The 112194-nt window shown below is 40.2% G+C and overlaps 2 protein-coding genes across 2 annotated transcripts in view; both read right to left on the bottom strand.

Annotated features, from left to right (window-relative positions):
• Positions 1 to 1226: 1226 nt before the first annotated feature.
• Positions 1227 to 69178, bottom strand: LRRC1 (leucine rich repeat containing 1). Its single transcript, XM_057372207.1, has 14 exons — positions 68938 to 69178; positions 53977 to 54094; positions 39950 to 40028; positions 36698 to 36787; positions 22594 to 22650; positions 20934 to 20997; positions 20106 to 20180; positions 18219 to 18363; positions 15604 to 15722; positions 14509 to 14592; positions 6973 to 7088; positions 5935 to 6107; positions 4277 to 4413; positions 1227 to 2449 (listed from the first exon to the last, which is right to left on the bottom strand). Exons 1-14 carry the CDS (start codon positions 69094 to 69096, stop codon positions 2291 to 2293), a joined length of 1575 nt encoding a protein of 524 aa, XP_057228190.1. The 5' UTR covers positions 69097 to 69178; the 3' UTR covers positions 1227 to 2290.
• Positions 69179 to 95912: 26734 nt separating this feature from the next.
• The window catches only part of LOC130577077 (elongin-A-like), a 16950-nt gene continuing 668 nt past the window's right edge, over positions 95913 to 112194 (bottom strand). The window contains 11 exon segments of the mRNA XM_057372185.1: positions 95913 to 96055; positions 96058 to 96095; positions 96237 to 96355; positions 98071 to 98194; positions 98529 to 98709; positions 99471 to 99568; positions 100128 to 100301; positions 101115 to 101214; positions 102637 to 103342; positions 104371 to 104483; positions 106130 to 106186. Of these exon segments, the coding sequence (XP_057228168.1) occupies positions 96029 to 96055; positions 96058 to 96095; positions 96237 to 96355; positions 98071 to 98194; positions 98529 to 98709; positions 99471 to 99568; positions 100128 to 100301; positions 101115 to 101214; positions 102637 to 103342; positions 104371 to 104483; positions 106130 to 106186 (1737 nt within the window). The 3' untranslated portion in view covers positions 95913 to 96028.

Below are 112194 nucleotides of genomic sequence, written 5' to 3'. Positions count from 1 at the left end.
GCTGAGCAACACAGCACGTATCACAGAGCTGGAACAAGATTTACGTCTTGTTCTGACTGCAGCASGAGTGAGTAGGTGCACAAGGGCAGTTAATTATTTTCATCTGGTGCATGTCAGGCAAGGCCCAAATCCAGGCTTTATACGTTCATCTTGCAGATGGAGCAGACACTTAAAACAAACCACAGCCTCCAAATGAAAAACTAGCATCACAGAGTCTTGCTGCCTTTGGCTTTTTTAGGAACTGTCTTTTTTAGAACTTTTTTTTCATCTCAAATGGGTTTGTTGAGGTTTACTTGGACTCTGGGTACAGAGTTTCTTACATTTTTAAACTTCTGTTGTGTCAATTCCAGTAAGTACTTTAAAAAGAAAGTTCTACCCAAGGCAGGAGGCAGCTGTACCAAAACCCAATTTTCTTTCTGGTTAAATTTTAACAGCAGCTTACCAAGAATAACTGGGAGAACTCTCCCTTGGGAAGAAAAAAACTGCACTACCACTGAATTGACCTAACATCTACAAACCTCCAGCACCCTCCTGCAAAGAAACCATGTCTTGAAGCTTAAATAAGGAATCTTTTGGGATAAGAAATGAAAACTAATGTATTTTGCCAGGTTAGATTTGAATATTTGCAGATTGCTTGAAACACCTACTCGTTCAATAAAAAATAAAAAAAACAGCAGTGCCTTTAGTAAAAGCTTCAAATGAAAATTTTAAGACTTAAACTAAAAAATTATCACATATTGCAGGAATTAATTTGAACACAAGTTATGACYTCCCAGATCTTATCCTTTCCTATCTTCTCCCACATATCCTTTTACAACCACCACTTACTGGAAGAAATATTCAGAAGAAGGGGCATGGTTAGCCACACGAAGCTTCAGGCCTTTCACTTCATTGTAATTTGGGTTCATTGCATTATCTAACACTAAATATGTGACATTTTTTCTCTGCACTTCAAGTCCCTGCATTGAACTTGCCAGTGGTCTTTGTTAGCTCATGGCACATACAGAACCCAGAGACATCAACATCAGGAAAGTCTTCACCAGGCTTTTGCAAAACTATCATTTACTGAATTCAACTCAGTTAATACTCACCTTTATCAACAAACCAGAACCCACTGATTTAAAAAGACTGTGACATCAGCATTGGACAATCAAAGTGCAACACAGTAACAATGATAGCATTAATTCATAGGTACTTTAATCGCTGGTTTAATGATACATCACATCTACTGAAGCTTTTAAAGGTGTTTTTATTATGGTTTTATAAATTTTTATAAAACCACCAAAGCACTTTAGAGAGTCATGCTTTCTCATGTAATACAGAAAACTAATTTCATACTGTGCTTCTGAAAGTCTATCGTGCTGTTTTTCAAGTTATTTTACAGATGGCACATTTAAAAAAAACAATGGAAGCATGAATTTCTAGTGACTGCAATGCAACAAGGCATCCAAACCAAGATGTTTCATTACAACTAAGTTAAAGTGTGAGTGCATTATGTAATAAACAATAGCAGTTTGGTCATTTAATCTTAATTCTGTTTACAACAAAACTAACATTTGTGCTTCACAACCTAAGATCCCATAATATAAACATAAGTTATCTGCTGTAAAATTTCCAACAAATTACTGTCCCAAAAGGAAAACATATCTAAAGCAGGAGACCAAATCTACTCAYTTTCCTTGAGAATTGATATATTTAAGACTAATATGACATACCAGACACAATAAGGCACAATGGGTGGTACAAACAAATGAATACAGTTGTCCATGAAACTTGTTCTCTTCCACAAATACTAAAATATGTACCGCTCAAGATAAATTTTCTCTTAAAAATGAAATACATCGTCTTGTTATGAAAGTCCTATACAAAAATTTAAAATTTACACCATCTGAGCTGCCAAAAAAATAAAAAAGTGTATCGATTTCCCACAAAACTATATTTCTCACCAGCACATCCAGCCACTGGGAAGAAGACATCCCAGCACTCTGGAAAAGAAAAGCATTATTTCCCCTGTGTTTAAGACAAAAATATTGTATTCTGCATACAGTAGTGTATTAAACTTAAAAAAGCCTAGGACTATTAAAATTACAATATTGATTTGGAAATTATTGGTTCGCTGCCTGGATGAAATAAGGCACTTTCTTCCAGCGGGCTGCACTTCTCGTGTGTATGGAGACGATGAATCAGGTTCTGGTTAAAAACAAAAAGGGGCTCAGTGAGGTCCCAGAAGAYGACAGGAACATTTCAACAGCAGGGGAAGACACGGGAGGTAAAACCTGGAGATGAAACTCTACACGGAAGTGGTCACTCTGTCAATGGCATTATTGACCTCGTTTTTGTTTGAATCCAGTCCTTTAGCAGCATTCATATCATTCCGTAAATTCTCCACTGTCTTTTTCATGTTCTTTAATTCTCCAGGGTGTGGAGTGGCTCGCCTTAGAAGTGTTCTCTAAAAATAAACAGCGCAATAAGTGGTTTTGCCTTTGTCTCTCTGCAAAAACAACATACACTTTCAAGGCTTCAGTGTTCAGATACCAAATATTAACCATAATTCTTTTTTTTCCATTCTTCCCCCCTTTTTCTTTTCAAACTATGATGCTCTATGCTGAACATTGCTTTAAAAGCTGCTTGTTAATGAAGACAGGGAAAGARGTGTCTAAGAACAAATTTTTTCCTCTTTTGGACTACTAATCTGAAAGCCACTTGAGTGAAGTACAATTACAAGTTATGAAGTGAAGATTCTTTCATAAATATACTTGGGGATTCTTTTTCCCCCAAAACCATATAAGTGATTTAAGATCACATTTCAAACATGAAACATTCATCTGATTTTGAAAGAATCCCACAAGATCTCTTTACAGTGTTAAATTGTGTTTGTGTAGAGCTCCATTTGCCTTTCAACCCCACCACAGTCTGGTTCTCTTGTCAATTGAGAACAAGCACCTTGAGAGAAGGAGGGAGTWTTTCTCCCCCACCTTAGACACAACAATGTCTATCAATGTGCTGAAACCTTTACAAGGAAAACAGAATTAACAAAAATTCCAGTTAGCATCCAGGCTGGAGACCAAGAGAACACCACAAATACAGTGTATGTATAATACATGTATACATGCAATTACTTTTTAGTGGCATGCATGTAAACTGTGCAGAATACAGCAGAACTGATGGCCAGTGAGTGGGTGCTTTGGTCAAGACTGCTTTGGAAATCTGCCCTTCCTTCTCCCTGATAAGATCATAAACTTTTTTTCCCCTAAAAGGGTCCTTGCCTCAAATCAGGCTGGAATTCCACCACTGAAAGCACTKATCTTCAACACCTGAGCCCTCACGACTGTATGGACATGCTCAGGTAGGCACAGTTGTTAAGCAGCATCATTCTAAACTCCCTGCCAGTCAGTGAACCATGCCTGCTAAGAGGCATTTTGTTTCTGCAGCTATGGAGTAAGCAACTACCTTACTTRTTCATTTCCATATAAACTAAGAGTTTTTATAGTCACTTCTTAAACTAAAACAATCCAGACAGTGCCCTGAAGTATCTCTACCTGAGATCTWATGAGGACCACCAGCAACTTTTTAGAGCATCAGAGAAGCACGTTGGAAACATGACTGAAACAAACTTAATCTTTACAAAGAGTTTYAATTGTCAATAAAAGCTAGTAAAACTACAGATCATATTGTGTTTTGATCTTCAGGACATGCAGAGCACAGCTTAATGGAGAGGTCTTATAAGTACAGTGACAGATGTTCCCACATCCTTTGTTTAAGTGGGAAACTAATGAGCAACATTCCTGCTGTTTATGGACACTATGGTTGTTTCAATGCAAATGGTGCAGTTAAAAAAAAAAAAAAAAGCAAGAGAGAGATTGGAAATGGAAATTAGAGAGACAAACAACAGCAAACTTAATGGAGACACATGCCAGAGTGCTGGAATCCTGAATTAGACCCTATATACTTTCAGGCAGTAAAGCTTCACAGAAGCAGAGAAAGATCCTATCTTCTTTCTGGAAAGAAARCATCCTGAGCAGACAGAGGAAAACAAAGCAAAACAGAAGTGTCCTGCATCAGAATATAAAAGTTATATTCAAAGCAGAAAAAAACAAAGGCATTTAAGTCAACATAAAAAGTTTCAGCAGCCAACATGAACAGTTCCTTCGACAAATGTGCACACAAAGCATGCAGTCCAAGCTGAAATATTTACAGCAAGAATGGTCAGACACTTCTTATACTTTTGCATTAATGTCACAGTGACTAGAGGTATCCAAAGTTGTGGAAAACATACCATCTCATTTTCCTCTTCATCTTTTTCATCCTCTAAGAAGCGAATTGCACTGACTCTATTCACCGCCCGCTCATTCCACGTTTCATCTGACATTTCATTTACCAAACTCTCCAATGCACCACATCGTGGTAGGTTATCTGTTAGAACAGGAAAATGTAACTCAAGATTCACAGCAACACACACATGAAGTCACACCATCAACATGCWATATTGTTCATAACTGCAATATCTGAGCAATCACTCATCCAAGATTTACAAGTGGTTATTTCTACTGGTTTTGGCAGAAAACAGAACTTGCATAAGTTTTCTATTATCAAGTGCATACACTAAATATTTTCTGTATAAATAAAATACTTCTGTACTTGGGCTGTTTCTGAGCTTTACAGTAGTGATTATATGATTTCATATACTTGCCACTAKACGTGCTTTGCTTCTGGAACATGGCTGCCACCTGACATTAGCCAGTTTCCTAAATGGCATTCCACAACACAGGATCATTGCTTTTACTGACCTCRCCCTTTCAATATTGCTAGGCATAAACATCTTAATTCCAAGCTTTCTACCCCTGAAGCCATGAGATTCATCATGAAAGGAGGAAATCTAATTTCTAGTAGCAAGGCCTTTAGAGAAAGTCAACCTCAGTTACTCCTGAACTAGCTTAATGTTCTCTAATTCTAAAGGGGCTAATTCTTAATTATTCTTAAAATCCAGAAGCTGATATAAAACAGAGACATTTCTACACTCCTATTGCTTCAATGGTTTTTATTTGCTCCAGYCATATATGACTGAAACACTGGAATTAAGTCGGGGTGCCTACAATACAGATACCCACAGTTGAACTTTTCTCCTCAGGCCCCTTTGTACTCAGTGGAAAAGAATCCACACMATTTTCTTTTAAAAGTCCATTCTTGGTTGGGATAAATTACTCTCCAATCATTACAACATTAGAAGTTTAAATATTAACTCAGATGAATCCCCTGAATGTTCACACACAGGTTTAAAAGCTTGAGGACAAAAAACACTCCGAAATTATGGGAGCAGCAACAYAGCCAACAGTGAAAAAGAGTTTACRGTTCCACCTGACCCAGAGGCAAGTTTCAGCACAAAAGGGAAAAGCCACTTATACTGCAACTCTACACTTGTTAATGAATATAATAAAGTTACTGCATGGTACCTTCGCTTGAAAGAAAATTAGCTTGCTAAAAAGTAAAAAGTTTACTGTTTACTACTAGCTATGCAATTTATTTTGCTGATAAAGAGATTGCAGTTAGAAAGCCACCGTTTTTCCCAACATATATAATATATACATTTTTTTAAGGTGTATAATCAAAGTACACAAATATGGACACCAATGCTTGGCCCACTGGAAAGCCTGAGARCAGTGGTATGAGTAACTCTTTTTCTTCTAGATCTGTATTTTATTTATTGTAGCTGCTGTCATTGTATTTTCAATAACACTCAGTGCTAAGTTTTCAAGTCTTCTGAAGACTAGTAGAATAAAAGAAAAAAAAATTAAATCTTGAAAATTCAACCAGAAATTTGCTACTTAGCTTACCAGAGCTTATGTATGTTTTACAAACCTTTATGGAACAGAACAACAGAGTAAACAAAGACGCAATACTTTTACACATAATGAAAAGCTGACTCTAGGCACTTACCTTGGCAACCAGGCTCAGAAGGCATTTGAGGAAGTAATACACATGTTAAAATCTTTTCTCCTGTTTCAGKGTCTGTGTCAGTCTGAAATGTCAGCAGAGGTTGGGACTGGTTATCAGACAACCACAAAGCCTTCAGCTTTAAGGTAGTCAGTGAGAGGGGAAGATACGTCARCCTAGTTCAAAGAAAAGCAAAGTAAAAAAGTCAGGGCAACTTCTAGGAGACTTAATAGATAGTTATGAAGTCGAGTTGGAATAAATACAATTGAAATTAATGCCTCTAATAGAAGTCATCAATTTCAATTACTTCATTCTATAAAAAAAAAAAATCTACAGTTTAACTTTATACTATAATCCTCTGATATAGTATATATACTATAATCCACTTCTGAAGAAGTGGATAACAGGTAAAACTATGCTGAGCTTTCTCTACTGCAGTAAAGTCCCTGGAAGGCAGAGAGCTGCTTCTCTTCAGGACCCTTACATGCAACCAAWGGCCAGAGCAGAAATATGCAAGTGCCTTTGAGACAATTATATTGCATAGACGAGATGTCATTTGCTTTTCTTCCATTTTTTAAAATTTTCATTTAACTTCCTACTAATCAACTGAACTAGTATGCTGGTTTATGYTTTAATCCACTCACTTTCACATGCTGATGTTTGAAGCTTCATGAGAAGCTGCAAGCTCAGTGGCTTTCCTTCTAACTCACACTGCATTGTGAACACACGACACCCAATATTAGTGCCACYGACATTACAACTTGGTAGCTTCACCTGAAGCTCTATCAGTTGCCTTAGTTTTAATTCAGAAATATATGAATCCAGAGGATTTTTTTTTTAAATCCAATTTCTTCCTCAGGGTCAAAGGAATCCAAAAATCACACTCATGACAACACACAATTTATGCTACTTTAGGTCCAGGGGGGAAGACTACTTTGACAGTAAACTAACATACTCCATTCTTAAACCTATCTTTTGCTATCAGAGAGCAAAAAAAAAAAAAAAAAAAAAAAAAAAAAAAAAAAAAAAAAAAGCTCTTGCCTGTTTCCAGCAACATCCAGGACATGAAGTTCAGTGGCCTGTGAAATTTCAGAGGGAATTCGAGATAATCTGTTGTCACGTACAGAAAAGACGTTAAGACTGCAGCAGCCCCCAACCTATATTTGAGAAGAGGGGAAAAAAAAAAAGCAAGTCTGGTTTTGTTGCAGTACCACAGTGCAACAAAGGCATGCAGTACGGGTCACAGAGTGTGTCACAGCACATTCCAGTTACAATGCCTGCCAGACACTTCCCCCAGAGGTACAGACTGCAAACAAGTGTTAGCTTGGAAGAAGTCTGACCTGAAGCAAGGCTGTTGGAGCACTCTAYTGAACATCTGTATCTGCAAATAATGGATATCTTTACATATAGGTCACATTCCAGCTACCTTTCAGAGCCTTCCACGCCCGGAAGAAACCAGTAACCACACAGAGGCTRCTCTATGCCCAACATTCACATAAAGACCTACACTTAATTTTCTAGCCSTACGTTTTACATATTAATTCTTTCCTTATGGCAACTTTATACAGAAGCAAGTGCAATGGCRCTTGAAGCAAGGCAAAATGCTAAATACACCAATCAACACCCAACATTTATTGAGTCCACAAAGAGTAATGGAGAGTTCACTATAAGAAGGCTCAGTAAAATCTTTGATGTCCTGATTCATTAACAGCACCTAATTTCAAGATGATTCCCACATGAACTGGCCTTCTTTAATCTATTTTGATCTAATATCCTCGGTCTCTATCAATTTACCCAAATAGAAGCATTTGCATTCTCAAGTCAATTAGTTTTYAAGGTGCAAAAGATGGGATTCTTCAGTTTTACCTTAAAAAAAAAAAAAATCTACGTTTTGCACCACAAGTAGCTGCTTTCAGAAAAATAAAAAACCACACTGGATTAAAAGAAAACCTCATTCCAACTTTATGTTYCAGAGGGAACTACTACAAACAGGAAGATTATTAGCTGTAGCAACAAAAGCTGCTTTAAGTAACTCTTTGTTCCTATTAACAAAGGAAACCTATCTTCATTTGCTAATCATAAAGAGTTTCAAAAAGCACTGCTGTTTGTTCGCCAGTTCCAAAAATCACCATAAGAAAAAGAAAAAATATTTTTCTTCTCTTATTTCAAGTATCAGAGGCAAAATATCCCAATGCCATTTGAAGCTTTCAGATTAAGTGGACTTAGAACTAAACTTAACTAAACACAGTGGAAAATCTCAGTTCAAAAAGYAGACAACTTCTATAGTCACATACATCTAAGCAGATTCTCCTCTAACAATATAGCCAACATGTAACCACACCTCGGCCAGGAGTCCCCAAAACTAAGCTGAAATTATTGTGTTCTTGCTAACTGTCAGTTGTGTCTTTGCAAAACCCACAGTTCAGTCCAAACCCAAGTTTGAGATTACAGACAAAATATTTTAACTAGTGAAAGTAAAAATAGCGTCGATTTAACCTACACTTTTTAGTACGGAAAAAGCCACTTTTAAAAGGATGCAATGGTGACTTACAAAATAAAACAATCAAATGGAGCATTTATATCCCACTCACCTTCCTTTGTATCATAAATGCTTTTTAATGGAAGAAAACAGCAATCAGCTGCTCAAGGCTTCTGATTCACAAGCTATTTACAGCACAAAGTTACAGCGCTACATTCTTGCCAAAACAAAATCTGTGATGGTTCCCTTAAACCACTGCACTCTTAAGATGCAGCTATTTCACAAGATTATCATATTTACTGGCCCTGTGTGTRCAACAGGAGCATGAACCGTGCAAGCCATTCTAGCTTGTGAATCAAAGCCCTTAGAAACCAGCACTCAAATAGTAAGCAAACATTTCTCAGTGCAAGAATTATGCTATTCACTTTAAAGCGTGTACAAATTCTTAAATAATGTGCCTTCACACATTCACAGAACACAGTGTCATATTAAAAAATATATATATATATATACACACACACTAAGTGTCTAATAGGTGTTTCTAACACGAGGAGCTGTGAAAAGCAAGAAATACAATTAGTGGATGTTGATGAGCTGGCAAGTGATGCCCTCAGTGTACACAAAGTGTTCCCTTTTCATGAATGAAGTTTGCATTACTCAGTCTTGGAGCATGGAGATCCAAACAGGTTAGCCAAACAAACAAAGGAAAGCCATGCAGCCCTGATGAGACCAAAACTTCTGTACTTCTGACAATGGAAAAATGCAGCAGTGGAATCAGGACAGCCTGAGTCATCATGCATTTAAAGCAGTTTAATGAAAGGTAATAGTAGAACCGTGGACTGAATAATACTTACAGGGTTATCAATTTACCTGACCCATAATTTTCCAAGCGGCTAACAATTAAGAAAATACAAGAGATGTTCAATTTGTTTTTCTTTATCCATACACTGGACAAGAGCATGCCAACAAATGGAGACAGAACATACATTCTTCTACTGCCAAAAAGGGTTCTAACTCCTAAATTATTTAAACTTCAGTTGATTTAACTTTGCTCTCTATCAGTCAACAGGCCRTTGTTCAAAGGTTTTGTTTTATACAAAGGTAGTGAAGACCTTCTATTTTAATAGGGTAGTAGGGTAAATAGAAGAGAGATGTTGAATTTTTTAATGAAACTGTTTATAGAAAATGCAGACAGCATTTAAYAAGCAGCATCAGGTGAAACATCACAACGAAAAACAAGACAAGCTGACAGTTAGAAATCAACTAAAATCTTTGTAATTTCAAACAAAGATGAGCACCCATCCAGCAGTACAGAAAGACATCAGGTCCAGTGTTTGAAAACCTGAACATGAAGCGGTACCGAGGGGTGAAGTGCACACACTACACCACGGCATGCGGAGAGGAACACACTGGAGGGGCCACCATGGGCTAACACGGCATCGAGGGGCACTGCTTGGGCTCAGTCATTCACTGAGGAACAGCCATGCCTTCCAAGGGCCACATGCTCCCAACCAACTGCACCAAGGACACAGCTGAGACCACACGCCTCACAGTAAAGCACACACTTCATTTCCAGCACAGGCTTCACTTAATGGGGACAAGCATGTGCTGAGTTGTAGGCACACGAGTAACTGTTCAAAGGACTGGAGGCTCAAAGGAGTCCTCAYGTTCTTCTGTAGTGAGCAAGACATCAGGAAAAGATCTCACGTGAGTTGTGCATGCCTAAGTCATACTCCTGAGATTTATTTCATTTTAGCAACTTTAAGGATTATTGACTTGTCATGTCACAGCAACTCCAAAGAGCAGTAAGCTAGATGAAAACCAAAAGGAAAACCACCAAAACAAAATTSACACAGCAGTCAGGAAGTAAATGGTCATTACTATGAAGTGCTAATTTTAAGATCACTAATACTATGAAGGTGGAGCAAAACAGCACATTTTTTGCTGTTTCTTTTCACATTTTCATGCATTCAGGTGGACTTGACTGAGAGGACGATGGTCACTAGGATGCCTCTAGGTTCCACACAAAACCTTAACCCTTTAAACCCTTCAACTGTAATGGATGATTCTTTTGCTGTTTTCTTCTGTCTCAGTCTGAGATACAACTTTCTAACAGCTTCCTCATTCTGGAGGAGTAAGGCTTGAACATACATAAACAGGACGTCAGCTTGGTTGCTAAAACTCCCCMCTATGTTCTCATCATGACCAGCATTCAGCACCTCATGCTCCTGCTTTWTTTTGCCATTCATACACCCACTACTAGTCCATCTTCAACAGTCCTCCAGAACTGCAAGTATAACACATCGTTTGCTGATGATTCTCCAGTAGATACCAGCAGCTGTTTACTCCTCAAAAGCTGTGAATCAATTCTTCTGCCCTTTTTGAGTTAGCATTTTTCACACAGGTATAAGCAATGCAAAAAAATTACATTATGACAAATACTGCAATGATTAATCTTCAGTTGTCRTGTGACTGAAAGTCCAGTGACACATCTCTTTTATTTAACTCTCAAAACAGCTGTCAGCATCAAAAACTTCCACAGACTTACACAAGTCCGATAAATATTGTGGCAATTTAAACACAATGTGTTAAAATGTGTTGTGCTGTAAAATCTTTTCCAGAATGTCATATCCAAAAATTTTGTTTGGGTAGAAATTAAATAAATTTTCTTTGACTCCATATAAAGTATACTAATTCTTAAACTGCAAGCACAGAACACAGGGGTGGAGAAAACCAATCAATTCACTATTATTAACYATTATTCTGTTGTTATTATTAACTTTAAATTGGCTATGAAAATCTTTGCAAACTCACTTCAAAACCTCCTGGACCACTGGTGAATAGYAGGAGAGGAGAACAGCAAGACAGTTTCTTAGCCCTTTGACTCAAGAGAAGTTTTCCTGCAATTTTCCTTAGTGCCTTTTTTTTTCCTCTGAGGTACACATATTTCTACACAAATGAAGGAAGGAACAGGACCTCAAAAGTTAAAATAAAAAAAAAAGTGGTCTTAATTTGTTTCAAAAAAAACTAAACTTAAAAAGCACTGTTATTGCCAAAAAAAAAGTCAAACCTGCAGTTTTACCTACTGAAGTAATAAGTCTCAAAATATACCTCAGAGCCAGGAAGGACACATTACCAGATCTCTGCAGGTTGTAAAGACTCATTAACAAAAGCATATAAACTGGAGAACATTCCAAGGAGGTTATTTATGCAAGTGCCAAAATCAACACAGCAGTTTCATCAGCGTTCCTGTGCCAGGGTGGGATTTCAATACCAAAGAGTCACCARGCAGGTCTTTCAAGTTTAAGGCGAAAAACATTTGTAACTATGAACAGGTTTAGACATTCTCAGTTCTTGCTGAAGTTTGTTTCACCACTACAGACAGAGAGGGACTAAGCTGCAAGATGAGATACTGAAGATGAGATCTGTCAGTGACTCAAGCCTTGGTCATACATTCAGTTCTTCCACGTTTTACCTTTATCAGCACACAATACAGAAKAACCTTTGAACCAGGAAACTTTGAAGATGTATTTGCATACAAACTCAATAATCCCAAATCAAGAAATCTTATACCAGAAGATAAAGAATGGTTTTACAAGTGTGCCTTGAAACAATCTTGCAGTGTAATAGTTTAACACATTGACTCAAAATCCARCTCTCTTAAGCTGCTAACAAAACCAAACCAAGCCAACATCCTTCTACTCTCTTCCAATAAAAAACAGCAAAAAACACACATCACCACAGAAAAGCTAAAACTCAGATATTATCTCACCAGGCTACATTAGAGCAGGCACATACCCTCCTATCTATAAAAGCTCTCTCCTACAGGAATAATTCTGGATGAAAGGACAGCGACACCAGCAAGCAGATACAGTAGTGGGCTGGGTACACGTACTCTACTCCCCAGCTGAATGGAAGAGGTACTTCAGATATCCCCAACTCCTTCACTGACTGAGCAACACATTCCATCTCTGAAAAACATTGCTGGCTCCAAGTCTCCAGTATCTTGCTCAGAATTAATCCCTCTATTGCTCTGCACTTGATCATATTATACCCCCAAACAGACACTTCATATTCACACTCCTTTACCTGCTTCTGCAGCTGAGCCTTCTCCTCTCACCTGCTCCTGCCCCTCCTTCTTCCAACCACACTGCTTGCCCTTATGCACCATCTCCAACACCACGTATCCCATTAACTGAGGAAAGTGCTTGCACACTACACAAGCTATTAATGGCCAATYTGGAAATCAAGTGTACCAGTAAAACCTTCCACACTAAACTCAGYGATTCTGCACAAAGGTGGAGCAGACATGAAATTGCACAAGTCTCAAGTACTTTAGCACATCTGTGCAATGTATTAATTTAAAGTCCTTTGTAAAGACATGGAAAGTCTTCTGCTGAATGAGCACAAGATCAGAAAGATATTAAGCTATAAGAGAGCATCCAAAGGMGGGCAACAAAGATGGTGAAGAACCTTGAGGGGAAATCATGTGAGGAGTAGCTGAGAACACCTGATCTGTTCAGCTGGAGGAGACTGAGGGGACACTTCAGTGCAGTTACAACTTCCTCATGAGGGGAAGAGGAGGGGCAGACACTGAACTCTGYGGTTGACAGTGACAGGACCCAAGGATATGGCCAGAAGTTGTGTCAGGGGAGGTTTGGGTTGGATATTAGAAAAAGGTTCTTCACCCAGGAGGTGGCTGGGCCTGGAACAGGCTCCCCAGGGCTGTGGTCACAGCACCAAGTCTGACAGAGTTCAGGAAGTGTTTGGACAATGCTCTCAGGCACATAGGATGACTCTTGGGGTGTTGCATGCAGGGACAGGAGGGGACTCCATGATCCTGATGGGGTCCTCCCAGCTCAGCATATTCTAAGATGAGAACTATGTACCAACCCAGATAGTTTTCCCAGTCTTGCCTCTTGCTGTAACAAGCTGTTAGCTGTTAGCTTGTTCACAGCCTCTTGCTGTAAGCCCTGTAAAAATTTTCTGTTCAGAACCAGAAGSACCACTGCAAAGACACTGTTCTGCTTGAAAAGCTGCAGTACTCACATGTCTTTCCTCCCTCATTTTTCCCCGATTAGGTGACTGGCCTGCAGCAGCTCAGACCCAGGTCACTGGAATTGCTCTGTCCCTGCATGATTCCTCTTCTTCAGAAAGTCAGCTCTCCCCCATCTCCTTGCCATTTTGCTTCCTTCTCATACCTCCTCAYGGAGCTGTCCAAGCTCCATAAGGAAGCGAGCCAGTGCTGATGCACCTCTCAGTTTCCATCCATGGGCTGTCACTGGAGTATACAACCCTCCTGCTCCTTAGGTGACTGAAAGTGGAGAACAAAAGCTACAACCTCAGAGCYGCACGTTAGATAGGAAAATTAAGAGGGAGAATTACTTGGACAAAAATCACGGAGAAAAAGGAATACAAACAGAACCAAGTCACAGTCCCATGCTCCAATCACAGGATACTGCTTTCCCAACTTCTTTTCCACAATTTACAGCGGAACTAAATTTGTAAAGCCTTCATTATATATAGTTTCAYAAGACAAACTCTAGCTTCATTTCATTACACCGACTGTTACTACAGACAAGAAGTCCTAGTGATCATAGCTGTAAAATTTGCGGTATCTTGGTCACATCAGGTCCTCATATTTAAGGGCAAAAGTAGTCCACAGATCTCCAAAACAAAAAAGACTGTCAAGACAGCCACTGAGCTACATTTTAAAGCATGAAACCTTCCCTCTGATACTGCTCACACAAGTGAGGTGAGGAAAAGCATGGCAGTAGTTTTATACTCCTTGCAGGAGAGACATATTGGTCTTGCATTCACCCTATCAGAATTCTGAGTCTTCAAATAGTGTGGGAGCTGCTATCCACACAGAGAATTACCAGTTAAAAGSTAATTAGATCCAAGCCTTTTAGTTCAATTACAAAGATATTTTGCACTTCCAAGCCAYCAAATCACCACAGTTCAGATCTAGTTGACAAGTTTCTGGTTGTGTTTGGTTTTTAAAGAATATCCACTGGACCAAAGTTGCCTGCTACTTCTTGTAGGTATTTSAAACCAGGAGTTTTCTGTTTCTACAATCTCATCTGCACAAAACTTACCTCTTTGGGCAAAGATGTCAATTTGTTTCTATCAGCATTCAAATTGTTCAGCTTCTTTAGTTTTCCAATGCTCTTCGGCAATGACTGTGCCAACAAAAACAAAATAAAACACAAACAGAATTCGTAAATACACCGAGTCAGGAAAAACACTTATCTCCCTTTAAAAATTAATTAGTAGTCTGGTCCACTTTCAAAACTGAAGTGYAGTTAATTGTCACTACTGCCAAACCTTCCAAAGCAGATCCAAAGGTTTATATTGCAGAACTAATGTCTAGGAATGTCAKTTTCTAACACAAATTCACTCATTAATTATCTCAACACTATGATAATTGATACACAACAGCTCCGTACAGAATGCATGGACGTAGAATGTCCATATTTTTTTATTTTAATTTACAAGCAATCCCAAAATTGCTTTTTGGTTACCCATCTCCTGACTCGGCTGCTATGAACTGACTGTTGGAGAGGCATCTTTTCAACWGTCTTAAGCTCCTAACTTAACCAAGGACCAGCTGAGCTTATGAAATGCTCAAACCTAGTTTATTTAAAGACAGCTACTTTCCAAGTGTCAGCATTGTATGAAGTTTCAAAATAACAGAAGGAAACAGCTAGCAGAAGGAATTCTGAGATTTTATTTTAATTGACCACATATYGTATTAAATACCTGGCTAGAGCAGATCAGCAGAGCAAGGAGGAGTACAAGCTCTGCAGTGCTCAGGTCTTCTATTCAGTTCCAGCAAGACTGACCCAGATAATGCACAGCAAAAATTGGCAATAATGCAGTACAGCACGAACCCCCGCATAAAAAAACACAATGAAGTAAATGATACCTGCACTCCACATGCTCCAATTCTCTCACTGGTCATGAAAGATTCAAGAGTGAATGTGTAATTGCTTAAGCATTTGAAGGGCGGATTGTTACTACACACAACTTGATCTCCAGCATTCATTTAACAGGTAAGAAATAAGATGCATTTAAAGAAAATGCACTCCTTAGCAATAGCAAGGGTGAGTAACCTAATGAGCCAAGTGATTCAGCACTTAACAGCAGGTCTTATTACCACCTGCCATTTGAGCAGCCATGACCATGCTTACCTGYAGCTGGTTTTCTGTGAGAACTAGTTCAGTAAGGCTTTCACAGTCTCCAATTGAATCAGTTAGTTGAATCAGCTTGTTCTGATCAACCTTCAAAATGGAGAGCCTCCGCAATTTTCCTGGGCAGAAAGAACAATATGGTTTTTTAGTACCCTCCAATACCTTTAATTACATACATATTTACTGCTGCAGAACTTCTAGAAATCCTCTAAAACAGTAAAAAAAAATTTAGGTTAAAAAAAAGGAATTCAAGCACTACTTCACTTAGTGCTTGCACCATTTTTGCAAGTTTTAATATCACTTAATTGTCAATATAGATATTCATACCCAACATTTAAGCATAATAAATTGTAATTAAGTTAAAATCTGAATGATAGCTCATGAAAATATCATCTACCCAAATGCCTATGAATGAGTGACCAATATCTGTTTGTTCTTTAATTATACCATGTTTATTAATAAAGAAATGTTCAGAAGATCACCTACACCTTATCAGCCACAGAGAGAACATCTTGCACTGAAGTACAGCCCAAACCCAAACAGGATCAAGGTCTCTTTGTCCTAACAGAGAAGGCCAGTTAGTCAGAYTGAAATAAAATCTGAGTTTATTCTTTAGATGAGAAATCAAACTTCTTTGAAGGTGGTATTCTCTTATTTGAAGGTGATGAAGAACAAAATACTATTTCAGAGCAGAAAACTCACTTTATTCTACTCCTTTGCACCAGAATGGTCTTTGGTGCAAAAGCTGACTCAGGCAGAACACAAGAGAGAGAATTCAGGAGACAACACTAGCTGACATCTCCCTGCCATCCCCACATGGTCCATCTGATGCTAAATCATGAAGAGATGTCTGACACACAGAAAGAGAACAACCTAAACAGAAACATGAGGTTTAGCACAGAGAAGTGCAGAGCTCTGCACCCAGACAGAATAAACCTGTGCACCAGCACAAGCTAAGAGGTGACAAGTGCCCTGCTGGAAAGGACATGGATACTATGGTGGGCACCAGGTTGAATAYTAACAGTGAGCTCTGATCAGAAACAAACACCAGCTAGGCTGCGCTGGGAGAATTATAGTCAGCAGATCAGTGGAAGTCGCTATATCCTATCTACCTGCAATTAGTGAAACCATTCCTGTAAAATCATTCTCAGTTTCGTGTGATGTCCTGTCTTCCCTCTCAGCTCCCCTGTTCAAATAATGGGGGTCCAGCAGGAAGCTATTGAGATGGCCAGAGCACATATGAGCTGAGACTGAAGGAGCTGACTTTGTTGACTGCCACCAAGACAGAGGCAAGCAGGCATCTAAGAACTGCCCAGAACACTGGCAGGGTGCTTACAGACATGACAGAGCCAAACTCTGCTCTGCWGTGGCAGGTGAGACAGSARTGGCTGCAAATCCCAGTGTGGGAGATGCCAGGACATCAGAAGCAGCTTCCTCAGGGGGAGGTGCTGCAGAGCTGACACGGTGCCTGGGGGGGCTGGAGCTCCATGAGGGCTCCAGAGACTGCGKGAGACACGRCCACACTGACCTGACCYACTGSTGTGCTGAGAGCCCTGCTTCCAGAGCTTTACAGCCCCACCAATCCAACCAGGGATTCAGGGAGCAGCTGAGCAGCCCCAGGAGCTTCCAGAGATCAGCCAGGTTCACTTCTGCCAACAAGATCTGCCAAGCCAGGTGCACGGGCTGCTGACTTGGAGAAGGTACAACTGATGTACAGCTACTGTACTGGCTAGCACATCACAGAGGGCTGCTACAACTCCCTATCAAATAAACATTAGCCAGCTGTCACACAGCACAGCACAGCAGTCATCTCACTTCCCCAATCTAACTTCTAGAGAAACTTTTCTTAGCCTTATATAGAATATATAGGACGGGGGAAGGTCTGACCATTCTTTTCCAAATGTTAGATATGGTTAAACCACATTCACGAGTCTTTCTTCCCCTACACCTTCATTTTTGAGGAAGGGAAAAAAAAAGCCCAAACAAAAACAAGCTCTCCCCCCCCAAAAAAACCCACAGCTTGTTCCACTAGTAATCACAACTACAGCATGGTAAAAGCATAYACCTTAAAAAAGACAGCAATAATGTTTCAGGAAACATTCTTCAGTTACTGAACCAAATCAAAGGGGTCAGACACAGAAAGGTTGCAGTCTGAATCCTCAAGGGCAAGGGCTAATGGGCTGCAAGGTAAGCAGTCTTCCACTAGGTTCAGGATAGGATTAATCACGTTGTCCAATAAATACACATCCCCACTAAAAATTCTGCAATTTTCTGACAGTGATACTGTCAGCTGGTCYTATCATACCACAGCATGTAACAAGCTAGAATTTTACAATGTTGAAGAGTAGTGATGGTGAAATGGATACAATGGGAACTGAAGGAATATATTAACTTTTATGTTGTTTGGGAGGTATCAAGTGAAGACAGGATTATGAAGGAGTCATTATGCAGACAATTAAAATGCAGCATTAATAGAGCTACACATTTCATACTAAGCAAAATGAAAAAAAATAATCTGAGACAAGGTCATGTCTTCCACAAAAAGACTTTTTAAAAAACCAAATGGTCTTGGTGGATTAAATGGTTCTGTGTGATAGCATTCATCTTGTACTTACCAATGCCATCAGGTAAGACCTGAAGTAAATTCTGAGAAACAAGCAAGTCTGTTAAAGAAGTCAGACCACTAATTTCTTCAGGAAGGCATTCCAATTTATTTTCAGAAACATCCAGACAAAGCAGGTTTTTCAGGTTTCCTACTTCCTGCGATACAAGACCAAAAAAATTCAAGTCATGCCCAAACACGTAAGAAAACATTCTGAAAAATGTACCATCACCATGAAATTGCACAAAGGAAAACAATTATCTGTATGACCTCTTAATTGGCCATTCTTTGTACAAGTTCTAAAAGCAGAAAAAAAAGTAAATAATTACACTTTACATATGATAAACCAACCAAGTGAYTCAGTCACAGTTTCTTATTTTAACTATTAACCTAGCTTCAGTAGTCAGGCAAGCTATGCTGAGCACACCCAGGCAAGCACCAGCCAAACCTGGAGTTTTCCTCAAGTAAAGGCTGCAGAGTTGGTTTTTTTTTTTTTTCAGAATGGCAGATTATCAACCACTACATAATTAAAGCCTACCCCTCCCAATTAACCCTAGGCAAATTTAGGATTAGTGTCTCTTGGCTGCTACAGCAACATGCCGTGACATCTAGGGATTTCATATCTTCAGATCTCCCAACTACAACAAATGTAGAAATAGGAACTGGGGGTGGTGCTCTAGCAAGCATATTTGAGCTGCCAAGTTATACTGCCATCACCTGCCATTATTAATGACTACTTAATTTTTTTTACCATGGCAATCCAACCATCGACAGAGACATACCTTTGCCTCTATTAGATATCAGAATACCCCCCAATTCCCCATGCACACATATACTCCTGTAGACACTTGAGAATAGAGCTCATTTTAGTCATCCAAATCACTTTTCAGAGAACAGAACAGTGCCTTTTACTTTGACATATATGAAATTTTCATACAGTGGCCTTGTTCCTAATTTACAAGAGCAGTTCTTTTACTTTTSAAATGTCTACCTCTCAAGAGGATCTTCCATTGAACACATACCCTTTATCCTACAAGTTCATCTTTTGGACAATGGACAAAATACACAATAATGATAAGTTTTAATAAAAAAGGCTGCTGAAGTCTCACTTGACCTTTTAAGAATGATCATCTCTATTTAAAAAATTATTAGGCCAAGCCAAAAAAATCAAAGTCAACTAAACCCACTAAACTGTAACTGATTTCCAAGATACACAGCTGACAATGAGAYTGATATGGCAAGTAACAGCAAACCCCAGGAAGAAAAGAAGAAAACAGATTTTGACTTGGCAGTAAAAGAGAGAGAGGGAAAAGGAACCATCACACATGTTATCAAAGTTCTTAAGAAAGGGAATTTAGAGTGCTGTAAGCTTTAAATGCTAAATTCCCYCATCCCGTGACTGATGTCAGATGGGGGATTTGCCTGAATAAATCAAAATTTCTATTTATGGCAACAGTTCCATTATTGCACTTTTTCCAAACACCATGCTTAAACAGATGAAAATGACTACAGAAAAAAAAAAAGAGAAGTATTCATACTTCAAACTTTTAAAACTGCAATTTAGACAGACAAGCTGAGGGTTAGCTCAGACAACTATTGGCTCCCTGATCTTAGGGCAAGACCAAAAACAGAAGATGTGTCATCCTACAAACTGCACAATGTTCCTGTAAGGAAACAATTCCTTTGTCAAAATGCTTAAAAGAAAATCTCTAATAACATACAGTATCATGGCCAATCCCTTGCAGAGGAACTTATTAAGAGAAAACCCTTACACACCCAAAACCAAACCCAGGCAAAGTAGACTGAGAAAAATATTTTAAAGCACTTCCCYTTAGGAATGAATGAAAAGGTTTTTATTTTAAAGCATGTTCAAAACAGTATCAGTAGAGCTCTTTTTTACCTGAGGTATTTCAGCTAATTGGTTTCCATCCAACCAAAGGTCTTTAAGATTGAAAAGTGCACCAATTGTTTCTGGCTATAACACAAAAAGCAGTAAAGTTAAGCAGCAGAGGAGCTTCAAGTAAACAACAAACAGCTACCCCACAATTGCAGTCTAAGTAAACCAATTCTTATTTCAAGCACTATTTAGAGGCACCTGGTTTAGAAGTAGCAAAGGTGACTGTAAGCATTTGGGAACTCCATCATACAAATTAATTGCTATAGCTTATTAAAGTTCTTTAGCTGGCATGCACTAACAAATTGCCTGGACATCCTTGATCTACTGMAAATCCATCCAACATTCAACTGAGTAACCTTAAGGGAGATGACAGATATTTTTCGGTAGATTGATCTGCAACAATGTAGGACCTTTCAACGCTCAACAGTTTACCTCAGCCCTTTCCCAAAGATTGCTACTCTCACCCTGGAAACTGAACTTTCATCTGTTTTTAGTCCATCCAGCTCCAGACACAAATCCATGTGGTCATTGTAGCTGCAAGCACAGACAAGAGTTTGTGTCCCTCCACTCCTTTTTATTTCCATAAAACAGCTGTGCCGTGCTCTCATTTGCCAGAGATAAGCTGCAGTTTTTTGAGTGAAGTGATATTGTACTGAGCAAGACTAAGCAGATATGAAAGCACCAGCTCACTGTCAAAATTGATCGGTACCTATAAAAAGACCTCCCTCCATACGTTTTTCTTTCTTCAACTTTGGACATCCTACAACCTATTTAATCTAAATTATATGTAAAACAAGACCARTGTGCAGTTTCAGTGGCATGTTCTCTTACCAAATGATAAAGTTCATTGTTTCCTAAATCAAGTTCTTCTAGTCGCTGCAGCTGGGCAAGTGATCTGTGAGATGAGATAAGTCAAAACAAAACCACATTAGACTAAAGCAACAGAAACCCCATGTATTTGAATAAGCTCATTTTACTGAAACTTGAATTTCAAATTTCAATGCACTGTAGGCAGACAGTTATTTTACCAGGCACGGACTGTTTGCTGTAATATCTTACTGAAAAAAATAATTTGGTTTGTCAGTGTAACTGTATGCCCTTGAAACTTAAAACTTAGTATAGGCAATCAAATAATTTTTTTTTTTTATTTTAACTGTAAGTCCCCTGGGGTAGCAAATGCCACATACTTTAGTACGGTTAGTTAGATTTATTTTTAGGCAAAATTTACAGTTATGCAACTGGATAAAAATTCCCCATAGTGATCACATAACTATGTGACTCAAGACTCCATATCCATCACTTATCTTCTCAACACAATCCACCAATTTCTGAAGCATTTTAGTTTTTGAGACTGCAAACAGAGGGAAGCCCAAAAGGATGTAGAAGTTCAAACTGACTGACAGAGAGGATCACCCTTTCTACTTCAAAAGTAGGCTGTTGTAGAGCTCTTGCTTACTTTCCCCAAAGTTGCAATAGCACAAAAAACAGGGAGACGTCTCAACTACACTACTGAGAGTCAGAATTTTCCAGGAGCAATAAAACTGTCAGCATTTGTGATAGCTTCATTCTGACTCTGCATGACTAAATTTAGCTAGCAATTCCTATCTTCTGACCACTGACACTCAAAGGAGTCTTGTGGCTCACTGCTATGAACAGCCACAACCAAGGCACTGAGTAGACTGACAGGAAAAAAAGGACCCCAAAGCAACTGGGGAAGAGATTCTGAATAAAAACAGGTTAAATCTTTTACAGTACCTATTAGATTAYCTAAACAAGAAAAACAGGAGTCACCAAAACTCTCACAAGAAGCAACCAGATAGTGAAGGAAACTCCTTCACTAGAGAAAGGAGAGGCTTCTTCTAGGCAGACAAAAAGGATCCCCAAAATATAAGATTCCAAATTAGGCTAACAAAAGATCACCAATTCYTCTACCACAGTACAGAAAGTATGAAGAAATCCAGATAACTTTTTGCCCAAAAATCAGTGGGTGGAGTTAGACTTCAGACATCAGTAGGCCTAATATGCTACTGAGGCTTTCATCTCCAAGTTTCAGAAGCTTTTGCAACTCAGCCCTGAACACCAACACTTATTTAAATGGTATGAAGGTCTACAGTGAAAATCTCYGAGATCTTACTGCCCTACTTTCAGAGTTACAAAATTTCATCATGAGAACAACCCAAGCCACCACTCCCATTGCAGATGGGCTTGTTCAATGCGTGCAGGGCATGTTTGGTGCGGCAGTGTTTCACACAGAACACTTTTTTATAGAACAAAGCCAAYCCATGCAGAGTGCAGGCTCCTGCTACTAATCAAGTACAACTAGAAGTAATGGATGTAAGTAGGTGCTGTTAAAAGAAGGCTGTGTCTCATATATGTTGTCAATTGGCTTTGAATTTTTTTTTGTAGCTGTCATTCAGTTTCAAATATTAGCAGATTTTAAGAATAAGARCATTTTATGTTAATATAATCAAATGCATGCAATGTCACTTACTCAGGTAARTATGTCAGCAAATTTTCTCTCAGTTCCAGTGAAGCCAGGTTATAAAGACTAAAAAAAAAACCCCAAAAAACATATTTTAATACCATCTTTTTATATTCCACATTTTCACAAGGAAAACAAGTTGCTATAAACTCATCTTCTGTCATCTTAATTCAACCAGACCATCATATGGAAGGCAGAATACAGTTTTTGCTTGTTACTCTGTGATACTTCAACAGATTAAAGCTACAACGTAAACAGACAAGACACAAATTTCCATTTGTTAAAATGCTTGTAGCTGCAAGTTGCTAAACAGAGAACATTATATCTTGTTAGAAAAAAGAAAAAATTGCTTTTTTCTTACTCGCCTTGAGAATCTGGCAGGGGCTACCAAAGTTGCAGAGCACCTGGTAAAGCCATCACTGCTCTAATGACGACGCGCTCATTACTCTAAGTGACATTATGCTTCTAAGCGGCTCACTTACTCCATATCCCAGGCTTTTACCAACATCACCATAGCAACACTCAGATTTCTCAGGGGTTTATTTATGACTAAATGGAACACAAGGAGTCAGACATTATCCCAACACCATAATCTGCTCTAATCCTCCACCATCCCAGGAAAAAATGAAAATCAGATATAGTGACTGCAAATAAGAGTTTTCTACAACAGAATTATGTTCTGTCCTGGTGTGCAGGGATGGAGGACAGCGTACTAGGCCATGAATACAATCTAGATAAAAAAACAAGAATTCCACTAAATTTGAAACACATGTTCATTCTAAATTTGTACACCTTAAGAAAAAAAAAAAGAACAAAAAAATAAAAACAAGTCCATGCATTCAGACTACATAAAACTGAAGTATTTTCTCATCTCAAACAATACAATAGCTGAATTACAGAATAATTTGTTAGCTCCAGTAAAAAAGCAGCTGATAACCTCAACAAAACTAAAGAAAAATCTTCACATTGCAATTCAATACAGCTATCCAAGTAGGGAAAAACAACAGAATTGATGCATTGACTAATTAATAGGGAAAGAAGATTTTTCATGGATTGACTTTTGATGGTGTCTGAAAAAGAAATCCTTATCTCATGCACCTATGTCATACTGCATTCAAAAAACAGCTAATAAAATCTCACAGGAGCTTTGATTACAGTCCCAGCAGCCCTTTTCAACTTTTAAAATAAGCACATTTTACCCAACGRGTCCTGTATTCCTCCAGAAGTACAGTTAAATATACCATTTAGGCAAAGATACTTTAACAGAAGTCTATTACAAATTCAATTAAAAGATAAGTGAGAATAACTCTGTGACTGCCACTCAAAATCAATGACAGAAATAAGCAAGCCATCATCCAACAACACAAGAGAAAACTCACACATAAAAATTCAGCACAATAAAACACAACCCAAGATGGGACATGGTCTCCAACATCCTCACGGAAACCAAACAAGTGGAGGGGGAGAGGAAAGGGTTGGTGGAGAACCACTTCTCTCCAAGAGAATATGAGTCTGATCTTGCCCACACTGCCACCCAGACTGCCATTACATTTGTGTTTACAGGTTTTCTAGAAACCTATTTCAATCTTCCTTTGAATTTTCYACTTTCTCTTCAAGTTTGTATTAGGTCAGGCCCATGATTCATTTTTATCAAGAGAATACAAAAAGTATGTGTACAGCTCCAAGCTGCCTTGTAATCTTGTGTTTACACATCACCCCGCATCTACTTATCTYCTTCCTCACCATGCTGAAGTGTTGATGAGTAAAATGGTTCAAACTTTTAATTTCTTTTCCTACCTCAGACACCACTTCAGCTGCGGCTGAATAGAAATCTGCATCAGAAAAGCATGTTCAACAGCAAGAACTTGGGGACCACCATCTTAACCTGCCTTATGATATCATTAAACTGGGGAAGGCGAGTGAATCAGCWCAGGAAATCAATCCTGCTTAAAAATAACCCCGCAAGGAGAGTAACACAGATCCCCAATCCAAGGCAGAATAAATCCCCTTAAACACCTGGGCCAGCACAGCTGCCAAGAAGGTGCCAGGAAGGCACTGGGAGCACTCCTGGGCAGCTGTGCCCTTGTGAGTACCCACCAGAGCTGGATCTGCACCCACCCACCCTTCAGAGAGGGGCTCTGGCCCAGTCCCAGGCCAGGTGATTTCTTGTGGCAGTCAGATACCTGCCAGATTATGTTTTCATCTCCAATGACACAGCTTTCTGAGGCAGAAATGCTTCACTTATTCTATAGCTATTCTCACCCACAACATGCTCACAACCCTAGCTCTATCCTGGAACAAAATAGAAGATACTGCCCCACACTCCTTTATCCTTTCTACTTCCACCAAGGTCTTAAGTCCAAATCCAACGTAAGCAGACCCCAATAAGCAAAATTAAGCTTTACACCAATACAAACACCTACATCTGTGAAATTTAAACCAGCAAAGCTGTATCATTAGAGTGAAAYATTATGTTTAAGATGGATCCATTTTATAGAGAGGTCAGAAAATGAAAGGAAATTTGTGACTTATTTTTCTTAAATTTTGACTAGTTACAGAAAAAGCTYCCAGMAAACCTATGTGCTGCAACCTAAAAYRTGWCAGYGATCCTATAAAACAGKATCATATGWAAGAYTTGCTGATGTACTGAAGCACTAATCTCCAATACATTTAAAAGCAGAGATATAGATCATCCTTACATTTATGAACAGGTTSTTGACAAATTGTATGAGTACTAATATTTTTCCAATTTTAAGTTCTGTTAAGAAACAYAATTTTAAGTCTTTTGCAAGAAAAATCTTACATGACTTGTCRTTCTTCAAAAATCTTTTCTGATTTAGTAACATGCTCTCCAGAAATTCTAATACTTCCTCTTCTCAGCAACAAATAGCTTTTTTCACAGTATACTAAATGAAATAACTCTTTTTCTCTATGCCTGTAATTTTGCAGGTGCACCATCAGTCTAATAATTCTGAAGTCCCTGAAAAGAACTAAAGCAAGCCATACCTTATCGATTTCAGAATCTTTCCCTAATTCTAATCTCCATCTTGGTAGAGAAAAAATCAGTCATGGGAAGCTACCATGAAACATAAAGGCAACAGCAATCTAATTTACTCAGACTAAAGGYAGTTCCATCTTCACCAACTGCACTTAAAAATGCAAATGCACCACAGAGCATTGCAGGCTGCTTTCCAACATTCCTTGCTCCCCCCAAAAAATAAATCCAACAGAAAATGCACAAGMAAATGTAATTTATATCCTAGAGGAGAAAACCAAAAGAGCGAAAAAGACCCCACCAAACAAAAAACCCACCATTGTCATAAGATACTATTTCACTGAAGCTTGTAAAAAGCATTAATATTGTAACAGTTCTCATTGCAAAAACTATGGACACACACCTCGAACACTGAGCATGTGAGTGAAATTACTGAGCACATGGAAACAGACAAAGCAGGCAGAGGATGCAGTWAACTGAAATAATCGTAAGTTTTCTATCTCAGCATTCCAGATGATTTCTGGTATAAGGGTGGAACCAAGCCGAGTTTAAAGGTACATAAGGCTAAAAATGTCAGTTTCAGTATAAACCAGATATACTTGTTCTGCRCTCTACCTACAGTAACCATAGATACTGCTATTCATGACGTGAGCTGGAAGAATKAAGAGAATGTGAAATCAATAACTGAGAACAAAACTAATAGCAACAAAGTAGACATAAATGCTGAAAGTGTCTTTCCTGAGCTTCCTGTCAGGATTTGAGAAAGAAACTCACAATCCAACACAAAACAAACAAGRAATACCACAAATATTCCCTTGTCAACTGCAGCAGTCTACTCCAAAACAAAGGTTAGACTAGAATCATCYGCTAAAACCAGAAACAAAGCCTGTTGTTCTTTTTCTTCCAAAGYAAGTCAGTTTGGATTAATTACAATGAGACTATCAGCAGCACCATGTTCTACAAAACAACCTTTTCACAGATTGTTAAAGATGACTCTTTAACTACAGTAGTTCATTGCAATAGGTAAAAGTTTAAAAAAAAGAAACAAAAAAGAAAACAGAGACAGATGTTTCCTAGTTATTTTGGATGAAATTACATTTTCAGTATACAGCATACATTAAATGTATTTAGTTTTGTAAAGTTTTAAATACAAAACTCCTATGAGTACATTCTAGCCTTTTGACCTTGAGGAACAGTTGCAGCACATTCCTCTATCCATAGGGACAGAAAGTCAGCCCTAAGAGAGACAGCAGACAACACCATACACACTACTTCTATCCCAGTCCCYGCAAAAAGGCTAGGAGCATCCAAGCCCTTGGTAAAGACCAAACATTTCTGAGAAAAGCACTGGGAAGCATGATAAAACATATGCTATTTCACTGTGGGAAAAGAAAAAAAAAAGTTAAAATTAAGGAAGTGGAAAGTGAAATGTGGGAAAAAACAGAAGAAAACAAAGATAGATAACAAAAAGAACTGATATAAAAGCTAAAGATGCTCAGTCAATAAAAACTGAACAACGCCCTTCTCTTGAGTAATAAAAGCTACGCTTTCTGACCTTATGTCAAAAGCAGCACACAGCTGAGCCAGCAAGACAAGAATACAAGCTTTGGAAAACAAGGAAGCRAAGTTGGAAGAGATGAAGATCTAAAGCACCTGCAAAAATCCATGGCCCAATCTGTATCCTTTCCAGCAAGTCTGAACTGGTTAGGGGAATATAAAATCCCACATGTAACTTCTCCTTGCGTTTGCAAAACTGCAAAAAAAAGGAAAAGRCAGGACAATGGGCATAGTCCCCAAATTTATACAGAACAAGAGAAGGTCCTGCTCAATAAGGATAGATAAGATTAAAACCTAGAGTCTGAATTTGGTCYAGTATTACACTTGTTATACAGCAGCAGCAGCAATGGCTCCAGAACACAGCCCAAGGATGCAGCACACAGAAATGAAAGACTAAGTCCACATTTTGGCCAGYGCATCAGTTCCAAAGGACTTCAGTTCTTCAGCATCTGAAGATTACTGGTACTTAGATACCCTGCCTGGGTATACAGCACATATGCTTTGAAACATTCATCATGACACTAAACTGGGAAGGAAAGGAGCCTAAACTAGGCAATTTACTGTCTTTTCTTGTGCAGAAGAACATGGTTTTTCCATCTATTCAGGGGTCTTCCCAGAGGTAAGGTAACTGTGGCACTCTGACAATGGCATAAAAATGCATTAAACTAGCCATATTTAAATATATTACAGCCCATCCCCACCAGTCAAATGAAACTACCAGTAACATGTACGACCCTGCCCCAGGACACACCAGTCAATGACAAGTCACTCATCTGACAGGAACCTCTAGGCTTCTCCCATCCCACAAGGCTTCTAGGCACAGATCAACGATCCATTGAGAACCTGATGTTTAGCACCTTTTATTCCCCAAGAAAATKACAGGGTTAATCAGTCACTAGCCAGCTCTCAAAATCCCACTTACTCAGACTGTAAGTATTTGAAGGTAGAGCATATGCCTTTGGGGTAAGCTCCTGTTCCAAGTCACTCCCAAAAGAAGCCTCTTTCTCTTGTCCTCCCTTCACTGGCTGTTTCCTCAGCTGCACACAGACCCTGAAAAAACCAAATCTCCAAACTCCCAACCCTGTGTCAACCGTATCACCCTGGTTTGCATAAAAGAAGAGAGGCCAGCAGGTGGAGGGACGTGATTCTACTCTGCACTGATGAGACCCCAGTCTGGAGCTCTGCACCCAGCTCCAGGAAAGGCAGCCCCAGCACAGGGAAGGCACAGTCCTGCTGGGGMACGTCCAGAGAAGAGCCACAAAAATGGTGAGGGGACAGGCTSAGAGAGTTGGCATTGTTCAGTCTGGAGAAGMAATGTTTTACAGTGAGGGCAGTGAGACACTGCAACAGGACACCCGGAGAAGGTGCAGATGGCTCCTCCCCATGAGCCAGAGACAGATAGGTCAGGGCTCTGAGCAACCAGACCTAGTGAAAGATGTTTCTGCCCACAACAGAAGGGTTGGATTAGGTGATCTCTGAAGGTGCYTTCCAAYCCAAACCATTCTGTCAAATTAGATGCTTAGAGTTGGATGGTTTCAAGAGCTCTTGTAGCACACACCTCTCACCAGAGTTAATTACCACTTCAGTGCTTCTCTGAGCCTGCCTTATTTCACCCAGAGTCCCCATACCTGCCAGCAATGGATCTTCCCTCTGTGTCTGAGCAACCAGCTCCGTAGGGATTTCTGCTGTGATGACATTTCCAACACAACAAAAGCAGTATTYGCCATATAGGGAAGCATTATGCCTCCAGAAGTTACCGAGGGTCTCTAACACACAACCATGTAGTTTGGGGTCTCCATGCTCCTGGCATGCATTTTTCTCACCTTCTTAAAAGKTTCAACACTACATGCTTATTTGGCTTTCAACTACTGCATAATGCTGGCATATAATCAGACAAAGTTACTATGAAAGAACCTTGGAATTTGTATCCAATATTTGGTGACCTACAAATATACAATAGTTGTGCCTTGGTTACCCTTTGCTTGTTTTACAATGTGATTGATAAAAAAAGAGCACTGATGAATTTTTGTAAAACTGATCTGACAGTATTGAAAGCAGACCGTCCATCCACAACCTGCAATAGGGGAGAGTGATTTTTGCAAATTCTTAGGTATTGAATGCCAGAAATTCTTACATGAGCTAGAAATTACAGTAAATAGTAATTTCCTAAATGAGGGCACTTCCTTATTTCAAAACAAACTCATCTTCACACACRTGAAGTCCCAATGGTTCTACCATGGAAAATAAGAGAAGGTGGAAAAGCAACTAGAAAGCAAAGTAACTAGATTTGGCTTTGATGAAACTGTTATTATGTTTCACCAGTATTGTAAAAAACCATTCTTTCAAAAATATCTTTGAAAGATTTCCTCCTCCTCATCCTTTTTGGAGGCAGAGTAATTGCATGTAACTTGTATCTAATTTAAATACTATTCTTTCCTCTCAAATTTAAGTGCACAGCATTCAGGAGAAAGGCATGAGGCTTTCCTTAGCAGTTTACTCCTGGAGTTTGATAAGCAAAACAGCATTCTCATAACAAAATGTACTAATTCTCATAACAAAATCTGACATTAAGGATTATGTTCTTAACACTTGTCATTTTCTACAGAACTGGAAGAACTGGACACAAATTAAGGTGGGGAAATGCTCCTTTCTAATAAGATCGATTTTAACTAGGGACCAAAACAGCAAAGTTGGTAATTCTGTCATCCTAGACTTGAGCACCAAGGACACTCAAAGTCAGAGAAAGTGCATTTGCATAGTCCGCTACTTGAACTGAACTGTCAGTACCATTAATTGGCTTGTAAAAAGCTACATATCTTCAACAAGTAAAAACAGGATAAAAAAGCGTTACTCTCTTATCAGCTACTGAGGGAAAGCCTCAAYAGATGGCCAGTAGTACAAGTCACATTCAAACTCTACAAATAAAGTGGTACAGTTTATGGCCAAGGAATTCCCTAAACATGTTACATTAATAGTCTAAGTTGATAATGAATATTAGTTTTCTACATAAGCTTGGCTTTAAAGTTGCTGAGACCACTTCTACTCTCTCTCTCTTGCTMGTGGCAACAAGCATGGACCAAAAAAAATGGACAGGAAAATTCCCCATKAATTTCAAAAGGCATCATTAAGAAGAAAGGAGAGATTTGTAATTACAGCWCATCCTGCTCACTTTTGAATGCTTTAACCAAACAATCTCTTATTTGCTTATCAAGATGGCTAAGCCAATTACAACAAAATTTTCTTTTCAAAATATCTTCCATTCTACTTGTGCAACATCAATCTTCAATGATTTCAATAAAAAAAGGAATTATTTAGTTTTTTTAAATATTGCTAAATATACATCAAATATTTTTTTCTTGTGTAACATACAAGATGCAACATCTCTTATTTAAAGGCCAGAGGGCACTGCATTCACTATTACATAGTTAAAGGGTTCCTGAAACAAACTTCCGAGTTCTCAACATTCAGTTTTATCATTTATCAAATGGCTGTGACTAACACTGAATGCTCTACCTACTCAAACTCTGCAAATATTTCTTGCCATGCTAAATTCAGTTAAGCCAGAGTAGGAGTTTCTAATACTATTTATATCAGCCTAGCCAGACCACCTACGTATAGTCCTCCTTCCATGTATTTGAGAGATAAGCCACCCCATAATTTCTGTTGTGTCATGTAAGACTGAATGGTAATCAGACATTATTATGCTAAACCTGAAAAGAGAATTACACTGTCTTATTCCACATAATTTTAAAAACATTTTCCATTTCATGTGATGCTACCAGATGCATAATCTACATTTGAGTCATCCAGGAATACACTGCCAGTCATGGACTGGCCCAGGAATCCATTCTCAGGATTAGCATGGCATTCTGACCTGCTTCTGGACCATGTATTGATCATCACCCTTGCCTTTGAAGATCTTATATTCTCCAGCTACTCTACTATGATCAACATTAGAGATTCTGGTTCARAAACTGCTGAAAACTTCAAAACCTCTAGAATTAAACATATATATGTAAAACCACCACCCTCAGTGACTAACACAAAGTCTCTGGGTRTTTGTGGTTCCATGACCATTGAAAAGCATGCCCATAACAAATCTTTCTGCAAAACAAAGCTCCTAAGCGTAGCAASGCTTGTTCTATTCTTTCCATTATGTTCACTTTTATAATGAAATGCCTRTTTCAGCATTCTACCTGCTAGCTGCCAATGGTAAGAGGAAAATATCTCTGCTTACCTGGTAAATCCCTTTCAGTAGTAAGGTTCCACAGATCCATTCAGCCTGCTTGCAGCTTGGGGGTAAACCAGACTCATCAGTCATCAGCATCAAAATATCCTTCTCATCTAAAGAAATTCACCCCTCCCCACATCAAAAGTTTCTGAAGCTAAAATAAAGCTATCCTACTTTCTTGCATCACAGACTATGAAGTTGTCTTAAAAAAATTGGGGGGGGGGGGGGGGCAGGGGAAGACTGTGAATGATGGGGATACTACAAATCATTACATTTCTATGATCTTGTGTTGATTCCTCAGGATTTTGAGATCATGTCCAAATAGGAGACCATCTGTACATTTTTTGAGGGAAGAATAAAGATTGTGTATGGCAGAGGCAAGCTTTTTTCATCTGCCATGTAGGGAACTTTCAAAATACCCTACCTGCCAGTCATGAGTAATCTSTTACTTTAAAGCTTAACATCCAAAAAAAAAAAAAAAGCAATCTGGTAATCTTTATCTTTTTCAGGCACAGACAAGACTGCTGAAAAAATGGTGAAAGCTAAAAACTGGATGTCATTTGGATGCCTGGTGTGCCAATGGGCAGCAGATCTTAAACCATAATTTAAAGCATACTAGTGAAGCTCTGCCCTTGGCTCCAGCCATTTAAGAAATTAACTTTTTGTCCCTACAGAATGTGATAGATAACTGTCTTTTTCAAATATGCMTTTCATGCTGAAAGGTTTGTTTTTTCAGCTAAGGCAAAGTCCTCGTGAAGCACAGTYCTGAGAGTCCGATGCTAGATTAAAYATCAGAAACACATAAAAGGCTTTCCAAACAAGGTACCTGGTTCTCATTCAAGCCTAAGAACCAGAAATAAATAAACACACAAAGCTGACACAATCTCTCTTCTCTTTCTAGACATTAAGTCGTAAGAGCACTATGCAGATCTCTAAAATCATCAATCTTTACTGGTAAAAAGCCAATATTACAGTGTGCTGAAACCAACACTTCAGAATGAACACTTATGGACAAGACAAGGGCTGAGCACTCGAATATTCATGCTGTTAATGTAAGGCATGCCCTAGGAAGCCTTACAAACATCCTGATTTAGACAAATACCCTTACCTACAAATACTCTGATTTTTCAATTTCAGGAAAAAGTCATTCCCTRTATTTTGGGTGCTACATGAAGAAGGAAGTATTGAAGAAAAATAATCCTAGAAGCAAGGGGAAATTCCTAAAAGTTACCCATGCTGTGAGGAACAGGTTATGCCTGCTTGTTGGGCAGCTCTAGACACAGACAGCCCTGCAGAATAGGCAAGGAAATTAGGTTTGCTCTCATTAGACTGAGAAAGGCTGTAAAAGACACTCCTACTCACAACTTAAGTAACTCGTTTCTCCAAATGGTACAACTAGCCAACAGGACAAACCCTGCTCCAAGCTGCACCCACCTAATTATTAGCTGAAGTATCTCCCATGCATTAGCATTCCCTATTTTACTCCAGATAGCAATCAAACCACGAGTTAAGAGAACACAAATCACAGAGAAACAGAAAAAGCAGCACTGGTAAAATTGAGACATCAAGTCTGCAATCCAGTCCTAAAACAGGATGTCACACGTCTTTCTAGAAAGCCCTGAAACAGTYCATGAGCATAAAAGAAGTAGGTTTAATCCAGCAAGGAAAAAACAGTCAGCACCAGATAAGCAGATTGAAGTGGTCACATAGAATAAGAAAACTTGACAYACTCTGAGAATGGCTATGCATAAGAAAGAGGAAAGAAGGTTCAAGGAAGGCCWTGTCTATATTCTTCAAACACACAGTTGTGACCCTTAAAAACACTCCTTCTTGCAAAACAAAGGACAATAAAAACACAAAAGGTCTGTGCAGAACAATTCTTAATGGCACAGTGAAAGTACTGACAGAACTCGACATATCAAGAGGTTGAAGAAGTTCAGAACACTGGCCTGGAACATGAAGCTGAACACTGRCACTCATATCAGACCATGGGAAAATGGACTGGATATCTGAACTCACAAGCCAGACACACTTCCACTAATGGTTCACCACAAGGCAATTCAAGTCTATTATCTACCATTAGTAAGAACTTTCTTACTAACATTTTAAGTATTGCTGTTTGTAAAAGATTTGCCATTGCTTTTGCTGCTTTCCCCATCTAAGACAGTAAGGAAAATTTGCATTGCCACAAGATTGTAAGTAGGTAGCTAAAAAAAAAAAAAAAAGGAGATGCTAAATACATATTGCACTACATGAAGATGAATTAGATTTCACTGGCTATATTAGGCAGTTTCCTAGATAGCACTGTAAGGCTATAAGAAATCAGAATGAATTTCCCCAAGCTTCCACATACTCTAGTGGTCAGAAGACATGCAGCAAGCCCAGGGACTTCCAAATATTCCCCAAACAAGCCCAGCCACACCAGTAGAATAAAACACCAGCATATATTTATTTTCTCACTRTTTGACAGATCTCATACAGAGCACACAGGTCCAGCCTATTCCATCAAATAACAACATGTATTATTACCCAAAGTACACTGAAACACCAATAAAGCATTTGCAAACATATCCAAACACCTTTTAGAGTCTGCTCAACCAGAAAAACAAAATTAGCATTACTTTTCAATTCCCAGCATTTTTGGGGTCCCAGCAGATGAAAAAGAACAAAGGAGGGAACAATGAGTACAAGTTTGTGGCTTTTACCTTTGGAGAAGCCAGAGAATTTCACTGCTTTTACAAAATAAAAGGTGATCAGAAGCACCATCAAATTCATTTGCATTAAATAATGAAAATTTTTCAAACTGAAATAGGAAAGTTGCACTTGTTGGTAGCCAGACTGAAAAAAAAACCAAAGGAAAAAAAACTCTTACTTATAGATCTAATGCTAAAAAATCAGCAAAATTCACTCTMCGAAGTGATCCGTATGGACTTCAGGTTGCACTTCTAGTTCACAACAAACAAGACATCCAATAATTTCCAGTTGAAATCAGACAGGATCTCTCTGTTGGACATTCCTCAACAGGCTTCAGGAACAGTTACATACTGGGTGGACACCCCATGAGTTTCCCTTGTGCTAAATTATCAYTCTTCTAAGCTGGAAAGTATGCATCTTCAGTCCAAGCTTACTATCGACTTCCCAACATATTCCCACCTATTCTGAATACCTGATGAGGCAAAAACAACACCCCACACATTTGTCTCTGCTTCTTTAAACATAAACCTGATAATAAAATTTCTACTAATGAGATGAAAGTGTTTTTTGTAAAAATACAATGTTCATATTCTAAACAGCTAACGTGGGRACACTCCCCAGATCAAAGCAGGCCTGTCAGACTTGAATAAAAGTCTGTCCCCCCAGGAGAACTCACCAAGACCACCAGGACAAGCTTGTGGCTCTTCCTGACAGAAGCGAGGACCCCCGATTTTTGGCTTCAATATTGAGGATCAGACACTGACTTTGAGGGAGGATGGGTTACACTGCTCTCTTCTGCAAGAGCTCACACTGAAATAGCATCACTGTGTTTCCATGAACTGCTTTGATCAGTATGAGGCAAATTTTTACCTTTCTTTCTTGCAGAGCTCCATATATTGACATCTCTACAAATTCTGGTATCCCTGTTTTAACCATACCTGTTTCCAATTATTTGCTCCAGAACAGCGGCTATCACCAAATGAGAGGCAGGACAAGCAAGAAACCAAAACCACCACAACCAGTGAGCTCTCAAGGAAGTCAACAACCTTCCTGTAGCTACTGTCTGCAAAACAGCAGTCCACACCATGCTTTTGGGAATCATGCTTGTCATGTTTCTTGTATTTATTTTCAGAATCAGGCAGGATCCCAAATTTTTTGCCTTGGTTTTCAGTAAATTAGAAGCCTGAACAGGCCTATTCTTAGCTGCCAGTGCTGAAAAAGCTGCATGCAAAGTTTTGTCAACTTTTACAGTGAAGGAAGAGTGTCACAGAAGTCCTGACCCAGGCACTTTTTAGGTGAGACTTTGCCCTRGTCACCGGGCACACATTATCTGTACCTGTTAGTGCTTGCGGGAGGTTTCAAAAGACATTTGCCACTTCTGCTGCAGCTGGTGTGGTGCCAGCTGACAGTTTTCATACCCATGGGAAGTGGCCAAAGTAATGCCAGTCTGAACTTGACTACATTGCAGGAGCTCCTGTTATTAAGATGCTTTCTGCAGGACTCCTYTGTTTATAAACATCTGGATTTTACTGCTCTAACAACAATCCAGTGCAATGGGTAATAGATGTGTGCAGCTRTTTGCCAGGGGAGAGTGCTAAAGATGTCAACAGATGCTCAAGGAGAAACTGGACAAGTATATGAAAGAGATTCACTATGAGCTATCAATTAGACAAACCAAAAGCCAAAGCTCAGGAAATCCTCTGAACCAGAAACAGTCTGGGGATGGTAAAAAGAGTCGTCAAACACACACTTTTCTTCYGAATCCTCACTAGGCATCTACTTACTGCAACTGCAGAAAGAACCTGGGCTGGATGAGCCTTTGAGCCAAATCAGCAGAGTCATTCTCATATATTTCAGTGAGGAGACATGAAATTACTATTTCTCTTTGAAATTGGAAGAGATACCCTTCCTTCTCTCCATTAAGGGGAAAGAGATTTCCCTTCTGCAAGTGTGGACATTTACTGCAGCCAAAAGGAGACAGATAAACATTGCTCACTTCACTTTCCACGTGTTTCCCCTTTGAAAGTCTGTGCTTGCAACACTGCTCTAATTTCCAGAGTGAACCAACATCTTAGAGACTTATAAAATTTCATCTTAAAAGCTGCTCTGTGAGTTTTCATCTCCACAGCTCCCACTGAAGTTTTTTTTTCAAAACCAGACTCTCCCATAGCTAGTTAGGAACCTTCTAATTTCCACCCTGATCCCAGCCAGCTTTTATCCATCTGTTCTTGTGCCAGCAATTGCCTGGTTTTGAGCTAAGCTGCAAGCCATCTGACATGTTCACAATAATGGATCAATGGTCTACTTAGGAAAGCAAAAGGTCAGATTGGCATGACAAAACACCGAATTAATTTTGCAACTAAAATTCCAAGTTATTCTATATCCCCAAGAACATAAGTGAACCGTACACATACAAACTTTAGGTTTTACATTAGCCTGCTAATGTCAAGTGAAAATGCTATGTTTTGGKTTTTTTTTAAACAGAACCCTCCAGCTTGAAAGAATAGAAAAAATAAAGTTAGACCTGTAAACAATTTTATGTGTGCAATAAATACAAKTATGCGAGTCATTTATACAGTAAGTGCAACTGGAAAGAAAAAATAAATTAAGAAAGCAATGAAGTGTAAAGAACTTACTTCCCAATGTTTTCAGGTAGTGCTTGCAGAGAGATGTCATTTACTGAAAGACACGTTAGATTCTGCAATTCAGGAAAGCTTTCAGGCAACCTATGGAGATATTAATTCAAATCAAGGACTTCCAGAAGTATTTTTGTTCATGTGAATTAGAGTTTATTTAGCAAATACACACAGAGGGAGGAATGCCCAGATTCCAGGATGATTCTCTGAAAGTTCTCGGGATCATAATTAAAAAAAAAAAACATGATTTAGAGACTTTTAAGTTTATTCTGTGTCAAACAACAGGTGATATACTTGTCTCTTCCCTTTACCCAATTTGCAACTTCAAAWAGCTACAGGGCTTGGAAACATTATAAGCATGTTCACAAAACTGAAAAATACATTAAAAAATAAATAATAATAAAAAAAGCCCACACCAAAAAAAAAAAAAAACCACCACTTTTTTACTATTATTTTTCTGTATAACCAAATGGTAAAATAATCATTTTTATTCAGGCTCCAGTTACATACACACTTATAGCATGGCCATTTTGTATTAGCTGCAAGGCTGCTCTTCAATTGCTGCATTTTTGAAGAAACATTCTGTTCACTGTGAACACAATGTTCTGCTGTTACAGCACTTCACATTTACTGGTACACAACAAAACAGCATGTAAATCCCCCCTTCTTCCTCTATAAAATGCAGCCACATGCAAAACATTTCCAAAGTTCCAAAAGCCTTTAGGTCCATCACCTAGTTGGTCTCCTGCATGGTGTGGTACCCCATTCCCTCACCCAGAAGGGTTCCTGTGCCTCTTGCTGCTCAGTGGCAATACCAAAAAGMTCAGTTTGCAGTTGCACAGAAGACAGGATGAGGTAAAAGGGTGAATTAGGTAAAGGAGCAGAAGTGCCTGGCCCAGCTATTCAACCTCTGCTCAACCCCCAGAGCATGTAACCTAAGCTCAAGCTGTAGCATTTGGTTTGGCTCCTGCTCCCCCCATCACCCAGCTCAAGGCACAAGGCATGACCTGCAGGCAACTTGCCAAACAGAGACAAACCTATAGGCAAATACAACTCTGCACAACGGGGATGGGAACAAGGAAAAAGGCATATTACAGTGTGGGGCAGGAGGGAATTTTCATGTGATCAATTCTGTACTGCACTGCTTTATATTCTGCACCTTATTAACAAAAGATGCTCAATACCTTCAAAATGAGAGCTCCACTGGAACCTTTCATTACCATTTAGACTCTAACAGGTTTAAGAGTGGAGTTAAATGGTTTCATTCTCTTTTGCTCTGATATTAACAGGTAGTTGGACTCAATTATTATAGATCCCCTCCAACTAGAACTATTCTATCTGTAGCAGGCAGTGGACTTCCATATCTATAAYACATCTATCCATATGCATAAATRTCTATAAATAAATGCATCTGCTTTTTACCGATACAAATAATAAATAAACCTGACATAATGTGAAAACAGCTGGAAAAATGGTACCTTWAATGCTCCAGTTTCATCAGTGATTTAAGTCTGACAATGAGGCAATGCACTACATGTGGTCAGACATTGATTGTGAAGACCTCTGACTGGTTTTTAAGGTTAGATGGACTAAAGACAAGAACCAAAGGCCAAAAAAAGTTCCASAGTATTACACAAAAATAACTATTTCACTTTCCCACTTTGCCTAGGCAAATCAGTGCCAAAACTTACATGCTATTATATAGGTAAAACTGAAGTTCTGGATCTCATCACAGAAATACCTGGCAACCATATGTAAACAGTTTCTGAAATTTGTGCTTTCTAACTTAGTAAACTGCTTAGAGTGATGTTTTCCAGGAAACACATACGCTTTGGAGTCATCTTTTTGAGAATTTTTAGAATTCCCTTAATTGTCAACAAAGAATTATGAGATCTATTTCCACACCACTGAAAAACTTTTGTGAATTCCATTAAGCTGTAGCTGCRCATTACAAGTTATTGCTTAAGGAAACATATTACTCAGGCCTCAAGCTTTACTGGGTACACAGAATGAAGAAGGATAACTGGAACGCCACTACTGACAATTTTGTTCTCAAAACCACGAGATGCAGCTCTGAGCTTTATACACTGCAACTGATGCCTGGAAAAAAGCTGCTCAGTGACCCTCACCACTTGCATATCTAAACATCAGTTCAGCCTCAGTTTGCTTTGCCGGATTTTTGTGATATTATTATCCTCACTATATAAATAGGCTACAGAGCCATGGGGATTAAGATCACAAGTGTCCCTTTAATGCTCAGAGATGTGACTTTCAGAGAACTTAGGAGGCACTATGGGCAATATTCAAAGCACACTTCTGAAGAATCTGAGCTGCACATGTGGGAGAAGCAGCATTGCAAAACCACTGGAGCAGCTTAAGCTCTTACAGACTCCTGTTTGTTAGCACTGCAGCAGCCCAGCCAGCCAGCTAACCCTGCAAGTATCTGGCCACCTCAGTACACAGCAAAGCAGCTCAGTGAGCACCCACCGTGAACACTCTGGCTTATGTGACTTGTTCAGCATCACAGAGGAGCTCTGTGGCAATGGCTGGCTCAAGATACAGTTCTCCAAACAGCATTCAAAGGCTCTAACTAGCAGATCACCTCTTCCTCACCATCCGCTCCCTCACATTACTAGATAAATTCCAAATTCTTCAGCAAACTGAGCAGAGAAATGTAAACAAAGCTCCTCTTCCAGACTAAAAGTGTGCACAACCTCCAAACCTCAGCTCATCAGAACGCAGGCTGTCAGCAGACACAGCAGCCACTGACATCCACARTGCATTTCTGCCTCATGTTACTGCATGTCACTGTGTCCCAATTGATGGGAGAGTGATGAAACGCTAGCCCAAGCTTTAATCATTAGTAAAAGCCATTATCTGCAGCAGCTGATCTGAACTCTATTCCAAATCATCAGGCACCTGGGYTTGTGCCAATGCATTTGCTACAACCATTGCTTTCTCTTTCCCAAGTATAACAGTGGTTTTCCCATGCATTTAAGAAAAGGAATGAAAGTAATTTTATAGAAAATCAGATTTTTCCTGGTTGGCTAACAAATTTCATCCCCTCCCAGGAAAGATGCACATCACTTTTTAAACTTGAACTTTTGTTGCAGTGTCTGCCAGAGACATAAACTGTTGGCAATGTTACACAGAGAGCCTAGATCACAATTTATAAGGACTTTTTTAAAATATAATTATTAAAACAAGATTGCAATTCTGGTATGTCAGGTACTAAGAAGAAGATAAAGTTACCTAGTCAGTGGATTGCCACTGAAATCTGCTACCTGTAGTGCTCTGCAGAATGAGATGCTCTCTGGTATTTCAGGAATATCTGCAGAAGGAAAAAAAGAAATGAAAAAATTATCAGCAACTGTATTGCATCTGCACTGAAATTACTGTTTAATGATATTAACTCCATGCTACAGCAAGGAGTTATCTGGTATTTTTCAAGAYATTTTAACAAGCAAGACTGTTTCCTGTTCAAGTACAGAACTATAGAAGCAAAGCCATTTTGCGCTTTTTCACATCCCATTTTCCCCTCCCGCTTCACGTTCATCTTGCTATTACTCATCTGTACTTGGATTGATCTTTATCAGACTCTGACCATCAAAAAATGGATTAGGGCTGTCSTAAAGAGCCAATTATAACCTGAGCCTCTTGTAATTTCATCAACACATGCCCACATTCTGTAGTGGAAGAAAGTACATGTGAAAGGAAAACAAAGGAAGGAAGAAAAGAATGTGCAAGTTTCTCCACCTGTAACAGACTCATGGAGCAGAAACATCCTCCCTTACACCAAAGCCAAGTAATTAGAAAATATTATTCAAATTGAGAAGTCACAAATAAGAACCCGACTTCAGACTGCCAAGAAGTAAACAGAGATATTTGTACATGAAAACAGGTTGGGTTTTTTTTCAAGGAACTTAAATATAACAAATTTATCTGCTCAAATCAGGTGAAGTAAAACTGTCTTCTGGCCCTCTTGCATTTAAGGAAAGGAAACTGCAAACTGCATCTCCACAAATAGGCTGTGAGTCTCTTGATTAAGTACCTGTTTGTTGCCATTGACAATGAAACAAATACTTTCAGTTTCCTTGAACCTCAAAATGAATCTTCATGATTGATTTTTAAAGAAATTTTTTTAAAAGGCAAATTTTTAAAGTAGAAGTCAGACTTCTGACTCTCAAAGTTTATTGCTATTTCCACTGACCTCAGCAGCCATATATAATCTAAATCATTGAAAAAAAAACAAAAGTGAAAATTAGGTCTTTTCTTACCTAGCTGAGTAACTCAGAATTGACTACCTATGTATTTTGTTCAGCTTTTCCTCCCAAAAKAGGTGTGATGGAGAAAGAAGGTTAGAAAGGAAGAAAGTACCTGAAKAAAGTATGGATTTATCTCTTGCCAGGTACTCTCAGCAAATGYACCTATTTTGAATGCTTCCAGAATCACTGAATGATWTGAGTTGGAAGGGATCATTTCATYCCAWCCCCCTGCCATGGGCAGGGACACCTTCCACCAGACCACWTTGCTCAAAGCCCCATCCAAGCTGGCCTTGAACACTTCYAGGGATGGGACATCCACAGCTTCTTTGGGCAACCTGTTCCACTGCCTCACCACCCTGACAATGATTAATTTCTTCCTAAAATCTCATCTAAATCTAGTCAAGTAGATACTGTAACTTCTATGTTGCACTACAGCAACAATAAATACAGACAGTGAACTTTGCTAACCAGCAACAAGTAAAGAATGTGCCATCCACTATCTAGTCTTCATACTATTCTTCCCTGGACACTGGCTGAAAATACTCTGAAAAGGACATGTCTATTTCAAGCTTCTGAGGATTCAAAATTACCTATTTTTTGCAACCAAGCTASCATCCACAAATTTTAAATGTCTGTTTATGTACACACACAACCCTTTCACATATACACACTTTCCCATTTTCAATCATTTGCACAGATTAACAACAAACAAACCACAAAAAGCAAAGCTAAAGTAAAAATAACTACACTGATTTGTTAGGGAAAAAAATATATACACATAAATATGCAACATATAAAGCAGAAGATAATGCCTCAATGCCAAAGTTTCTGAAATTAATCGCGTCACTGATTTCCTCCACCAAAGTAGGGTTTCATTGCCATACTGCAAATAGTTTCTCTTCTACATTTGAATGATGTACTASAAAACACAGAAAATACGCCTTCTGAGCAAAACTATTTTTGCAAAGCTTTTTCTGTTATAWAAGTCTTGGATGCTATCTGCAAAAGCCAACAAATATCCAAGCTAAGTAAAAATTACTCCAACATAAGATGCTATTTGAAATAAAACAGTACAGGCACTGCTTATAGTTTAGATGCATTTACAAATTACTAAATCTAGTTTGGAAATAAAATGTGCTTTCCCAAGCTATGAAATCACTGCATGAGCAAAACTCTTCAATAAGAAACGTAAAAGAACATAGAGAAAACAAAGGAAATTTCTTTTTTGTGGGTTTTTTGCACATAATCTCTGATGAGGATGGGAGGGAGGGAGGGAGGGAGGGAGGGAAGACTTTTCCATGGTCAAGAGGGATTGAGTGGGAGAACACCTAGGCAGAGTAGACTTCCACAAGCCAACATGCCCTGTCGGTACACATTCACAAGTGCTGAGGGAGCTGCTGGACACCACAGCTAGGCCACCCACAATCATCTTTGAAAGGTTATGGGGACCAAGGGAAATGTCTGAGGACTGGACAAAAAAAGCAGGTATCACTCTACARAAAAGGCAAGGAGGGGACCCAAGGACCTGCTGACCTGCCAGCTTCATCTCAAACCCTCCAAATGGATGACAAGAAGGTGATCAGGAGTAGTCAACATGGATTCACACTTGACCAATTGATTGTCTTCTATGATGAAACAACTATCTGGATGGATGACAGGAGAGAAATGGATATTGTTTCTCCAGACTTTAGCAAGGCTTTTGATGCCATCTTCCACAATAGCCTTGTACGCAAACTCACTAAGTACAGACTCAATGAAATGACAGGGAGCTGGACTGAGAACTCGCTGAACTGTGAGGCCACACTGGAGTGCTGTGTCTGATTCTGGGCTCTGCAGTGCAGGAGGGACATGGAGTTCCTGGAGTGGGTCCAACTGAGGGAAACAAAGATGATTTAGGGACTGGAGCATCTCCCTTACAAGGGAAGGCTGAGGAAGCTGGGCCTGCTCACCTCAAGAAGAGATGACTAAGAGGGAACCTCATCAGTGTCGATCAGTATCTGAAGGGAAGGTGCCAAGAGGATGTTTCCAGGCTCTTCTTGGTGGTGTCAAGCAACAGGACAAGAGACAATGGGCAGAAATTGATGCACAGGAAGTTCCACCTGACTGTACAGAAAAACATCCTTGCAGAGCAGATAACCAAGTACTGGAACAGACTGTCCAGAGAGGTTGTGGAGTGTCCTCACCGGAGATATTCCAGAACCAGCGGGACACAATCCTGTACAATGTGGTCTAGGACAATCCTGCTTGAGCAGGGAGGTTGGATCAATGACTCACTGTGATTCCTTCCAATCTTACCCATTCTCTGATTCTGCATTTTTCTCCCCACCTTTCACTGTTCATTTTTCTCCTCTGCCTATCTTGACAAAGGATGGACAAMAATTCAGTGCAGCTCTCTGAAGTGAGGATCATTGTATATGTACTGAATTCCAAAAGGTTGAAATATAACTCATTTTCCTTACCAGGCATCTTAAAAAGATTTCTCAAGCAAAACACAAGTTATGAGAAGATACTTCAACACTACATTTGAAGACTAGTGTAACATTGCACTAAATAAATGAATTCAGAAGAGAAAAGGAAAGGAGCATTTTAGTATATGACAAAAAAATGGAACGATAATTGTAGCAGAGAAGATAATGGTACATAATAAAAGTATTGACATAATCAACTGGAATATAGCAGAGGATATTAAAATATATAAAGTAGTCCTTTTATCTCTTGAAGGATTTAGAACCTTTCACTGTTAGTGTTGAATACTCAGTTTTGTTACAGACATTAACATGTGTGTACCTGCAAACACCAGCAACAGCAAGGTTGAATACTTCYCTTGCCACTGCTGGATAACCAGCTCAAATCCTACTTAAATATCTAGGATTCTTCTAATGCTACACTCTGACGAATGCTCTGCATTTACATGATGCCCCAGATGTTCTGGCATACAGATTGTGCAGCACTGCTAATAATAAAGCCATAAACCAAACATAAGCCCTGTGACGTGTGACAGTACAAATACACTGACAGCAAAAAGAAGTTGTGGCAGCAGAAGAGGATCAAAATCAAGCTCAGCAGTCATGTATACAAGAGGGATTGGGTCTCCTTCTCCATTCAAAGCACCTCTTCAGATGTTTATTGTTATAGTTTGCTAACAATTTAGCACGCCCTATACAAGTAACTTCAGAAGTAATTTTGACACTAGGGAATTCTGTACTGTGTGGGTGAGGAAATGATTTCTAAAAATTATCTTTTTTTCCTTTTTTCTTTTTTTTTTTTTATGATTTTTACAACAGCTACTACACCACTCAATCCCCATTCCCGCACTTTTCTTCCTCTGATGGCTGGAAGGATGATTTTTAAACCGATAAAATCTTTTGCACACTGGCACATTTTGCAGCATTTTGTATTGAATTTCAAGAACTGTAATATTTCATCTACCCAAAGGCTACTGTRCAGCCAGCACCCTTTTTACCTTCCACAATAGTGAACAAAATTTCCAGTACCTAATCAATATCACGACAGCAATGGCCAGGAAAGTCCTAGGCTATGACAGGGCTGCTACACCAGAGCTACTCATGACTCTTGATGTGATCAAAGTAAAAAGTATTTTTGCAAGAACTTTGCTRAAGTCTCAGACATGAGAGATGTACCACATTCCTGAGGGAGAGTTTACTCAAGAGTCTTTCAGGGAGCTCAAGAGTCTTTCAGGAAGCAACTACTGGATGCAGTTGTATTTTACAGCTATGAAGGCAACACATAGTGTTAGAAATGCAGGAGCTGGCACACTCCACACTCCCCAGCAAAAGCCAGCTGGATAGACCTGATTCACCTGGTCATAGTGGGAAGTCCACCAAGAGACACATACAGTACTTTTACATAAGGCTAAACACCTTTAACTGTTTGGTGACAAGCAGTAATTCACAAATGTAAATAAGCAGTTGATTAGTTTACATAATTTATACCCAGGCAAGCTCATTCTAGACTCAAACACTGAATCCATGCAGCATTATACCTCAGGATCTCTGAGAAGCCTGCCCTTGGAAAAGCTCTGYTATCCCGCCCTGCTCGCCACCTCCWCCCCCTACCAAACATAGAAGGAAACTGCCCACTTTGTCAAATACGTTTTAAGTGGGAATACATGYTGCAAGCATTTGGTTGTCTTTTTGAAGGGCTCTCCACCTACAAAGCCCAGCTGAGCAGGTTGCTGTCTCACAAATGTCCCCACCACATCTCTCCACCCTCCCAAATGTAGCCAAGTACAGCTCCCAAAGGGTCTGACCCTGCAAGGGGAAGGTTAATCATCGTCTCCCTCCATTCCCACACTAAGATCTTGACATACACAATGATCAGACAGGTTTCCCTTTTTTAGAAAACCAAGAGGCTTTGCTACTAGCCCTGCAGATAGAAATAATCAACCTCTTCAGGTAAAGTGCTACAATTTGGGGGGGGGGCACAATGTGACAGGAGTCATGCAGTTCTTGCAAAGTCTATTGAGATTAAGTGGTTCTTGAACAGGTTGTTTWCCTCCTCAAGCACTGAGACTGAGGATATATAACACAAAAGAGATAAAGCTCTTTTAAGACCTGTTTTTAAAGCTTTAAGGAAAATTCACCAACAGATTCAGGGTGGGTTTTCTCAAGCAAATCCCTGACTGAATAATTAACAAGAAACTGAAGAGACATGTTTCATTTCTCCTCTTTGCTRCTTCTGGATACATCCCTTTACCAAATGACAAGAGCAGCAGGGGAAAAAGTCCTCACTAAACAGCACTTCATGCATACATATATACATTAGACATGTTACCTGAAAGAAAACTGTGGAGAGACATAAGAACAAGCTGGGATTTTGAACAGATAGCATGTGGTAATTCAACAGACTATCCTTCTCAGCTGCAGCAAGAGTAACAGACCAGGAGCTGTAAATTTGAAACAGGAGGAAAAAAGAAGAGGGAGAGAGAGGGAAGAGCTCAAAGACCAGATCACAAGGAAACAATAATTCCAGGTGAATTAAGTGGAAGAGCCCAAGTTTGACAACAAATTGATGTCTTTTACCTTTTTACTTATACATGCCAGTCAAGAACTGAACAGAAGAGTTGACGCAGATATTTTTATAAGAATTTCCACCTTGGACCTCAAGGATAACAGGAATTAAATACTTTTAGTTTGAGAAGCAAGAGGGGGAAAAATGTGAAAACTAGTATTCTACCTGAGAAACGGCACATGAGAGAAAGTGTATTAATTGTTTTAATAGCAAAGTTCCAGATTCATTGGATTAATTCTTCAGTAGCTTCATTGTCACGTCATCTTACCATCTCAATAAAATAGAAACTGAAACCCAAGTAATTTTGTGACTACAACAACTAACAATGTTTGTCTGCAGCATTGTTGGTTTTATGATATCTAATCTAGACTATCCAGAAAATTAAGTCTTTATGATGTCACTCCTAGACATATCATCTGATGTTTAACACTCTAGCTGATACCTCAGCAGGCCTAAGTTTTCTCTCTCCAACTTGGCCGGCTCCTTTCCGCAGATTTCCCTTGAATTTCCCTTGAAGGCACTAGTGCTAGATGCATGCACAAGTAGATTAGCAAAACCTACCAGAAAGAAGATAAATCTGGCAGAATATGCCATGATGGAAAAATCCATTTTTCTGTAATCAATTTAAAAATAACATCTTCTAGACTTCTCTAATTAGATTATTCTATCATGAGATTTCATTTATCTTCTCAATCACAGTCAGCACTTGCTGCTTCTTCCTTCTCCTCCTTGATGAGAAGCTCTGCTCAAGGGCAAGGTCTGGTAATTTCTCTCCTTACCTTACTTCTCCTGCTGCATATAYAGTTCTCTTTTCCCTCCAGCCTACTAAGATCAAATTCATTTTAGTGACACAGATTCACAATTCAGATTCACTTTTACATGACTTCTTCAAAGCAAGCAAGAATTTTTACATGTCTGAGGAACTCTGCAGAGCTTCAGAATACAAAAGTAATTTGCARTAGGTGTTTCTTTCTTCCCTAATGTTCCTTTGTACATCGATCCCTAAACTTCATGTGCAAGACATTAAAGTGAACATGTTTTTAAGTACAAGTTTTCAACGAACCTCAAGGGAGAGATGGGAGATAATATAAAGAAAAGGTATGTCACAAGAAATTAGAGGTGTGAAAAAAACACATAAACCCAAACATAAAAACCCAAACATGGAACACAACTGTTAGCAAGCAACCATCTAAAAGAGAAAAAAATTCTCTTATCTCTGTCTGCTTTGCTTTCATTAGCACCAAAAAGTCCCCAAAACCCCCACAAAACCAAAAACCAGTCACTGCTTAGATTCAGACTGAAGCTTGAGATACTCCACCCCCCATAAAAAACACAAYAGTCTCTGGTGGGATGTTCCATCACTTTCAGATGTACACAACCAGGGCTGCAGTGACTGCATTCACAGGACACTTTCTTGTATCAGGTAAGACTTGTCCACGCAGGAGCAGAAGAGCGATTCTTGTTTGTCCATAAGCACYCACCTGGACACAAATCAGTTCAGAAAGCCAACAAGCAACATCCAGCGATGCATATGTTAACAAAATAGATGCATTTGTCAACTATACTGCCCTCCAGCACAGGTAGCTGGCTTAAGGCTTTTTCCCTGTTCACGGAGAAAGAAAGCAYCATTTCCTCTTTATTTCTCAGCATTCTGGGTTTTGCTATTTGCCACCAGACCTGAATCAGCACATTCATGTCAAGACAGCTCGTGGCAGCAGAGAAGAAGAGGATTTCATGGAGGAGGTCTCTGCTCAGATGCTGTGGAAGTGCAGCAGAGGTGGACAGTGAGACCCCAGCCATGAGTAGATGAAACAGGAGCAGCTGCCAGAAAAGAAAGCAGAGTCCATGTGACAAGACCAAAAAACTCTAAAGTGCTTCTCCCTCATTAGCTTATCTCTTCACTAGAAAATAGCTGGGTCACTAGCCCAGGCTGAACTGAAACAAGTGTGCAAGCCTTTCCTCTGGCAGCTAGTCAGAAAAAAATACTGATTATCCTACTTTCAGTGAGAGAGGAAAAGGGGAACACTTACTCACTTTGTGGGCAGAAGGGAACTAATCCCACAGCACAGATGACAGGTATACCTCTGAGAGCAGATGGCTGGATTAAAAAGGGAAAGCACTGGTGTGTAGTCACAGACACAAACAAATGAGCTGAGTCTCAGAGAGCAAAGCAAAGGTCCTACACTGCTCTTCAGCAGGATGGACTGGTGGATGTTCTGCAGGAAAGCTGCTGCCTGCTCACCTGGCTCTCTAAGGAAGCTCTAATGACTTGTTGAATAAAATTTACCTATCACTATACATGTGGYGTCCTGAGGATGACCAAGATCTCTAAAGAGACTTTCAATTAGGTTGTAAAGCAGCTAAAAGAATAAACACTTCAGACAAAAAGCAGAAATATCAAACCACCTGCAGCTGAAAGGAGAACAGTTAAATACCATTCTTGTAGAGCTTTCAAAGTACCCTGAGAGCTGAAGACAAAAGAAAATACAAGTTTCTAAATTTGCAACTGTGATCCATTTTGGAAGCAAGGAAAACAAAAATATAAGGCTCATGGAGCACCTGGGACACCGATCTYCTGTGGACTGACTTCCAAAGTCTTGGACCCCGCTCAGACCTTGCACAGCAGCAGTGCAGTCTTTCCTCACACAGTGTAGTGACTATTGAAATGCTTGTGAGGAACCATCTCTACTGTTTGGGTAATCTTAAAGCATCATATTTATCTTTAGTTAAATCTGCAATTATTTTCAGATAATTGASAATATCCTGATGGCACAAGACCTGTATCCAGAACAACTGCACTATCAGTACAGCCATAAACTCAGCTTAAGCAGAAACTACAAAAATGGGCAGCAATTAATCTACCATGTAGCCAGAACTCATCTCTATGGTAGGTATGATATACGAATGTACATATTAAACAAACAGTATTATTCTTGCTGGATACCACAGTAAAGAACAATATAGAGATTTTGGTATGAAGCATCATGSAGAGCCAAATAAGGCTTAACAAGATGTGCCCACACACAGATTTCCTCAATATATACCACAGCAAACCCATTACTCCTTAGTTTACAAAGTGATGGATCACAGCTCCATTGGGAGCTGACGCAGCAAACAGAACCAGAATAATCCATCTAACAATTATAAAAATCCATTTAATTCTCTCACTGCACTCACACTTGCATCTTTTTTAGAATTTTGAAACTCAGGGCTTGGACATAACCCCAAACTGCAAGGTTACAGACCACTTCCACAGAAGAACACATAATTTGAGTCCCCTCACCTGCTGAAAGCTGGAGAGTCACTACAGACAGTTAAYGCAAATCTGCCAGCACAGAGCAACTACTGGTGTTATGGATTTGCAKGAACCAAATCTTTGGTCACTGGAACACACATTCAATGGCAGCAAGAGGAGCAGCAGAAAAGCCTGCCAGGCTTTGATCACAGAGACAGCAACTCACAGGTAGMTACAGCAATGCAAGAGGCTCCTCTCCTACAAAAGCAACAAGGTGAGCCTGCAGAGAAAGGAGTGGACAGCAGGATGGTTCCAGTGACACCCCAGAAGCTGGGAAGGGCAGGAAGGTCAGTTCAGTCCCTAATGCCTAGCAGCCCAGCTCACAGTGATCTTCCTTTTATGYTAAAAGAGCTGAATGAAACATGCTGACAATCTGTCAATGGCTGTGAAAGGTGTATGACATTAAGAACAAAAAACCTGGCTTCCAGGGCACACCTGTTAAGAAAAATTGTGTGAAGGATAGAAATTTCTTTCAAATAAGAATATGACAGTTAAATTAACACCTTCAGGGCATTTGAAGGAACATGTAATATCGTGAAAAAAACACATCAGTGGTGTCTGCAGGATATAGTATTTGTCAAAGGCAAACAAAAACCCTCTTCTTGGAGAAGAGGGGTACTGAAACAGATTGCATTACCTCTGCAAGAACACAGCATACATATCTAGCATACAAAATTCTGAATATCAGCATGCATTAAATTGACTACAGAAACTGTATGCATTACCCCTCCTGTCTAGAAGAAGCTACAGAACAAGAAAAGCCATTAACATTTTAATGAAGGGATGGTAGGGCCCTAAGCTTTAAGAATTTGCCCTCCAGGGGTTGTGCAAGAAGAAAAAGGGGGATGGAGTGGCTGAAGGAAATCTCTGGGGAATGGGCAGCATGGATAGCACCTGCTGCAGCTCACCGGGATCTGAAACACACGGCATGCCTTTGGGAAGCTTAATGAAGTGCCAGTCAAGGCACCAGGAAAGAACCACAGAAATTCAAGCACATCTTTCTACCTCTGGAGATTGCACTTCATGAATCACAGGATCTTTTAGAACCTGCCTCAGAGAATATCCAAGTGCTGTGGGGAAAAAAAAAATTTAAAAAAAAAAAAAATATAAAAAACAAAACAGCACACAGGCACTTCTGACTGTGCTTAGAGCAGAATCTCCCTCTCTTTGCTCACATAGAGCAAAGACTTGCACTGAAGCTCAATGCAAAGCACCACAGCCCTACCCAAACTTTAGGGTCATCAAGAAAGAATGCTACAGTGACCCAGTGTCTTCACAGGATTCACCTGAGAATGCAGGAAAACATTTCACCAAGCTTGGGGAGTCTGAGGGATCCAGCAGTAGTTTTAGACACACAGCAGTTGAGTATCTATCTCAGAAGATTCCTCAGGGTATACTCTGAGTTTCAGACATGCTTTGCCAGCAAGTCAAAAGCTCAGGCATCCGCTGTTGAAATCCCACAAGTCTGTTGTCTTTAGCCTTAGAACAAGTACATCAGCTTTCTTAACAACTTGATACCAAGAGGCAGAGATAAACTGGATTGCCAAATAACCTTCAAAGTGTTCACCATCACTATGCTGTTTTCTCAGCACAGCTTGCTTGCTCTCTTATATTCCAGTCCTTGATTCATCCATTCAACTTTTGCTCAAATAACAGCCTCAGCAAGACTAGAAAAGCACGGTGGGGGTGCTTTCTAGGAAAATCTGCATGAACATATGGCCTTGCAGAGGAATAAGAAATATAATCAACATGCAAATAATCCAGGAGAAGTTTAAGAATATATGGCTGGTAGCCTTCCCAAAATCCTTTTCCTTCTGCACCACTAAAGTTATCCTTACCCTCCCCAGACTTCTCTCACATATACAGGGAGCATCAAACTTACATTTCCCGAAATTTTTTTGTTAGAAGGATTTTTGTAGGTCTAGATTCACTTACTAACCAAGAAACTGCTTAAAGAATTAATTATTGTAGCATGTTTTTAACATATACTAGCATGTCTTGGGCATTTTAAAACAGCTGAGAATTTAAGAAAGACACATTTAAGAGTTTCCCCATAGACCTTTCCTGAGTGCCTATGAAGCAGGGCTACTTACACGGCACATAACACTGCATGGCACAGGCATCCAGAGCCACCTCCAAAGATCAGGAGGGATTGTACCTGGAGGGATCTGGTACCTCCTCTGGATTCAACACCTCACTGCTGCTCAAAGCACGGCTGGCCACTGCAGCCTGGCAGAGCACTCAAGTCCAGCCATACAATATACCCACCACCTCTCACAGCTTCRAAGATCATATGCTGACCAAAGAGTTAGAAAGTAGGAGAAATAAAATGTTACCATTTTATTATGGGGAAAAYGGAACTACTCTGTTTATTCAAAACCCGTTCCTCCTGAAGTTAAAAGAGAAAAATCTATTCCTGCGCAGAGAACATTGAATGAATTTATATTTKCACTTTTAAGCTCTTGAGAAAACAGAATGGCCAGAACTGAAGGCAATTAGYGCACCAAACCAGACAGCTAGAACAACAAAAAACACAGAACAATGATCTCTTATTTCCCAAGCTCAGATGTCACCATCACACTTTCCTATTCATGCAGCATACTGCATTTTGAAAAGCAGGGCTTGTTTTTCTCTGCCTGAAAGGAATACGATGAGTTCCTATTTTTTATTCCTAAGTAGTTTTGAGCAGATACAAAAACAAAACCTCCTGGAGAGCAAACCGCTGAACAGGACAAACCTGTGGCAGGTTTAGAACAAGATATACTGGAAGGTGGGTTCAAAATACAAAGCTAATAAATTATACTGCAAATCTCAAAAACCTTATGCGAGAATTCCCCCTGAAGCATCCCAGATGATGTGTGTTTTGCCTTTTGATTTGGAGAACCATGAGAAAACCGAAAATGACCAAACAGCAGAAAGTAACATTAGTTACCATCTACCACAGCCCCCCTGCACCACATCACATGCAATTTCCATTTGAAGAGTCAACTTATGCAGTAACTGTGACATGACTAAGCAGGGGTAAGCGGTATCAATCACCTGCAATGAACCACGGAGAAGAGAAAGTAATGTAATAAAATGGGTAATTAACACTGAACCTTGGATACAGGAAAGCAACTGCTCCCTGCCACCTGCATTAATTCAACCCATCACTGGAGAAAATACTTCCCTGTGCAGTAACTTCTAATGACACACGCATCTACCCAGCCATAAACATTCACACCATCTGCTCTTGTTACAGTTGAGTTCTCAAGCCAACTTCCAAGTCAGGCTGACAAGAGTTCACATGGCTCTGATCCACCAGCTCTTTTCCAGCTAGTTATTCATTTGCAAAGAGAATTACTAAGCCAACAGAGGGGTTTTTTTGTCTAAGGTCTGTCACTGACAGCATCCAACTCAGCCAAACTCAGCAGCCAAATACCTCATCAACTAATGTTCRTGTATTTCTAAAATGTTTTAACTAATCCATCTCTTCTGCCTCTTTTTTTTTTTTTCCAGTTTTCTTCTGTTAATAGRCTTTCCAAATGTGCATAAAATTATATGGTTCACAGAAATTTTTCAGCAACTGCCTGGAGACTCATTACGCTTCATCAATTATATTATCAGATAAAGATAGAATTTAAAGCACCAAAAAATTAAGGAAACATACTGTAGAAAGGTGAAGTGGCAACAGAAAATTCTTCAGTCAAAAAGAGTCCATGTGAAGTTAAACCTTAATGAAAAAAGCTCCCCATTACACTATTTGTTTTCTTGAATATTCAACTACAACCCTCCTTTATTTACAAGGTTACACAACCTTGATYGCTCCCAACCCTTCCATCACAGCTCAGAAAGCATTTTGTGCATATCCACTGCATGTAAGGACGCAAAAATAGCTGACAATTGCTCTAATTTGGTAACACAGATTCACTGTTTCTAGATCACTGGGTCATAAAGCTGCTTAAAGGTGACCCACCAGCCCCTGAACTTACAGAACTGCTAGGTTCACCAGGCCACAGAAAAAAAAGCAATGTTTTCACTCCATCACAATGCAGGACAACATAAGCAGCAAGCACTGCAAGCAAACTATCAACTCGTTGTTTGCAACAACACATTTTAAAAGACAGCTTCTCCCAGCATTCTTTCTGAATTTATCTCTGCAGATGACAAACAGACTGATTCTTATTCCAAAAGTACAACTAGAAATACCAGCRCTCTGCCTCTTGCTAATCCCAGGTAAAGAGCAGAGCAGAGATAAAGAATTGGACTTTTAACCCATAGGCAGTCATTTTTTATGAGAGAAAGCAGCCTTATTTTCTTTCAGCTTCTTTTTTTTTTCTTTTTTCTGTTTTTTTCCATCTCTAAATATGCCAGGCATTTTAGAAAGCTTGGGAAAAGAAGTCAATATTGTGACAGATATACGTTTAAAACTACCACATAAAGCATTTTTTAAATTGGAAAATAAAGCAGGCTCTCAGAAAAGCAGAGCTACAGTCAGGCACTATTTTATTACTGTTTATTTCCACCACAAACTTCCTTCTGCTCCTTCCCTCTTTCCCATATAGATCTACAGGCAAATCCAAGAATTACACAAAGTGTTCTGCAGGACGTAGATAACAACTTCTGAGACAGAAAAACCCTACTAACCCAGTTTTCCAGACCATGTCATAGGACAGTATAGAATTAAACAAATTAACATTGCAGCTTACCATTTCGAGACAAATCAAGTTCCACCAGCTGCATGAAATTTGCTATTTCTGGAGGGAGCCGCTGGATTTCGTTATCACTAAGTCCAAGTTTCCGCAACTTCACAAGCTGGAAGAAAGGCTGAAAGAAAAAATTACATGTCAGAAAATACTCAAACAACTCACACATAGGTATGATGAATGATGAGGAACAACTGGAATTGCTTTCAAAATGTGAGCTAATTGAAGCTATTGCATGGCATTAGTTATGCAGACCTCTTTTAGGTCTGTATCAGAACGAACATTTTGTTTTAATTTTTACATGCAAACAAACTATAACCTGTGTTTTGCCTAAAACAAAAACGTAAAAAAAAAAATCAATCTGTAAAGCCTGCAGTTAATGGTCATTGCAGAGAGGCACTAGCAAAATCCASAGTGCCTGCTTCAAGTCATTAACGGGTTGAGGCTACCAAGCAGAGTAATTAAAAGCATCCTAATTACACACCGGGGCTCATTAGGAAGTTAATACAGAGGGACACTCTAAAGAACAAGATCCAGAAAACTGACGAAGATGGGCTGACAATGTCTTCTTCACCGGTGAGCACCAGAACCAACTAGGTTACAGAACCAGCCTCCCTCCGGAAGGCTTTCTTTGCAGCCTCAAACACCCTCTGCTCTGCGGCCCAATTMCAGAAGGACTAATGAAAGTTGGGCAGGACACACAAAATTCCAGGTCTTCCTTGCTTGAGGAAAAACCTAGTCCAGCCCTGTCCACAAAGAGGACACGGGCACACAGGATACTGACCTTCCCTGACCCCCATCTATGGGCTCAGTAGGTCTGGCAGCCCCCAAGACAAAAATAACAACACAACAGTTCCAGCTGAAAGTCAGGTCAGCCCCAGGCACTGGGAGCAGCTGGTGACTGAAAAACGATCATTTAAAACCCACTGAGATGTAGGCATTCCTAAGAAAGCTGTGGAGCTCTTATTGAAACTTCCCTCTCTTTCTGGCAGGCTTTGGAAGAAGAGTGACTGCAAGGGGTGAGGATTTGTGCAGAATGAAATGACTTTACACACAAGTCATCTTGATCAAAACTGACCGGACTCCTCCAATTTTGGTGAGTTTTGTGCCCCTGGAGTGCACAGGGACTTTCACCGAGCGTGATCTCACCCACCTGCAGCATGYGTGAGTGCCTGCACCCCCGGGGTTCTGCCCCTTAGGGTAACTGCAAGATTAACTGGTAAATTTGGGTTATCCGCTTACATTTAACCACCTGCAATCCCTTCTAGGAAATTAGCACCTCTTTTTTAGCTTTTATTTTATTTAGGTGCTGGAGTATGTGCTGTAAATGTCACTCAGGTATAACTTAGATTGACACAAGAAGGGGCAGTACGACAGGTATCTTACTAGGACACAAGATAAAAGCAGACTCATGAGCCTGTGTTACAATACAGGTTTTCAATCTTATTTTGAGTGTCCTGTGGTCAAGATCATAAATCAGACTTTTAAGTGCAAAGTTTTGCAMTTCAGCATCAATCTTTCAATACACAATGTGTCACAGAAAAATAAAACACAACTGAAACTAATGTGTTTTCCCTCAAATACATGGGTTCCTTTAAGGGGATAAAAAGGATAGAGCTTTAAAAGGTTTATAAACACTCAGCAATAAAAGATGCACCAGACCTGAAAGTGAAATTTCAAAGGCATTTCTGAGTGAAAATGGCACTCCTTTCCCCCTTCTCCATATTAACGCTATTTTCTAAAGGAGTTGAAATTTTAAGAGGAAGATAAAAAACCTATACAATTCCACGTTTCTAGCTCCCTAAAAACATATATTCCAATTAAAACAGCCACAAATGCTTTTTAATCCTTMATTGTCCTCAAAAATTCCATAACTACATTTTCATATTATTACCATACTTATCTTAAAACAAATGTAGGCCTTTTTCTAAATATTTACTAGTATGACTAAACCAAGAATCCATCAGAAGCTTAAAAAAGCACTAAAGACACTTTTGTGAAAACATAGCAGAAGAGATTCCAATCTGTCCTAATACTCCAAAATAAATACTTGCCAAAATGTGTTCCTCAAGCCAGTGTGTAGCTGCTAAACTATATGACAGTTATAAATATTGATGTTCTACTAAAATCTCCTCCTAAGCAAGTTGTTCCTGACAGATATTAAATGGCAAGTGAGCAAAGACAGAAGGAATATGGTTAAAAGACAGAATGGTCACCAAGAGCYTATTAAGAGCCAGACATCCCTAGGAAGGTTGGAGGACTCTCACAGCCCCATGTGTCAATGGAGTATGTATTTATCAAGCATGCAGAGCACATGTGCAACAAGCAATATTACACAATATTTAAAGTCATTCCTGTTACTCGAACTGACTAATACTTAAAAGAAAAATTAACTGGAAACTTTATTTTAGGTTTGCATAACAAATTTTAATGAATGACACCATTTCCTAGACAAAATCAGAAACTGCAGTTACATGAATGGCATTTCTTTGAACTCCTTGTTTGTTTTTTTCCCTCTGAACTACAGGACTCAATCACTCTTGCATGTTCAGTGCATCCTCCTGCCATTTCAGTAAGTGTTCTTCCTTAATCTAAGGCACATCATTAGTGCTCTGAAGCACTGCTGGAGAGGCAAGCAACTCCTTTTAGCCATATATGTTTCACTTTTGCCACAAGGAACAGAGATTTAAAAGCTTACTCAACAGAGTTCAACAAACATTAACACATATATACGTATACAAATATATATATGTATTCACATAACGATACAYGCCAGMRARAATCATGTTCCTAATTTGAKGTATCTAACACAGTTCTGCCTCTAYTTGATAAGCTCTAACACGATCCAAAGTGCAGTGGGGTTGCTGGCCAGAGCAGCTCATCCACCCAGCATGCTCTAATAGMGGGTTTTGATTGCAGACCCAATGTCTCTGTGAGTATCTTGGCAACACTTTTAATGCTGCTTAGTTTAGCCAGCCTAATTAATAGTGGCTCAACGAGAAAAATAATTCCATGAGCATAAGCACCAAAGTAGCCTACAACTTGCTATTTAGTAACAATTCCCAAGCCTCAATTGAAGCTTTTCCTGCTATCAAAGAATTTATAGAGGCTTCTATTACATGCATTTTCTAAGAACATACATCTTGAACAGATCCCTTCTCTCACTGGAAAACTAACCAAGTCTCTCTCACCGGGACACATATTCTTRAAAAACTTTTTTCTGACAAAATTGGGTCGATGTCAGCCAACAGAAGGGAAAAAAAAGTAAGTGCATGACTCACTGAAAAGTATAAACAGACAGTGTGATCCCAGAGTCCTCATTTTTTTTTATAACTTATGTTTGTTTTAGAATACCACTACAACTGGCACTCAAGTCTAGATGAAAAAAAAAAAAAAAAAAAATACAAGCCTGAGGATTTTCCCTGAAAATTCAGCACCTTACCAGATGGGATTAAAAAAAAACACAAATGGAAATACATGTGTTAAGTAAAACATTTCCATAAAAAGACTACTACTAGCAGCAAAAAGAATTAAAATTAGAACCTTTATGAATCCACTGCCTAATTCTCATGATGGGCCCACATGAGCAGGAGAAATTAGAATGAGATGTAAAGGAGAAAGAAAATTGCAAATTAATTTGTTTCACAGTTACATTCACACCAGGAGAATCAGGGTTTGTTGGTTTTTTGCTTTGGGTTTCTGGGGTTTTTTTTTAGCAGGTACTTGAGCTGTTGCTGACAAGATTACGAATTTGTAAGCATTGGCTCTTATGTCAGATTTCCCTTAGACACCAATGTGGATTTTCCACACACACATGCTRCCTCAGCTTTTAAGGCTTTTCCAGGCCATTAACAGTATTATATTAAAATTAATTAAGTAACCTGCAAGACAGAGTAGGTTCTGTTTCTTAGGTACATCTGTATTTATTTCACCCATTTTCTAAACTTACAACTGACCAAATAAAGGCTTTAGAATGAAGAAGTGGCACACAGTAATTTAAACATAGTTTAACTCCTAAATGCATTCTTATTGCAAATGTTACTTCAGGCTCCATTTTCTTCTCCTAAATTGTGRACAAAAATCAATGGGGCCACCCTTCACTATATATGTTTACTTCCAATCATCAGCTACGTGACTCCTTTGATCATAGGATAAGGGAAATTACAGTCAATCCTTCCCCACACTTTTTATACTGACTCAGAAGGACCTTTTTCCGAGGTCTTTCTTTAGACAAACACAGGTAGAAGGGATAATTTTGGTAAGTAAAGCAGTGAACAAGAGATAAGATATCAAATCCATGAAATAGCTCTGCAACACGGCTGCTCCCCAACAAGTCCCAGTCCCTTGCTTTTGGCCCCTGGAAGTTACCATTTGTCTGMACTGTTGCATGACTTCAGTGAGAGCAAGGGAAGCCCAAATCACTTTAGATGAACACACTGCTTGGTAGTTGGGACACTATGAGGAAAACAAGGATTAATTCCCATAATGAAGCAGCACCACTGAATTCAAGAATTCTGCTCTTTTGGGGTGGGTTTAATAACCAGGCTCTGGCACAAGCATACGCGCACATTCCCCATCTGTGTGAGGGGCAAAGGCGAGGAGGGAAGGGCGAGCTGCTCCTCATTCCTCTCCAGCCCACCTCTGCAGAAGTCACAGATAGAATGGCCTTTGAAAGGCCATCAATAGGGGTCACTCAGCTAAGAATTCCAGAAGGATAGGACACTCAGTGCCCCACGCTAACCAACGGGTGGGATTTCAAACACCACTTCTAGTCCAGTGAGCCAGTGGATGCACCAGTCTGGAGCTCACAGCAAGTCATAATGCACCCTGCACTCCACTCAAGCATCAAGGCAMCCCCAGACAAAATCCGCAACTAACTGGTAAGCAAAACTCTTTCTAAGATTAAACCCTGTATGTGATTGTCTTAAAATCCAACCCAGAGACTTCTGTCAGTAGCACAAGTGGAGCACCGTGGAACACCAGCAAAACACAGAAAACAAGAAAACAGACATCTTTTCCCTGGAAGCACATCCGAACTAGATGCGCAATAAAATGCTAAGGAAGCTGAATCTTACTCTGGATTCATGAAGTGTGAAAAGAGATCTCAGCAGACTCCAGTAAAGCCTAGAATGGGCATTATCAGCTTGGCATCTCCCACAAAGCCCGCTAGCAACATCAGGATCCCTCAAGTCACTCTCCCTGCTTTTACCTGCGAGCAAGGACAGCTGGGAARGGCAACAGGGTTTCACAAATACAGATCCCATGTGACCTTTTGGGCAAAACACTCTYAACATTCAAATAAATAATAATTTTCAAATAAAATACCACCTGAGRTACTGAAACAATTTCTGAGGGCAGGGACTAATTTAGTGCAGCACAGCAGAGTCATCAGGCAGTTAATGACTGCATCAAAGAAGCAGGCAATGGATTTCCTCTGGAGCCACGAGGAGATGCAGCAGCAGCCAGTGATGGACAGCAGCACAGACCTCTGTTCTCCTGTTTGCTGGCAAGCTGGCAAATGGACAACTACTCCATGCACCTGAGGTCTCTGTCTTCAYATGTGCCATAAGCAAAACCAGGTTACAGACATTTGGCATGATGAAAGATTGTTTCACACACTCAACCATGTATGCAGAATATATTCAAGCTGTACTTTGGTGGCACATTTTGTTACCAAMTTTGTCATCACAAATATTAATGAAAGACATCATGGAGGCGGACATTCAACCAAGAGTACATCCAAAACATTAATAAAACTACTAGATTTCACAACAAGAGAAAAGTATTAAGATCGCAGTTCATGGGCACAGACCCTAAACAGAACCAGATRCTGTGACTGCTGTCTGCCCCTCCAGTGGATACTTGAAATGAGAGTCCAATAGAAAGATCAGACAGGCAAGAAGGGCTGTGGGGGAAGGCCTACAGGAGACAGAGAAAAAATGATACCAATGCCTCACTGAAGCTGGTATTCACCATCGACTGGCTGTGCTTCTGACACCCTATTTTCACAGCACCTGCCATTTTCTGAACCACTGACAAGGACGGGCCAATTGCAGCTTCTAGTCTCAGTTGTTACCCTTGCTTTTGAAAAACAAATAGGGGATTATCCACTCTCAAAAGCYAATACACTGCAGCACTGAATCAAAATGCTGCACTATCAAGCAATGCATTGGCCAGGCTGTCTCATACTGTTCCTAGCAGGCAAGGATTTACTTTCTCTTCCATGTCAATTAAGCAGAAGTAACAAAGGTTAAAGAGCACTCCATGCTACAGCTGTTAGAGCACTGCGGTGAGAGGGACWACCTCTGCCTTTAAGAGAGGCCAGAAAACATCTGCTACAATGAAATATGGATTCACTGCAGTTAAATGCATTTGCCATTTGGAGAAAAAAATAGCAGTCAAAGCCCACATTTAATCTCTCTAATGAATTTCTAGCATGCATTTTTTCCAGTATACAAGACTGTTGGCAGGAGGTAATGTCTTTTTTTTAGACCAACTGATATAATTAGAAAAATAGCTCTATGTATAAGCATAAAATTTATTTTAGAGGTACAAATGTATAATCTCTGCCCACAAACCTTGCCTCACCTACGTACATCACAAAGRGAAGGGAATGCTACCAGTTTACTACAACAGTATACACCTCACCAGAAAAAAAGTTTAAGMTATTGAAACGTAACTACCTAATTACTTTGTTTCAATTCAGGTCAAACACCAGTAGACCTGAGCTGTTACTACAAAAAACTACCATTGGAAAATATTTCAAATCAAGCAGACTTTAAAATTCTTCTGAATAATCASAGGGACACTTAACAGAGAATAATACTATGACTTCCCTTTTTTAGGAAACAGCAGACTAAGTTCCTCCTCTGCTCTGATCAAACTGCGGTCTTTCATATTTGATGTCAAAAGGTAAATTACTTCTCCAAGTCCTAGGCAATACAACAGAGGAATCTGGAGACTAGGAGAGAAAAACTAGAGATACTTACCTGGTAATAAACTTATTTGTAGCTTTATTTGTAGCAAACAGAGCTCTATGTTTTGAGGCACATTAATATAAGGATCCAAAGTTGCTTCTCTACAAACCATTATGTATTTTAATAATTCAAGCATACACTGCATGCTAGTACTGATTACACTCACAAAATATTTTTACAAAAGGTAATGTAATCTCAAGATACTGCAGTTGAAAAGTTGCAGGTGCTCTTAGCAAGTATTTTAAGTAGCATTTGCCATACTGAAAAAATTCTTAAACTTTCAATAAAGTACTTTTAATGTGCGTGCACAGTCTGCTTCAGCTTTACTCAGAGGCACAGCTCTCTCTCTGACACTAACTGTAAATACATGCTTGTTCAAATCCTACAGTGGCATTTCCTTAAGGTTTTACAGCAAGGTGTGCAAAAATACTGTGACACTATCAGTGTAGAAAGTAAAACAATTAAATATTTGAGGGTGAATAAACAGGGAAAACCATGACAATTCAATTTTCATCATTAAAAACATCCAAGCTAAGCACAGGCAAAATCTTTGATATGCCCTCTACAGAATCATTAAACAGCTGAGGTTGGAAGGGGCTCTAGAAAWCACCTAGTGCACCCCCTGCTCAAAGCATGGATCACCTAGACAAGGTCACCCAGGACCATGTCCASTCAGATTTACAGCATCTCCATAAACAGAGATTGCACAGCCTCTCTGGATAACCCATGCCAGTGTTTGACCATCCTCACAGTAAAAAAGTATTTTCATATTTCAGATAATTCCCTGTGTTTCAGCCTTTGCCCACCACCTCTTCTAAGGTCACCAGGGCATCCCAAGCAAGGTTTTATGCTGATTTACACTTATTCATATACACCCATGAGTCTTTCTCTTCTCAAGGCCRAACTATTCTGGCTCTTTGAGCCTCCTCTCCTGAGAGATGCTCCAAGCCCTGAACAGTCTTTGTGGCCCTTCTGTATCTGCCCATGACTCTTCTTCTGGGATACCCAGCACCAGACAAAACACTCCAGCTCTGTTTCCTTAGTGCTAGCCACAGGACAGGATCACCTGCTGGCAATGCTTTGTCTAACGCAGCCCAGGTTRCTGTTGGCCCTCTCTGTCATGAAGGAACATTGCTGGCTCATGGGGAACTTGTCCACCCAGTCACCCGTGGCCTTCTACTGGAAAGCTGTTTTACAGATGGTTGACCCCCAACCTGTACTGGAAAACTGGGTTCTTTCTCTCCAGGTGCAGGTGTACTTCACTGAACTTCGTGAGATTCCTCTCTGCCTTCTCCAGATTCTCCCTGTCCTTCTGAATGGCAGCATAAACATCTTTTTTACCAACCTCTTCCAAGCAGAATCCCAAACATACCGAAGTTTGTATTCTCAAGATGCTGCTTATTGTCCTGTTCCTTCCTCTCAGGATCCCAAACTCCATCACCTCATGGTCACTASGGCCAAGGTGACCAAGGTCACTACAACTACTACAACCTTGAGCTTCACATCTCAACCTGTCTTTTCTTGGTTTTAAGCATGAGGTCCAATGGATCACCTCTATCCATGGACTCCTTGAGACCCTATGTTAGGAAGCCATCAAATAACTTCAGTGAACTCCCRGATTGTTTATGTCCTGCTGTGTTGCCCTTCCAGCTGCCACGTGGTTCAAGACCCACATGAGGACCTGGGCCTGCAAACATGAGACTTCTTCCAGTTATCTGAAGAAGGGATCATCTACTACTTTGCCCTTATCAAGCAGTCTACTGCAGACACCTAAAATAATGTCATCCRCTGATACCAACCTGTCTCAGCTGGCTCTTCATCATGTGGAAAAATGTCACATATCCCTGCTGCTGTCTATCAGAAGGGCAACTGCCCATCCCTGCCTTCCTGGCCTTAAACAGCCYGTGTTCATCCACTGCAGCACTCCACACATGTGAGACACCCACCATATCTCTCCAAACCCAAGGAGAGCTATGCATTCAAAAAAAGCAAAAGGAAATAGGGGTCCTATATATTTACAATTTAAGAAGCCATAAACACAAATTTAAAGAGAGTTATAGTATGAGATCATCTCTTTCCACAGATTACTGGCCACTGACCAAACAAGTGTCTTTCAGGCTTATGGTTGCATAATGATAGAAACAATAACAAAACAGTGAAATTCAGCCCAGAACAGTTTTTTTCCTGAGACAAAGGTGCGGTATGGGAAGAACAGAGGGACTTTTTCYTAAGGAGCTTTGACATGATTTTGGTAAGATAAGAGCACCCTGGATTTCAACAGCACACATAACAGAGATACCGAGAGTGCCAAATGCCAAGCAGCAGCAGACYAGAAGCATCTCTAACAAAGAAACTGGGGCACAGGAGGAGGCCAGGGTTTAACCAGGTCTCTTGGGAAAAGGGTCTGACATCTATCTAGTAACTCTCCAGAGAAGCTTTACTATTTAAAATGAAGAAGAAAAATTACAGATGACAGATTCAATCCATAAGCTCAGAAATGCAAAATTATTCAGAGCTGCACTAGATTAGGTTTACAAATGCTACATAAAAATCATTCCCCAAAGAAAAAAAAAAAAAAACCAGAAGTTCCTCAAACTCTTAGGCTAAACTAAGTGCATACAAAAAAGTTTGATTTTTTTTTTTGCCATGGGAGTTTTTCCATAAACAACATCTGCTAGAAGTCTCATGGGAAAGTGGTCTTATTCTTTGAGTTAAAGAACTGAGCAGCAGCAAGACAAAACAGCAGCAAAACAAGAGTTATAAGCTATTTCCACCACCCACCAATGCAAAGAATGCTGTGATTTTTTACAAAGGCCAAAATATAATGCTGCATTCAAGGGTTCCTATGATATTTTTGTTCTTTTTATCAGAGAGAAAAGAAATATGCAGAGATTCAGTTTTGTACAGCAAATTTGAGGCMTAGTGAAATTAAGCTGACAGCATGTATTTGCCCTTAAATTCTAATGTACGGGAGTAGAAAACAACATTTCATCATCTACTGATCTATAGAATTGAAAGCATTTTATTTTTATCTGTTGCTTTTCATTAGAGAAGCTATTGAAATGCATCATGCAGAATGTGTTATTTTCTTCCATCAAAGCAATTTGCCAGAAAGCCTACTCTTCAGTGAAGAATAGTTTTTGACGTGTAGCAAATGATATACTACACATTACAGCTTGAGTTGAAAAATCCTTCAAGTTTTCACTCCCAAGGAAAATAAAATGCTACAGGTTTAGAAAAAAACACACAAACTACATTTTTAAGTTGCTCTATGCACGCTGGAAACCACTTACTTTTTTTCCCAGTAAAATCAGATACACAMAATAATCAACAGAAAGCACTTGGGATCCAGCACAGGAGAAGGAATTATTTACTCAAGTTAAGAGCCACACTCCACCACCAACATTTTACACAGCCCATCCTTTTCAGACCAAAGGGTGCAGCTCTTTAATTTGTCTTGTAAAGCAGAAGTGGCGAGAAGCATGCTGACAGCTAGAAATTGTTGTTCTGTGGGAAAACAGCCACATCKGCCGAGAAAGGCTTCAGAGAGACTTCATTCTTGTGGAAAACCACCAGCCGCTTAACAGTACACAGCCTGCTCCTCCAGCACATCCCACCAGGCTGGCTTATCCTGCAAGAAGGGCAAGAGCAGAGGAGGGAACCTGGAGGGCAGCAGAAAGGAAGGGGAAAGAGCAGAGTACAAAGAARAGAGATGTTTGCAAGGGCAGCCAAGAGCCCAGCACAGAAGGGACAGGAGARGAAGCAAAGCATCAGAAACAGGCAGCAGACAGAGCTGTTCAGGCTGGAGGAAATAAGCAAGGTCCTGGAACATTAAGGACAGCAGAGGATGGGAAAGTATGAACACGCAGGGTGAGGAGTATGAGACAGCAGTGGCAACGACAGGAAAAGRAGGCTGTCAACATAAGCACAAGCTCTGCATCACTTAACTGGGGAATGGAGGGAAGAGGGACCCAGAGATCCAGCAGAGCATAAGGAGACCTTGTGAAAGGATCAGTTTAGTGACATGGGAAACCAAACGTGCAGTAGCAAAATTATATAAAATAACTCTCAATTACTGTACAAGCAAAAATTATTAACTTGTATTTTTGAAATGCTGACAGATACAGCTTAGTGAAAAAAGGTATTTTTACAGAAAARAGGGTCGGAGAAACTGAGTTCTTTTCCTGGTCCACATATACATTAATGCACATGGGAAGAATAGAAATAATGGGGGCAACGACATCCATCTCTCTCTGCTTGTCAGACATTTCTTTCAGGTGTTTTCTAGATGAACCCTTCCTACCCTCTCCCCTTAGAAAAAGCTGAAGAATTCCACCACACATTTTGGTCAGCCAACAGAACAAAAATAAAACCAACAAAGTAATTTCTTCAAAATAATTCAAGTGTATGTCCTGTTTCTCGTCAGGATACTTTCAGATGACTCTCGTAACATRCAATTCAGCAATAGTGTTGGGTCCTTCTGCTGGTCATTTCCCTTCAAGACACTAAAGCAATTCTCAAATTTATCTTCTGTATTTTAAAGGAATTTTTATGTGTTTGTTCTGTTGAGGTTTTTTTTTGTAACACCCTAACATATGCCACTGGCTTCTGGAATAGAAGTTTTAAGTATGCTAGGAAAGAATGCAAATCACACAAACCCTAAGACTTCTGTATCTCAAAATAGAGATTTTATGATGTATTACAGCGTATTCTTTTACTGGTGTATCGGATCAAACCAACCAAAGAACACCTTTCAYTGCTACCTGATAGAAATGGGGGCAGAGAAAACCATGGGAGAAGRGAAGAAGCGTCTGCATCCAACTTAAGTTGCCTCATCAGCTTGAGAGAAATGCAGCAGATCCACATATTTCATCATGCCACTTGCTGATATTTATCTCCCTCAGAAAGCTTTACATTTGRAGTGATGAAAAAAAATTATACAAGTACATGGGAAGTAGATGTCTAGAAACAAAGCCAACATCACAGCCATGGCAAAAATGGTAAATATCTACTTGATTTCAAAGAAACATTACAAGACCTCCTGCCTGCTGTAATASACCTTTCAGACCACAACTGCCCACATTGGGAAAATGAGTCTGAACTACCTGTGTGCACAATAAAGAGCTGAGCAGCAAAGTTGGGGTTTCCTCTTCCATCCATGRCAACTTTTGCAAGTGATGAGTTTATGAGAGTTTACAGGGTGATTCTTCTTCACTATGTCAAGTCAAGGCTTTACAGCAGCAATTTCCTAAAGGGCATCACAACCATCTCAGCAACACGAACACATTATCAGCGTTAAAGATTATGTTATGGCATCAGCACAGCCCACAGGTGATTCACCAGGAATTGCACAGATCACTGTGAACTTCAGGACTTCGTCAAGCACAGAAAAACACCTAACTAACYCACCACTGAGAGCTTCACAATTCTTCTGACTTGTTTAGGCCTCAACTGAGCCCAAACCCAGCTTGACTTTGTGTTACTACCTTTATATACGTAGAGAAGGTACTTAATGGAGGTAAGGTTAGACTATATAATRGATTACACTGAATTAAGGATGTAATGACCACTTTTATCTATGCTGACCTAACAGTTTGTTAATTACACACTCTGATCATTTCCCTGATGTTTTCTCTACCAGAGGTATGGTATACCCCAGCTTTTTGCACTTACTCCAAATTCTGTATCTGTGACTGTGCACTGACACTACCCTTTTAATATAAGAGGAATGTACCCTGTAGCTACCATCCATTGAGAAATCTGCCATGATTCTCCTGAACCAGACTACTATAGAAGAACTTTTAGAACTATCGGCTGGTAGAAAAGTTGAACAGGGCTCTTATCAGTTTCACCTTCAATAGATTAGTTTCATATTCAGGACCGAAGCTCTATTTTTGTACCTCAGAATTCTGCAGAGTCAACACTTACAAGAGATCATGGCACTGTAGTCCATCTATCAGAAATCATTAATAAGGAACTGACAAGGAAAGTTCATAGGTTTGTACAGGGAGCCCCAATAAAAATGCCTCACTGCATTGCTGACAAGGCAGAAAATACTTAGGACAGATACTACAAGTATGTTTCTGTGGTTGTATTTCATCAGATTCCTCCTAGTCCAGCAAAAAAGCCACAAACATATTCCTATAGCATATTTAGACACTCCTGTAATATGATCCATGCACGTTAAAAAAAAAAGAAAAAAAAAAAATAAAAGACAAAAATTATCTTTTAATTTCATCTTTTGCTTGATTCAATTGCGAGGTCAAGGAGCCAAGGTTGGACTTTGGGGTTTTTTACTGCCCTCATCTATTTCCCACATGTATGGGATGTAATATAGAGTCACATATAAGTATTGGGAAGAAGTGGCCTTTGTACGCACCACAGGGCAAAAAAAGGCTATTTAATATATCACAGTTCAAGAAGAGAGGCGAAACAATAAACAGTTGCACAGAAATTTTACAGAAATTAATACCACATAACACCACGAACAGACATCACCCCTTACATTTGTACACAGCAACCAGCTGGTGGCAGATTTATTACATTTTTAAAAAATCAGAGAGCCATAGGTTTCAATAGGATTTCAGTCACACGCACATTCATACCCTTGTAATGAAATGTGCATAAGCCTGAAAGCCAACACTAAGAAGGTCTAGTACAAAGGGACTCCTGAGCTTGGTCTGTGCACAAAGCCAGCAAAAACTGCTGCAAGTAAAAATAGCACCCACACACAGGCTATGTAAACCAGTTTTGCTCTACTTCAGAAGCATAAAGAGTTCAGTCACAAGAAGATGCAAACTTGTGCCGAGGTTTTTCAAATGAAAAACCCAAATTTAAAGTCAGTTCAACTGAACATCTTTACTACTGTCTGAAGGAAAACCTAGCCACCATGACTAGTTTACTAGGCAGATTGAAAAAACAGAGTGTATGTGAGTGCACTGAATTTCAAAACGGAAAAAGTAAGACTGTGTAAGTCTGGGTATGAACAGAGCAACTTTGATTCAGGTGCAAACAAAGGTGCTTTTGAAAATTTTTCTGGCTAGTGAGTTCAGTTTCTTGGATTCCAAGTTAGTAAGAGTCTACACACTTTTAAGACGCAGCTTCCAAGTAACACTTTCCTTCCTGTGTCAAACTCTATCAACCACAGCTCAAACTCTATCAACCAAGCCTTCTGAGTTATCCACARACTAAAGTGGAAACACAGGGAAAAAAGCCCGTGGTTCATCACGTCAGAAGTCGAGCATGCCTCCCACTCACTCTGCATCTGTGGAGCTGAACAGTGCCTCACTGGAATCACTCGAATGGAGTTCCTCTAGCAAAACCTGCAAGTGCCACCTGGAGAGGCACACTGGCATGTACCACCTCAATGTCTCAAAACCATGTTGAATTTGAAGTGACTTCACCTGTGACAATACTACAGTATGCACAAAACCCTAACTACGTGTTTCAAGGGGTAAGCAAAACACAGACAGTAGTGCGGGACTTACACCGAGACACAGAAAAAGCTTATTCGCCTCTCGTGTTTCGCACGACGAAGTTTCCAGGAGTAAAAGGCAGAAACGGGAACACGCTTATCTACCGGAGGGTTTTGGTTTTCCAATGTACAGAGCATACAGTATCCACCGAAAGGGGAAAAAGGGGAGGGCAGAATACCCTCCAAGGTCTCGYAATTCCGATGACGTGAGTGTTAATCACAATATACACTCATGTCCTGCGACTCCGGCACCAACCCCCCTGCCCTCCAACAGGACCCATACTCCGCAAGACGCGCATCTCCAGTTTTGMTCGTGAAAGCTCATTTACCATCTCACTCCGGAGATACGCTAACCCGAAACTCCGGCTCTTCCTTTAAGTCCAGGGACAGCTACCACAGACCGACGGCCCCAGCAGCCCCTTACCGCAGCCCTGGTGCGGGAACTGGCCCGGGGAGCTCGGCGGGCACCTGCCGGGGCGGCTCCCCCGGCCCCCCGCCCGCACTGCCGCTCACCTTGGGCAGCTCGCGGAGCTGGTTGGCGTCCAGCAGGAGCTCCTCCAGGCTGCGGCTGTAGCGATAGATCTCCTCGGGCACGGCGGCCAGCGAGCAGTGCCGCTTGTCGATGGACTCCACATGGCGGTTGCACCGCCACAGGGGGATGCAGTGGAACATCGCCCCGCCGCCGGGGGCCGCGGGGCGGGCGCCGCCGCTCACCGCCGCCCCCTCCTCGCCGCCGGCCGCGGGAGCTGCCGCCCGCTCCGCCGCCGCGCAGCGCGGGTCCCGGCGAGCCAGCGGCCGCAACCCGCATCCAGCGCGCCGCCGCCGCCGGCGGGAAGCAGCCCCGGGCGAGCGCGGCGGCCCCGGGAGAACAATGGGCGGGAGCCGGAGCGGGGCGGAACCGGGGGCGTCCCCCTAGTGCCTCTCGGCGGGCCGCTGCCCTCCCCGCAGGGGCATCGCGGGGCGCCGAGCGCAACGCTGCCGGCGGCCGCCGCGCATTCCCGCGCCTGACCCGGAACACGGGCGGCCGCTCCCGCTCCCCCTCCCCTCCTCCCCCGTCCCGGCTGACATCAGCGGGGCCGGGCCCTGCCGCCCTGCCCCGCCCCGGGCCCGGACCCGGGCCGCCGCTCGCACACCCCCCCCCGCGCCCGCCCCGGCGCCGCCTCGCCCCGGGCAGCCGGGGGCGGGCGCCCGCACAACTTTCTGCCAAGGAGAAAGAACGCCGCGCCGGCACGGAGCTCTCCCCGGCTGGCAGCGTACAGTCCTGCCCGGGCAGCGGGGGCTCGCACCGCGCCCCTCCGCCCGGCACGGCTCCCCCAGCAGCGGCCGGGCCGGCAGCGCCTCGGGCGGGCTCTGCCATCGCCCCGAGCGGCGGGCGGGAGCTGCTGTCGCACCGGCTGCGTCCGCAAGGACCAGGAGTGCCGGGGACACTCATTTTACCCAGTCTGGGACATGCCGATCCCTACCTGAGGCGCCCGGGAACACCGAGCGGGAGCGTGCGCAGACCACGCTCAGAGTTTCTTTTCAACACTCTGGAAAGTAACACAGTAAAATGTATGGAACGCACTCTAGGTTCCATGGCCGTGGGTAATGTTTTCCTTCTCAAACTGCATTGGTCTGACATTTAAAAAAAAAAAAAAAGTATATACTATCTTCAAGGCTTTCTGAAATATGTTTGGTTTTTTTTTTTTTTTTTTAATCCACTTTCAAAAGGGCAATTGTAAGGTCACAAAGGTTAGCAAAGACAAATACTCCGGCAGTTCTCTGCCCGAGTCCGCCGGACCTGGGCTCCGACAGTCCCACTCCACGCCCCTATGAGTGGGGCGATGTGCTCCTGAACTCCCGTGGCAAAACAGTCTCAAAGGATCTCGTCTTTCTGGTTGCATAATAGCAATTTTGTAATCTACACAGCAACACAAAATACTTTTGAAAACAGGCAGTTAACATCAGAGCTGCTCTTGAAATATTGCTAATTTCTTGCATAATTATAATTGGGTGCAGATATAGGAATAGGGGAGAGGAGGAGTTTATTGTAATCATCTCTGTTCTTCAATCCCAGCATGGTACTGACACTACTTAATCTTACAAAGTTGCAATGCATTTATTGTTGGGTTCTTCTTAAATCAGCTGAAAAATCTTGCAAGCTGCACTTGTTAAATTTCTATGGGAATTGAAGTGATCTGCCTATTTTTTTGTTTTAAAAATCTTAGGTGCTTATGTACTGTTATTCTTTGCAGACCTGCAAAATAAGAAACTTTTAAAATGTTACCTCCTTGTTATAAATATGTAAAAAAAATCCATCAGAACCAATAGTTTCTTCCTTCAATCAATATATTCAGTGATTAGGAAAGAGCATTCATAAATGTGCCCAGAAACAGGGCAGGCACATACCAGCACTCGCAAGCCTTCCCAGCCCTGCGGCAGGAGATTGGAGATAACTTCAACAGGAGAAAATCAAACAAACCTGTTGCATGCTGGCAGAGCTTGGCAAAGACAGGGATGCAGGAGGCTGCCCAGCAGATTTTAGAGGCGGAGATGAGGAGGACCATCTCTTTCACGGTTAGTGGGTCCCAGCCAGCGGTAGCCAGGCACTTTGGATGCAATTCTTGCAGCTGTTGATGAGACTGGTCCTCCCCGATGCCACGCACAGGAGACAGGTTCAGAAAATCAAGCTTCTCATGCCAGCTCCAACCCAAGATCTGATACTGGAGGTATTGAATCAGATGCAGGGAACRTGGAAGCTCAGCAAAGATCAGCCGAATGAATATTGAGGCAAATTTAAGGCTCAAACTGTTCATAAGCCTGTGACCAACCAAGATTTGTTGCCAAGATTGCTTTGCCTAAATTCAGTGACTTCAGTTCCTCTATTCCTAGGGAACCCTTTGAGAAACAAGACTACAGAGGATCCATGCAGCAGGGCACATGAACAAGGGAGGGCTGCAGCTGGCTGCCCCCAGGATAYCTAGGACATGCAGTGCTGTGAAGGACTACATCATGGGAATGGGATAAATCAAAATATTTGAAGCTAGAGGACAATGTGACTTGCTTGATTGCCAAACAGAAGGATGAACATGCTGACTCCTGAACTCCAGCTCTAAAAAACAGACTTGTGAGAGACACCTCAGGACCTCCCATCCATCTTCTGCTTGTCTGGAAGCATCTCCATTGTTCCACRGCTGAGTCTGACAACAAGCAAGAGCTCTAGCAGTGGCTTTGGTGGGAAGTTTCTCTTGCCAGCTTATGCTGTTCTCTGTCCCATTGTCCTCTGTGCCATTTGGAAAAATTGCCCAGCACGCCCTACAGACAAAGAGCGCTTTAGATCCCAACATCACACTGATCTAACTCCRATGCTTGTAAACAGCTTGAGCTTTTCTTGCATGACATGGACACAAAGTTTGACATGAGATGTCACTTCTGCAGATGCTGTCATGTATCTCATGACTAGGCTTCACTGTGACAAGTCTAGGCAGTAACATGAGGGTGACTGACAWTTGGGTGAGTCTGTGTACTTTAATAAAGAATGAGTCAAACTATTTGCAYGCTTCTCATGAGTGTCAGGGAGTCCAGGGGACAGCGTGATGGCAAGAGACCTTAATATTTATTTAAGAGATCTGCCTTCACCAGCTGACACTCAATATAAGGATAAAGATCTTCTTTCCCTTCTCTAGGTGGATAGCTATTGTCACAGGATCTTTTATAAAATTCTTGGAAGTTTAGAACATTAAATCAGTGTTAGTGCCCCAGGCCCACTGCACAGCTGAAGATAAGGCTTGAAGCTATGATATGGAAAAAGGCATCGAGTTAGCCAAAAGACAAACCAATGTACCATTCTTGAGGAAATAGTATTCTCCCAGCAGAAAGCAATCTCCCAAGCAAGTAAACCTGTTCAGCTTTGGTCAATATAATAAATTACTGGTTTCTGTGGTTCTTCTGCACTAAGAAATAGCAGCAATAAAAAAAAAAATTAAAAAAAAATAAAAAAAAAAACACCTTCCTTAAATAAAGTCTCTGTCCTGTGTGGCCTGAAGAGTAACCTCATAGCGGGATGAGTTTTGGTGGGAGAGGTCTTGGAAAAAGGATGGGAAAAGAGAAGTTTGATACAATACAGTAACTAGAAGCTATAGCCAGGCATGTGAGAGAAGTTGTGGGAAAGGAGGACAGCAAGTTGCCAGSATTCATACTAACATGTACCTGACGACCTTACTAGTTGGGGAAACTGTGCTCCACAGGGGTAGGAGCAGAGTTGCCCTCTCTGACAGCAGCAGTCCTGCTGCACTGTACATTTCCGTGGCAAACTAGGGTGTGGCTCACGTGCAGAAGGAATTAAGGTGTGCTGCTCTCCCGGTCCTGCAGGGGGATTAGTGGCTCCAGCTGACATTTGGTAAGAGAGGTAAAGCCTCTTCTGCAGGAGGAGTCAAGAGTGCGGGGAGCAGCTTTGTGCTTCTTTCCCAGCTGACCGCTTTCTTCAGCCTTGTGCAGATCAGGTCAGACTTTTACCATCTCTGCTTCGGAGGGGAACAAATGAAGTCTGTTCTCACTGTGATACCGCAGTTCACCAACCTTTCTTCTACTCACACTGTGATCAGGCAACACACATCAGGGTTTGTGACAGTCACTGTTGCCCCCGTTAAATGGTGTTAGGGTGCTTATAATCAAAGATTYCAGCCCCAGTTATTTGTAGGACATACACAGCAGGAGGTGAGCAAACCCTCCRGCAGGGATTACCAGCAGAGTTGTGTCGAGTGCCAGAGATTGCCCTGCTGAACTGTTCAGTGCTTCCAGGGCTCTCTGTTAGGAATGCCACCAAGGATACCAGTCATACAGTCAGTCATTTCATAGTTGAAACTTGRGAGATTGGTCATGACCAAAAAATTAATGTCTCACAGACTGTCAAACAAAGAGCCATCCTTCAGTCACCACCAGCCTGATCTGGGCACAAAGCCAAGAGCTTCAGTGCTGAAAATCTCAATTTCTCTTGCTAGACACCATTATCCCGTGTGATCCTGAACAAAAAAGTAGGTCTCTGTGACTTTCAAAGAATTCAGACAATGAAATGTGAAATACAGATAAGGCTAGACCAATCTCAGGAGYGCTCCTGGAAGTTATGGTTTGGAAGAATCAAGAGCAAGGTCATGCTGCAGCTCTCCCTCCTCAGCACAGCTCAGACAGAATTGCTTTCTGGCTTGTCAAAAGGCAATTCAAGCAAATAGCGCCAAGTTTCAAGTTCAGATTCTTATAAAAAGGCCTAGAGCAAGGATACCCCGTGGGCTTGAGTGAGTGCAGAGGAGGTTAATGCTGCTACAAGGAAAGTAGTAATATTCAGAATAATCATAATTTAATAGTAAAGTACATTGTGGGATAAAGAGAAAACATAGAAAATGGATGAAAATAGATTTTGCATCAGTGTAGTTTTAGTTCATAAAGGTCATAGTTCAAAATCCACTTAATAGGGAAAAATACAATAATGAATTTAAAAGAACAGACAAAATAAAAAAATAGCAGGCCAAGTTTCTGAAGCCTCTTTCTGCATTCAGGACTTCTGCCTTTCCCCAGTCAGATTTCTAAGCCTCCTTATAAAGAGATACAGTTACATAGCACTGAGAATTCAGGGCAAAACAAGAAGAGTATGAAGTCAGAAAGACTCAAGTACTACAGCTAACAGGATTCGTTTTGGGGATAATAATTTAACTAGCACTGCATTGCTAAAGGAAGATTAGTTACCCAGCACCTCTGAGCAAATTAAACAGGAATCCTACYGAACCCACAGTAGCTGTAGTACAGCCTGCAGAGCTGCTGAGAGGCAGCCCCGGCAGGGWGCTGGAGGTAATTAGCACTGACATACTTCTCTTTGCTCAGTTTTGCTGGCTGAGGACTCCAGCATCATTTGCTCTTCGTTTCTATGTAAATTGTTTAGAGGAGGGCTGTAAAAACAGCAGGTAGATGCGACTATGAACTGTTCCCATACTGATTACACAGCTACGAACACAGTTACAAATTACAGTTTAATCATCCCAGGTACTACCACATCTACAAGGTTTTTGTATGCCTGAAATAACTGATACAGAATCACRTAATGTATTACTAGCACAAAGGCACAACTAAGAGCTGTGATTAATTATTAYAGCCATAATACCAAGCTGAAGCAGCATGCACTCGTGGCAGCACATTTAACACATCCACTGTGGTTTTACAGTGTTATAAATAGCAATCACTTTGAGCAGAAGCTGTAGCATCTCCTATTCTCTCCACCCCCACCACCAAACAAATCATTCATGCTAACGTCAGCTTTTATTTGAACACAATGAGCGGTAATCACATGAGGCATTACTTTGATTTAATCCTACTAGCTTCAGTTTGGTTTGTAAGGAGTGGCCAGTCATATGTGGTTGCACTATATCTAATAGTTTCATATTTCACACCAACTTTCAAGGTTGACACCTCTCATCTTCTTTGGCCAGAACAACAAACAGATGGGTTCTTGCAAATAAGGAGAACAGATATCCTGGTGGTCAGGATGGGCTATTCCCTTCTTTCTTTTTTTCCCCTCCCAATATCTGGGTTAGCTGGCAYAGCTGATGGATAGGTTCTGGGCTCCAACCATTTTTTTCAGGTTTTTGCTGTTTTCAGCTGGTTCAGTACAACCTCTCACAGAAAATTTTGCTTCTCYACCACATGAAGAAAACAAGCAGAGACATGAATTCAGGTCTGTGTTTATTTTTTCAAATCAACATCATGATGTAACTAAATAATCCTTGACTGGATATAGTCTGGTGCTCTWTTTCCTATAGCCAGCAGAAACAAGCACACTGCTGGATCTGGCATGAAGTAAAAAGGCAGATGCAAGCACAAGGTAGGTCACCCTGYCTATCAGCCCAGCCCTGGGGACTTGGGTAGGCATTAAGTCTCACCTTCATTTCATTATCTCTTTTAGCAGAATGATAAGAAACCCCAGCTTCCAGTGGGCTTTCAGCATTGTGAGGGTCAGGAGGTCACACCTCTGCTGGGGAAGCTGAGCTGGTGGTGCCCACTAGTGCAAGGGTAGGAACAAGGAACACCRCTTTGCATGTTAAGAACCCATATCAGGAACATTCTTACAGCCCATCATTTAATGGAGTGATTGATGGACGTGGAGCACCGTTTACGGAGAGGAGGTASAATCAGCTAGCACCAGGGCTAATGTAAATTTTAAAACAATGGAAAGTATTTTGACTGGCTTGTAATTTTTTTAAACCTTTTTTTAGATGCATGATTTCTTATTTTCCTCTCCCTCTCATCTTAGCTGGAAGAGACTTTAATGCCCTTAGAATAAGAAAATGGGGTGTTATCAACAATTGCACGTACTCAATTCCACATTTAGCATTCATAAATGCAMGTTTAATGCTGAGTCTACCCTTCACTAATTTTCTATATTAGGTCATGTAAATGCATGTTAATTGGACAGCTGTACTTCAATGAATTTTATCACAGAAGATTTTTTGTAATTCAAATTATAAAATACCACGTTATAAAAGTGTTACTGGTCCAGGAARAAATGAAGAAATTTCGAACATTTCTCCTCAGAACAAGAGGAACTGAACTGTGAAAGTTGCTTATTTGAGGAATCAGAGCAAGGATAAATAAAATATAACCAGAAATTATTTGGAATGCCAAAAGGAAAAACTGCAGTAACCAGCTGCACCGGGTAAAATATTTTTTCTGCCTTTAATGGTGTCACAATAACAACTGGTACTAAAAGCAGACATCTGAATCCAGTGAGTTACCAGGTATGCTTTAGCTACTCAGTGAGAATCAYAACTGTCTTCAGAATTAAATACCTTTCTGGAGAAATGTTATGCTGAGGACTGAAAGGTGAACTAGCAATTTAGGACATAAGTACAACCAGTAAGAAAAAAAAATATAGTTTAAGAAATCAATACCATTAAAAATAAATAAAATTTWAAAAAACCTGCCTTCACTGTTGATAACAAAATGTCAGAGCTTGTGAGTCCAGGTCACAGGGCTTATTAATCAGCTACCCAGTTCTGTAAAGCCTGTGCTAAGTTGTCACAAATGATGGTTTTCAAAAGWATTTAGGTCAAGTAAACACTTGGCAAACAGACATAGAGTGGTGAACTGGGAAGTCCATGCAGGCACCTCAGAAGCTCTGCAGGCAAACAAAAGGAGTAAATGGAAAGCAAAGTGGGCTGGAGTGTGACCCTTTAGCAAACTCCCAATTGCAAGGAACTTCCACCAAGCCAGCAGGTCAGCTCGATGATCACTGTAGGTCCCTTCACATTGAACTATTTTATCCTATCCTTGGTCATTTCATGGGAGAAGAGGTTTTCCAAGATACCACATGCTCAGCTAGGACTGTTTTTCATTGGAAAAAAGTACTGAAATTAATTTGATTATGTGAAGAGCTGAGATGACTGCAAACATGAAAGGAGATTACTTGAAAATGTGTAKATCCAGTGCTTAAAAAAATAGGCTGCTTCCAGCTGACACCAGATGTGCAATRTACATCTTGTCTTGCCCATTGATGGGAATCCTGGCATGAAAGCATCAGTACCCACTGCAGATACTGCTCAGCTTTAATTGTGAAATGCCCACTATTTTTTCAACCATCCTGCAAACACAGACCTTGAGCCTGGACATTTTACTCATGTTTTTAATTCTGTATTTCTATTTCCAGTTTTTAGTGCTTTGTCCAGACACTTTGCAGAGCCATAGGCTGACAGGAGGCCAGACAAGGGTGAGAGGGAAACCCAGTCTGCTCTGGCACGCTCCTTCCAGCCACACAGTTGGCAAGCAGCAGTTTGTAATTTTGCAGCCTARCCATCCCACCACTCTGCTGTGCATGGCGCCGGCCTCTCTCTGTTTATGGCAGAGGCTTCACTTCTCATCTGCCTGAAATCCCATTCCTTGCCATGGGYTTGCTTGGTTTAGGTTGCCCAGATACATCAGTGCTTTCAGGTTTAGGAGCTGTACAGAAGGGGTTGTCCCCAGGAGGAAGTGCTGCTGGAACACAGGCTACCCCAAGGAAACAGAGCCCACMTGGGGCCCTCTTTCTTATTTGTTGCTTTTCCTCCAACTTCTCCAACACAGCCACAGTCACCTTCTGGCTCACCCTGTGTCTCTTCCCAGCAGGAAGAACAAGCTGCCCTCAAGCAAAATCTCAGCAGAAATCAGATCCCAGGATACAGATGTTGGGCCTATACACATACAGCTGTATGATGCAGTTTTTCATTGATTCTTTTGTCCCCCATTTCATCCCCGTGCATCTCCTACAGGACCACCATGAGATCACATCATTTATCTTCTGGAAGATGGGAAGCTCTATGCTGTATTTTTAATTAATTTCAGGGCTGCAAGCTGAAAACAGGGGAAGTTTTAACAACTAAAAAGCTATAAAACAACTAAGCTATAAATAAAGCCAAAACCAAATCTTGCCATCTCTAGCTTCTGAAGACAYACTTAGCACCAAATGGGCAGCTTGTACCTCACACACAATGCCAAGCTGCTGCAGGTTTCCTATCTTTGCTACSCTGCTAACTCTCCTCAGCCAAAATCCCTCTCACCAAAAACAAAGACCCTTTCTTTAGTTGGGAAACCTCCCTAGGAAGCAGAAGGGCACCTTTTGTCCTTCTGTCATCAGGAGCAATGGGAAGAGCTGATAATCTCTGTCTTTAGCTGGCCCAGTACTTCCTTTTGTAAGATCTAGTTTCTACTTGCTTGCAACCTCCCCAGACTCCAGCTGTCAGGATAATGTCTTCTGCCCTTACATGTCTGGCTCAGACCCAGGTATTTTTAAGAAAGTTTCAGCTAAAATGGCTCTAAGAATACACTTACCAGAAAGTACACTATGTGTATCTTGAAAAGATGCACAGTAATTTTGCTGCTGTGACCATTTGCTTTGGAAAAAAAAGAACCTTTTTACCAGAAAACCTCCTGCCACCAATGGGCCTTTTGCCACAACCATGAAACTTGTCCAAGATTCCTTTGGGAAAAAAAAAAAAAAATCAGTTTACAAAGGCCCAGCAGCATGTGCATCTAACAAGCCTAGTATTTAGCAGCTACAAATCCCCCAAATCCTCCATGGGCTGCATCATGCYGCCCAGGCTGTCCAGGTGCTGCAGCAAGCACCCAGCCAGAGCAAGGCACTGGTTCATTAACCAGCTGAAGCAAAACCAAAATTTCTTACAGATCTGTTCTTAGCATAGCAGGAATTTTTAYCTCTATAAGGAATACAGACCCATAAGCCACAGCTTCTTGTGGCTGCACAGTCAATGATCAGCGATACAGAGCACCAAACAGGAGAGAGCCACGGTATGTTTGCTCAGCCTCATCCCATATTATAGCATCTCAACTGAAATCAAAAGGGTTTATTTGGAGTTCAGCCTTACAGGCTGCATCCATGCTGCTTATTTTGAGGCAGATTTGTAGCCCATGCAAGCTACTTACTTTGGGGGTTGCTGCCATTTCTCAAGAGGTAAAWCCTGGCTGTAGCCTCAGTTTTGAAGGGCTCTGCGCTTCCTTAACAAGCTAAGTAACAGTTCAGCAGCTTCCATCTGTCTTGTCAGTCCTACTCTTGGCTTCCTGTAGAAAAAAAATGTCTCTGGTTCTTTCCTGGAAGAGACTCAGTGTTGCCCACTTGATGAACAGATACATTTGTAGGCAGCCTGAGTACAAGCAGCTTAAAAGTAAAATATGCACCCAGGAATAAGGTTTTCCAGCCTGCATGAATGTASATGTATCTGCAAATGCACATAGATCAATTATTGATTTTGAGCTGCATCTGGGCTTTGTACTGAGGAAGCAAAATCCTYTATGTTTGCTATAAATCTAGGGTTTGCTGCTTGCAAAACCTTTAATACCTTTTCATCACTCCAAGTTAAATCTCCAGTTTTAAAATCTCTAAAAGCAGAACCTCACATTTTCCAAACAGCTCTTCAAAAGCCACAAGAGGAAAGAGTAAGCAGAACCCTGCAAAATCACAGCAGGCTTCAGCTCTCCAGGGATGACAATGAGTGCCAGAGGGAAAAGTGGAAGTGTCCAACCTCAGTACATAGATGTTGAATTCCAACCCCAGTACATACATGATGGATTCCAATCCCATTTCTTCTTGATCTGTATTTGCCACCACTCTTCACATGGCTCACAATGTTCTTCASAATGACAGAAAAAGATCAATAAGTCTTCTAGAGGGTGAAGGCTGAGCAGTCTGCAGGCTGCCATCAGTCCCTAAGCAGTTTAGAACCTGTGTTTTCTGTGAGACAATCATTTAGCCTAAAGGGAGCAAATTTTAGAGTAGTATCACAGTTTCTGGGGCAGGGACATGACTTCTGATTCACTCCCACAGCCCAGTTAGTCTCCAGGAATGGAGCGAGCTCATTTCCAGTCAACCATTTCCTGGCTCCTCAGCTGCCAGCAGCTCTGGGATGGGAGCAGTCCTGCAACACACATCCTTTTAGGAATCTGCTCCAATCTCCTCACTATCTCTGCGGAGCAGTCTGCTCCTACTATGCTTGGCTCTTCTACCTGTTCAGGAAACATCAGCACCTACTTGGGATTAAGGGGACMGCATTGTGACAAAAATGGTGTAATTCAGATCTGCCCATGGTGGTTTTCTCTCTGTCTTCCATCTTCTGAATCTTTGACATGAATGTTAGGCTTGTTCCAGAGTCCAGAAACGAGCACAGTTACTCAGCTGGAGCCAATCCCAGAGCTGAGAGTCCTGTCAGGAGCACCCGGGTTTCTGCCCACCTGAGCAGCTCTGGGCATGCCTCCCTTTCCCCAGTGGGCATGAAAGAATGARCACATGGTGAGTAACTTTCCACGAGGATCCACCAGTCCTGCAGAGCTGTGTGTGGAAACATAACATCATCTCTTTTTCTGAAGCACTCACCCCATGCTGAACCACTGAGTGAGGAAAGAAATAAATGCATACCTGGCCTCAGTCATCTTAGGACACTTCAGCAGCTACAGCGGCTGACTCCTGCGGGAGATGTGCCTCATGCACAAGCCTGGTAAGAACAAAATTACCATCCTGGTACATGAAGGGTAAGTATCTACTACGTGTCCATTTATACCAGAAGGTGAATTTCCTCCACAAAGGAAAGAAGCCTAGCCTTAATTTTTTTTTTTTTCTGAGTTTGTCTTCCCCAGTAAAACCTGATTTCAAATTTCAAACAAGTGTTTAGAGAGCTGYCGCCTTGATGGAAAGACAATGTCTTTAACAGCAGCTTAAATGCAAGAAATAAAAGGCAGAAAACTAAGAGAAGTAGACCTTTTTTCCTTGAAATGTCAAACTGAAAATAYCCAGCAATACAGGTTTTCATGAACGTATTTTTCACATTTCACAAACAAACATGAAACCYCAGTTCACTGCAGACAGCTCATTGCCAATCTTTCTGCCAGCTCAGATTTTTATAAGTTGTTGGAGGATGTCTGACAAGCAACATCAAATCATAACCACAAGACAGGAATGTTTGGCAATGAAGATGCCATTAGAGCTGCAAGAACAAGAAGACAGAATGAGAGCTTTAGCTGCAGGGTAAGCTTGGGCTGAGAAACACCCTCTGTGATTGCACGAGCAGGGGACCAAAGGAAAGGTGGGTGATGATGGCCAGTGAGCTGCAGGAGAATGCAGGACATGTTGGAGGGGACTCTGAACAACCTGGTCTAGTGAAAGATGTCCCTGCCCATGGCAGTGGGGTTGGAACTAGAGGATCTTTGAGGTCTCTTCGAATCTCAACCATTTGATTCTGAGAGGAAGCACAGCTCTCTGGGCAGGTGTAGCTACACGCATGGTGTGATTACCTAACCCTGGCAAAGTCTATGTGGGATCAATCTGGACTCCTGCRAGCAGAGGGATGTGAGAATTCATAAGAACTTTGAAAAACCAAGCTGCAGTTCAAAGCCACAGTAAAAACTGCAGTAAACTCCAGCTAAGGTAGCACTGGAAAAAGGAAGAAATGTAATGAACTTCTCAGTGTTTAGGAATGCAAGTCCTGCAAATCGAGGTGTTACATAAATTACACTTAAGTCATTAAAAAAAAAAACAAACCTAACCAAAATCCAAGAAAATAAGAAAAAAGAAAAGAGAAAATAATTGAGAATACATGTTCTGCATTGAGTAGGAGTTCAATTATCTTAACAAGTGAAACTGACTCCATTGCTGTATGGGTGGTAAGCTTGGAGTTTAGCAACACCAATACACACACAATATTTTTATGCAATGCGCTGCAAACTGTCAACAACACGTGGCGTTCCAGCTGATGAACCTTTGCAGACCTTTGAAAATGAGGACATCCAGTGGCTGAATGTTATAACTGGGATTTTCATCAAGGGTTTATGTCTGGGGCAGAACCTCACCAGTTATGCCAAATTTCTGCCCTTCACACAGACCTGAAGTAGGTCRTGTGTGGAGCAAAGGCTTTTACAGAAATCCTCTGTGCTGGGGTAAATTCTACTTAATTAAAGAGCTCATGGTTGTAACAAACTGAGATAAGCTCCTATCACTCAGTAATACCTAGAATATTGCTTCACCTTTCTTTCCCTGCTTCCCTGGGATCATAGGCTTATGCTGATATTTATATTCAAACAAACAAGCAAACAAAAAAAAMCACAAACAAAGGAAAAAAGCAAGCTTCCAAATCCCATCATATTTCTAGTTTGGTCTCTAGGTCTCTTATTTAGTTACAGAGAGTAAACATGGCTGTGAGTTTTAGAAATCCTTAGCACCTAGCCAGTCCCTTTGGAACCAATCAGTAGAGCAAGTGTTAGAGCAAGTGTCGCACACCATGTTTTTAGTAATTTAGCCTTAGATGTACTAAATTTGAATATTTACACCTAGTTTCTATATTACAATAACATTTAAAGACCAGTCGTAKTAATTAATTTCAACTCTAAATACACAGTGTAGAAGAAGAACTAAAATAATAACAATCAAATTCATGCCTTCCTTCCATGAAATTGCAGTAACACATAACAATATCACATTCTAGGACAAGAAAATTGTGTYCTGTACAGAACATAGGAGAAAGAGAATGAAAATATGAAAAAAGCAAAGCAAGGTCTAAAGAAAATGGGCCACTGGGGCTTTGGCACATTTGCAGGCCATGAATTCCCCTGGGAAATGGCCTGTACAATATGTACAATACCACTGTCTGCTACAAGAAACATCCCACCCAACATCAGGCACTGAATTTCATTTGGCACTGAATGTGGCAGCTGAGAATTGCAAAACTGCTGAGATTCCAGGATGAGCTGGGTAAAACCAGTAAAAAAAAAACAAATCTTACCTTCCCCAAAAGTTGATTTGAACTAACATCACTCTGGACTGTATCTATATGCCTCAGAGTATGCCCTTGAAAATGTTCCAGGTAAGTTCTTCATACAATTCATATCTCTGAACCAGTAARGCCAACTACTTAAAACAGAGGGGAAAGGTGCACCCCAGACCTTCTCCCATTCTCCACCAATCAATTTCCACATGGAATGAGTGCATGATGCAGCCTCCACCTTCTGCTCCCACTGTTTTTTCTGGTMTAGGCTGATTGTAGTTGCACTGATTAAGTATCCCCAGATGCACACCTGTAAYCTGCTTCTCAGCTCACTCCAGTACAAAATGTCATTTAGGTCTATGTTACTATAGCCTTGTCTCCCCTCCCCTGCTCTCTCTCTTGTGCCACTGAGCACTAATGCTCACGGAGGCACATTATAGCCARTTATTGCATGCCAATTCAACTGGAATCCAATCCAGCCATCATTAATAGCTTAATCTGCTCTCAGAACTACTTCAGTTCCCAATTCCATAGGAGAAGAACCAATTCAACACATTTTTCATCAGCTGCATGTTTTCAGACTCTGAGGCTACACTTWCAGTTTAAGCTTAAACCACTTAGACAGTGAGTTACTTCAGGCTTGTATCACTATGTCAGAAACTGAACCCAGTGCCCTTGTGATCGGCAACACAGAGGATTTAGCCCTGAAACTCCCCAGCAGACAGCTCTCTCACACTTTGCCAGTGCTCTTGCAGCCAAGCACAGGCTGGACCACCTCTTGCAGAGCTTTAGGTCAGTTCTGACCATGCTGAACCACTCTTCAGCCTAAACCACTCTAGTTACAGGCTTCTGCTTAAAACAAACAAACMAACAAACAAAACTATTCTCCTCTCCTTTGCCTCCCCTTCCCTAAGCTTTCCTTTGCATTGGTCAGAGCAGCAGGGTAAGATCAAGCTTGCTGATCCTGTTGGAAACTAGACCTGTATGAAAAATACAAAAAAACAGATAAGTTATTTATTTCACTGGTTTAGAGTGCTGAATCAACACAGCATACAGTACATGAGCACTAGATTTGATTCAAGAAAGGAGGTGGAAATGTTTGGTCAGCAGTTTGGGAGTCTATTTTTACCAACTTGGCTCACGGCTTAGTCAGAAAAACACTCAGCTTGGTGTGAAGAAGGTGCCAGGAACATACAGCMAGAGAGGAGAGGAAGGCTATATCAATGCCAGTTTTGATCAGCTCACATTGTTCTATCCTAGTCCTCAAAATTTTACAGCTTTATCATTTGTGAACTATATTTAGAGCTCATAAAAATAAAATGGTGAGCAAAAAGCATGGTTGGCAGTAGCAAGAATTTACTCTCTTTGAAGGAGAGCTGTAGTGTTCACAAACTGACTCTTCTAGGATAACACATTCTTCTTCTTTGGGTSGGGGTTTATGAAGAGCAGAATTAGAATCCCATTGCAGATTTCTGCACCTTGTATTAAAAGGTTCCTGTATGATAGGTGGTATTTGGGGTGGCCATGCCTGCTGACCAACAGCACATAAGCTCTTGCTGTCTTTCACACATWGTAATGTGGAAGCAAAGAGCATGAGCGAGAAACTCTGATTGCTTTTCTCCCCATTACTCTTCGTGTTCTCTGTGTCTCTAGTATCTCAAATATTTTCTGGACCATTAGTCTCATACTCAGCTASTTATTTGATTTTACATTGTGTTGAGAACAGACACTTAAACCAGTGTACTAAGCAAAATCGAGTCAAGGCTCCCAGTCAAAAGGAATTGCTCTTTGTTGCTCTGCAAAGGTTATTTTAATTACATAAACTTCACAGAGGAGCACATGAGGAACACCTAAATTACAGACAACAGGCAGGGACAGGTGGGGAAAAGTGGCTTGGGACTCTGAGAGGTGTTGCAACCTGTGCTGTAACACAAGAGAACTGGCAAAACAACTGAATACCAATACCAGGAGCTTCTAGGTACTTTTCTTCCTTCAACAGCTCTGTGGTACTGTTTTTTTACGCAGGGCCCTCCCAGCTCATAGGAACTTCATCCTGAAATTTGAAAGATCTTTTCAATTAGCACAGTCTTACAGCTAGATTATCTTGGCTTTTTACAAGGTATCTGCATTTCATTGAATTCATTATGAATGCAACCACAAAGCATGTACTTATTTCTCCAGAGGCTGCTTTAGATTATATGTTGACAAATTATACATTGACAGATTACATGGTGACAAGAAACTCATCCTTGCATTCCTTTCACCAGCCCATCAGACAGAAACCTCACTGCACRCAGGCTGAAAATGACAAAACAACCACATCAGTTTTTCGCTCATGTGTCTAATTTGCCTTCAAAATGCCTGTTTTCGTCTGAGAGGCATAAAGGCAAAAATATTCTCATCCTTTCTACTTCAGGGAAAAAAAAGTCCAAGTACTGTAATATTTGATTTTTCCAACAGTACRAAGTTTATAGAGCCATTATTGATACAAGAATCAACCTCATACATCTGTGAAAGTGACTAAATACTCTTCCTTCCTCTCCCTCCCAAACCCTGCATGGTATGAAAACTGTACTTTTTGGCTAAAAACATTCAGAAAGTTATGTAGCRCCTATGGTTCATCTTCTACAGAGTAAAAGCATGAATAAACAAATCCATATTCTCCTTTAATACAAACTAGATGCTACAACATCATCATTTTCTCTGTATCAGCCTGAGCCAGTGATCTGGATCTAATCTAGTTGTCTGCAAAAKAACCCAGAAAATGTAAGACAGAGAATTGCTGGCTGTATCCTGCTAAGGTTTGAAAATAGTGAGGCAACATATACTGTGTTATGCAGAGATTCATGTATACTGTCATCAGATTAGCTTACAATTTTTGAAGGATACAAGCTATGGTTACCATATTGAAAAACAGCAAAAGTTTATCACAGACTTTGTTTTTCCAGTTTAATGATAGTGTATTTTTATTGGATTTAATGCACTGTGACTATTGCAATTGGAGTGCATATTGCCATTCCTGTGTTTCTCAAGTTCCAGCATAAATTTTCTAGAATAAATCCCAAGTGCTGCATATTAGCACAGATTTAAATGGTTCAGCTTCACAGCTACTGGCTGCTGACAGGTWATTGAAAGAGCCTTTGCCCTTGCCATGGCTACCCGAACACTGACACCCATTCTGCTCCAACACTGGCTCTACAGAGGCATTAATAAAGAGATAGGATCTCGCCCTGATGCTCAAAAAACAGATTCTGAAGGGATTATCTGTGCAATGGAAAATTAGTTTTTCCGAGTTCAATCCGCATGGCTTCCCTCAGCCATCCACCGCGTGTTTAGAGTCAACATCTCCATGCAGATTTATTCTCCAAAGGCTGAAGGTTTTCAGTGGATGACTCCTATTAACATTCCCCTAAAGTAAGCATTACCACCTCTCTCTCCTGCAGCACTGGGTTTCTCTAACTTTCTGAAATACCCCTTTTGACATAAACTTTATCTCGTGCAAACCAGAGATTTTCAGATGACCTAACAACCTGCTCTATTTAGAGCAGGTTAAAAAGAGGATGAGTATAAAAGGCCAATGACGCTCCCCATCAAGAGAAKCAGTGAGCCTAATAGTCTGTACTCAAATATGTTATGGCATATCTTTAAACTAATGTCACTCTCCTTCAACCTTTTGTGCTTAATTTTCTGTAGTGGAAAGTGGCAGGCCATTAGCAGCACACTCAAGTGAACTGCAAGCTCCTCCTGAATGAAACCTGGAGGTTTGCTGCCTGCCACCGCCAAGCTGCCAGTCACCGGGCTGTACTGCAGGGACTGACGTGACAAAAGGATGTATTTTACATAGCCCAAGCAAAAAATCATGGAGCTYTTGCAAGGCATTTGAATAAGTCTTCCCTCTATCAAGTCTTCCTCTTATTTAAAAGGGACAAGTGACACCTGATAAAAAATGTAATCTCAGACATTACTCTCTGGTCTTTGTAGACTGCTACGCTGAGACCACCAGAGCCATGCGTGGTCGTGTATGGAGACCAACATAATTACTACTGCTTTGAGGTATCTTGTCTCCACTGGATAAAACAGCGTAATGTTTTTTCCTCTGTTAAAACAAGAAAAAAAAAGCAAGCAGTTTTTTTTTTTTWAAACTGCCAAAAGGCATGGGAGCCAGGGTTAGGTGAGCAGAGGACAGCGTGTTTATCTACTCGYTTGCAACCAGGCACTGCCCACTCATCATGTGAGGGCTGTAAGCCGAGCTGCAGACAAGCAATACCTGAAAGCAAGGCATGTTCTGGGCAAGGAGAAAGCTCCCTTTTTTTCTTGTGTTTTTTTTCTTTTTTTTTTTTTTTCTTTTTCTTTTCTTTTTGTTTCCCAAAAAGTCCCATTTTCAAGCACAGGAACTGAAATTGGATTTTCTAAACCTGAATTTGAAGTGCCTGCTTTTAGGAACACAAGCAACTATTTCACACTTAACCACAAATCAGCAAGTCAAAGTGCAGAGAAAACAAATTTAGCAGATGGAAAAGTATGAACAAACACTTGAACACAGAAAACACATCCTCATTTTTGGGATTATTTTGGGATACATTAGCAAGGAAGAGCTGCATCTCAAACTAGGAAACTAATTTTCTGCTGAAGTGCTATAAAAAATAAAAATGCCACTGAAGGTATATTTATGGAATGGTTTCAATGTTGGACCTATACTGACACCCCTAAAAACAAGAAAAAAGCATGCATGTGCAACACAAAAGGAGGCAGGGTATACACACTAGGGCTTCTCAAAAAGACATTTCTTTGTGCAGCATTGCTATACTGCATCAGGAGCTAGAGGAGGAAGGGTTATGATAAAAAGAGGAGGCAGGAAGACAGACTGCAGGATCTGGGTGAACACAGGAGGTTGGGGGTGGGAGGGCAGGTAAGGACACAGCAGGCTGTGGGTAAAAAAAGAGGTAGAACCAAAAGTTGCCTTACTCAATGTTACTTGGAAAGCTGTCAAGGCATAGAGCTACACTAGCATTTTGGATGACAGRCTGAAAAAACCTTACATTTCTCTTGACCTCTCAGAGGTTTCTCTGATTTTTAAGATTTTCCATGCCTGTGGCTTGGCATCTGCCTTGAGGAAATAAAACCTCTAAGTTACACACCAATCTTCTCGGAAAGCGGCTGTTAAGGAGGAAATGACCCAAACAATAATTTTCATAATTGCCCAAAGGAGTTACAGAGTCCAACTGTACCCAGCTTCAGGAGGAAACAGGGACCTAGTTCTCACAGCTTCTTTGCAGCACTTGAAACTCTGTGTAACAATCTTTCCTGGGCCATGGAGCAGCCACCAGGAAGGATGGACAAGTAGGGACAGGAGTCATGCTCCAAGAAGGGCACAGGAGGTGGGATGCACAGMACCCACCCAACTCCTTAGCACCCTTGGGAGTGCAGTCTTGTGATTATACTGTTAGCCTTCTGCTGTTAAAATTCTAACCACATTCTGTTGCCTGATTGCTACTTTAAAAAGACTGAACAACCTTTGAACTTAGGAAAACAGGATGTATCTCAGAGCATAGTAAGGCAAAGGCAGCTCTCCACTCTCTCCCCACAGTTAAGAGCCCTCACTTCCCCAGCAGCAGCATCAGCAGCAGCATGCTGACAGAGAAGGCAGGGAATAATGGATGGGCATCCGGGAAGAGAGTGAGCACCCAAGCAAAAGTGTCGTCCCTCCAAYGGAAACAGTAGTGCCATGGGAAATGGTTGTTTTTTTGAGAATTATAGCAATTCACTCCTAAAAGAAAAGCATTCTTTTCAAAATAATTCAACAAATTATTATGAACAGTGGCTAAGAGATGAAGCTTCCTGTTGCAGAGCAATGAGAAAAATACTGGTAAAGAAAAAAAAAATGGTTGTCTTGTCACTGACCAGCTCAAAGATGGCAGTGGGTTTTAACTACTGAGAACTAAGAAGAACGTAAACAGCTGCTGTTAATCAGAGTAGAAGCAAAAACATGGTCTGTCACATCCATGGTTTTTCYCTTAATACTTCAGAAAAATCCTTTCTGTGCTGTGCCATCATTTTGAGAAAATTATACCATGTTTTCAATGTTTAACACTGACTTATATGCAAAATATAGTTCAGTCTTATTTAAACAAGCTAGAAAAATGCTTCATTCATTATGTATGAGTTCTTCCACAAAGCTCTTGATTCAGATTATAGAGAAACAAGATACACTGAGTGTTGAAAGTTTTGATAACACTGAATGATTAAACAACTTCATAGTAAACCGAACTCTAAGGTTTTCTTAAGGAAAGTCTTTCCTACACCTCTCTTGTTAGGCAAGCCAAAGAGATTCAAGCTCTCATTTATGARGAGCATGTTGCTGTACCAAATAGCAGAGGAAACACAGGTACAGCTTACTTCAGCTCTCCAGATCTGGAAACTTCTGGAAGAGACATTCAATACAGACATGGGACATTTCCCTTCTTAGGGACCCAYACCTTGCTGAGAATGTTAAATTTTGTCTTCTTAAGACCACTAGAACCTTTTATGATCCCAGTCAACCCTGAACATATATGGGATCTACTGTTCCAATTGGATCCCTGTAAATTGATATGGTCTGACAGAACTCATCCAAGAATAAAGAGCTGGCTGATGTCATCACAAGGTCTCTCTCAGTGACTTTTGAACAGTCTTGGGAATCTGGAAAGGTCCCAGCTGACTAGAAGTTAGCAAATATTAGCTCAATTTTCAAGAAGTACAAGAAGGATGAACTTGGAAACTTCAGCCCTGTCAGTGTCTCTTTCTATAACTGGCAAAATTATGGAGAATATTATTCTGAAAGTTACTGAAAAACCCCTGAAGGATGAYACAGACATTTACAGCCAGCACAGCTTGATGAGGGGCAAGTCCTGCTTGTCAAACCTAATTTCTTTTCACAGCAAGGTAACCCACCTAGCAGATCAAGCAAAGCCAGCTGATGAGATCTTAGTGGATTTCAGTAAAGCTTTCAACACTGTGTCTCACAGGATCTTTCTGCACAAAATGTCACAGTTAGACAAACATATCACGTAATGGGTGAGCAACTGGCTCATGGGTCAGGCACAAAGGGTGACAGCGACTGGGGTGACATCAGACTGGTGACCCATCACTAGTGGGRTTCCACAGGGCTCCATCTTTGGCCCTGTGCTCTTCAACATCTTCATAAATGAATTGGATGCAGGACTGGAATGGATGCTGAGCAAGTTGGCAGATGACATTAAATTGAGTTGACTCCCTTGAGGGCAGAGAGGCCCTGCAGAGAGACACAGACAAATTAGATGGCTGGGCAATCACCAACCATATGAAGTTTAACAAGGAAAAGTGATGGATTCTGAGCCTTACCAAAGAAAGGAATTTGAAATTATGCCAGCTAATTAATCAGCTGGTGATCAACATCCAGGTCACAACAAAACCCTATGATGCAGAGACCTCCTTTTATAATGAATTGCCCAATATATTGATTTTGCTTTTCCAGAGCCACATAGAAGAGTTTTCTCCTTTCTTATAGAGGGATTGCTGTCTCTGCTCAGGGCCCGTGATCTTCATCCCCCAGCTGCAGAAGCAAACTCAAATCTCAGGCTTTCTGAAAACCTGGAAAAGCTGCTTTGTGCATAAGACTTTGGGACTTCTTTACAACATTCCATTCGCTCCACGCTTTTCTGAATACCTAAGCCCAGAACTCAGCTGTCAGCACTGCTCGAGCATGATACTAATGCTCTGAAATGTCACACTTTAATACACCACTTTTGTGTTTATCTAAAATTTTAGACAGACTAATTATCTAATTTTCAGACTGAAATATCTGAAAGTATTAAAAAGCACATCAAAACAGGTAACTGTGGGAAAAAGTATTTTGCAGGGAGCTGGCTACAGCACATCTGTGGGAGAGAAAAGCTGAGAACCCTGAGCATTGTGAAGAGCTACTAAGTAGGAAAAGTGCCTTGTCTGGTGAAAGAAACTTACATAATGTGCAGAGTGGATAGCAGGAGAAAGAGTGCTTCCATGTTTGCCCCTGAGAGAGGTCAGCAACTTGTAAAGAGGCAATATTGCTTCCCAATCTGTCTCAGCAGCTTTTTCTCCCCTTGCAGGTTAAACTCCCTCCTCTTTCTGGAGGCCAACAGCAGTTTGCYCCTCTTTATATCTGCCTGAGCAGCTAATTTTCCTGCTTCTGAAGCTGCATCCCTTTCTGCAGGCTCAGCAATTCCATAAACATCAAGGGATAGGGCCTGAAGATGTCATAAAGAGCTTTGTCTGCAGCTTGGGTACCTATTTACAGTTCTGTAGGAGGACAGCTACAGAAGATTTTCCAGAGTTGTTCAGCCCTGTCCCTCAGCAAGTGCCATTTTTAGGTCTGTCATCAGGGATAAAAAGAAGCAACTTCTCAGTAAACAGAGTTCACATAACATACGCTGCTCAAGGCTTCCTCCAGCACTTCCCACAGCAAGCACACCATTTAGGGCTGAAGCTACAAAGATTACATTCATGACTTTGTAGTTTCACATTTAAAGCAGGAATTTTGAAGTTCTGCAATTTGAGGAGAAAAGAAAAAACAAAACTGGAACCTCCTGCACTATTCTGACCTGAATTAGATTCCACTTCTAAAATTAAGAGAAACACTAGGCTTCTGAAACTAGATTTCTATGCCTTAAAATAGTTGGAAATTTTCTGAGTTTTTGATGCTTAATTTCTGAAAAACTATGACAGTCTTATCATATATTTTCCTCTAGAAAACCTAGCACTTCCAAGCTTCATTTTTAGTATAATTTTTTTCTAGGGCACATTGGTGAGGAAGCTGAGCAGGGTTAAATGCACAGGACTGTTGGATTTCAGATTCCAGGATGTTTCARCTCCACGCCATCAGAGACTTGGACTTGGTATGCCCATCTATGGAAACAATCTTCTCAAGTCTTTTGGGATTAGTACATTCCTTTACACATTTGGGAATGCTTGTTTTTCATCTGCTTTTTTGTTGGTTTAGATCCAAATTCTCTACAAATTTTATTTATCTTTTGAAAAGCCTGCAGTTCTTTCTCTATAATGTGTGTAGTCACAGAGCCCCTTTTTTGCAAATTATTAGGGTTGAAGTTTTAGAAACAACCCAAGACATGGAACCAAACGAAATTAGAACTCYGTACCACAGAATAAAATCTAATTCAGCTCTGTGAAGAAGTTTAGACAGAGAAGGTACCATGGTTGTGTAAGGATGCAACTCAGACCTGTGCAGAACAGAAAATYGAAAAGAGCACATTAAAAAATATTTACTACAAACAGTAGAAGAGAAGGAAAATACAGAGAAGGAAAATGGCACATCAGTTCCATTAAGAAGGAAGAATAATAACCTGCTCCTATTCTTGTACCAAGCAGCACAACTGCAGAGTGATTCCATCACTTTCCTGAAAGGTTTCACTGCTAAACAATGGYACCCACAGCAGAAACCATTGAAAACCAAATGCAAATGATCACACCAAGAAATGCTGAGTCCAACCCCCACACTATGATTGATCATAAGGATACAAGACTCTTGTTTTTCCCCTCCAACTGATACAGCAGGTCAGAAAGGAAAAGCTTTGAGCACTATAGGAAAGACTTGTTCATATGGAAATTATTGAGAAAGGAAAAAAAAAAAAAAAGAAAAGAAAAAAATAATCACAATATATTCATCCTGCAAATAAACAAATCCAGGACTATTTCTGCCACAGTGGTGATCCCAGAGAGACTTGTTCATCCAGTGGCAATAACTAGGTACAACTGCAGGAAAATGATATTTCACCTCTGTGCAATGGTAGGGGTGGCCAAAAGAGGAGACTGTAAGCTGTCTAACCAAGGCTTCAATCACCCACTCAGAAAACCTGTCTTTAAAGGAAGGGCAGGGAAAGGAAATAAATCAAAACAACAAGSCAACTCTCACTGGTTGAGTTGGGTTTTTGTTGAGTGGTGTTTTGTTTGGTTGGGKKTTTTCCCCCCAATGCAGTACATAGAGGATGATCTTCTTACTCATCAGTGCATCAACATTTTTCACCACACTAAACCCTGGCACAGMCATTTTGCCAAACTTTCAGATGGCAAGTCTGAGAACTGCACCGCATGAGGGGATTTCTTTTCCCTCTGCTGAGGTTATCTCCTGTGACTGCCAGAAATGCTCAGACATCCCCTGGTACCACACAGCCAATGGCACCATGCTCAGAGCTGTAACAACCCTCCTGCTCACAAGGATCCCAGCCATGCCTTGCTTTAGCAGCAGCTCACATACTGATCCCTGAACAGCAAAAACTGACAACAGCATGCATGGGGCACTACACTGATGCCTACAAATTCTTCCAGAAGGATCATGCCAAACCCTACACCCTGGCTTTGGCCCATTTAAACGCCTACGAGATCCCCAGGAAGAACTTAGCTCCTGGAATTCACATGCCTTCTGAGCAGGGTCTCCTAAGCAAACACTTCATCTCAAAATTGTTTTCCTTCTCCTACCACAGGGACTGTTTAGATGGCAACATCACACATCCTCCTTTTTTAAGTGGTATGGCAGTCAGGCCAAGCTTTCTTCTTGGGCCCAACCACTAACAGGACAGAAAACGTTCCTCARTGCTGAAACAAACACTGTCGGGAAGTGGAAGGTGGTTTCTATGCTTGAAGGAAGAAAAAAACTTAAAAAGAAAATAAATATTATGTATTTGTGGTTTTTTCCACAACAGTAGGACTTTCCTTTTGTGCCCATATTTTTCTCCCATCACTTATTTAATTTGCCATAAATTAATATGGAACTTGCTTAATGCTTGGAGGCAAAAGCATTATGCTGCTGGGATCAAAGGCTCCAGAGATACTGCAGGAGGACTAGGAGCAGCAATGTGTTTTTTAGGGAAGAGAAGGCTGTCACACACTCGTAACAATCAGTCTTTCTGTGGAAATAGTACCTTCCCTAAGAAKAACCAGCAGACTTCTCTGATGGGATGTGGCAACCAGCCTGGGGAATGTGTAACAAAACCAACCAAACATCTTTCACCCAGCCCCCAGAAGGGAAGTCATCTGCCTCAGGCCAATATACTCYAATATCATGTGTATTGTTAGGCATGTCAGACRCCAKGAWCACACATCTACCAATAATTTCTCTRTAWCAGAGTAACAATATAAAGGGATGCAAGGCAGRAGGCTGCAAAAGCATCTACATTGGTGTTTTCTTGTTCAGATTAAAAGGGTATGCTTTTGAAGTAAGCTCTGAATTTGCCTCCACATATGATTTCTATTGTGTCATCAAGYAGTGTCAAACCACAAAAATAAAATTCCTCACAAGGATGCATTCCCAGAGCACCCCAAAGTTCTGCAGCCTCAGGTGGGGATTAGTCCATAAGAACAGATCACAGGACAAGCAAAAGAAAAAGCCTAGCCTAAAGTGCATGTAGCACCAACTACTTTACAATAAAGAGATTTGCTTGTCTACCACGTTTTCTAAAGTAGGAATTGTGAGGACAATAATCTCATCCCATGAGTACCCTCTGCATATCTCTTACCAGACCTATGCAGATATAGCTCGAGTCTTTGAAGTGAGAGAAAATGAGAAGAGGAAATGAAAACCATCTAATCTTGAAGTCTAATTTCCCCTTCACATAACTCTGCTACCACTATCAAGGATAGGAAAAGTTATTGCCAATCAACAATGTACATTCACTAGTTAAAAGAACTAATTATCAGTCAGACTCCCAAGGTGATATTCCCATCATCTACATCTGTTCTGGATGGCTACAGCTCTCTTCTCAAATGCCAGAGCCCAATCAATGACTTTGTCTTTTCTTACACAAAAGAATACCACACTTGATAGAAACCTCCAGCTGAACTTAGCTTGTGCCACCAACTGATTAGCAACGAAGAGAGGTACTTTGGCCATTCAGCCAGATCTAAATCATGTAAAGAATACTTCTGGAATGAATTCTCCAAGTATGTATGACAGAGGCTGCATTACCTCTCTTACTAGTTAATGCTTGTTTTGATCCCAAAAACAGAGAAAGCTCCCTCACAGTGTCTCCAGGTCAACAACACACCTGTTTTCTACTTTCATTCTCTTTAGTGCAACTATAATGCATGGAGAAAAAAAAAAAACAACACAGAAGCACACCTGCTGACTTCAAATCCCTGTATAAACAGGGCATTTGCACAAGCTGTTATGTATGGATGACTATATAAATGGCTGTAAAAGCCATTTTTAGAAGCAGTATTTTTTTAATCTACCTGTAACCTGTAATACTCACAGGATGGTGAGTAAGTTGACACATAGGGTGTTTTGAGTAGGAGACATTAACTGGTTTAATGACCTTATCCTTTACTTCACGAGGAGTTCAAATGCCTGCAACAACTGAGTRTAATTGACAGAATAAGTTCCTCCATTTCTAAGCCATCACTTCAAGGCAAAGTTAGGTTTACAATTCATGCAACTGAACTGGTTTAGAAGAAGAAACTACAAAGACACATCTCATTTCTAAAAGTAAACCCACGCATAGATCTATCYCAAATTGCAGCAGTCCCTAATCCTTGAAAGGACAGCTATCCAAAACCAAATAGCTTCTTCACTTTGAAGGCAAAWGGCTGTGAGGTTGTGAGTTAGGCCTCTTCATGACAGCAGCAGATGAGAGTATAGCATTCATTTTCTCTCATCTCCCCACTACGTAGAATCATAGAATTATGTAATTGTTTAGSTTGGAAAAGACTTCGAAGGTCATCAATATCCAACTGTAAACCCAGCACTTTAGACTTCAAATGCCACATSTACATGTCTATTAAATATGTGTAGGGATGGTAACACAGATAGTTCCCTGGACCAACTGTTCCAACAAAGACAACCCTTTCAGTGAAGAAATTTTTCCTAATATCCAATCTAAACCTTCATTGGTGCAACTTGACGCCACTTTCTCTTCTCTTGGGAAGAGAGATCAATCCCCACCCATGTACAAACTCCTTTCAAATACCTGTCGAGAACAATAAGGTCTTCCCCTCARCCTCCTTTTCTCCAGACTAAACCACCCCCGTTCCCTCAGCCATTCCTCATAAAACTTGTACCCCACCCTTCATCAGCTTGAATTGATAAATACATTTTCTATAAGAGCTCACATAAACTGATTTGTCAGTGTGTACTGACCTGATTTCAATTCAAGTAAGAAAACAGCAGTATGAAAGGACTCTGATGTTTCAGTATTTATTGCTAATTATTCACCCCTGCAATTTTTCAGAATTATTTTAATTAAGGCAAATTGAACAGTGTTTACATGAACATTACTTTTATTCACTGTAGCATAATACACAAATGATCACATCACATAAGCTTCAAATACACAGCCTCATTTTATCGTTGTCCAACTCTGTTYCTCAGCGCTTTCAAAGTTTTCTTCATGATTGGTGCAATTTCTTCAATAACAACGAAATAAAGAGACCAGTTAGAATTACAGTTATGAGCAACTTTAAATGGTATTAGTATAGTATCAAGAATATATTAGTAGGCAGCCAGTCAAAACAATTAAATTGATAATCCTAGGAAATGCCACTTACTTTTGGCAGGCTTCTTTCCATCTTGAATCATGACACCTGAGCTAGAACTTCTACTGCTGCCAGCAGGGATCAGATTTGCTAATKTGTTATTTCTGTCTCTCATTTCTGGAATCCCTGTTCTTTTAAAACAAGCCAATAAGAAAAGAATCAGCACTTGGTATCAAGTTACTATTCACTTTGGCTCATTTAAAAAAAAAAACCAAAAAACAACAGCCTGATTGGAGACATTTAAGAGACTATATACATTTCAAAATCATAGGATAATTCAGATTAGAAGGGGTCACACATGATCATCTGGTCCATTTTATTCTTGCACAAATATTACATTTGTAAGATTTCATGTCTCTGACTAGCCTTTAAAATTACAAAATCAGTTTGTGATAGATCAAAAAGGTAGCAATACCACTGTGGTTCATAATGCCCTGYGTTCTACTTTGCACCTTATGTTTATTTTCCTCTTTGAACACAGCAGAATGGCTAACTAGTTCATTGAAAGAAAATGAGGGAAAATGTTCTAAAAAAAMCACTAAGTGTGACTGACTAACAAAAGGCACAATAACTAACCACCATGTTCAAATCCTCAATCAAGACAAGGACTGAGGCAGATGCATCTTCAGAGCTGACACCTTCTGCTAAAAACCATTAACCCAACACAGCATCAGTGTCAGCACAATGTCCCCAGTGTGACAGCCCTGTACTCCTCCTACAGCCAGTCACTGAGGATTCTGCCAGTGCTCAGGTACTGAGTGCCAATAGCAGCCTGCTATGCTTCTGTGTGTCTGCCACAGGATTTTTTAGCTCCTGCAAGACCAGCTTCTTAAGTGAGAATTTCAACGGTACAAACTCTGCAGCTTAAAAATCCAKTAGGTCAAAGCAGTGAAGTCATGATGCCCAAACAAACATGATGCCCAACAAACCCTTTGTTTCTCAAGAAGGAAAAGCAATGACTCTCTTAGAGCTTCTTTCACATAACACCAGCTCTTCCTAATTTACCATGCCTGAGAAGAAAAAAAAGTCATGCAGGGCTTGGTCTAAGCCATTCAGCTACTGGTCCAGAGATTACTGGAGCACAAAGGCCATATGTACTTGTACAGCACTGTACCTGAAGCACCTAAACTGGAAAGGCTGGTCTGGCACAATACAGAATCAACCTCCCAGTCAGCAACTGAAAGCAAAAGCGCAACTCAAAGTGCCTTAAGCTACTGCCTTGTGGGAGACTCTCTTTTCACTGAAAATAGCAAGGATGGAAAGAACTTTGTGAATCTTAACAGCTAAAGGTGCAGTTATGAAAATTTATCTGGTGTAAAAGCTAATTTTAAGAAAATTCTTGCATCCAGGCTGTCCTTCCTGACCCATACTACAACAACCTTGAGCAGCAAAGTTGTTCAACTAAGCTTCTGAAATTCACTGGAAAAAAAAGAGTATTAAAAGTTCCTGAGGTTCATTCTGGTCAGCTGTATCACACCAGGCAGCTGACTGGGATTTTATCAAAGCAGGAGAACATGTGAGGCTACTAGGCAGGTTTATAAACCCAAAACATCAACAATGAAATTGCACCAGGATGCCAAGCAGCTTTAGTGCAATCTGGAAAAAAGTGCCCACTCACACTCCAGTTGGAAGGGTGAATTCACTGGCACTTTCAAGAAACGTGCAATGACAATGAACACAGGGCAGAGGAGCACACAAGACTTAAAAGGCAAGTTTGTTTCTAGCCAGTAGCCATTAAAAAAAAAAAAAAAAAAGGAAAGTAAATGGAGCTATTTAGAACTTTAAAATTGTTTTGCAAGCATGCTTTTGAACTGACAAAGACACAAATTAAAAGCATAGTACTTACTTGCACTTCTCTGTGGGATGAAGCTGGAGGACAGGTCCAGCTGTCGCATGGATTTCTYGCTGTCGGTGAATACTCCTGAGTGGTTTTGCTGCACCAGTCACATAAGCCATTTTTACTTGCCTGCCTAATACAGAAGCAAGGAGCAGAGGATACATGACTTTTCATGACCCTGATGTCTAAAGCTCTTTACATTATTGCTTAGGATCCTCAGTCTAACCATACAGGTAAGATCTGTCGAATGCATATGATTTTCAAGATATACCAATGTACTGTATTAACACATGTATTTATTTTCTAAGCGACTTTTAATTTAGGAGAAACAGTGTTCATTCTTGATGATTTCTCCTAGAAGTACAGCACTAGTACTAACTGCAAACAACCCACTAAAACAAACATATCATCAAGAACAGCAGAAGAGATTGGGTTTTGTAAGTGGAAGAGCTAACCAGAGATTTTACCTTTTGGCTTCTCAGACTGAGCTGAAAGAATATTTTTAGTAAGGATCTTCAGTTTTTCTTCTCTCTGATTAAATAGTCTCAAGTACATTTCACGCCAAGACTCATATTCCAGAAGGCTCTCATTTTTAAAGTCTCTTTGGCAGTGTTTCTTCCACAAGTGGTCAGTCTCTTTTATAAATGTCTAATTTGAACACAAGATATCTTAAATCAGAGATTTTAAAATAATGTTTTCAAGAGTACCTGTTAGCTGATCCTGCAGTGACAACCCACACCCCTGGTGGTAAAAGGTACAGAAGAAATCCCACCATGTGTGGTGACACAGGCATCCCCACTGTGGCAGTTCCATGCAGGGACATTGACTGCAGCCTGGAAATCACACAGCTTCAAGCAGCAGAGCTGTACACTGCAGTCAGTAAGCCACGCTCACAGGATAGACTTGTGTTTACATCCCAGGCTCAAGCCAGCTCCCAAYCTGAAGCACGCAAAGAAAAGGCTACACTTGCCCTACGAAGGCTACACACTCAGAACATCAGTGTCCAAATGCACCATGGAGCTCAAGTCCTAACAGTGTAGATAAGAAATCTACCACACACATGAAATCTCACCACAGATACTTTCTGACTGATATGCATTGCAGTCTTAATAGTTTGTAACTTGAAAACAGTTGTTCTGACTTTTCCAGCTATTTCAGTGGTAAAAACTATGTTCATCTTTTTTACTTTCTTACTTTTAGAAAAAAAGAAATACTYTTCTATACACACAGTCTCTCACTTAGTCATCAGAAGTAATTCTCCTGATTGTTTTAAATCCTGACACTTGAAAAAGGGAGACTTGATTATGACAGCAGAATTCAAATAAATTAGGATGCAAGACAGACAGTCAGTGCAACCTGTGGAGTTCTGGAATTCTGTGGCTCCCCAAATTTAACAAGGTAGAATTTACCAGATTACATTTCTCTATTCGAAACAACTGCTCTGGTGTGCAACGTGTCAGCACAGGCTCAAGAATTTCAAAGGGCACACCTYCTGCTTCTTGTAGCACTACAAAAGAGGACAGTACTTTCAGTATCTCACTTACATTACTTAATGGGTAACACCACTCAGTTTAAAAATAAAAATGCAAGTTATTTTAGCAAGCACTAACAGAAGATCCTATGTCAGGCTATGAAAATACTTATAAATCAGCAGAAAATACTTATAAATAAATCATACTGACTAGCAGTAATACTTGAGGATGGATAAAGCATCTTTGAAAATTCATTGCCCCATCTTCACTGATATGCATCACTTTCCCCTCTGCCTATGCATGGATGAAAAGAATGTCTTGATGACAACAAAYGTGGGGGGGAGCCAGAATTTTTGGTTTACAATTTATAGGATATTATTTTAAGTAAACTTGGACTTTTAAAAACAGTAAGCATTCAAAACAAAATTACATTTCAGCACAGCCATCAATCTATTTCTGCAAGTGCTTTCAACCTGCTCCAAGTCATCACTTGTAGGGAAGGACAATAAATTTTAGTAGGTCAGTTGTTGGCATGGAGAAAAAAATCACACACACTTTGAGTCACAGCTGCTACAAATGGCCTAAAGTACTCACACTCAATATTGTTGAGAATCATGCGGACACACTGCTCATACAGCGTGAGCATCTTGGAAAGGCAGGCTGCCTTAGAGCCAGAGTACACCTGCATTTTAGAGTTCAGTCTCTGTCCTGTGAATTGAACTATCTCATCGACTTGCTGGGGTGCTTCTGCAACAGGCGCTGCAGAATCTGCAAGCATAACATCAGGCAGCTTTTACAATGCTTTAAACATTCAGCTCTGAGATAAACACAGCTGACAGGAYATATATTACTTTTTCTTGAAATACAAAGTTACCGCATTACAATCTGGGCCCCCTGCACATATTGCAAATTGCAGAAGTCCATTCACCATCATCTAACACCGAGGCAATATGTACACTGCAAGTGAGCTGCACCATCAAACCAGGCTTGCATTTTCTCCAGTCTACACAAGCTGTATTCACATCTCAATTATTCTGCTATCTTCCATAGCACCTTACTGATCCTTCTGACTTACCTTAGAGAAATCAGGAGCTGCAATAGCAGCAATGCTTCAAGATCCCAGTGGTATGAAACCACTGAAACATCAAAAGAGCTGCTAGGGGAACACTGACACTTTATGTCACCTACGTATAAAGATGCTAGTGGTTCCTATGCCAAAACTATACCTAGTGCTTCATATATTTGTTTTACTCAAGGTAATTTCTACTAAGACTTGGCCTAGTGTAAGGTATAGACAGGAGTAAAGACAAATAGAGCCTGTAGAACTGCCACTCAATTTATGCCTTCTCTATGTCTGCGGGAACCTTCCATAGTATTCCTTTACTCAGCAACCCATAAGAATGTAGGCTTTACMACTCCCTTCAGCTTAAACATGATTTCTACAGATGAGAAAGTGGGGCCCTTCTTTGCCATGGACTGATGAGCTAATAAAGCTTATTAGAAAAGGGGATAAAATATCTCTACAAAAGAGCTGTAAAAACCTGCATTATTTCACATATATCAGCTGTGTATATTACTTACCCGTGAAGTCTACAGCATATGGAGGAGATAATTTTAGGATGTCTGTCAGAGTTTTAGGTAGTGGAGTATTAAGAAGCTCCTGGAGGGATGCCATCTTGGCCTGTGCACAGTCAAGGAAACATTGCTTCAACATTATAAATTTGGGGTTAACGAGGCTTAAAATAAGCTGTAATAAMCCCCCCCAAACGATTATGCAAATCCCAAAATTAACTAGAACAACTAGAAGTCTATCTTTTYTACACTAAAATCTACTCACAGGATTACTATTCAGCATATCCTTTCATAGTCCACTTACCAAGACTATACCACAAAAGAAACTAAGTGGGACATCTGTAATTAGCACATAGAAAGATTAAAGAACAGAGTAGCTATGTAGAGCAAGGGGGCTTTCAGATAAATCACTACGGAGGCATGCACTGAATGAGACAAAACTGCAAGATGACAAAAGCACAATTCTAAAAGACAAAAAACAGCTTTATACCTGGTCCTATCAAGTCTCSTAGATCATGCTCGGTAAGCCATTTAGTCTAAAAGGTTCAGCTAATCCCTTAAAAAGTGATTTAAACATGCAGCAGTCTGTTAAGCATGGGCCCCTACAAATGTATTACGTGTAACATCTAATTTGGGTCTTAGGTGTACCTCCAATTGTAAGTGAGGCACTTATAGCACATAACTTGCATTCCCTGCTCTTCATTTTAGTATCTAGAGTAACTTTTCACAACTGCTTGAATATCTGAGATTTCTCCTCAAACAGTTTATGCTAGAGTACCATACATAAGCCTCTACACTAATATTTCCCCATCTGGGACAGAAAATACCACATTCAGATTGTAGATCTTCCACAATAAAAAAAGCCTGAAGCTTTMACATCACAGTGAAGACATGAACCTGAAGATAACTTAATTTTCAGTGCTCAAAAGGTCTTCACTTAAAAGGTTTAATTCATACACAATTTTACATACACATTTGCTCAGAGGAGCTGCTTAAGATTTTTTGCATTTCAAGGGACTAGGAGAGCTCAAATTAAAAATATATATAATCCAGTTTTATATGCAATATCATGGTTTACTTCAATGCATTTAAAGAAGGTTCAGTTCCACTGCAAACCTAAACATTCACTGCTAAAGAACCACAGCATCTGACAAAAGGACAGTGCTACACACAACTGCAGCAGCCRCAAACCAGGATGGTCAAGAAGGTAAAAAGATGATCATCTCTCCAAAGATAAACGCCTTTGCATTTTGCAAGTCAAAAGCAGATTACTTGATAGGGATCAAACACTACTGTAATATTGGAAATAATGCTAAAAATTTGAGTAATTCAATTGCAAACTGTCAGTATCCTATTTTCCCCCTAACTATTGTAATTATTGGCAATTGCAATGCAGCTGATACACCAAAGTCATGCAATCTGTTCCTTAAAATAYAGATAAAATTCTGTATTAAAATTAAAATTAAAAGTCCGAAGCATTTGTTTGTCTGCAGTTTATCTCTGCTGTTATTTCAGCTTTGTAATGGTTTACCTTTTTATTGGGAGCTTCTGATTGATCATTCTCAGATTCTGATTTTTTTACATCTTCTACTCCCTCTTTTGCCTGAGAAAGTTTTGAAGTCTTTTGTGGTAATAAACTGTTCTTCTGTTCATTGCACTTCCTTGGCCGTGCACCAGCAGAACAAGCCTTTCTCTTTCTTTTGTTGGTAACCTCATCATAAGTAAGATAARATTCAAAAGACATAGTGGGGGGCTCAAATTCTTCATCACTAGATGATTTRGTTTGGTCTTCAATGACATGGTTTTGTTTTGGTTTCTTCACAYGTTTAGGATTTCTCTGTTTGGAAGCATCCTTACTAGGCTTTTCCTTCAGAGGTAATAAGCCTTCACTGGCTGCAGAGGATTGCTGCTTTTCTGAAACTCTCTTGCTCTCTGTGGAGGTGCTCTCCTTGAAAACACTTTCTTTAGCCTGAGAACTGGTACCCGGGGAAGCATGCTTAGAACCACTGCTGCTACATTGTTTATTRTCACATTCTATTGGAGACTCAGAATTTGTACTTTGATGAGTCTTTTCACTACAAATACACTCCTTATTCAACTTCATAGAAATGGGAGCACTATTGGAACTTCTGAAGGCCAGTACAGAGGGTTTGGCTTTCTCTGAAGGCTTAATCTTGTTGAAAACAGAGGATTTTGTCTCACATTTTTCTTTCTCATTTTTCCTTCCCCTGTGACCACTGTGACAAAAAAAAAAAAAAAAAAAGATTACGTCACATTCTACAGCTGATGCTAAATTCTTAAACCATCTGGTATTCCTATATTAATAAAACTAAAAGCATAAAATCACACCATGTGTCATAGTTTTACAAAACCCAGAACTTTGTTGWCATTCTTCCATTACCAGTACAGAATCACAGAGCTCTTGGGTCCAGAACTGCTAAATATTGCAACAAGAATTGACAGCAAAACATGTGGGGAGTAAGGACATAACTGAATAGGAAAACATGCCTGGCATACTATCTGATTATAACATGCTGAATGTTACTTTTCACAAAGTTTCCCTGCATGCTTTATAACAAAGACATGGTGCTTGAAATAACTAGGACACAGAGAATTTACAACATGCCCTGTAGGKGATACAGATTATGACAGGTCAGCCTTTATGACTCACTTATCACAGGTTTTGGTATTTTACTTTTCTGCTGTTTGAACAGCCTCAGATTTAAAATGTATTACTTARTCAAACTAATCCCTTGGCTTTCCCAGCTCAACTGTCCTGAGCTGCTGGAACTCTGCAAACATCGGAAGCACAGTGGGCCATGGCTGCTTCAGCCTCAGAAGAAACTTCATCTCTTCACTGTGACTCTTCCAATGGTGGAAGCCCCTCTCAGTCCATAAGAACATTACAAAGAAAACCTCTATGCATCCAAATCACTGGAGAGCTGCTTCATTTAACCATCATGACCTCTGGGACAAAAGAGCAAGCTTCACAACTTCCTGAAGTGCAGAGCAGTGCCCATGATGGTTTAGTTCTGTTTGCACCAGCTGGGATTTAACAACTTGTGCAAATCAAAAATCGTAGCTGAGATCAGAGTGGCTAGATGAACAATACTGGTCTATTTGTTTTCCTTGTATTTTATAACTGCATTCTCATTTCTTCCATTCAATTCAATACAATTTGTCATTCCAAAAACCTTCCTAAATTTCCCATTTCCAAAGTTACACTACAGTATAATTAACTTTTAAGAAAGAAGTTCACACCTACCTTTTACTTTCTGGAGCAATAAGCTGTTTCCATTGTTTTAATAGACTTTTAGCTACATTCCCAGCAGTGGCRTGTTTCCTAAAGCTGTTAACTGTTTCATGTATGCCAGTTTCCTGTTGAAGATTGTGCAAGAAAGATGGGCARAATAAATCACAACTCTAATCCCAAATAAAACCTCCTCTAAAGCTGCTACAAACAGTATTAGCCTAGTATTCAGGGCAGTCCTATGTCAGCCAAAGAAATAAATGCACCCTTTATACTGCAAATGGAACTGAAGGAGGTAGTTAGTTATAACCAAATATGGGGAACAAAATGCAGCCTTAATTCATAAAGCTAAGAGAAGTAATTTTCCTCCATTAAATGTACATATTTCAGGAATCTCACTTCTCTCAAATGCTTAAGCCCACAAAATGCATCAGTTCAAATCACCTTTAGGCATATGAAGTATATTTTAGCATATTAGAGAGAATATACGGTGGGCATGGTGTAATAATCCATCTCAACTAGCAATACAGGGTAGAGGAGTCAAAGGAGCAGAGCAATTTTCACGATATCATTGTCTTCAAGTCTCACTCTAAAGTGTTTTGTTTCAGCAAAAATATCTTGTAGACTTTGAGTATTTATAGAATCACAGGTGATTTCCAGCCTGTATTAACAGTAAGCATCTCTGATTAACAAACTCTCACTTCTAAAATGCACACAAAATATAGAACTCGGTAAGTTCCCTGCAACCTGTTAATGCTCCTGCTAACTAGTGAAATTTTGCTCCTGTGAAGTCTGAGCTATACACACATTACTCCCACATAATCAGCTCAGCCCCTAGAAAGGGCTTCCTTAAATTCACTTCAAGTATATTTAGCTTAYACACAACCTGAGCAATCTGATTTGGTTAGTCAGTTATTGCAAGCAGATGGAAGAAATCTGGTGGGACTACTTCATAAAATATAGGGAGCCCTTAAGCTGTAAGACATCACTTTCCTCTATTGGACTTGAAGGCTTCCAACCAAGTCTATCCCATTATAAAACTCACAAATTTSCTGGTAACATGAATCATCTGCAGAAACCCTTTGTCATTTTTATCAACTAATTGCAATATGAGATTATGTATTTTTATTGGAAAACAAGATAAATATTACTGAATTCCAGTAAAAGTCTGCCTGTGTCCAGGCAGGCAAATGCCTTTGCCTGAATAGACCATCCAAATATCTCAGCAACTATAATTTTCCTCACACTCTTCAAAGAAGTCTCTCACAAAATCCACATTTTTCTTCTTCCCAAAACACAGACAAATTGCTTATAATAGATAGACATGTCACAGACCCATGTGACAATATCCAAATTAGAATTCAATAGGATGCAGCTTGGATGAGGATGAAAGTCATAGGAATCCTTACTTGAGATGCCAGGTCTTTAAATGAAAGAAACTATCTCTGAGCTGCTAATAAAAGACGGCAGAGTTAGACAACTGACCTAAAGAATGGTTAACCATTTGCTTTGTCTAAAGCTCTGATTGAAGGCAATTTTACAGTGTAAAGAAACSAATCTGATTAGCAAAGTGTCCTCTATATGTTCAGTACTATCACTGTTGACATAATACTGCATTTATCAAATTGGATAACCAGCTTTTGGAAAATTAATCTAGCCACATCATGACATAAAGTCAAAATTATAAAATGCAAACCACTTTAACAAATGCACACTTACACAGTAATTCACTATAGAAGACTTTAATGTATTGTTATTATAATTGATCACTTACCACTAGAATATCCAGTGATAAATCCAAATCCTGTAGTACCTTAAGTGTTTTTATAATCTGGAAGGAAACATTAGATTTATTGTTTTAAACAAATACTTAGAAATCATATTCTGTTCTTCCCATCCTCATTCACACGTTTAATCCAAAAATACACAATAGTGTTAAAAGGAACTTCAAGTCACTCCCAGAAAACATAAACACTCCTTTACTGCACATCAGGACAGTGTTTGCAATCTGTGCTGTGAACCAGTAAGGTCCTGCTGACCCCTCAATTTCAGTAACACCAGAAAATCCTGTAGATAGTTTGAATTTACTACTRTAGACATTACAATAAAGATCAGTAACACAGTAGTACAGGTTACATATAYATTCCTACTCATCCTGTAGCAGTGGCCCTCCTTTGCCACAGAGCCAACAGAAAAGCTGCATTAAGCAAAGGCACCGTGCAAAAATCAGCAAGTCTCACAGTCAGCAGTCAGTCGAGGCCAAGAAAACACAACAGAGCTGGTGGGAGCCCAGCCTTAAAGAAGGTTTTAAAAACATAAACGCAATTTGTATTTTAAACAAAACAAGCTCAAACTAGAACAACTATTTCCTTTCTCTCTGTCAAACCTTACACATTACAAAACTGAACATTTACAAAAAAGATTTTTTTTCCACACACAAAATGCCCATCTTCCGATGAGAAGTGTTTTAATAACAAAGAAATCTCATTTATAAGCAGAGTATAAATTTCTACAGCAATATAATMCAATTGCTTTGGCAATGAGTATATAGCACCCCACAGTCCTGCAGCTGACCAYACACAGCAATTTGTCTTATCTTTCTTTCATAATTTAAGAATGGCACATCCCAATTTYGTGTTTCCACTGAAACACTCCCAACCACACACATAGTATGGAGATGACAGAATTAATGTTCAGCTGAAGTAGCAACATCTCATAGGGCTTTCACAAAACCTGAAATACTAGCTAAGTGTTTCAGATCATTGACACTTCTAAATATAGGAACACAAAACCCACTACCCAAAAATCTTCTGACTACAATAACAGCTATATTAATTTAAGTAACTGATGAACTTTCATTTATTATACTAGATACTGCTTCTGAAATGGCATTGCAGGAGGTGGAAGAGGTACTAAAAATGAGTAGCAAACTTGAAGAAACAATTTACAAATTGCACTCCAGGGATATATTGCTCTACTTTGTTCTGTTTCATTGATCTTGTAATGCACTAGTAGTGGAATCCCAYACTTGACACTGACTTTCATTGTGTTCCATGGGTTATATCCATATGCCTGGCATGTGGTTCTTCAGTAAATCATCCACCCTGCAACAGGACTTCTGAGTCTAGACAAGCACAGGAGAAATGYTTCACAGCCTGGGAAAATGTGAGACAATCTGTAAAGGTAAGACATACACCTAGGACCAGGGGCAAGAAATCAAATACCTTCTGAAAACAACAAAAAAACAGGAGAATTAAAAAAAAAACAAAAAAAAAACACTAACAAGAATCCCCCCCAAAACAGTAACAACAAAAAAAAAACCCCAAAAACAAAACAACTTCCTGACCAAGCTTTCAGAAACAGCTCAAAAGCCTTATGTCTGCTTCTCTTGAAGATAAGGCACCCCGCAAGAAAAACAGTAATTGTTCACAATGTTAACGTAATTTCTAATGCTTGAGATGATCAGTGTCAGGTTAGTTCACTTCTATTTAATTAAAAGAATATATGTCCCCATTGATTAAATTTATTTTGCAATGAAAAAGGAAGTAACCCACTGCTGACATGTTATATTGTGATTTATAACATGACTAGRTAATCAAGCAGGGCAAACCACTGGGACTAAATCCCACAGGCCAAAGACAAACCTATTTCTGGAAGAATACTAAGGGATGTTTTCATCAAGATACAAAGAGAATAGGGTTTTGAATGATTCCTCTTGATGGATTTTGGACTAAGTTAACTCATAAAGGCAAGTTTATTTCAGAAGAAAAAAATCAGGAAGCAGGTAATTACTATTCACACAACTTCAAACCAACAGGCTAAATTACCAAAGTATCTAGCTAACAAGCATGTTCAGAAGCAGCCAGCACGTTTAAATGAAAAACAAAATTTACAAAGTTTTCTAAACTAAAGACCACACTGCTCATTTTGGTTACTTGAAATGCATATCACATTAGTAAAATTAAGACAAGTAACACTGTCTCACTAAAAAAAAAAATATATATATATAAAAAATGGATCAGACACACTGACAAGCTTTTTAGAATTGATACCAATCACTTGAAAGCAGGGGAATCAGCAGCCCTGCATGTACAGGACTAGTACAAGACTCCGTTCCGTAACTGGAGACAAAGTAAATGGCAGCACTCACCCTGCTCATAGGAATCACACATCTCCAATATCTTGAGATTTAAAACCAAACTTATTTACAGACAAAATCAGAAAATAAGCAAATATAATTTATGGCRAGGATCTGCAGCAGCAGAGGAACTTTCTATTTATCCTACTTGCTACAGACACCTGATTTCTCTAACAAAGCACAAATACCAAGCTCCAGTATCTATCWGGCTTTGGTGAAGGCTGAGAAAGGTAAACTGTGAAGCACAAGACACAGCAAATTCTTTCACCAAAACCAGAGCTTGCCAGAAATACAAACTTTGTTGTCATTATASCTATACATAATGTACCATTATAATTATTGCATAAAAGAAGGCAAAATGAAGAAGCCTGYTCTGAGCAGGCCTTAAAAACCAAACGAAGACTGCTTCAATAGTCAGTCTTTCTCTAACCCTTTATTTCACCATAGCACTTGTGCCCTATCTGGCTCTTACCCCACTGGATAAGAGTACTGGATCTGGTACTTACTTTACCAAAGATTTCCATTTACACACAATACATATGTAACCCTCCACTGGTTTTCAGACTATTTTACCTCAYATACCACTATCAGCTATATTGTCATGGAAAAACTCTATCAACTTTAAAAGACACTGTAAATTTTACAGAAAAATTATGAAGCAATGTTACCTTTATATAGTTCCTGGACTAGTCTACATAATTCCTAAATRCTGATTTATAAAAAATTATCAAAAYCCTTTAGGACTGAGGTTTTTTTCCATGAATAACATTCCAGGAAAACCTAAGACTTAGGTTTTGGTGCAATATAAACAGGCAAAGCTAAAGCTTTATGGACAAACTGAGCTGGCACACACATACTGGTGTGAGACAAAAACAAAGATGACAGGAGGAACAAAACCAAGCAAAGAATCAGGGAAGAAGGGAAAGCAAGTTGGAACTCAGACAGGAGAGATCAGTGGTAATGAGCAATGGGAATGAAGCATATGAGCAAATTAAATTCTCCAGAGGCAAAACTGAAAGCAAATTGGTAACAACAGATCCCAGGCGCACTGGGTTTGGTCTCTTCCCATCACACCAGGGTTTCTCCATCACCTTTTATACAAGTTTTGTACAGTCTCCTCTTATTTTCCTACCTGAGCCTGGAATCTCAGGAAGGATGGGAGTCATTAATTAGTTCCCAGACCATCTGTATTTAGGGGACTGACAACGTTTCTCTACATCAACTCTTTCCTGCTTTCTCTCCTTCCTCACTCAATAGCTGCCTCTCCCTTTCAAAGAGATCCCTATGATTCTTTAGCTCATTTTCTTCCATAACAAAGCCTGTGGAATTCCATCAATACCTCTGGCTGAGCYAGACAATTCATTTGAAAGAGTACCAGGACTTTGAAGAAAACACCTCAGAAAACCCTATCTCTTTGCTAAGCAAATTGTTCCTATGCCCTCAGCTAGCAAACAAACAAATAMAACCACCCACAAAAAWCCCCACCAAAACAAAACACAACRATTTGCCTAAAAAAAAAAAAGTGCYTAGTTTTCTTTTCAGCTACTAAATCTAATGATCTATTAATTAAATTAAATGAGCTTTCTTCCAATCATCTTACACAACACAGAAATAAATGTAAACACTAATCACACACTTTACCTTGGTATTTTAGTTTCATTAAGTTATGCTAGCCAGAACTACAGCCATTCTCTGGCTGTCTTATTATCTTTCCAGTTTGGCCAGTGTTTTTAAAAACTGTCCTCAGAACAGGACATAATATTCCTGTAATTGTCCCTCTAATGCTATATAGCAATGATAACATAACCCTGCTAAGCTACCCAAAGATAGCATTTACTCCATAAGCCACTGCACTCTACTGCAATTTCATGCTCAACTGGTAATACATCAGARCTCCAAATCATTTTCTGAGTCAATGCTTTCCAAAATAAAGTCTCCTATCCTGAGTGACCTATATTCATAGCTCCTAGCTGTGACTTTCCACTGAGCCATGGTAAAACATGTGTTGCTCAAATGAATGTAGCTACACATGACCAAATTCGGTTTCTAGAAGGGACTCACTTCATTTGACACAAACTACTTCAGTATGTGCAGCATTTCCCCACAATGCTTGCTGTCKTCCAAACTAAGGAAGATTTCAGTAGCATCATGTCACAAAGAGATGCATAATCACCCTCCTACTCCTCAAAAAACCACAAGAAACCCACAACGAAACCCACAAACTAACATGCTTCCTGATGATGTCTGGCACTTATTTTTGGCGAGCACAACTGAAATCAGTTTTACTTACTGTTTCACGTCCCCAACACTGCTACTCTAATCAGCATCATACAGAAGTCAAATGCCTTGAAGCTCGCATGTATTTATGACAATTAGCATCAGCCAAATACAATTTGAGAGAAATTTGGCAGAACATATCTGTGCAGTATCTCATTGAGGGGTATGGATCATGGCACCACCCTTTAGTTCTACATCAGTTGCATCCTAACATCATGCAGCTGCTCAACATGTTCCTTTATGATCAGCAGCAATGAAGACTATTTTACTGMCCTTTACCAACAATAGCACAGTACTTTTTTCCTGGACCGTCCCTAGATCCATAAGCATCATTCAATATCTGTTCTTTCCTTGGTCAATTCTTTAAAAACCCAGTGGGTAGCTATCAAACCTTGTGCACAAAGAAGCTTTTGAAATTAACAACTGATGTTCTGCATCGTGATCAAAAACTTTTTAGCAATTATTAAAGAGTMCCAAGACATACATATTTCTGTTCCATACTGAGTAATTTGACAACACTTGCCTGCMCACATACACAGCTGTAATATTGATTTGCAATTCTTTCCACACATTTCTAGAACTCTCCTCTTTGCCTATAAAGATGCTAATCATGTTATTTTTATTATTAGATTTACCTTCTGTTAGGAATACCTTTCATGAATGCCGATTCACAGCTCTCAGTTTTTCACTTTCCCTGCCACTCCTTAAGCACTGTTATCCATAAATACTTCTATTTCACTAGACAGTTTTACCAGGGACAGAAGTGCTGCAGCACCACCATTAGCCCCATTTTATACAGCACCTACTTGCAGCTATGCTGCACTAAAACGGTGTATCTCCTCCCTTAGTGAATCCAAATCAGCCAGAGTTGATCTCATTTTTTAGTTCAATTGAATGGTTTGAAACTCACTGGTTTGGGATCGGTTACAAATTAATTACCTCTAGAATTGTTTCTTTCTTCCCCTTTGCTACCTCTTGTTCAAARTAGTGTATCAACACTAACCCGAAGTACTAAAAAAACAGGTACAATAGTATCTGATCATTTCTGCAGCACAGGAAAAAATCTCAGGTTCACTGAACAGCAAATTAAAACTTATGAAGAAGCACGTGCAGAGGTATTTGCATTTTAGACAGATACTGCCTGTATCACAGGTATYCATGAAGATATACCATTATTGGCTATGAAGATCAGTATTTCCTCTATATGCATACACACATACTTTGAAAACACATTGTTGACATGATTTATAGCTAAGCTTTTCAACTACSAAACACAAAGCAACTTTTACTGCTGTGCTCTGCCTCCTAACACCTCCACGAACTTGTGTGAAGTTTCAATGCCTTTGAAACCCATCAAGGTAAATGTGTTCTCAATTCTCAAAGCAAATGTGACCCTCAAAAATAAAAAAAAAAAAAAAAAAAAA

This window comes from Malurus melanocephalus, unplaced genomic scaffold (assembly GCF_030028575.1).
Source record: "Malurus melanocephalus ecotype Western Australia unplaced genomic scaffold, MMel_1.1 scaffold_166, whole genome shotgun sequence".
Lineage (NCBI taxonomy): Eukaryota > Metazoa > Chordata > Aves > Passeriformes > Maluridae > Malurus > Malurus melanocephalus.
The sequence above is the reverse complement of the archived record's forward strand: the minus strand, read 5'-3'. Positions and strand labels throughout refer to the sequence as shown.